The sequence below is a fragment of the Vitis riparia genome, chromosome 1 (genome assembly GCF_004353265.1).
Source record: "Vitis riparia cultivar Riparia Gloire de Montpellier isolate 1030 chromosome 1, EGFV_Vit.rip_1.0, whole genome shotgun sequence".
Taxonomy (NCBI): Eukaryota; Viridiplantae; Streptophyta; class Magnoliopsida; order Vitales; family Vitaceae; genus Vitis; species Vitis riparia.
The window spans coordinates 24,056,171-24,158,808 of NC_048431.1; the positions used below are offsets into that span (position 1 = coordinate 24,056,171).

General features: G+C 38.5%; 6 protein-coding genes across 8 annotated transcripts; 4 read left to right on the forward strand and 2 right to left on the reverse strand.

Moving 5' to 3' along the window:
- The first annotated feature begins 5,083 nt into the window (after positions 1-5,083).
- On the forward strand, positions 5,084-24,684 carry LOC117919359 (hsp70 nucleotide exchange factor FES1). 2 transcript variants are annotated; one of them, XM_034836543.1, is made up of 8 exons: positions 5,084-5,548; positions 17,371-17,462; positions 20,146-20,296; positions 23,084-23,211; positions 23,369-23,527; positions 23,608-23,793; positions 23,977-24,183; positions 24,250-24,684. In XM_034836543.1, the coding sequence occupies exons 1-8, from the start codon at positions 5,305-5,307 to the stop codon at positions 24,277-24,279; spliced, it is 1,197 nt and encodes a 398-aa protein (XP_034692434.1). In that variant the 5' UTR covers positions 5,084-5,304; the 3' UTR covers positions 24,280-24,684. The 2 variants fall into 2 exon arrangements, with proteins under 2 accessions (XP_034692434.1, XP_034692441.1); XM_034836550.1 differs by having other exon boundaries at positions 5,085-5,548; positions 24,259-24,684.
- Positions 24,685-26,495: 1,811 nt separating this feature from the next.
- LOC117916546 (DNA repair RAD52-like protein 2, chloroplastic) lies at positions 26,496-38,227 on the forward strand. Its single transcript, XM_034832636.1, has 4 exons — positions 26,496-27,045; positions 27,181-27,218; positions 28,835-28,926; positions 37,850-38,227. Exons 1-4 carry the CDS (start codon positions 26,681-26,683, stop codon positions 37,982-37,984), a joined length of 630 nt encoding a protein of 209 aa, XP_034688527.1. The 5' UTR covers positions 26,496-26,680; the 3' UTR covers positions 37,985-38,227.
- Positions 38,228-38,800: 573 nt separating this feature from the next.
- Positions 38,801-47,903, reverse strand: LOC117916530. Its single transcript, XM_034832613.1, has 10 exons — positions 47,497-47,903; positions 45,424-45,493; positions 44,914-45,038; positions 44,324-44,432; positions 44,192-44,255; positions 44,043-44,098; positions 42,734-42,841; positions 41,087-41,236; positions 39,449-39,619; positions 38,801-39,340 (listed from the first exon to the last, which is right to left on the reverse strand). The coding sequence occupies exons 1-10, from the start codon at positions 47,736-47,738 to the stop codon at positions 39,107-39,109; spliced, it is 1,329 nt and encodes a 442-aa protein (XP_034688504.1). The 5' UTR covers positions 47,739-47,903; the 3' UTR covers positions 38,801-39,106.
- A 188-nt stretch (positions 47,904-48,091) lies between these two features.
- On the forward strand, positions 48,092-63,808 carry LOC117916515 (probable glycosyltransferase At5g03795). 2 transcript variants are annotated; one of them, XM_034832601.1, is made up of 2 exons: positions 48,092-49,373; positions 61,817-61,934. In XM_034832601.1, the coding sequence occupies exons 1-2, from the start codon at positions 48,511-48,513 to the stop codon at positions 61,821-61,823; spliced, it is 870 nt and encodes a 289-aa protein (XP_034688492.1). In that variant the 5' UTR covers positions 48,092-48,510; the 3' UTR covers positions 61,824-61,934. The 2 variants fall into 2 exon arrangements, with proteins under 2 accessions (XP_034688492.1, XP_034688485.1); XM_034832594.1 differs by lacking the exon at positions 61,817-61,934 and adding an exon at positions 62,967-63,808 and having other exon boundaries at positions 48,095-49,373.
- On the forward strand, positions 54,086-55,665 carry LOC117916537. The gene is made up of 2 exons (XM_034832624.1): positions 54,086-55,159; positions 55,489-55,665. Exons 1-2 carry the CDS (start codon positions 54,088-54,090, stop codon positions 55,521-55,523), a joined length of 1,107 nt encoding a protein of 368 aa, XP_034688515.1. The 5' UTR covers positions 54,086-54,087; the 3' UTR covers positions 55,524-55,665.
- Positions 63,809-64,668: 860 nt separating the features above from the next.
- LOC117912617 (UPF0664 stress-induced protein C29B12.11c) lies at positions 64,669-83,624 on the reverse strand. The gene is made up of 5 exons (XM_034827289.1): positions 83,312-83,624; positions 80,635-80,746; positions 65,461-65,532; positions 65,163-65,374; positions 64,669-65,083 (listed from the first exon to the last, which is right to left on the reverse strand). The coding sequence occupies exons 1-5, from the start codon at positions 83,419-83,421 to the stop codon at positions 64,981-64,983; spliced, it is 609 nt and encodes a 202-aa protein (XP_034683180.1). The 5' UTR covers positions 83,422-83,624; the 3' UTR covers positions 64,669-64,980.
- Between the last annotated feature and the right edge of the window lie 19,014 nt (positions 83,625-102,638).

A 102,638-nucleotide genomic window follows, 5' to 3' on the forward strand; every position in this document is an offset into this window, starting at 1 on the left:
TATAAAAATAAATAGTAGACGTATGCAATTAGAAAAAAATCAAGAAATTAAATTAATGCAACAAATTATAATAATTTAAATATCAAACTCAAACCCTCAAAAATATATAAAATAATAATAATAATAATAATAAAATAAATAAAATTTGTTTCATGCAATATATAGTCAAACCAATAGTCATCTGATCTCGAAAAAATAAAATCAAGAATGTGCCCAAGTGAACTATGCCAAAAGAAGTGTCCAAGTGACCTATTATGAAAAAGTGCTTAAGTGACTTAAGGTGAATGTGTGCAAGCTGTAAGGTGTTTAGGTGAATCTAAGTAGGCTTAGGTGAACCTAGATGAGCCTAAAAAATGCATAAGTGATCTAGGGTGATCTGAAAAGTGCCTAGGGTAATTGAAAAGGTATCTAAGCGAATCTAGGTGAAGTGTAATGTGCCTAAGTGACCTAAAGTGAGTGTGTGTAGGCTAGAAGGTGCATAGGATGTTTAGGACGGTGTCTAAGTCTAGATTAGGGTTGCCAAGGGTCACAATGGGGTTAGATAAATCTCTCAATCAGAGTCTCTAAGGTGGTTACAAAAAAAAGGTAAGTAGTATGAGTAGCAATGGGGCACCAAGAAACTACTATGGAGCATTGGAAGTGAACTTAAAGACATGTGCTAAAAAGACAAAATTGAGAGTCTACAAAAGAATGTGCCAAATTTTGTAAAGAATGTACCAAGGGAGCCAAAGTCAGTTCCGAAGTGGAGAACGACTTCCAATAACTTTTTAAGGCTATCCAAAGGAATAAATGGACCATGGGAAGGAAGATATGTGTTTCGTTAGCTCAAGGATTTGATGTATCGAATTTTCTTAATGATGTACCTAGGATTCCAAAGTCTATTTCAGAGTAGGGAGTAACATTCAATCACTTTCCAAAGATCCCTAAAGAAATAACTAGAGTATGGGTAATAAGATAGGGGTCTCCGTAGCTAAAGGATTGAATGTACCAAATTTTTTTAAAAATGTACAAAATTTTGTGAATGATGTACCAAATTCTGTAAATGATGTACCAAATTTTGTAAAGAATGTACCAAGATTGCCAAAGTCTGTTTTGAGGTGGGAAAGGTTTCCGAATGAAGAAATGGACTATGGGAAGAGAGATAAGTGTCCCGTTAGCTCAAGGATTGGATGTATCAAAATTTCTCAAGGATGTACCTAGGGTTTCAAAGTCCATTTCGGAGTGGGAAACGACCTCCAATCACTTTCCAAAGATCCCTAAAGAAATGAACAGACCATGAGTAATAAAATAGAGGTGTTGATAACTCAAGGATTGGATGTACCAAATTTTTTTAAGGATGTACCAATTTTGTGAAGAATGTACCAAATTTTGTAAATGATATACCAAAGTTGCCAAAGTCTGTTTTGAGGTGGGGAATGACCTCTAATCACTTCCCGAGGGTCTCTAAATGAAGAAATGGACCATAGGAAGAGAGATAGGTGTCCAATTAACTTAAGAATTGGATGTATCAAATTTTCTCAAGGATGTACCTAAGGTTCCAAAGTTCATTTCGGAGTAGGGAACGAGTCTCAATCACTTTCCATAGATCCCTAAAGGAATAAACGGACCATGTGTAATAAGATAAGGGTCCTGGTAACTCAAGGATTGGATGTATTAAATTTTTTTAAGGATGTACCAAATTTTGTGAAGGATGTACCAAAGGTGCCAAAGTCCGTTCCGAGATGGGGAACAACCTCCAATCATTTCCCGAGGGTCTTTAAAGGAAGAAATGGAAGATGAGAAGAGAGATAGGTGTCCTGTTAACTCAAGGATTGGATGTATCAAATTTTTTAAAAGATGTACCTAGGGTTTCAAAGTTTGTTTCGGAGTAGGGAACAACCTCCAATCACTTTCCAAAGATCCCTAAAAGAATAAATAAACCATGGGTAATAAGATAAGGGTCCTAGTACCTCAAGGATTGGATTTACCAAATATCTTTAAGGATGTACCAAATTTTGTAAATGATGTACCAAAGGGGTCAAAGTCTGTTCTGAAATGGGAAACTACCTCCAATCATTTCCTAAGGTTGTCCAAATGAATAAATGGACCAGGGGAAGGAAGATAGGTGTCTTGTTAACTCAAGGATTGAATGTATCAAATTTTCTTAAGGATGTACCAAGGGTTCCAAAGTCTGTTTCAGAGTAGGGAACAACCTCCAATCACTTTCCAAAGATCCTTAAAGGAATAACCGAGCCATGGGTAATAAGATAGGGGTTCTAGTAGCTCAAGGATTGGAAGTACCAAATTTTTTTAAGAATGTACCAAGGTTGCCAAAGTCCGTTCCAAGGTGGGGAACAATCTCCAATCACTTCCCAATAGTCTCCAAATGAAGAAATGGACCATGGGAAGAGAGGTAGGTGTCTCATTAGCTCAAGGATTGGATGTATCAAATTTTCTTAATGATGTACCTAGAGTTCCAAAGTCTGTTTCGGAGTAGGGAACAACCTCCAACCACTTTCCAAATATCCTTAAAGGAATAATCAAACCATTGGTAATAAGATAGAGGTCCTTGTAGCTCAAGGATTGGAAATACCAATTTTTTCTAAGGATGTACAAAGGTTGCCAAAGTTCGTTCCAAGGTGGGAAACAACCTCTAATGACTGCCCAAGGGTCTTCAAATGAAGAAATAGACCATGGAAAAGGAGATAGGTGTCCCGTTAGCTCAAGGATTGGATGTATCAAATTTTCTCAATGATGTACCTAGGGTTCCAAAGTTCATTTCGAAGTAGGAAACGACCTCCAATTACTTCCCAAAAATCCCTAAAAAAATAAATGGATCATGGATAATAAGATAGAGGTTTCAATAGCTTAAGGATTGGATGTACCAAATGTTTTTAAGTATGTATCAAATTTTGTGAAGGATGTATCAAATTTTGTAAATGATGTATCAAATTTTGTAAATTATATACCAAGAGTGCCAAAGTTTGTTTTGATGTGGGGAATGACCTCCAATCACTACCTGAGGGTTCTCAAAGGATAATATGGACCATGGGAAGATAGATAAAGGTCTCGATAGCCCCGATGATTGGATGTACCAAAATTTTTTAACGTTGTACCAAATTTCCTTAAGGATGTACCTTGGGTTCCAAAGTTCGTTTTAGAGTAGGGAACGATCTCTAATTACTTCCTAAATAACCTTAAAGAAATAAACAAACCATGGGTAATAATATAGAGGTCCTAGTAGTTCATGGATTGGATGTACCAAATTGTTCTAAGGATGTGTTAAATTATGTGAAAGATGTACCAAATTTTGTAAAAGATGTACCAAATTATCTTTAAGATGTACCTTGGGTTCCAATGTCTGTTTTAGGGTGGGGAACAACCTCCAATTCCTTCTTGAGAGTCTCCTAAGAAATATATGAACAATGAGAATGGAGATAGGGGTCTTGGTTCCTTTAAAAATGGATATACCTAAGATTCTAAAGTTTGTTTTGGGGTGCACGAGGACCTCCAATTACTTATCGAGGGTCCCAAAGATTATACATCATAATAAGTATGATAGTGGTTCTGATTTCCTTAAGCATGAATTTACCTTTTTTTTTTAAGAATGTACCTATTTTTTTATGAAATTAATATAAAAGGTTAAATTCAATTTTTTTTAATGAAAAATATATTTTCTTTTTATATTTTATTTTAATTAAAAATTAAAGATTTTAACCAAACAAAAAATTAGATCCACAATCAAATTAAAATCATAGGAAAAATGATAAAAGGAAAAAAAAATATGTAAATAATAAAATAGTGTTATGGATATTTTTACTTTTACATGTGATATAATTTACAAAATAAATAAATCTTTTGTTTAGTATTAATATAAAAAATCTTATATCATAAACCTCTAAATAATAAAATAGAATTTTTAAATTTAAACCTTAATTTATTAAATGTGTTATTATAATTAATATTTAAAATCATCAAGTATATTATTTGTGAAATAATATTTTCATTTTTTTCTATTATAGATTTTTGTTTTTATTTAATTTTTTATATTAACTGTTTATTATATATTATCATTTTAAGTTTAATATGTCAAAAAATAATTAAAATCAATAAATATGGAGAAATTAGAGAGTAAAAAAAAAAAAATTAAATTAAAGAAGTTTTATGAGAAAATACATGAGCATATTAAAAATAATATAAAGAAAAAAGAGAAGAATAATAATAAAAAACTATAATAGGTGATAACATATTATAATGGAATGAGAGGAAAAAAAAAGGCAGGAATGTGACAAGTGGTAAGTGAGATATATTGATGTAAGATAAATAATAAAGATAAATGACACATGTACTTGTCAACAAGTAGTATTAAATTGGTGTGTACTTTATCTTTTAATTTGAGGGTAATTGTGGAACGAATTTGAAAGTACTATTGGAATGCATGAATATGCAATTTTTTTTTATTTTACACTAAAATAAAAAAAATAAAAAGCAAAGTTATGAAGTGTCATAATGTGGTTAGTTGATTTATGGTTACATGATTACCCCTATTAAGTTTTACTCCCAAACCATTGCATTTTGAAATTGTATGTTAATTTTGGTGGGAGGGTAGGAGGGTTTGAAAGGAATTTTCTATATCCATAAATTTTATTTTTATTCCAATCATCAATCTATACATAAATTTTATATTTTTTTTTCAAATTGTAATAAAAAGTTTAGGCTAGGTGGTATTTTTTTTTTATTTAACTTTAAATAGAATTTTAATGTTTAATAGTATGAATTATTTAATTGTTTTTTTTTTGTAATATTTTATTTATATTAAGTATTAAAATGTAAAGAAAAAATAAAATATTTTAAGTTTTTTAATTAAGTAAAAAATTTATAATAAATCTTGAAAAAGTAAAAAAATAAACAACTTAAAATATAAAAATAAATCATTTTCAGCAAAAAGTTAAAAAAATAAATATCCTCTTAACTTTTAAGAAAAAAAGTGCAAGATAATATTGAAACGACTACATGATCTTAAATTAAAAAGGAATAATTAAGTTAAATATGATACCGAATACATGTTTCTTGGTAACGAAGGGGTACCCCTAAATCTCAGCCAGGTTTCCCAAGAAAATTAAAAAGGCGTTCCTAAACCACTTGATCAGTGATCGGCATCAACATCAACGGCAATAAATCGAAGGGATGAGTTTTCCTGGTCCCAACGCTGTGACCTGGTAGTTTCCTGGGTCAATCAAGCAACGACCATACAGGCATTTCCAATCAAATAATCAATATATAGGAAGCAGCGTCGCCGCTTTTGCTTTTGTTCTTCAGAAGGTGATGGGGCGGAGTACATCGGGCCTTGCTCTTTGGCTATTGCTTTTAGCGTTCGTGGGGGCGGTGATGGCCCAGGCAGACCGCGTCAATAAGTCATCTTCGGGAGGGCTGTTCTGGTCGACGGCAAAAGAGGAGGGGGATCTGATGAGGAAGTCAGAAGCCCAGGAATCCACCGTGGGTGTCAACGACAACGCCGACCTTGACGGAGGATTTTCTTCACTCGATGGAATGTTGCAGTGGGCCATAGGTAGATGGTGCTTTCTTTTTTTCTTTTTCCAATTACTCATTCCATTACTTGAAAATTGCAAATTGAATTCGTATCGCTGAATCTGCTCCTCCTTGGAGTATGCCTTTGGTGATTATTGGACAGGAATCCTTAACAATTCAAGTCAGGGGATGAAACTAGAAGAACAAAGTAAAGTGCGGGCAATATTAGGATTCTAATCTTTATACTCCACCAACGAGTCATAAGAAAATTTTTCGCTTGTTTAGGTCCCCTTTTTCTCACATGCAATTTATATTTTGAATATTAACTTCTGTTCTTTTAGCAACTCCAATTCACTTTTTCTGTATCAATATATTTTTCAAGAAATAAATTCCTTTTTCTTCTAGTAGGCAAATGAGAATTATATTAAAGGATGCCTAATAAAGAAATGGTGCGTAGTCATAATGTAGAGGAGGAAATACGCAAGGAACATGTGCCTTAGGTTAAACGTTAAGGTCCTGCCAATTAATGAATCCTACAAAGAAAAGGCCCTCAAAACTCATAAAACCCTTAAACCACAAAAACAACTATGTGAGAAATGCATCTTTCAAGCAATTATGGATCGGAATCTATGCTTGCAAAACCTTTACTTTTCTTTGACTTGGACTCCCAGATGGAATTTAACACCCAAAACTACAAGGTGTAAAAGATTTTGGGTGAAAGGAATGCCTGACATGCCTATTTTGGTGCATAATCGAACAACATGTCAGTTTTGACCATTCACCTGTTTACTTCTTCAAATCGACCAGGTGTTACCTTACAACATCTAGATTTAGGGATTTGGATAAAGGTCTATCATACTTGCATACAGTTCGACCACCAAGTATCCTTTTTAATTTCTATCCAACACCATAGAATATGACATCTCTTATAGTTGTTTTCTATGGGCTCTTGATTTTTATTTAGTAACTAGGAAACCGATATATTATAGTTTTGACTTGTTCCCATTTTTTGTGTGGTTCTCAATCTTCAGCTTTTAAGAAGCTCTATAGGTTTCAACTAGATTGATTGGACACTCTTTCTTTGTATTCATATGGACAGATGGTTCTTTTATCTTTTAGCTTTGTTTTTTTCTTTTGTATGCTCATGTACTTCTATAGCTATTTAATTGTATTGTAATAGTAAGCTTAAAGAAGGATGGAGAATCCTTTTTATAGATCTTGATAGCAAAGGTCTCCTACAAAAGAGTTGAAACTACTTGCTTTATGCTTTTTGGCTAACTCATATATAGGTCGATTGACTAACCGAGGAACCAGATGAAATGAACAATTTAGCGTAGCTATCTGTCAAACTTCCATGATCCTCTTTATAGTCACTCTTGATAGAATAATAGCAGAATCTCCTTCTACTTAGAGACTGGAGAGGCCTAAAGCTTTTGTTTGGAATAGACCCTCTAAAAGTGCTAGAACTGTAGCTGTCATTTGCAATAGACCATCTAGAAGTGCTAGAACTTTTGCCTTAGTGACTAAACCTCTCCCATAGGTTTAGAGAAGGCTCTTATCATTGGAAGTATTTTCCATCTTGTTGTCAATACATATAGCTTTTCAATCTCAATGCACCTGTCATCTTCACTCATCTATTTGTATTTCTATGGATTCTTTAATTTCTCTTTGTTTATGAGATGCCAAAATAGAGGTAATAAAAAATCGCTGCACTTAGTTGGCTTTGATGGTTAGTCTGCAATTGTATTTCCATATTTTTTGGTGTATTTTTGCTAAAGCTTTGCTTAATATATTATAATTATGAGCATTACTATTTAGCAATCATATTTCGTCTATTCTGTTTTTTTATTTTTATAAGTGATCAAATTTACTTTATTCTCAATTTGCATCTTTCATTCTTTTGCTTGTAAATTGTAATAATGAGCTGAACTTTTTTCCAAAATTTGCACTTCAAGTTTGTTCCATCAATTAAGACATTAAAAAGAAATGATGTTTGCATCACAATGAATCCCTTGGCTAGTAATGCCTTTAAGGAAATGTGCTCCATCTTGTATAAAGGAGGAGCTTGGAAATTGGGCTTTAATAGTTGGGAATTCATACAAGTGGATATTGACACTATCATTTCTTCCTTTTTTTTTTTTTTTTGGTTTTTGGTTTTTTTGGGTGGGTTAGGTGGTGGTATCAAGTTAACATACATCTTGTCCATGGGGCAATGCCACCATCATTATAAGGGAGGTCACTTTGATACCCTTCTCTATTTACAGGCTTAGGTACAAAGGGCATTTGTAGGGTTAACCTTCCTACCTAAGGAAGGATTCTCCTCCATCTCCTCTTGCATGGAGAGGAGTAACACCTCACTTTGTTATCTGTATCAACAAAGGGGTTTCTCTATTTATGGGCTTAGGTACAATTGTCCCTTTTCTAAAAGTGGTACAAGAAGCTTTTTAGTATATGATGATAAAAGCATGCATCTAAACTATGTTGTCATTTAGCAAAGGGGTATATATGCATGCTTAGCGTGTGACCTTTGGCCTAATAAAGGGTAAATTGGAGGTTTAATGAAGAGCACACGCGTGGTGGTGTAAAACTTATAAAATCATGTGAATAGAGAATTGTTCCACATACATGGTGGTAGGTGTTAGCTCCCTGACTCAGACACTGCGTTTCTAAGGGCCTCATGGACAACCACATTACACAAACGAAGGAACCCATGAAAGAGGCAAGATGAAAATGGGGGCTATGAAGGCATCATGAGTAGGCAAAGTGTTGCTGAAGGGGGTAACACTTGGGTTGGCATGAGGTGCTGCACACAACATAGCAACGTGTTGCACACAATACCCTCTCACTTGGACATTGCATCGCTAAGGGCCTCATGGGCAGGCACCTTGCATCCATGAGGGCCTTGGGAAAGAGACAACCTTAACGTGCTATGGGCACATAAACATGGCATGAGGGTGGGCACCGATGTGTGGGGTAAATCACATTAATGCATCAAAGACGTGCTAGACTTCTGCTATGGTTAAGGCAAGACACTGATGCAAGCTGATTATCATATGTAGGCTACGTTAAGGCGTATGATAAGTGACTCACATGCCTAGGGGGCTGAAGACCATATTGACATGGGTTGACTTTCAACAATGGGCTAGACATGATCTTGGATTGATTTGATTAGAGAAGGGTCTGTTTGGTTGAGTTGTAGGTGTGGTTACATGGCACTCGTTGGCCAGAGCCACCTTGGGTGGCAAGCATTGGATTAACAGAAGGAACTTTAGATACATGGTTTTATGGGCTATGAAGACGCATGAAGAGACATCTTTGGCTACAAAGGTGTGTTTAGTTGGGTGGTTCTGGCAGTTGCATCATCACCACCCCAAATTGTTGTTTGAATTCAAAATTTAAAGATGTTGCAATCTTATATAAAGGGCTTCATCATTGCAAGACAAAAGAGAGAGTTATTAGATTACAATAACACTATTGTGGGGTTGTTTGTTCTTTGACTTGCGGGAATTTTATAAGCATTGGGACACTTAAGAAAGTTTTGTAATCTTGTAATTGAGTAATACAAGTTGGGAAGGTTCCCATATTTGGTTGGTTGCCTTGTTACTTTGCTTTTGTTGTGGCTATTGGTTTAAGATTGGCTATGATTGAGACTTAGCACCACACACTTAACAAAAAAATTTGTAGTTGATTGGCTGGGTGTGACAAGTGATATCAGAGCATTATAAGAAAATGGCCAGGGGAAGTGCAACAAATCCTTGAGAGATAGGATTTCTCGGTTGGAAGAATTGTTAGGAGAATGACCAAGTGATGATGACACTATGGCGTCATGGGCAGAACACATTGTGGGAGAGATTCATGTGCAACAAAATTTGTTGGAGGCTCATGACAAATTCATTAATGACAAGGTGATTGGTTTGAAGGCAGACATCAAAGCCTTGATGGATGACTTTAAGACTACCATCCAGCCTCTTGAAGAAGACATAGCAATCCTCAAGAAGACGGTGTTGTAAGGAACTCCCTTTGGTTTTGAAGCCCATTCCATAATATGTGTTTCAAATCCAATGGGCTTCAATGGCAATTAGAATGCTAAGGAGTTGGAGAATTTTCTATGGGATATGGAGTAGTATTTTAAGGTTGCTCACATCTCAGATACAAAAAGGGTCTCCATCACTTGTATTTATCTTACTGGTGATGCCATTCTTTGGTGGCAAACTAGGGTGGAGGATGATGCAAAATCAAGAAAGCCCCAGGTCACCACCTAGGAGACTCTTAAGAAGGAATTGAAAGATTAGTTCCTCCTCACCGGTATCACATGGTTGAGGCTCACGGGGGTTGTGCAGGAATATGTCAAGGAATTCAATTCCTTGATGTTGGATATCATGAATATGTCAAAGAAAGATAAGTTATTCAATGTCATGTCTAGGTTGCAAGGATGTACTTAGACCAAACTTCAGGAGCAAGGGGGGTGTGACCTTCCTGCTGTAATGGCGACAATAGACTGCTTGGTGGACTATAAGAAAGTTTGTGCATCTAAGTTCGAGGGAATAAAGAAATCTAAGGCAAAAGGGAAAATTTCCAAGATGTCAAGTTGGAAGAAATTGAAGTTGTCCTTTGTAGCATCAAAGCAAGTTAAGAAGACCACTAAGTTAGTGTGGCTGACAACCAGAACAACAAGTTATTTTATTTGCAATGGCCCCCATTGTGCCGAAGATTGCCCAAAAAGGGAGAAGCTCTCAACCCTTGTGAATGTGGATAGCAATGGAGATTTTGACTCAAATGGGCCTTTCTGGGTCAATCTTTTTTGACTCTTAAATGTGATTCATGATGAGGCCTCTATATCCAAAAGGGGCTAATGCACTTCTAGCACATGTACGAATGGCGAATGTGTGAAAGCAGTGATGGATAGTGGGGTAACCCACAACTTTGTGGCTAGCAGGAAAGTAACAAAGCTTGGGTTAAAACTGGAAAAAGACATAAAGAGAATCGAGGTAGTGGATAGCAAAGCCTAGTGGGAAATTATAAGGGCACCTATAGCTTGCTTTGTGTGCCCTTAGATGACTTTAACCTGTTTTTGAGAATTGACTTCTTCCTTAAGGCCTTGTTAGCATTGCTCCCACACCTTGGCAGGTTGATGATATTAGAAGAGATTCAACCTTGTTTCGTACATGCTCTTAGGGGAAAGATTGATGGGAAAGACCAATTTGAAATGTTGTTTGCCATCTAAATAAAGAAAGCTCTAAGGCAGGGGCAAAACACATATGTTGCAGCCTTGATTGAGATAAAATGAGGCAAATCACTGGAAGTCCCCGATATAATGATTGAAATTCTGAAGGAATTTAGAGATGTGATGCTTGAAGAACTGCCTAAGGAGTTGCCTTGCAACCCATAGACCATAAGATCAAGATGTTGTACGAAACTAAGCCTCTTGGGCAAGTCCCGTATTGTATATCTCCTTTTGAACTACTATAACTAAGGACATAAATGAAGGAGTTGCTGGATGTAGGCTTGATCCATTCTTATAAGGGTCCCTATGGTGCTCTTGTCTTTTTGTAGATGAAGCCTTACGACATTGCGGATATGTGTTGATTATGGAGCCTTGAATAAGGTTACGATCAAGAACAAGTATTCGATCCCTTTGGCAGTAGAGCTATTTGATAGGATGGCTAGGGTGACATACTTCTCCAAACTGGACTTGAGGTTAGGATATTGGTAGGTGTGGATTGCAAAGAGGGATGAGGGGAAAACAACATGTTTAACCAGCCATGGGTCATCTGAACTCCTTGCAATGCCATTTGGGTGCCCCAACAACATTCTGCAACTTAATGATAGATGTATTATTTGAGTATCTTGACTTTTTTATTATTGTTTATCTGGATGACATTGTCATCTACATTTAAACATTGCAAGAGCATGCAAGACGGTTGAGACTAGTGTTCTAGAGACTAAGGTAACATAGGCTCTTTGTGAAGAAGGAAAAATGCGAGTTTGCATAGGGGTAAATCACCTTCTTAGGGTATAAGATTAGTGAAGGCTTGATTAAGATGGATGAAGCCAAAGTCTAGGCCATCGGGATTGGATTGCTCCTAGTAAAGTGACAAAATTAAGATCCTTCTTAGGGTTGACAAATTATTATAGAAAATTCATAAGGGGCTAATCCAAAATAGTCACCTCTTTCCAATCTATTGAAGAAGGATACCAAATGGGATTAGGGTATGAAGTGTTAAATTTTTTTTGAGAAATTGAAACGGGCTATTTCGATAGAGCAAGTGTTACATCTTCTAGACTTGGATCTCTTCTTTAAGGTCCATATAAAAGCATCAAATAGGACCTTAGGAGGGGTCTTGTTGCAAGAAGGGCATCCAGTGGCATTCAAAAGTAGGAAGCTTAATGATGCAGAGTAAATGTATTCCACCCATGAGAAGGAGATGATTGTTATTATATACTACTTGTTGTAGTGGAGACATTATCTTCTGGGGAGTATCTTTACAATGTTCATAGTAGATAATGTGGCTATCATCATCACAACTTAGAAGAAATTGAGTCCCAAGCAGGAAATGTGGTAAGAGTTGTTAGCCGACTTCAAATTTGAATGGTTGCATAGGCTAGGGAGACGCAACATAGTTGTTGATGCCTTAAATTGAAAGGATGTGATAGAATATGTGACTACACTATCATAAGAGATCTTTGACTTTAACAAAAGGATTAGGTAGGCAGACAAGCTTGATGTAGCTTATGAGAAAATGATGTAGCACGTTAGAGACAAAAGAACTATTACATACTCTCGTCAAAAAGCAATTCAAAGTTGGAGACCGTGTCAAAATAGCTTGTAGAAGGGCAAAAAGAATTTCAAAAACTGCTAGTTAATTCTATTGACATGATCCTTGATGAATTGCTTAATGAAGAGCTAACTAGGTGCAACCTACAACTAGTTCCAAATTATTCGTTGCCTAATTTACTCATCTACCTTATGAATCTTATGAAGTACACAAATTGTAGAAGAAAAGTTGACAAGTTATTTGATAAAATCTTTACTTAAGAAATATTTGGTCTCTTGCTTAGTCCTAACAAGGATAAATTATATGAGTGGTTAGTCATGAGCTTTAGATTGACAAATGCAATAAGCGCATTTATGTGAGTCATGACATGCGTTTCTATTGCCAACATTGAGGAATATACACCTCTAGTTTATACTTCAATTGTTGGTCTTGTTTGCTTGAGCATTAGTGGTCTACTTAGAAGCCCAAGGTGGGCATATTTTAATGCTAGAGATTATGAGGGAGATGATGTTCATGGTTTCTAGTTGATAAGTTGATCAAGTTGGCATGTTTATTGTAACTAATGGAAGCAGATTGTGGGGTAAGAGGTCTTGAGTTTAGGGTATTGGAATCGCAAATAGGAAACTGGAGATGATTAGTACTGTTGTTGGAACTAACAATGAGAAGCTTCTTTAAGATCCTTTGCATTTGGGATTGCAAGAAATCACTTGGATGGTGAGGGGCTTGTTGTTACTAATTAATTCATAGATGTTTTCAATTGTTTTTTAGACGTGATTGTACAGTTTGAAGATTCCTAAAGCAAGTGGGGCTTCAAGTAAGCAAGCAGGGCTTCAAGTTATTGGTACTTTTTTATTAGTAATAATGAGATATTATAAACATGCACCTAAGAAATAGCGCATTAAGGTACACATGAAGTATACAATGAGCACCAACTAAGGCCCCTAAAGGTCAAGGTTGGCTGGTGAAATGATAGAGGATAAGCTTCATCTTTGAAAGGGAAATAGCGTGGATCACTAGCTAAGGCTCCTAGATGACTGCTTAGTGATAAAGAAGGTAAAGAGTGCAGAGACAACCAAGAGGTTTGCCTAGGAGTAGCCACCCTTGAAAGAGTGCATAATAACTCATTGATCGAGCACTCTTATGTTGAAGATGAACGAGGCTAATCAATCTATTGAAGCTGTGGGAAGAAGTGGAAATGAGAATGTTGGCTGGAGTAATGTAAACATTGGTGAGAATCTAATGCCTTGAAAACCTAAGGGTTCCTTCATAAGGTTTGTCCACGGAGGGTGAGTTAGGGCCTACGCTAATGCTTAAAGGCGTAATCAATGGATAACAGGTGAATATTTCTGTACTACCCTTTGTTGGTCCAGAGGGATAGAGGAGGCTAGGTGTGCCGAAAGATGGTTATCAGTTTAAGAACGCAAGGTGATCTTACTTTTTCAGGGTAAGAAGGGGTGGAGAAAATACTTTTATCTAATGTTTAAGTACCAAGCATTATGGTGCTGAAGTAACCCATGCCATACTACCAAGAAAAGTTCGAACGACCTTTAACAAAAGGTACCTATACTCGAACCAACATAGGTGGGTGGGTAGAGAATACTTAGGGGTATGAGACAACTCTCTCTAAAGAACTTGACAAAATAGTCCCGTAACTTCTGGAGAAGGGATCCTTCCTCATGAAGAGGGTCACAGTGACTAGGGTCGGGCGATTGTTTACCAAAAACACTGGTCTACACACTTTTTTTCTATTTTTTTGTGCTTGTTCTGCATGCGCTTCGCGTGCTATTGGCACTTCCTCAACTCTAAGGCAACATAAAGAGACTTTACCATCAAGATTTCATTCCTTGAATCCATCCACATTGCCCTATCCTCTTCTCTAGATTTCATTCCTTGAATCTGTCCACATTACCCTATTCTTTTCTTTGTTCGCTATCTTTACTTGTGGTCTAACAAATATTACTCTACATTATCAAGTTCCCAATTGTTAAGATTCCTAGAAAAATAGAGATTCCAATTACCCCATTCCCCTAACTGATCCCATAAACTTGCTACCCTAGCCTCTTTTGATAAGGCTAAAACGTACAAAGATGGAAAAGAGACATACAAAGACTCCTCCCTACACCACCTATCATTCCAAAACTTCACCCTCCTCTTATTTACTACAATAAAAGATAATCTTCTATTCAAGGTATCCCAATCCTTCCTTATAGCTTTCCATAACCCAACACTATACTCACCTCTCATATCACAAGACCGCTAACCCCTTTCTTCCTTCCCATATTTTCTACTTATTACCTATCTTCAAAAAGCTACCCTTTAAAAAACAAAATGCCAACTCCACTTACACAATAACACTTTATTAAGCAAAGGACTCCTTACTTCGAAACCCCCTTTTCTTTTCTCCATGGAAACAAATAACCTTCTCACTAGATGTAGTTTTTTCTTTGAAGCCTTGACTCTCTACAGGAAATCTCTTTGAATCTTCTCAAGCCTCATTCTAACTTTTCTCAGGATGAAAAATAAAGACATGAAATAGATAGATAAACCGGCTATGTATTTCAGATCAAAATAATTTTTCCATTTTTTAAAATATATTGTCTTTTCCATGACCACAACCTCTTATGAAATTGCTTTTCCACTCCATCCCAAACCCCCACCGACTTGAAAGATGCACTCAGAGGCAACCTCAGGTAAGAAGTTAGAAGCTCGCCTACCCCACATCCCATTTCGGTTTTACAACTCCAATTTTCACCCTCCTAACTCTAATCAGCTCGCTCTTATCAAGGTTAATTTTCACACCCAATACGACTTCATACCCTAAGGGCAACTAACTTAAATGAACCATCTGCTCATGAGAAGCCTTACAAAAGACAAGGTCATCATCTGCAAACAACATATAAGATATCTATTCCCTCTCACCCCCTCTTCCTCCCCACCCTAAGACCTGATAGGTAACCACCTTCATTGCCCTTCTTTAACAAACAACTAATGGTTTTTTTTGGACGGTTTGGAAGGAAAGAAATAGGCTAGCTTTTAGGGGGGGAGTGTTAGATATCCAAAAGCTTAAGAATTCTTTTGTTTGTAGTTTGTGGAGTTGGGCTAGATTGTATATTGGTGAGGAGCGTGTGTCCCTTATAGGGTTTTTGGAATGGTTGGCGTCCAACTAAGGGGTGGTGAGCCTTGTTGTTTTTTTGGTTTTGAGAGGGGGTTGTTGCTTTGTATAACCCCTGTATACTTGTAACTTTCCGCCTCTTCATTAATATATCTTGCTTTACTTATCAAAAAAAAAAACAAACAACTAATGGTTTCCATTGCTATAACAAATATGTAGGGATAAAAGAGATCCCCTTGCCTCAATCCTCAGGAACTTTGAAAAAACCCAGAAGGGGTGCCATTGACAAGAATCAAGAAGTTTGTGGAAGAAATACACCATTTAATCCAACCTATCCATTTCTACCCAAAATTCATCTTTCCAAGAATTGCTAGTAAGAAGTTCAAGTTGTAAGTACATTATAGAAATACATATAGAAGGTTTGACAGACGTTGTACAGAGCAATGCAGTAATTGCAATTTCTGATTGTTTGGGAGCTGTTAGAGCACAAAGAAATAAGTAAGTGCTTACTTTCCAAAGAAAAAGGGTTGTGGCTGATACAAGTGCAACATGTGAGGCTAGTGGCTGGTACAAAATTGTGTGATTAGAAGCCGATGCAAAAGGTTCAGGTTTAAGATTTCTTAATGATGCAAAGAAGACAATGGGAAGGATGGAACTCAGCTATCAATTATCAACTAATCATGATGATTTATCTCCACATGTTACCACTCGTATAGCAGATTGAAGAGCAACAACTCACAATTCTCTGTTTTACATGGAAGATTTATCTTAGGAGAATTACTTATACATAATTCATTCACATGGAATGATGAAGAAAGTAAGGGTGGAAGGATCAGTTAGGATTCTACAAGATCGTGGAAAGTCACAAAGACTTGAGGTTGAGTTTCCTTTCGAGGTGGGGGGAGTTGACGGGGTTGAGCCTTTAAAGTTTAATCATGAAAAGAGAATGAAGAAACCTAAGTTGATTTAGTAAAAAAATATTTGGGTGATTTTTCTTATTTAGTTTTTTGAAATCAAATTAGTAGTAGTCAAAATTTTCCTTTTTTAGCAAAATTTTGAAAAATTTCTATTTCTATTTATTGAATAATTTTCCTTTTTTTTTAATTCCACTTTTTATGAGATATAGGAGCCCTAGAAAAAGGATTAGAGTCTTAATACATTAATCGAGTCCTACTAGAGAATAATTAGTTGGATGATACTAAAATTTTCCCAATCTTTGCTTTGATTGACGAGACTCCATCCTCTCTTCTAAGTGAGATTCCTTGAAGGTGTTTCCCTTTTTATTTTTTGTTGTTTTTGTGTTTCTTCCTTTTATTTTTATTTTTTTTCTTGTTGCTGTAACCCTAATTCCTGATTTTTTCCTTGAATCCTAAACTAGTTAAGCCTTGCCTAGCTTTTATTTTTATTATTTTTCTTTTTCTTTTTTATTTTATTTTATTGGTAAGGAGAGAGTATTATATGTATAAAACACCTTAAAAAAAGCACAACAAAGTATACACAATGTATACATTTGTCGGCACAAGAAACAGGCAATCAGAATAGAGAGAGAAGAAAACAAAAACTTGCCTAGCTTATTTGAGTAGGTAACCACATTAGGGTTGTCCCACATTAAGAGGTCCATCTGGAGAGTGCTAAAATTGGCCATCAATATTATCTTCCATATATATGGATGATGGTTTGAGCTACATGTGATTTTAGAGTCTTGCATTTCTTGTATAACTTTTTAGGGCCTCTCTGTATACTTCACATGTATTGAGGTGTATCTTTTGCATGTTGCACTTGTTTTTAGAGATTTATCTTGCCTTCAAAAATCAAGAAAGTAGATTAAGACTTCACGTTAGTAGTTGGGGAATGATTGAATGGATTCCAATTACTCATGTGAAGTGCTTTTACCTCTTATGCAATGTTTTGTTAACTGAAATAATTTGTGTGCTTCTGTTAATAACCTTTCTGTCCCTGTTGTCGATAAATCAGGTCATTCTGATCCAACAAAATTAAAGGAAACGGCACAAGATGTCCAGCGTCTCTCTCCTAACGAGCTAAAGAAGCGTCAAATGGAAATAAAGGTGAAAATTATTTACTATTTATGGCTCAGAGATTGAAACAAATAAAGCTAAGCGTAGAATAATTTGTGCTTTTTGTTCTAAGGTTTTTAAGGGGATTCCTCTTAACGTGTTACAACTTGATTGGTTAGCGGTGTGTAATCCCAATGGGTTGGTCTAACTAGAGTGACTGCTTGTTTTTACTTTGTATTTTCTTATATTTGATTCCTTGTAGTTTTGTTTTTCTTTGGAGGGAGGATTCCTCATCCTTCTCGTGTACTTCCTTTTTATCAATATATTCCTTTGTCGTTTCCTATCAAAAAAAAAAAAAAAAAAAAAAAAATTTGTGAAGCTAATAGTTGGATGTTGGTGCATGATATACATTATGAGTTCAAATCCTACAAACTCAAGTTTTTAGGAAAATTGGTTGTCCAACATGGTATTATAGCCTCTTGTTTAGTGTTCGAACTTCATCACTGCATGTTTATTTTCCCAATTTATTAATCCCACATGTAAGCCCAAAAATGGAAGGTACATGCGAGGAAGGGTGTTACACATTAAAGTGCAAGATATACATTATGGGCCCAAATCCTACAAGCTTAAGCTTTTATGAGAATTGGTTGTGCAAAATTGAACTCATGTTGATCCTTCACCAGTTTGCTCTCCTTTTTGTGCACTTACTTATCTGACTTATTTGGGGTATTAATATTTGATTCCTATAGCCTTGGATTTAATCCTATTGACATGACTTTGCAGAGTTTGATGGTAATTTTCTTTAGTTTTCTGAAAGATGTCTCATCCTTCTTTGTATCTTCTTTTTTATTTAACAAAGTGAAGCACTTTCTTTCTGATAAAAAAAATGTGGTTTTGAAGTTTTATCTCATGAGTAAAACTATCTCACCCTCCCACAAGCTATAATTTCTTTGAAATTAAAAGAATCCTTAATACGTGAACATGGATTGAAATGATATTTATCTGATGGTTTTCCATGTGAGATTGTTTTAGATTTATCCAAATCATCCATTGCATGGAGGCTTATGCTTGTGCCATTTGGTATAGATTTTATGAGAAGAAATGTTTATTCATATTATATCATGTGCATTGACGAATTGGCTGTGGAGTTAGGGTGTAGAGTGGGGGCCCTTCCTACTGTTTATTTGGGGCTGCCCCTTGGAGCCAATCACAAGGCCACGACTATGTGGGATGGGGTGGAAGAAAGAATGAGAAGAAGGCTAGCCCTTTGGAAAAGACAATATTTGTCAAAGGGCGGGAGAATTACCCTCATGAAGAGCACTTTGGCCAGTATACCTATTTATCAATTGTCTCTCTTTCGAATGCCCAAGCTAGTTGCAAAAAGGCTCGAAAAATTACAAAGGGATTTTCTTTGGGCAGGGGGAAGCTTGGAAAGAAAAATCCACTTAATCAATTGGGAGGTGGTATGCACTCAAAAGGAGAAAGGGGGTCTAGGCATTCGGAAGATTGATCTCCTGAATAAGGCCTTGTTGGGCAAATGGATTTGGAGATTTGCCTTTGAAAAAGAAATCCTTTGGAAGAAGGTGATCGGGGTGAAGTATGGCTATGAGGGTTTTGGTTGAAGAACTAATGAGGCTTGCGGAACGTTTGGAGTGGGGGTTTGGAAGGAGATCTTGAAGGAGACGAATTGGTGTTGGGATAATATAGAGTTCAAGGTGGGAGAGGGGACCAAGGTTAATTTCTGGACTGATCAGTGGTGCGGTAATGAGGCGCTGTCCCAAACTTTTCCCCAGTTGTTTGTCTTAGCGGCCCAAAGGAACGCCTCGGTCAATGAGATGTGGGATTCTAGCTTTGGCCAAGGAGGTTGGAATATAAGATTCTCTAGAAACTCTAACGATTGGGAGCTGGACGCTATAGGAGAGTTGTTTCATATGCTGAGGGACTTGAGGATTTCTTCTGAAGAGGACTCAGTGATATGGAAAGGAGGGGGTCACGGTTATTTTCGGATCAGAGATGCTTACAAGCTGCTGACAGTCCCTAGTACCATCACCTTCCCGAAAAAGAGTATTTGGGTTGACAAGGTCCCAACCAAAGTTGCTTTTTTTGCTTGGGAGACTACTTGGGAGAAAGTCCTAACTTTGGATAGGCTTCAAAGACGGGGCTGGTATCTTCCAAATCGTTGTTTTTTGTGTGGTTGTGAAGAGGAAAATGTAAATCATATTCTTTTACACTGTATAGTAGTCAAGGTTCTCTAGGAGATTGTCCTTGCCTTGTTTAGGGCTAATTGGGTGTTCCCAGAGACAGTAAAAGAGATGTTACTTAGTTGGAGGGGCCCTTTTGTGGGGAAAAAGAGGAAAAAGATTTGGAATTCCATTCCGTTGTATATTTTTTGGACAGTTTGGAAGGAAAGGAATAGATTAGCCTTCAGGGGGGGCTCCCTAGCTATACAGAAGTTGAAAAATTCTTTTGTTTGTTACTTGTGGAGTTGGGCTAGAGTGTATATGAGAGAGGAGTCCTCTTCGCTTTTAGGTTTTTTGGAATGACTTGCCGTTCCTTAAGGGGTGGTGAGTGTTTTGTTCATGTGTTTTTGCTTGTAGGCTGCTATGTATACTTCCTGTATGCTTTATGGCTTTCCGCCCCTTAATATATTTGCGCTCATTTATCAAAAAAAAAAAAAATTGGTAGCTCATTGTGCTTGCTTGAGATGTCTGACATCTATTGTGTGTTTACTCAGGAACTAATGGAGAAACTGAAAATGCCATCAGATGCTCAGTTGATGCAAATTGCAATAGCTGACTTGAATAACTCCTCCCTGCCTATGGAAGACCACCATCGTGCACTACAGGAGCTTTTGATACTCGTTGAGCCAATAGATAATGCAAATGGTATTGTACATTTTTGCATTTTTTCAAGAGCTCAAATGCAATTTTTTTTTCTTCTGTCCTTCATCAGTGTGCATGATTATTTTCTTTCAGTTTATCTTGTGAACTTGGATTATTTGAAGGAGAGATGACTATTTTTAAGTTTTTGCATAGGTTGGTTTGTGTAATTGGGAGATCTCTCAAAATTATCAATGTCTGCTCACCAATAAGCTATGACTTTAGTATTTAGGAAGCTTTCCCAAATGGGGCCGTATTAGAGATGTAATGACAATTATACATCAAAGAGCATAGTTGTAGCAGCCTATTTAGTTACTGCATAAGAAATGATGCATAAAATACAATATGCTTTTCTTATAAATTGAGATATATAGATGACTTGTTTCACATATGGAATGTATCCTGCAATAAATATGCTATTCATGATACAATATATGCATTGCACAATGATAAATCTTCCAATTTGACTATTTTTAATAGTTCTAAGAAAAATCAAATTTGAACTTAAAAGATATTTATTGTTTAATATGTACTTTGATGTTAAAAATGAAAGATAAAAAGGAAAAGAGAAGGAAATAATGATCCTATGTGGAAAGTTGAAACATTTTTAACGATTGTTGAAGACATATGTGGAAGACTGAAGCTTAAGGCTTTGGTTCCCTCCAATCTCTGGACTGAAGGAGATTTTGCTATTGTCATTTCATGGGTGTCAAAAAAGGAAAGAGGTCCATGGAAGTCTGATGAGCCAACTTCATGAAATTATCGCTAGAGATGTGGGATTCTCTTTTGCTTGGGCTCCAGGTTTAGTTAATCAATTGCTGATTATTTTGTCAAAAAAGGGGCATTGCAGTTGTTTTCTTTTGATAGGGAATTCTTAATCTCCTTCAGTTTTGTAGCTCGCTTTTTGGGCATATATTGTGTTGGGCATATATTGTGTTTTTACCTTTTTCATTTGTGTGGCCTGTTCTGCTTTTCTTTTGGAGCTGTATGGACACATTATTCTGGTTTTTATCAGATTTTGTTAGTTTTTGAAAGAATTAACAAGGGACGACATGCATGAATGATATGAATGTTGAGCTTGAAAATGCTAATATTTGAAGATCAAAGACTTTAGCAAGATATTCTTATTTTCTCTTTTGAATTTTAGTAATTTCCTGAGTTGGTTATATTTTCGGTTTTATTTAGCCAAACTCCATAGTCAATGTGAATCCATGGGTCACAAGTTTTTCTCATGTCTAATTTGATTTATATTTCAAAATGTATTCCTAATTTCAGCCACCTTGGTGTTTTCCTTTAGGCAAGTTGATTATTTCTCATGTGTTATTCCTGTTGAGAGCTTTTATCCCTTTACTAGTGGCTTCGTTCCTCTTGGGTGAGGAAGCATTGGATGACAAAAAGGTGAAGGTTTGGGGATGGAGACAACTAGGAAATAGCACATGGAATAGGATAACGAGTATCAAGGAAATCTCTGTTTGGCACCTATTAATATATGGGATATTTGGACAAAAGGACCAAAATAACTTTGAAATTGGAATAATGACCTCTTATATCCATTCTTAGGAGATATAACCCCTTTTGGACATTTTTACCCCTCTTTGTTTCACTGACAAAATGCATTTCCCACTCATTTCCCTCACATTTCTGCTGTAGAGCTCTCTCTCTCTCTCTCTGTAAGTTTCCCTCTCATTTCCTTTTTTCACTCATTTCCCTCACATTTTTTAATGTAAAACTCTCTTTCTCTCTTCCTGTGAAGTCCCTCCAGTTGAGGCCCCTGGTTCTTGCCCTTGCTTCTTCTCTTACGACTTTGTCCATCTCTTTCTCACTACTGCAACTTCCTTGATCTTTCTCACATCATGGCTTTGTTCATCTCTCTCATCACCACAACTTCATCTTTATCTCTTATTACAACAACTTCATCTTCATTTTAGCATATAACAAGGTCAAACAAACTTAAGCAACATTTTCATTTCATGTTGCATCATAATCCATTGTGGTTAGGTTTTATTTACAAAAAACTTAACTTCAAGACTTAAATGTGGTTCAAGGCTTTCATTAAAAAACCTGTTGAAAATAAAAAAATTTCAAAAAGATCCCAACACCACCAATTGAAATCCAAGGGTTTGTACCAAAAACACCAACTGAAATCCAGGGACCTAGACCCCCAAAAAAAAAAAAAAAAGGTTTAGATCCTACGTACTGGAGTTTGGATGGTGGTTCTATCGTATTGTAGGATCTGACAAGACAAAGTTGGATAAGAGATTTAGCCAAACTTTAGTTATGATCTCATCTTTGAATTTGTAGGGTTAAAATGAAACCACAAAAACCTCAACCAAGAACAAAGAGAAAGATTGAGAAATGAAAAAACTAATACTCCCTTTCTTCAAAGATTTCCATAATAGTAAATTACTATTATGCAAATCTTACATCAGCATTTTCGAAAGAGAAGAATGACTCTCTCTCCTAAAACAGAAGGATGAAATGAGGGAAAATATAAGAGAAAAATGAGTTTAAGAAGAAAGTTTTTTAGGAGAGGGGAATTTTCGTCTAGAAGGGGTTATACATCAGTATTTTCGGTCTGTTTTACAAAATTGGGGGTTATTTTACCCCTTTTAACCAAATATCCCTTAATCTATCTCCTTTTTTTCACAAAAAAATGGTTTTAGAGAGGATCCCTTTTCTAATTATTTGCATGACAAGTCTTTTCTGATTTCACAATCTTCTGAGTACTGATTATTGAGCTTGTTTGTTTTTCTTGCTGTATAAACAGCTTACATAATGAATTTTGTCTGTCAGACTTGAACAAACTTGGAGGCCTTACTGTAGTAATTCGTGAGCTTGATAATCCGGACCCAGAGATAAGGAAAACTTCTGCATGGATTCTTGGAAAAGCCAGTCAAAATAACCCAGTAGTCCAGAAGCAGGTAGGCAGAGATGTATCTTTTGTGACTATATAAATGCACCTTTAATTATGTAGTTTCATCTTTACTCTAGATTTCTTGTATTTGAACCTAGCATGTTTCTTTTGCTTCCAAGTAAGTTATGCTCATGAGATGTGATCCATAATACTTGAATATTCAGGTCCTGGAACTTGGGGCATTGCCAAAGCTAATGAAGATGGTAAATTCTAGTTTTGTGGAAGAAGCAACAAAAGCATTATATGCTGTTTCAGCCTTGATCAGAAACAATTTAGCTGCTCAGGAATTGTTTTATGCCAAAGCTGGAGATTTGATGCTTCAGGTGAAGTAACCAAGAATGAATAGAGCACTTAAAAAAGATTTATTTGGGCTGATAGTTGCAATCAATGGTTTGTCTTTTAGGACATACTGAGCAACCCAAGCATTGATATCAGACTACGCAGGAAAACAGTGTTTCTTGTGGGGGATTTAGCTGAGTGTCAACTGGAAAGTACCCATAAAGCTGAGCTACCTTTTTTTAGCAATCGCCACTTCTTAAAATCTGTGGTTGATCTGACTGCATCATCTGACCTTGATCTACAGGAGAAGGTATTTATTTTATCATAAACTTTTTTTTTTAGGGTTGTGCCCTCTGAATCTCTCTGATAGTGAATGCCCATAACCCACACATCAGTTACACACTTTGCTCATTAAAACAGATTCATGAAAGGAGGCTTGGTTTGTTTGATGGTAGGAATTCATGTTATGTTGCTCATGAGATGTATATTGCAGGCCCTCATTGCAGTTAAGAATCTCCTGCAACTCAGGACAACTGAAGCACTAGTTTTCAAGGACTACTGTGATTTGGATGGGGCATTGGAGAGGATGAGGAAGCAACTGCAGCAATTAATGGACGAGGAATATCAAAGAGATTATGTGATGGATTTAGAAAGTCTTTGCAGAGAAGTGGAGCTTGTTTTCCATAAAAAACTGGGGAAGGTAGGGACATAAATTTTCTTGGTTTCAGATTGTAATTTGATTACTCTCATTTAACTAAAACTGTAGAAGTGGCAGGTGACACATGTTCCAACATGATGACATCAATCTGGTCTTTCATTGACATAAGTAAGCAAGTCATCTGGACTATAATGTTACTATCCATGTGTGGCTCTTCATCTGTCAGGAATCTGTGCATCAAAGTTATTTTGAGGGAAGTTTTTACTCAGAGAGAAGGGTTAGGTTCTGCTTCAACTCCCAAGTTTGAACTTTAGTTGCTCAGCTTTAGCAAAAAGAAAAGAGGTTGGGCTGTGTAAGTGTTTGATGTTGAAATATGTATAATTTGAATGAGAGGGCATGGAAAGGTGGTTTAATATGATGACATCAGTTCTTTGCAATATTATCCACTATTAAGTAAGGTTAGATATTGGTTCTCAAGTTAGGTCTTGCTCATTGTTTGTTATTTCAGTTTCAGTGAAAATATGGTGTTTTTGTATGAGTGTCCTTTCTGAAAGTACTTTTTGATAGCCGAAAGGGTGCACCTCCAAAATGGAAGAAAGAAAAGAAAGGATGGGAGTCAGAAATTACTTGTGGCAAGCTAAAACTGAAGTGCATTTGCTTGGCTGGTTTTAACTTCCCTTTTATATTGCAAGTTTTTCTTACCTCAAATAAATGTCGTTCGTTAGGGTTTTAATGCTTTTGTAAGGGCTGATGTGATGTTTTTCTTGATGATGGAATGCTGTTGTTGTGGGCGTGAACGGGATTTTTCTCAATAGTACGGTAATTTAAAAAAGTTATGCTTAAATTACTGTAGTAGAAGAAGTTATTACAAATATACGGTAGTTTTTGCCACCTAGGAAAGAGGATTTGCCACTTAGGAGAGAGGAGAGAGGAGAGGAGAGAGGAGAGGTTCAGCGGATAATTTTTTTTTTAAATCAAAATCATCTTTTCAAATTTTTTTAATTTGGGAATTTTTTTATAAAAAAAATATTAAAATTTTTTTTTCCCATGGCTCGTCTTCAAGAGACGAGTTCCTTTGTGGAATTGTTTTTTTTTTTTTTTTTTTTTTTTTTTTTTTTTTTAATTTGGGAATTTTTTTTATAAAAAAAAAATTAAAAAAAAAAAATTTTCCCATGGGAACTCGTCTCTTGAAGAATATTTTTTTTTTTAATTTGGGTATATATATATATATATATATATATATATATATATATTTTTTTTTTTTTTAAAAAAAAAAATCCCATGAAGAGACGAGTTCCCTTGTGGAATTGTTTTTTTTTTTTTTTTTTTTTTTAATTTGGGATTTTTTTTTAAAAAAAATATATATTTTTTTTCAAGGAACTCGTCTCTTGAAGAGACGAGTTCCCTTGTAAATGGGGAATTTTTTTAAATACTAATTTTTTTTTTCATGGAACTCGTCTTTTGAAAAGACGATTTCCCTTTGACTTGAAAAGATGAATTTGGTTTAAAAAAAAAATTATCCGCTGAACCTCTCTCCTTTCTCCTAAGTGGCAAATCCTCTTTCCTAGGTGGCAAAAACTACCGTATATTTGTAATAACTTCTTCTACTACAGTAATTTAAGCATAACTTTTTTAAATTATAGTACTATTGAGAAAAATCCGGCGTGAACGTATGAGAGAGAGAGAACTGCCCTGCAAAATCAAGGGATACTCTACATAATTGGTGCCTACAAACTATTCCATAACACTGCATGACCTTTTGCTGAATTTTTGTGCCCAGAAAAGTTCATGAAAATTTAGAAATTCTAACACTATCGCTGGGGCTGGAATCAAGCTTTAAAATTGAATTACGACATGCCCTATGAATTATTTACGTGGTTTCCTTTAGATAGGTTAAAGAAAGAGGTTACACTCGGTTGATTTAAAAGATTGAGGGAGAAAAAAAAGCCCTAATACAAATAACATGGCTCCGAATTGGATGATGTGGGCTCAATCCAGCCAAACAAATGGATGGCAGTAGGGTTGCATTGCATCTCCCAATAAAGCAGTGGGTAGGTGAACCTGGAGGGGATGTGTTGGTTAGGTGGAGGCCGGAGGCGGAAGGCAGGCAAAGCTTAGTCTATTTACCTACCAGTATTTGTCCATGTTGGATACAAATCAAATGAAAAGTTGCTTGCCTAGGTCTAGAAAAGTAAAATATATATATATATGTAGAGCTAGCCGAGGAAGGTTCAACTGCCAACTGGTCACGTTGCCCCTTGGAGTGCCCCTGACGGTGACGGGTCAAAGTGTCCCGGGTAATTCTAATAGCCCAATTGGTGAAGCGACTCAGCTAAGGGTTTGGTTTTAGGGTTGGTGATTCATGTCAATCCCCTCGGCCCCACCTACCCCGTGGACAGAAATTGCAATTACACGTATGCCCTTTCATGTTTTGTAGACCAAGCGAGTCTCCGGACACAGCAGCAGGGTGTTTGTGTTGCGTGTTTTTGTTAAGCTCCGATCCATTTGGTCGTCTTCCTCCTCCTCCTCCTCTGACTACATGGCATTCCACAACACCACTTCCCTCAACAAATCCATGTTGCCGGCAGCGGAGTCTGGCTTGAGGCCTTTATATTTCTCATCATCCTCCTCCTTTCGAAATGAGTTGCGAGTAGGAGGCATGGCTCGACCGATGCAGAGTAGCAGAGGTTGGGTGGGTGTATATGCCCTGGACCGTAACAAAAACAGTAGCAGCAGTAGCAGCAGCAGCGATGCTAAGAAGGGAGTGCCTAATTCGAATTACGTGGTGCCACTGGACATGTCCTCCTCCTGCATCACTCGTCCTCTCGTCGAGATTCTCAGAGACCTCAACAAGAGGATCCCTGATAACATCGTCAAACATGAGGATTCCCTCCCCATCCCCTGGTTCCTTCCCAATCTATACCTTTATTCCTTTTCTTTTATTATTTTCCTCTCTCTATCAAGCATTGAATTAGGAATTACCAGGGGTTCATACGGTTGATCTGATGAAACCTTGTGGTGATCTGGTGATATGTGTAGGTACCATGCCAACCGGATGCTTAGCTTTTATGCCCCAGGTGCCACTCCTCTGCTCTCACTCTTCTGTGCTTTTTCATTCCTGATTTCCCATTCCTTCCCTTCATTATCCATTGCATGCCAATGCGTCCTACAAATAACAACATAAATAAATTCTGTTGGTGCATAATTTCTGAATATTCTCCCACACAAATTATATATATACACATTTTGCTAAGAATTATATCCTCCTTTTTCACACAAAATATTTGTAAACAAACAAACTTTTGAAATTGATTTTCAAACCTATGAATTTTATATTTCATGACAATTTACTCCTTCTCATTCACACATTTTGCTCAATAGATAATTTCATTTCTGTGTTCTTTTTTTCACATAAATTTTGAAGCATACAGATTTAAAGTATGTTTTAAAAGAGTTATTTAATGGTATGCATCAAATGGATTTTTACTTATTTACATCCTGTTTTTCTTTTCGTCTTGAGATAAATGCCAATAGTCTTTGAGTTTCCTCCTAGTTGGTAATCAAACACCAAGCACCTAAGGCAGTCGCATTTTTCTTTTATCCAAAAGGACAGTAGAATTAGATGTGGAACTTCCTTAAGCTATTGGAAAAGTTTTAAGTCATACTTCCTTATCCTTGCTTCTTGATCCACTAGTACTACCAGTGGTCTTTAATTCTAGCAATGAGAATAGCTATTTTCAGTTTTATTGTTTCGTGGAATCCAGTGAGAAGACTAGGCATTCCAGCAACTTAATCTCATTTTCTGTTTTTACCATAGGAATCCCAACTTGATGCTTTTGTGATTCATATGCATTTGAGATCTTACTTGTTGCTTCATCATTAGCACGGCCTAAGTTAATCGTTGTGATTGTGAAACTTGAAATATGTCAAGTCTGTATTAATCATGCCACCTTTTTATTATTATTTAATTTTATCTTTGTTATTTTTGCTTTGTTAAATCTGAAACTCTTGGAACATGATTATATGCCCACCCATTGGAAAAAATTCCCTACATGTTAAATTTTTTTAGGAAAATAAAAACCAAAATGGAAAATTTGCCCCATCTAGAAAATATAAATTTAATTTTAAGAATAATGGTAACTAAATATTATTACCAAAAAAATAATATTTACCATTAATTACTAATAAAATATTAAAATTGAACTGAAATTAAAAAATAAATAAAATCTCATTTAATATTGGTACTTTTTTCTTGTTTATTCAATATTTTCCTTTTTATACTCATTTTTTTATGATCCTACTTATTGGGCTTAACTAAATTATAAAAAGTAAAAAAGATCATTTAAGTCCCCATGAATAAGTCATGGATACGAGATTTCTAGATCTATTAGATATTAACATCTTTTTTGCAGGTTGGTGTAGTTTTTAAGTTGGTACTTCATAAGGGATCTTGGACTGTTTCCCATTCTATATAAGATCATTTAAGTCACCATGAATATGTTATGGAGACAAGATTTCTAAATCTATTAGATATTAACATCTTTTTTGCAGGTTGTAGTTTTTAACCATTTGTTGGTACTTCATAAGGGATCTTTGACTGTTTCCCATTCTATATAAGATCATATAAATCCCCATGAATAAGTCATGGATACAAGATTTCTAGATCTATTAGATATTAACATCTTTTTTGCAGGTTGGTGTGGAGAAATACGTGATGTTATCTTCTCTGACAATGGAAGCGTGACTGTGGTATATCGTGTTACAGTACGAGGATCTGATGGAGAGGTTTGGCTTTTCTTTTATGTAGTGTGGTCTTTCCTATCTAAATGTTTTTTTTGCATTTGCCCATGGTTTAGCCAAATTGAAGACATTTAAATTTCACAATACATCTTAGGCTATCATATATTTTGTAGGACATAATAATGCCCGTTGAGTCTATGTTCTTGATTAGGTGGGTGGATTGGTGTGGGGGATAAGCAGTCCAAATTTTAAACAATATTATATCCCCAAACTGCATTTTCTTAAACCACAATTATTAGTTAACTAAATTCATTGGACCAATGGTATCCAAGATATATTAAACATAGAAAGAATGACCAATCACACAATAGACACAAGATATATGTGAAAAACCACCTACAAAATTTCAATCAAACCTTTGCAAATGTAAAAATCATAGGTCTCTACTAAATATGAGAGAAGAGTACATAATTTTATTTGGTTTGGAGGCTACCAACTCTTATGAGAATTATATTGACCAGTGCCTATACTTCTTGTTCACGTTTATGATGCAATACACCCTTGTGCTCCTTTGATGAGAACATAATTGCAAAACCTTTTAAGGGTAGGGTGTGTTCAATCTCTTAAAGCTTCTCTTGTTTGAATCATGTTCCGATGGTGTCATCAGCCTATAGATGTCAGCCCCTTGTCCTTGTTTGATTTCATAGATTGGTTGGGGACTCAGTGTTTTAGGGCCATCTGGGTGTTATTTTTCTCGCTTGCTTGTCTATCCCCCATGTGCATAGGTTGCGTCCCTTCTTTTGTTTGGCAATTTAATGATAAAATTTTCTGTCTATCCAAAAAAAAAAAATGTTTTCTGATTAGAGACCTTGACTGGAAGATGACTTGTGTTTATTCCTATTCACTGGGGAAATGGGAATCTTGTCAAAGTTGGGTCCTTTAGTGTGCTCAAAGATCTATATGAAATGGAGACTGTTGGGACTAACTGGTTGATTGTAAAAAGAGGCTACTTGTGATTATGGATTGCAGCAACAGCATGAAGGGGTGTTGGATGTAGGATATAATAGACAGGTCATTGATTGGTTGGGGAAGCAGAAAAGGAACTAGTTTGGTCAACAGAAGGTTGACTGGGATGAGAGCTTCTAGAGGTTACTTCTGCCCAACATGAGGGTTGAGTTCTGTTTAGGGTTGATGATTCCTCTTCCACCTTTTTGTTAGAATTTAAATCAATGAAATGTTGTTTCTTACGTGTGTGATAGACTGTTGATATAAAGGCCCACACTTTAACAATTGATACCCAAGAAACAATGCCTGCAGAGTGGGTTAACCATTTCAGTCACCATTGCCTTAGAAGATTTCTGATTATTGAAATCTTTCATAAGAAAGCTGAAAGGCCTCACCATTTCTAAGTTCTATTACCACAATCTTCTTAATTAAGTAATCATCATGTCTCATTCATATAAATATGAAAAAAGGAATTGGTTTCAAAATCATCATCCTACTCATTTAAAGAGACGAATGTGTTCCATATCTATAATCTCTCTCTCCAATGATACCATTCTTGATTATCCTTCATTAACCATTCCAATTCATTTGTTTGCTCAAAGTATAGGTTGATTAAACAAAGGAATATCTCATGTTCCGGATTTGTTTTTATCTCTCCTCCCCCTTCTTGCTTTCTCTCTCTCTCTCTCTCTCTCTCTCTCTCTCTCTCTCTTGTTTATTTATTTAATTTGGTTTTTGTGTACTTATAAAAAAAAAAAATTATTTTTTTGGTTTTTGTGGATTTTGAAATTAGATTGCTCAGTTGTTTTAAGATTTCCAAAGCTTGAATTCTTAAAGCAGGCCTTTATTTTGAAGGATGTGGTAGGGCTTGTCAGTATTTATTATAGCCATGTGTAGGCTAAGGGTTTTGAATATGGGATTTGATGAAATTCATTTGTTGTTTGTAGAGATGCCATGTGGCTGGATCATGTATATCATAGGCCAATAGCTGTTCCAATGGTGAGACTGCTATGGTTTGGTTGATGGTGTTGCTAGGGTTGGGGAAGACCAAAGAGAATGTGAGTTGAGTAGAGTGAAAAAGCAAAAATGCATTTTGGGGTAAGTTTTAACCTAGAACATGGCTCTAGATAGAATGGAATGGTGAAACATTATTCTGTAGACAACTACACAGTGGGGATATTCTCTAGTCGAGATAATATGGCACTTCATTGGAGATGAGATCTTCTCTTGTTTTTGATCATTCTTATACAACCCATTCTTGAACTTTGACTTCTGTTGAAACTTCATCAACCAGGAATCAGTGATCTCTCTTCTCTCATGCAATTTTTGAGCCATTGTCACACGTCTCCCATATTTCCTGTTGAGAGATTTTGGACTTAAGTTTCATCCGGCATGTTTTCCTAAAAGTCCTTTTTTCATGGCTCCCCTAAGAGCTTTTCTCCTGTTCTTTGTCCTTAGGCTACTGTCATATAGAATTTTAATGCTTCTTTTAATTTTAAAGCCTTTGCTTAGGTGGTAGCCAGTAAAAGGCTCAACTGTAGATTAGAAGACTTATTTTAGCCTGGTCAGAGTATTATGTCTTATCCTTTGGAGTGGATCATCTTTTTCTTCACTGTCTTGTTTCTTTGGGACCATGGTACAGGCTATTCTAGCTGGTATTCCTGGGGTTACCTATAATGTTCTGGAAAAAGAGTCTAGGGCAGAGTGCTGTGGTAGGGGCAATGCTTCCCTTCATCCGAGTCATTTGGCTGGAGAGGTACAATAGGATATTTGAGGACTAGTGCACAACTGTATGGGTGCTGTAGGCACCCTGCACTACCTTGCTCTTTTTGAGGGGAATTGCTCACAAAGGATTTCCAATGCATTCCTTTGAGTTTGATTATGCTAGATTGGAGAAAGGTGTGTAGCATTGGGAGGAATTGCTCACAAAGGATTTTGCTAGATTGGAGAAAGGTGTGTAGGGTTGGGGGGAATTGCTCACAATGGATTTCCAAGGCCTGCCAGTGAGTTTGATTATGCCAGATTGGGGAAAGGTGTGTAGGGATAGAGGAGAGAGGCCTGGTGGAGCTCAATATGGAAATCACATCCCTTGGGCCTTTGGGGAACTTGGGGCAAATGGGGATAGGGATCCACTAATTTTTTTTTTTTTTTTGGACAACTGAGAACCTTCCATGGTCAAGCCCCTCAAACTCTTCATGGGGACCTAAACCAAAGGGGATTAAATGGGGACCTAAACCTCGAAGTGCTGATTGTGCCCGCTACAACCAGCACCAGGTAAAATCCAGGGCAGTCAACAAGCAGGAATCAAACCCAGAATGGTGCGCCTCTACCACACATCCCTGTATTTGCCTGAACCAATGGGGGACTGTCACAGGCAGGTATAGGGGTCCATTATGAAAACTAGATTAGAGCTTTTGTCTAGCTAGGTTGTTTTCAAGCTTTTGTCATGCCAGGTTGTTTTCGTTTAGGCTATGATGCATATGGCGGGGGGTGTTAGTTTTTTGGGATACTAGAGTTTTAGAGCTGATTGAAATGGAAATTAGGAATTTTTCGGTTTCCTGTCGTTTTAAAAATGTGGAGGATGGCTTCTGTTGGGTCTTTACAGGGGTGTATGACCCTGCTGTTGGGAGGTTTAGGGAAATTTTCTGGGAGGAGTTGGGGACAATCAGGGGATTGTGGTAGGACCCGTGGTGCTTAGGGGGTGATTTTAATGTTATTAGATTTTTGGGAGAAAGGAACAGTATTTCAAGACTGTCTTCAGCAATGAGAAGATTTTCAGAGATCATTGAGGATTTGGAATTAAGGGATCTTCCTTTGCAGGGGGGGTTTTTCACATGGAGGGGTGGGTTGAACAACCAGATTCAGTCAAGGTTGGATAGATTTATAGTTTCAGAGGATTGGGAGTGTTATTTCAGTGGGGTAGTTCAAAGTCTTTTACCCAGAATTGTTTCTGACTACTGCCCAATTTTGTTGGACTGTGGAGGAACGAGGAAGGGGCCTTCCCCCTTCAGGTTTGAGAATATGTGGCTGAAGGAAGAAGGTTTTAAGGATTTGCTAAGGAATTGGTGGGTGGGCTTCCAATTCAGAGGTTCCTTCAGTTTCACGCTGTTTGAAAAGCTGAAAGCGCTTAAGGCCTGCTTGAAGATTTGGAATTGAGAAGTGTTTGGTAATGTGACTGCTAGAAAAGAATCAGCTTTAAAGCAGATGATGTTTTGGGATTCAATAGAAGGGGATAGGGTGTTGACTGCTGAAGAGCAAACTCTTAGAAAGCAGGCTTTGGAGGAGTATAAGACGTGGGTGATAATGGAAGAGACATCATGGAGGCAAAAGTCTAGAGAGTTATGGCTGAGGGAGGGTAACAAAAACACTGGCTATTTTCATAAAATGGCCAATGCTCATAAGAGGGTCAACTCCCTGGTGAAGATCAAGATAAATGGGGCGTGGGTATTAGAAGAACATGACATCAAGGAGGGTGTGGTTCAGGATTTCCACTCTCTGTTGTCGGAAACAAATGAGTGGAGGCCCATATGCAATGGGCTGCAGGTTGGGGTTCTGGAAGGGGAAGATGCAACTTTGTTAGAGGCTCCTTTTTCTGAGGAAGAGGTGTTTGGTGCTCTCTCGGATCTCAATAGGCATAAAGCTCCTGGTCCTGATGGTTTTTCACAATGGCGTTTTGGCAATTCAGTTGGGGCTTTCTGAAGGAGGAACCAATGGGGTTCTTCTAGGACTTTTATGATCAGGGCAAATTCGTCAAGAGCATTAATGCCTCTTTTATGGTTTTAACTCCTAAGAAAGGAGGAGCTGAAGACCTCAAGGACTTTAGGCCTATAAGCTTGGTGGGAAGTCTTTATAAGTTGTTAGCAAAGGTGTTAGCTAATATGCTTAAAAAGGTGATGGGTAAGTTAGTGTCCAAGTCCCAAAATGCATTTGGGAAGACAAATCCTGGATGCCTCGTTGATTGCGAATGAGGCGATTCATTCGATGCAGAAAAGTGGGGGATGTGGCATCCTTTGTAAGCTGGATATTGAGAAGGGATATGACCATGTGAATTGGAGTTTTCTTCTTTGGTTGATGGAAATGATGGGTTTTGGAGCCAAGTGGATCAGCTGGATTCAGTGGTGTATTGGGACTGTTAGTTTCTCCGTCCTTATTAATGGAACTTCCTCAGGATTCTTCCAAAGTTTTAGGGGTTTGAGACACGGGGATCCCCTATCTGTTTGTGATTGTCATGGAGGCCCTTAGTTGCTTGTTGAAGAGAGCAAATGAGGGGGGTTTTTTGCTGGGATGGCAGCTCAGTGGTAGAGGAGGTGTGGGAGTGGAGATCACTCATTTGCTGTTCGTAGATGACACTTTAGTTTTTTGTGAGCCTTCCATTGATCAGGTGTCCTACTTGAGTTGGCTTCTTATGTGGTTCGAAGCCATGTCAGGGTTGAAGGTGAACTTAGACAAAAGTGAGATTATCGCAATGGGAAGAGTGGAGAATGTAGAGGAGGTGGCCCTTGAGTTTGGTTGCAAGGTTAGCAAGCTCCCTTCTTATTTGGGTCTTCCTTTTGGGGCTCGTTTCAAGGAGGTGGCAACTTGGGACGGAGTTGAGGAAAGGTTGAGGAAGAGGCTTTCTCTTTGGAAAAGGCAGTATATCTCTAAGGGGGGCAGAATGACCTTGATCCGGAGCACTTTGTCCAGCATGCCTATCTACTGTATATCCCTGTTTCAGATGCCAAGGAGCGTGAGTTTGAGATTGTAGCGGATCCAAAGAGACTTTCTTTGGGGTGGTGGGGCCCTGGAAAGGAAGCCTCATTTAGTGGAATGGTCTATTGTTTGCTCAGATAAACGAAAGGAGTGTGAGGAACTTGGCGTTGCTAAATAAGGCTCTCCTATGTAAGTGGAGTTGGCGTTTTGCGGTGGAAAGGGAAGCTTTATGGAGGCAAGTTATAAGTGCAAAGTATGGGGAAGAAGAGGGTGGTTGGAGGTCCTGTGTTGTGAGAGGCAGTTATGGGGTTGGTTTGTGGAAAGCGATTAGGAGAGATTGGGATGTGTTAGGTGACAATTTGGTTTATTCTGTGGGAAATGGTAGGAGGGTTAGATTTTGGAAGGACAAGTGGTGTGGAGATGATTCGTTGTGTACTTCTTTTCCTTCCTTATTTGCTATATTCTTGGATAAGGAGGCTTGGGTGGCGGATGTGTGGAGCCATTCTGGAGGGGGAGTGTGGGCTCCTAGGTTCTCTAGGCGGATTAATGATTGGGAAGTGATCGAGGTGGAGTGCCTTCTTTTAAGGTTGCAAGGGAGGAGGGTTTATAGTGATGTGGAAGATCAAGTAAATTGGACTAAGGCAAAGGATGGAAGATTTTCAGTTAAGTCTCTTTACAAGGCGTTGGAACCGGAAAGACGTGAAGAATTTCCTGCAAGCGTTATTTGGAATTCTTTGGTGCCTCCGAGGGTGAGTTTTTTTGCTTGGGAGGCTACGTGGAAAAAGACCTTAACCTTGGATCGTATTCAGAAAAGAGGGTTCTCCTTGGCTAATAGATGTTATTTGTGTCTGGCAGAGGAAGAGTCTATTGATCACATTCTCCTGCATTGTGGGTTGGCTAGAAGTTTATGGGGCTTACTTTTTTCCCTTTTTGGGGTTTCGTGGGTGCTCCCCTCTTCAATTAGAGAGACATTATTGGGGTGGTTAAGGCCTTGTGTGGGAAAGGAAAGGAAGAAAGTGTGGCTTTCAGCTCCCTTGTGCCTTTTTTAGATTGTTTGGAAGGAAAGAAACAGTAGGGCGTTCGAAAATGAAGAGCAATTGATTCATGGGTGTAAATCAGTTTTACTTTGTAATATGTAGGCGTGGACTAGGGGTTTTTTTGGTTCTGGTCCCCCCTCCGCTGTAGATTTTGTTGATTGGTTAGACCCTGGTTAAAGGTTTTTTCCCTCTTTTTTGTATACCTCCTGTATACGCTGGGGTACTTCCTTGAAGGGCCTCTTTTTTCTTAATATATTTCTCTTTATTCATCAAAAAATAAATGTTGCATGGGTTCTAGTTTCGGGGATGATTTTGTGTCTAGGTGTTTGATCCTTCACATCACAAATATTAGTATACAAGGACTTAGCCAAAAGGATCTCATTAACTAGTGTGGATACTTGGATACAACATGATAAAAGGAAAAAATAAAACATAAAAATCAATTAAAAAGCAAATGTATCTTTGATAAGAACTCCCTATCTTTTATCTTTTATCTTTTATCCTTATCCTTATCCTTTTTTTTTAATCCATGTATGTTCTTATAAAAATTCACAGTTTTGCAAACTCTTTCTTTTTAAAAAAAATGTGATATCTACTAAAGAATTTGAAAATAATAAATAAAATAACCAATTCAAATCACCAGCCATACATGAAAAAAGAAAAATAGAAGTCACACATGTCATGTTGGGTGAAGTTAGGAAGTCCAGGTATCATAGGGTTTAGTCATAGAAGCATAGATTCTTTTACCTTTGCTAACAGCTTTGACGAAGATGACATCGCTGTGCAATAATGTTTGAAATTTTTTTTTTTTTGTTAGCTTTGGATGTGGTAGTTAGGCATGTGTTGTATTTTTATTGTTTTTTCCCTTTTTCTTTTGCCTGAGCATGCCTTGTATACTTCCTTTGAACTAGGTTCTGCCCCCCCTTTGTTAGTTGCCGTTTCTTATTTGCCCAAAAAATGGAGGCTTCTGGTATTTTTTTCACTTGGATTTCTGGAGCAGGTCAATCAGGTGATGGATGAGTTAAGGGTGGAGTCTCACCACAGGAAGTTTTATTAGGGATATTTTGGCCTCTCGAGCTACTTCTTTTAGGATCCCTTAGATTCCCTGGTTACAGTTTTTCCCATGTTCTTATTCTTTCTTTCCTTTTTCCTTTTTTTTTTTTTGGGTTTGAAGGGTAGCTGTTTTTTCTTGTGCTTTTTGCACTATAACTGAAGGTTTTGTTTCCTATCAAAAAGAGGATGAGATCTCTCATTATTTTAGTTAGGCTTTCTCAATCAATATGTGTCTGCAATCATGTTTATGATTAAAATTTGAGTAGAGACAGCTTTATATATATATATATATTTTAGCATCAATTTATTCAATCATTAGGAGACTATGACCTGGAGAATATGGTAAGTACATATGCTCAAATTTATTGAAGAAAATACGAGAAGTAGGTGGAACTGTAGTTTTGGGTTTTGGAAAAGGAGCAGTAGTTACAAGTGTTGTTTTGGACACAACTTCCTCGATTCAAAGCAAGTTATTACATGGATGATGCACAAACACATAATGTTCAGGGCTGTAGGATTTTCAGTTAATAGAAACTTCATTTTTCATGACATTTCTGGGTAGGGAATGGCTTAAAATTACTGGATGATCTGTAACTGTAGTGAGTCAGCATGAAATTGGGAAATTGAAGTCAACTAGTCTCTTGCAATGGAGTTCTATTTGTTCAACTTTTCAGATTAATATGGGGAGTGAGTTGTGACATGAAGATCGGAATAATCATCAAAGAAGAAAATTTGTCATTCTTTGTTTGGCATTTCATTATGGCTGTGTTTGGTTCGCGGAAAGTCTCCAGGAAAGAAATAAACATTGAGGAGAATTGTTTTGTCATGTTTGGTTTCATTATAGAAAATACAAAGAAAATAAAATATAATTAAAATTAGTTAGAAATGAATGCATTTCAAAATTATTTATTCTTTATACAATGGAAGAAAATAACTGAAATTAGTTTGAAGAAGTATATAAAAATAATTTATTGACTTTAAATCTATTTTTTATTTTCTTTTAGCTGTTTTTTTCATTCTACTTTTCCTCTCAATTTTCTTTCCCTCACATTTTCCCTTAATTTTTTCGAGAACCAAACTTAGCCTACAAATATCCAAATCGCCTCTTAATCTGAATGGGAATAAAACATCTATGCTTCTAATAGTCCTAACCTGTAAATTTTGTTCCAACATATTTGATGCAGGCACACCGTGAATCAACTGGAACAGTATTACCAACTGATGGACATGTAGATCCAGTGGCTGCTGCAGAGGAGATAGCTTTCTGCCGAGCATGTGCAAGGTTTGGCCTTGGCTTGTACCTGTATCACGAGGAATAGATGTGGAAGGCTGGAACAGTGCTTGAGTTTCCTGTTTTTTACTTTGTCGAGAAATTGGATTATAGTTACAATTTTCTCTTTCAGTTAATGTAAATACGTAATAGATGGGAAGTGGTCATCTGAGTATTTTCAGCTTTTCTGGGTTGGGATCATGGAAAGCCAAATATTGCCATTGTGGTGCTCTATGTTTTTAATAGCTTAAAGGCATATTGCGTTTATATAAATTGAGAGGTTGCTAATGAACGTGATGAAGCAAAACTGCATTCACCTGTTTCCCCTCTAAAGAAGTGAATTGATATTGATAATGATGCAGACTGGCCTAGCAGCCATTTGATTGCTAAAAAATCAAACTGGTGCCTCATCTAAAGAAATGGGCATATTGGTAGATGAAACAGAGTGGCATGTGCAAAAGAGTAAGAATGCTCTTGTTTGACCACTTTCACATAAATTGCACGCTTCTTTTCTGAAGAAAGCTATCTTGTACCACTTCTTTTGGGTTTCTCATATGATCATATGCTTCCACTCCCTATCACCATGGCTAACGGCACAATTTTTTCTTAGGAGAAGTAACTGTATAATCTCTAGTGATGCTCTTTGAGAATGTGCATTTTGGAGGCTGATTCAATATTTTCCATGAGCCTCTATCCAGAAGGCATGACATAAAAGAGAGCCAGGATGCGAGGGGAAACCAGTCTTAGAATAAGTCTAGTCCACAGAAATTGATTTCATTTCACATCCTCATTCTCAGGCAGATCAAACCTATTTTGGTTTCTGTGTAAACCAAAACGGAATAATCACATTTCCATGGACCCCTTGTAAAGTGAAATAACTCTGACCATTAGGCAAGGATGGCCATGTTTCTACAAGAATATAGCAACTCTATTTTGATGTTAATACCTGTGTGCCTGTTTCTCTTACAACGTTGTCTTTAACAGAAAGATAAATGTACACTACCTGCAAATTGCAGAAATCTATATTTGCTGAAGCACTGCAATTGGACAGACCTTAAAATGTATTGTAAACCATGAACATATAGACAGCCACATCACAGCAGTCTTGTGTCCATAATGTATCAGACTAATCTTTGCATGGATGAAAAGCCAATTGAATTTTTCCAAACTATCAATGCCTCAGAAGTTTCGGACCTGTGTTTGAAGCCAACCAAGATGTGATCACATCCACAAGCATGTCCAGGTCCTTTGAATTTTCTGCCCTAAGGATCTTTGAGTCTACACCTAATGTGTTGCCTACTTCTTTGGCAACTGTTTCCCAAGGAGTCCCAATGGTCAGGTTAGCCAAAAACTCACCTCCACGATTTACTGCATCAGCCATTGCTGGGGGAACATCTGGGAGAGCCTGCATGAAGGAAATTTATTTCAGATTGCATCTCTTTTGCTCAGAGATTCAGAAACATATCTGTAGACATCAGAGAAATATTAAAAAAAATTTAGGCACAAAATTTACCTGTTGCAATGGAAGACCATGATCCCCAGGGAGCAAACGAATTGACATATCCAGCAGTGAACTAATGGCAGAATCTGAAGCAAGAACCTGTGCTAGTGTTGAAGTTTCATCAATTGTATCATCTTTGAACTTTATCAGAAGATTCCTGGAAACTCCATAGTATGATTTTATCTGAAGAATTACCAGGTACCAATTAATGGAGAACTTAAATGAAAATGTTTTTAGAAACAAAATTGCATGGTATGAAAGTGAGTTACAGTTTATAATAGTAATTATGTACTGGCCTGGTTATTTATCAAAGTTGACAATTTAATCAATTAAGAAACATGTCCTGGCAAGGATGAGAAAGCATTAATTGTCTGGCACTATCTATCTCTCAATGAAAACTGGAAATACAGAAATCCACTAAACCAATTAACATTAACTTGGATCAACTTTTCTTTCATTGGATTCTAAAGGCTGATCGCCAAAAACTGGTTTAAATGAAAATTCAAACCCAGACAGGAAGCATTGATATATTAAGCAGCATAGATGTGACACATTGTGAAAGGTAATGCTCTATGCTAGCTTACGTCTTTAGCAGGAGATGAACATTGAAAATTATGCTCCATGTTAAACTAAGTGCATCCCTTTGCATTGTCTATGTTGATCAAGTGAGTCACTGTACGCAATGCGCCCATATAAGAACATATGCAAGGAAACAAATGGAATAGGTTTCATAACAGGTCTTACATTTTTCTGAAATTAAATAGAATAAGAAGTGAAATAAGCAAAAGAGAGAGATGGGGCAAGAGAGAGAGAGAGAGAGAGACATATTACATTTCTCTTAAATTAATATAATAAGAAGCAAGGGAACTGAAGGGAAAGGGAGGGAGGAAGAGAAAAGAATAGGTTTTACGAGAGGAAGAGAGGAGGGAGGGACGGAGAGACGTACAAAACTGCCACTGCACATAGAATACCATGAAAACTCCTACTTGTCACTCTTTGGCTAAGACATTAGCAAATTGTTCTACCAAACCTTAGGTGAAGACATCAGCAAGTTGCTCTGCAGTTGGTGGGTGGAAAAGGAATACAAGAGACCAAAATTTTGCTTCTTGATGAAATAGCAATCCACCTTTATATGTTTCTTTCTGTTATTATTCATGCAATAAAAACAAACATTATTTTAGAATTCTCTTGTGGATTTCTACAGTTTTTCCTCCCTTGCTGTTGCATCATAATTTTAGGGCAATCAATGACATTAGGGTGAGTACAAAACATCAAATTAGATATTTTAAAACTGAGGAACTCATCAGCAGCATGGCTCGTCATGAAGGAGGTTTTAGGTGCATCATGTTGTATCCAACTCCAAAACTTGTTGCCATCAGATCTAATTTGTTTGTACCAAGACATGCACTCATGCCACAGGGTGGGGAGGGTGATACAGTTCTTGAGTTGAATTCAGATAAATCATATTGGCAATCAAGTTCTACAACTCGACAAAATAACTTAAATTGTCCATATATTATTATCTCATTCCAACAAAGCATTAAAATTGTAAATGAAAAGAAAAGCATGTAGTGATGAAGGGAAAAAAACCATATCCATGTGTACTGAGGGAATTAAATAAATCAAACAATAGCTAGAGGTTTTACATACTAGCCGACGAGTTTCTTCAGGTTTTGGAGCAAAATCTTCTCTTCCCTTGACCAAGTCCATGTACAATGGAGGAAGTTGCTCCACCAGAGGAATAACTTGCTTCATTATGGGAGGGCTAAGGTTCTCTAATTGCTTCAAAGTCATCTCTGCCTGAAAGTGTTCATAAGAAAGAAATCAGTTACCTGTTTTAGTAATTCATTGAAAGAGAGTATTAGGTACGTATGGTGCATGAACTCCAGCATCTGGGATATGTAAAAAAAAAGAAACAATGTTACAGCATCTCACCTTAAGAATTTGAGGACAAGAGCATATGACTCTGATGTGATGGTTCAAAACAAATAACAAATGCAAAAGTAAACTGGGATCGACAGAGAGAGAGTCCTTCTATACTTCCAAGGAGGTGGAGTCTGTTATCATATTAGAAGCCCCATCAGAGAGGATAGTTCAGATCAGATGTCATTATTTTTCTTATATCTAGTTTCCCCCCTTTGAAAACTAATCAAAATGTGTTTGCATGGTGCATGCAATATAGTCCAGCTAGACCCTTTCCTTATCACGGGACAACTCCATGTTAAACCCAGATGCCAGCAAGTCTAGCAGATAAAAAATTGAACCAGAATGTAACTGAATTTCAAGTCAAGAAGTTGATTTGACTTATAGTAGCTGGATTCATAAAAGAAGTCAAGTTTCTGATCTGGATGGCAGATATAGTATTGGTGCTGAGAGAAATCAAAAGTGGCAAATTCGATGAATTACATGGACCTGAACAAGGTGAGCCTTGGCAACAACTTTCCACTACCACAAATAGACTGATTGATTCACTCCACAACCAAGTATCAACAACTCTCATTCTTGGATGCTTCCGTTAGATATAACAAATGCCAATGTACTCAAATGTCCAAAGAGACTGCTATTATCATTGAAAGAGGCTATATTGCCACATTGTCATGCCTTGGTTCTAGAAAACATAGGCATCACTTACTAATGGCTGGTAAACCAAATGCAGACCAACTATTGAGGTTGACATAGATTATATGTTGGGGAAGAATAGGATCCATGCCCAGAACTACCAAGAATTACAAGCTTTTGATATTCTAAAGGAATTATATATGAAGCTTAGCCTTGAGAAGTGCATTTCCAGTGTTGTCAGAGGCAAATTCCCTGGCTACCTGGTAACTTAATGAGTAATTAAGGTGAATCCAGGGCAGAAATGGAATTTGATAGAGATGCTTCCCTTTAGAAGCATGAAAGACGTGCAAAGGTTGACAGGTCAGATTGCAACATAAACTACTTCATATGGTAATGCACCAATCAATGTCTTCCCTTCTTCAAGCTAATATGAAATGGGAAGTTGGAATGGATAGACGAATACATGAAAGCTTTTCAACAACTGAAGGAATATATACAACAGATCAATCAACTTGTTTCAATTAGAGAGGACTATTTATTCTTTCATCCTACCATTTCCCTTTTCTTTTTCTTTTCTTTTAATTTTTTTAACATGTAATTATAATTAATCATCATTATATGTATCATAGTTATAGAAATAATAATTGACAAAATGCATGCTTCAAGTGGCTTGACCAAATAATTTAAAAGGAATGATCTGCAACAATCTCAATAAGACGCAGGGACCTAGATTCTCACCCCAAGGCGAACTGTAGGTGATGATGCAATTTGCGATAGAAGTGGTCCAATACTTTGGGCCATTGGGACAAGAACAGGTGAGAATAGTGGAATAGCTAGGCTCGCCTCCTGCAAAATTAGAAATATAAGATAAAACCGTGTTAATCTCAAAACACTTCCAATTGCAACAAAAGGTAAGAAAGATATAAACCAAATAACTGTTATTAGCTTAGGGCATACATGGCTTTCAAAAGGCAAACTGAAAAGGATGGATGTGTAGCCTTGCAACAAAGAATAGTTACAAAAACAGTAATGTAATAGGACAAAACATTTCTTATGGTCCAAGTAAACTCACAATAATACAAGTGAAAGAATAAATAAGATAAAACATCTCTTATGGTCCAAATACACTCGCAATATAGCCCAATAAAATTGTCTCCTTTTGGAGAGCAAATAAAAATAAAGAAAGACTAAGCGTCCTCCAGGAGAGTTAAAAGGGGAGAAAACAAGTTCAGACAAATTGCTAGCCAATATAAATCAAACATATAAAGGAAATGTCAGTGTTACCTGTTGTGGGCATTTATGTTCATGGAATGATAGGATATGGAAATTCAACAGTGAAACCCTACATATGCACTCAATAATGGGCCTATGAACACCTCTTATGGGTCCTTAGATATGAAAGAGACCCATCATATTGTGGTTCTTGTTGCAATTAAACCATTTCAGGGGGACACTTTAGTCCAAAGCACCTAAGGTTGCCAGGTACACAATCATTAATGAACTATTGTGATGACATTAATCTAAGGAAAACATTTCCATCACAAGAAAGTATTGATGCCAAGCTCCAAGAAATACTCGCACAAAAAACAGGCTCTGATAAGCTCCTATTGGAATTAACAGATAAAGTTAAGGGCATTTTTTTGTGGGAAAGACTGGAGCATTCATTCCCAAATCCTTCTGTTTTATAGAGCATAGAAAGTGATATATATATAAGAATCTGATTCCTAATTCAGATTTCCTTATAGACACTGTTTTGGCATTCACATGAGTGTCAAAATTCATTAGTGTTGATGTCAACCTCCATATAAAATCACCAAAATACACCTCCAAATAAAATTTCAGCTTTCTTTGAATTTTAGAGGTTAAAACCATGTGCATTCAACCATATCCAAGAAGCCAATGCATCCTCCAAATACTTCCAGCTGAAACTCTAAACAGGAAGGTTAATTGTCCATCTATACAAAGCCTAATTTACAGTCAAAAGTTTGAGTTGCTTAAGTGTTATATATCCAAACAAAAAAACATAAGATTTCCAGTAGCTGGGTACCTTGTTATTGAATGCCATTAATACATTTCCACTTCTTTGCACAGCATACCTTGATCCTGATCAACAGTATACAAACAATCAAATGACTTGAGGCAAACCAAATCTGTTGCTCCCAACAAGCAATACAATGTAGGAACAGCTTGGATTACCAATCAGAAGGTGGATAACAGATCCCAGAGAATGCCCAATGCCAAAAGTAGGAAGATCCTGTACCTGTGTAATGAAGCATCTTTAGTTATAGACAAAAAATACACGTCCTGCAGTTTATAAAGTAAACTTACTGTTTCTTGTAGAAATCGAAGACACCTATCAAATTTAAACTGCACTTCATCTGCTATGAAGAAGTGATCAAATCCACTAGCATATGGTGTGGCAATCACCAGAATGCCCCTGGATTAAAGAAGAGGATTAGTCATTCATTTCCTTGATTCCCAGTAAGGGACAGTTCTACTAGAATCCACCAGCTGTAGGTTGTTGACAGACAGACAAGAATGGATCATTAAAATACCAACTCCAACTTCTAACCCAAAAGGAGAGGCATAATGAACCGGATCTAAAGAAATATGCTCAAGCAGAATATTTCAGCCCACTATAAAGTTGGTAAATAACTTTTAACCTAGAACAAATAGCCATAATGAACTAGAGCTGAAAGAAATAAACTTAAGCAGAAGATTTCAGCTCACTATCAAAATTTTTGCCAACAAAAGATGGAACTCTGCAGTAGATTGCTAGTGGTGAACTAAATGTATTAGAAATTTAAATAAAGAGAAGCATCTACTCCACAGCAGCTCCTCATGGACTTTGTCAAAGAAATTTACCAACCACACACATGAGTGCTTAATCGTTGATGAGCAAGTATAGTGCCTCCCACCTTTCAGAGAGGCGCTCAAGAAACAAACGGTAGGTAAGCTGAGGGGCAGCTCCAACAAATATACCACCAACAAAGTGTACAACTGACCGTGGCTTTGAGTTTTTTGGTTTCAGAACCCATGCTCCCTGAGATGGTAAAATAAAAAAACCTGATTAATAGAGTAATAGAAGATAGATATCCATTTTTTTTTTTTTTAAAAAGAAGCCACTCATATCATTGCTGCCTACCATAATAATGCCAGATCTTTTGTTTTAGGAGCACTCTACTAATTATTTAGCCTTCAAATTTAAAATTCACCAAGAGTGAACTCTTTGTGAGTAGAAATATTGAAAGAACTTATTAGAACAGCAGCAAAACAGTCCAAATAAAATTGATGAGAATCCATTTGAAAAAGGATAAATAGAATTTGACAAGAAACATCTATAATGCCAATAAAAAACATTTGATTGATTACAACACGTACACAAACTAGACTGTGTATCTATTTTCCAAAACTACATCAGAGGATACCTCAACTTCACTCCAGTCACTTGAACCACCCCAAGCATCTTGAGATTGCTTAACAGTCTCAGTAAGCAATCTGCAAAAAAAGAATAAGGAAAGCATCATTATTTCTGATTTTCACTTCCAGCAAGATTTAGATAAAAGGGGTATTCCATCTAACAGATCAACTGCTTCAAATCCTAACTTGTGAATAGATAAATAAAACAGGCTTTCAACCAAAAAGCAAAATAATTAAAAGTGAAAACATACTATCACCTTTGCTCTTGAGTGATTATATCCATTGCCAAATTCTCAATTTCTCAAATTATCCAAATTTAAACCATATTAGGAACCGCATTAATTGTTCATGTGGAAGTGTCCAAATGTACCAATCATAGAATGTATTTATTAAAAGATATCTTTACATGTTGCATAAATAATCAATAAATTTAACAATATTGTGAACATTTGTATAATAACAAAAGCCACATCCCATATGACTGTTGAAATCAGGTTGAAGTCAGACACTACAGAAGCTTAGTACACCAAAGACACAATCTCAAAAGGTGCAGAATCAGTAAACTCAACCCAGAAACAGATCAGTTTTTCCTAAATTATTCATTTGCATATCTATCATAAATACTTTTGGAAACTTAGTAACTTTAGAGGATGGAGATAATCACTTTTCTAAAGAAGAGCATCCGAAGTGAAAAAAGAGTTAAAGAAGGTGAAAATGGGAAAGATTGCTTAGCCGTGACTTGGGCTTGAAACTGTGAGGATATTTTAAAGTAATCCTGGTTGACTTGTAATTGTTCAACAAGCTCTTGAAGATTAAGAATAAGTGTGATGAATTAAGTAAAAACACTATGGCAGCCTTTCATGAGAACATAAGTGATATTCACTGTTGTGCCATCTACTGTGGCATCAACTTATGATTCATAATATGAGACCTCGGGAAAGAGAGTGAATAAGAAATGACGAGTACCAGAAAAGCAAAGCAATTTGATTTTAAGAAATCAATCTTGGATGCTATTTTCTTCCTTTGGCTATTCACAAAAATGTTCAATTAGAAAAAAAAAACGTGATAGGATCTTGGGGAGATAAAATTGAAATTTTTAGAAAAGACGTGTAAAATGAAGTAATAAGTAGCAGAAAAACATCTGGAAGTACAAAAATGGAGGGCATTGAGCCCTTATCTCTCTTTCACATTCATTGTGGATGAACTCTTAATGGGCATATTCAGGAGGAGAAGCAGTGATCTAAATTGTTGACAATACAGTTTTAGCTGTTGAAATTAGAGGACCTAATTCTAAATTAAGACTGTGAGTAGATTTGCTTTAAAATAAAAGGGTTTTAGGTTTAAAGCCTAGAGAGATGGCAATCATGGTTTGATGAGCAAACTATTACTGCAATGTCAGGAGGAAATGGTTTAATTAGACATAAACAGGAAAAAGGATCTACACGGTAGACGTGTTTGGCAAGTAAGCACGTTGCTGAGCTGATAGGTTCTTATTCAATTGGCTACGGATGATAGATATAACATTCTTCCAGGAAAGTAAGACATCACTCTTCCCTGACTTGCTTGCTTAAAGTGTTCAAGAAGCCTTGTTACCACAGCTTCTTGCCAAAGCTGGAACCAAATGCTTTGGACCAGTCCGGAGTGCTGGACCACAGTTGAGATGAAGGGCTCCTATAAGGAAGGAAGCCTTAATCCACTGAGAGACGGATGACAAGTCCGTGAAGTCCTAAGGAGATTGTGGATAAGATCAAAATCCACAGCTGTTTAATTACAACAAAATTGGAGCATGGAAGGACAAAGTTAAGATAATTTTAGCAGAGAAACCCCTCCATCTTTTAGCCAAACTGGACATGGATGGTATCAGGCCTTTGTGCAGGTGATTGATGAGAAGGAGAAATTTGAGTTGGAGGTCATTCATAAGGCGTATGATGAAATGGATTATTGGAATACCATATCACCCACTAGCGGACTGTAGAGTGAATTTTGTTGTTGGAACGCAATCTGATGACTAGCTAGCTATTCCTTATTTAAACTAGGAGTTTGGATTTGAAAGTTGTGAAAGAAGATGATTTTGCACAAACCTCTCAATTTGACTGTAAACTTGAATGCCTGTTGTCTCTGATTGTTTCTTGCCGCTATCGTCAGAGTTGCAATAAATTCTGTTTTGGAATAGAGAAATAGGTGTCCAACCAGCAGGGCGATTGCTGACCGAGTGAAGGCGGTGATGAAAATCAGAAAAGCTGGTGCGATTGTGAAGAGGATTTAGATGCGGCTGGTATCGGGGAGCAAGGTGCGGATGCGGTGTCCATAACCAACTGCCCATCCCCCTGCGAAGAAGCTTTCTTGATTAGAATTGTCCAGTGAGGAGCGAGGAGGAGGAGGGCTTTCTTTGGGGGCTCCCACACGCTACTTCCCGTCCTAGGATTAAAGTCCGCTTGGTCTTGGGCACCACGCCATTCCTTCGTCATTCTAATCCATTGGGAGTGTTGGGTCAGCCTTTAAATTTTGGGTTTTGTCTTTTTTTTTTTTTGGGGTTGGCTTTTATTAATAAAGCCGGTTTCTTTGTCTTGAAAATTTGCGGGTTAACTGTTATGTTATTTAATTCACTGCAGTGCCACTCTAAATCGGAGGGCGTTGTTGCTGGTTGAAAGGAGAGGTGGGAATAGAAATTTTGGTGACCTTTCGAGTCTATGACCATCTCAACCCATCTATAAATTGTAATCACATTAAGAAGCTGAGTTAACTCGCTCGTCACTTTCGTCCAATTCTATTTTTCTACAAATAGCTTTAATCCTAAAGTTCGTTATATAAACCCCCCAAAGAGATGAAGAGAAGCATAATCCCATGATATATTAATAGCAGTTTAGAATGATAATCCATCGGAAAAAGCCATAGAATCCTTCCGCGCACTGTATATGGATGGGTTGACAGCGGAGATGACGGATTTTGTCTTGGGTTACTGCTTGCTAGCACTTCCAGCGCCAGTTTTAAGTGGGACAGGAACCCCTTGTACTCCCATTTCATACATTTATCAGTAATTTATCCCACACCACCCCCCCACCCCACTAGGCACCACCCATGATTAGAATTTAGAAATGCGTCGGCCTCATACTTGTTTCTCAGAGAAGCCGCAGCAGCACCTCATTCTCCCTCATCGGCGGTTACTGTTAGTGCGGCCCCCGCTGCTTCTTGTGCTGCTTCTCCTCTTGACGCTCACGGTTTCATCATGGTTAGCTGTCTTTCTGTGTGGTTTCTCAAAACCGCGGCGGCAGCAAGTTCCATCCCTTGAATTTAACGAGAGTTTGAATAAGAACAATGCCCATCATTCTTCTGCAGAATCTGTCCAGGATCGGAATGATTCCCTCTGCTCAGGGAACCTCTTAGGTTCTCCTTACCACAATTGGAAACTTTTTGCCTCTGATTTTCAGGAAATGCTGCACAAATTAAAGATCTTCATCTATCCTGATGCATCCATGAACCAGTCATCTTCTCCCTTCGCTCGGGTTTTCCTTCCCAACCCAAACCCTTTCCATCCCAAACTAGCAAATTACTTCAGCGAGCACATGTTTAAGGTAGCTCTTCTCCGGAGTTCCCTCCTTACGCCCCATCCACAAGATGCTCATTTCTTTTTCTTGCCCTTTTCCGTCAATACTCTGCGTAATGATCCTCGCGTGCATTCCGAGGCATCCATTTCCGATTTTGTCACCCAATACACCACTAGAATCAGTTGGGAGTACAAATTTTGGAATGCGTCTAGAGGCACTGACCATTTCTACATCTGCTGTCATTCCGTTGGTCGTGAGGCAGCCTCCAAGCATCATGACTTGCATAACAATGCCATTCAGGTTACTTGCTCCTCCAGCTACTTCCAAAGGCTGTATATTAGCCACAAAGACGTGGGGCTGCCACAGGTTTGGCCTCGGCCTCCTGAGAAACTATTGAATCCCCCAGAATTAAGGTACGACCTCACACAACTCTATTTTTAGTTGTTTTTTTCGTTTACTAGATATAATCGTTGTGTTGGATGGATGCTTGCTCTAGTTGGTTACAAAGCTGATGGATTAATACTAATAAATGCAAAATTCTTCTGTCTAAACTTGGCCATTTATCTTGCTTATAAAAACTTGAGGATGTAATCTAATATTTCCCCTTTCATGACATGTTCAATGTGACTGGAATTTTTATGTGCAAATGGAACTTGTATGCTAATTTTTTATTTGGGAACTTCAAAATGTACGTTCTCCAACAGGAATTGTATGCATAGGCTCAAAAGTTGTGGCAAATATGCTTATATAACTCTCCTTGACTTACAAAATTTCTACTCCTTTTAGGCTTCCATTAGTTTTGCTGTTGAATGGGAATGTTAATTTTGCTTTACTCTGGAAAGCTCTAATTAAAGCATCGTATATTGAGACGAGACCACAAGATGCTTGTGATGATTAACCATAAAATTTCAACTAACTTGGATCCTCTTTTTGGCTAAGTTTCTCCTAGTTGGTTGATCAAGCACCCATTAGAGCATACATTGAAGGACAAAATTAGATGAACTGCATTCCCTATCACTAGAGGAAATCACATTGGATGAGTTTCCCTTCAAAATAAATTATTAGGTCCCTTTTGCTATGTGCTTAATCAGTTTAATTTCAAACAGCAATAGCTCCTGTTCAATCTGACATCTCAAAAATACCATGCTTCTTTTTAGTGACAAGTAAGGATTGATCAAAATAAGCCTTCGCTCCACCATCTAATAACATCTGATATTTGATTTCTCTAATGCACTAGAGTAGAGGCTCAAAATCCTAACTAGTTTGAAAGAAGCAGAAGTATCTTCTTTCAGCTAGTCTTTTACTTCCAAAGAACTGAGGGGACTAAGATAGCATAAAACTTAGGATCTACCTCATGTACCTCTGATTTTTAAGGAATAAAATGGCCTTGTTCAAATTAAGACTATCCTTTCCAATTCAAAAAAAAAAAAAAAGGCGAAGTTATTTAGACAATGCAGCAATATGGGGAACTGATGAAATAATTGATGACCATTGCAACTATGTGAACCATATGCAAGGCATGTATCTAAGGGGAATGAAGTAAAAAGGAGTTGCTAGTGTTGCAATGGGAATCACTCAACCAGGGAAGAAGGTAAACTCATATAGACCAACATCATTCAATTGGGTGGAAAATGAAGATAACCGCCTGTGACCAACTCTTAAGGTAGCAACTGGCCAATTTTTTCGGATTGGCAAATTAGATAAATATGTTAATGGGATCCTATTGAAAATGTTGTGCAACCCTATTATAGACCAAGTGTATGAGAGCATCAAAGAAGCAGAGAACTATAGAAACAGCTAAAGTCAACAAAAATGGATCGCTAACAAGGCTAACGTGCACCTAAACAATCAATATAATCTAAAAGATACATCATGATGCCTAACAGGGTTGCAAGACCAAGCAAATATAGCTTTTAGGAAAAAAGTCTATAAGCTCCATGCCCAAGTGCTCTACACCCTCAAAAACTGAAATTCCTTTCTTTCCACTAGGAACTGGCCACTTGACAATATTGCCTAAAAACTAAAAGATTGGTGAAAATGAGAATAATTGCCCATCAAGCAACTTACAAGAAAGGGAATGCCTATCTATCAATCACCTTAGGGTGGGAACATTTAAGAATGGAGAAAGGTGGATAGTGAAGGATATCTGGCATCCTAGTGAGAAAGCATTTCAGGACGACCTCCAGACATGGAATAAAACTCAGTGGCAATGAAGGTCAATTCTGATTGCGTTTGGCTGATAGTCCTAAGAAGTTAGTTGATAAGATTGACAATCAACACTGGTAATAATTAGGTTGGTTGATCATCAGATTTAAGAATATAGTTGATAAAATTCATACCAATATATGCATAAAATGATAGTTACTTGATTGCACTTGGTTGATAGCCCAGAAAAGATAGCTGATATGAATGAAGATCAACCATTGACAATAATGTTGTTGGTTGATCATCAATTTGGGCATTGGAATAAGAAACATAGTTGATGACATTTACATCATTTTATCATATAAAAGGATAGTTGATAAGAGTGGAGTCCCAACAAAGTAGAGGAAATTGAGTTGGTCATTTGAGGCAAACAATAACCTGGAAAAACACATTCACTGTTTTATGTTGGACAAATGGGTTGACCATTTAAAACTACTCTCCTTTATCTTGTATTCAATTCATGCCACCTATAGCTTCTTATGAATGGTGTAGATATGCATAGAAGGTGGATATATCTAATTTTAAATTATGAATTAGTTGTAACTTAACTATCATGAGCTACCTGAAAAGTCAAATGTGCAAATAATCAAAACATGCATAAGTGTAGAAAATAAATAGGACAAAAGAATTTTACACTAGAAAAAAACAAGTCTCTTTTATATTTTTTAAGGGTTCCCTTGGGAATTGTGAACTGGCCCCTGCTGGATTTTGCTAATGTTTTCAGGTCAATTTAGGGACTAATTTGGTTTTGTTCTCTTCTATTTTCTTTCTCTTCTATATGATGCTCTCCATAAACTTTTGGTGTATAATATGGAGTGGAATGATGGTGGAAGGGGCTACAAGTTGGACCTTCATAGCAACAAGGAAAGGAGATTCCTGCTGTGCTCTGTGTTGTCTGCAGAGGAGAAAAGGTTCTTTGTAGATGTAAGACCCTTGCCTTAAAGCTAAGGGGCATTGGTGTTGTTCTTGAGCATAAGTAGTTGGAATCACCCAAGGAGGCTGCTTGTCTTTTGATGGACAATGGAGGAAGAAGAGCATTCCCAATGGTTGAGTCCTATGCAGAAGTGGTGAACAAAGGAAAGCAAGAGTTTGGTGAGGAAATTTGGGTTCAAGGTGTGTCGGAGGAGGCATTGAAAAACTCAAAGCTCCTTAAAAAGTGCTTGGTGGGAAGATGGGGTGATGTTTTAGACTAGGTTTAGGATTTGGATTCCTTGAAAGCTTGGGCTAGGCATTCTTGGAGAGTGCAAGGTAATTTTCACCTATCCTTGTTAAGGGGTTCTTTTATGTTTTTCAAGTTTGATAATGCTTGTGAAGCAAAAAGGGTTTGGCTTTTGGGAAATAGTCATTTTGAGGGGAAAGCTTTGCAACTGGATTTGTGGAGGCCTGATATATAGGTTGTTTCAGGGTTGAGGATTGCGTCAAAGAGGTTTGGGTGAGTGTTAGGGTTACCTTTGCATTTGTGAGGAGAAGAGTTCTTCAAGAGGCTTGGTGACGCATGCCAAGCATGTGGAGGTTTTATAGCAATAGATGAGGAGACGAGTGAGAGGCAACTTTTGCAATGGGCTAGGATCGTTGTGAAATCAAACAGGAAGAAGGTTCTAAGAAAGTTGCATGTAGTGGTTAAGGGTAGATGTCTTTGAAATCTAGTTATGGTGGGAGTTTACACCATGGTTGTTGACGGTGGTCTCCAAGGAGAGGTGTAAAATTCCAAAGATGGGGGATGATGGTGAAGATTTTACACGCATGGGTGGGAGAGTGGGAAGGGAAGAAGAGAGTCATGTAGAAGGGGGTTTACACGTGTCACTTGAGGCGTCAAGCCTCCTTGCACATGCAACAATGGTGATTGTGTTCTCTAGGTGTGGTGGTTGTAGTGTTGACCAGGCTACAGTGGGAATCGTGCCCTCAGTACGCCTTGATGAGGCCATTGGACCTTTTAGGTTCTGAAGATAAGGTAGGGGGCTCGTGGTTTGAAGTGCTTGACCCATCTGTTTTCCAAGCTCTCCAGGTCAAAGGAAGCTCATGTGTGACAGGCCAACCTTCTAAAGGGATTGCAAAAGGATTGTTAGGCAATTAAGTTGAAGCCCATATTTGAAAAGTACTTTGGTGGGTGGGCCAAGGATGGACGTAGGGCTCTCGTTTTTGGCAAACTTAAGAAAGGTCTCCAATACTCTCAGCTCAAAAGACAAAAAGGCAGCAACAAGGAGGTTTGTGTAAACCCCCTTATATGGGAGTGGGTTTGAAGGAAGGTTTTCGGGAGCTCATGACGCTCTTTTAGTAAAAGTAGCTAGGTTTGGAGGCATAGGAGACTTTGTTCTGGGGGGAGGGTTGTCCATTTTTTCTTTTTTTATGGTTTCTGTGGGAAAACGTGAATTATGGTTGTAAATTAATGGCTTGTGTTTTGCTGTGTATAGTAATTATGCTAGTTTAGGAGAGTTTGTTTGTAACAGCCAGAATTCCTAGAATTAGGTTAATTTAGTTAGTTTCCTATTTCATTTATCCCATAAATCATGGGATTTGATATAGCCTAGTCAGTAGTTTCCTTTTCTATAGCTAAGACTTTTCTGTATAAAGCTAGTATAGTTTTCTGAGAAGGAAGGAGAATAAAATTATTCCACAATTCTGCTCTCTCAATTTACGTCATGGTATCAGAGCTGAATTAGGATCCTTGGAAGTTATTTTGTTTCAACCTTCATTGTTGAATACAGTGCCCAATTTTTCTTCTGTTTTTGAAACTCAAAACTGAGCATTTGTTTCCTCTCCTGGAATTTTCATTTTCTTCTTGGCCTTCATTGCCATTCATTTGCCTTTTTTTTTTTGCCTTCATTGTCAATCTGATCTCTTGGTCTTCAACGTTGTCTATTGTTGACCCACGTGCTTTGCCTGAATCACCTAGAAATTGCCGTTTTTTTTTGAAAAAAAAAAATGTCAAAGATTTCAGAAATAACCACTACAGTCCAATCAAAGGAGATTATTCAAACCCAACATTCCGGAGAATTGCAGAATATCCAGGCTGCATATAGGCTGGATGGAAAAAATTATCTGAAATGGTCCCAACTTGTTCGCACCGTGTTGAAAGGGAAAGGGAAGATCAACCATCTCATGGGTACAGGGCCGAAACTAGGAGATCCTCATTTTGAAGCATGGGATGAAGAAGACTCCATGATTATGGCATGGTTGTGGAATTCTATGATTCCTGAAATCAGTGACACATGCATGTTCCTAGCTACTGCCAAGGACATTTGGGATGCAATCCAACAGACGTACTCTAAGGCGAGAGTTGCGGCCCAAGTATACGAGGTCAAGGTGAAAACTGTTGCTGCTAAACAGGGAGATAAAACTGTTACTGAGTATGCTAATCAATTGAAATCTTTATGGCAAGAACTTGATCATTACAGGGTAATAAAGACCAAGTGTCCCGAAGATGCTGCTATTCTCAAGGATTTCATAGAACAAGATCGAGTCTATGATTTTCTTGTTGGACTCAATCCAGAATTTGACCAAGTGCGAATCCAGATTCTTGGCAAGCAAGAAGTTCCGTGCTTTAATGAAGTGGTGGCATTAATTCGAGGAGAGGAAAGCAGAAGATGCCTGATGCTTAATCCACAGAACACGGACAGCTTGGCTATGGTGGCTGGCAGTGGTAACAATTCAGCCACAAATATGGAAAGAGTACTAGTTTCTGGCAATGGAAGATCTAGTCAACCAAAGACTCAAAATCGTGACTACAAGGACAACTTATGGTGCACTTATTGTAAGAAGGCACGCCATACGCGTGAGCGGTGCTGGACACTACATGGAAAACCACCAAGTCGAGAGTGGGGACAGAAGGGAGAACAACCAAGTAATAATGGTCAGGCCCATGTTACAACAGTACAACAGAATGGAGCAACACCGCAAGAGATAGGCAATCTTAATCAAGAAGAAGTTGAGAGGGTGAGGTCTCTTATTTGCAACCTTGACAAACCAGCAGGTACTGGTTCATTGGCGTATTCAGGTAAGTTTCCATTCTCTATCGGATTAAATGTCTCGGATATAACCTTTGCCAACTCCTGGGTCATTGACTCAGGTGCTACCGACCATATGACTCATTCACCAAACATTTTTTCCACATATTTCCCATGTTCAAGCAGTAGAAAAATAGCCACAGCCGATGGCTCCTTGACCACTGTAGCAGGTATAGGAGATGTCAAAATAAGCCCATCACTGATGTTAAAAAATGTTCTTCATGTCCCTAGGTTAACCACGAACCTCATTTCTATCCAAAAACTCACTCAAGATTTACATTGCAATGTGGTTTTTTATCATAGTCATTGTGTATTTCAGGACGAGGATTTGGGGAGGATGATTGGACATGCTAGAGAACGGGATGGACTCTACTATCTCAAAGCACCAAGTCAATCAAACATTACCAAAGGCAAATCATCTCATTCTTTTGTCTCAGAAGTTTTTTCATTCAATAAAGAAAAAGTTTGGCTTCATCATCGCCGACTTGGACATCCATCATTTAGGGTTATTAAAATTCTGTTTCCTTCCTTATTTAAAGGTCTAGACGTCGAACATTTTCATTGTGAAGTGTGTGAACTTGCTAAACACAAACGTGTCTTTTCCAGTTAGCAATAAAAGAAGTTCTATTCCTTTTTATCTCATACACAGTGACATTTGGGGTCCTTCTCCTATTCCTAACATTACTGGGGCTAAATGGTTTGTTTCATTCATTGATGATTGTACTCGAGTCACTTGGATTTTTTTGCTCAAACATAAATTTGATGTCAGTACTGTCCTTCCAAATTTTTGTTCTATGATTAAGACTCAATTTGGAGTCAATATCAAAAGATTTAGGTCGGATAATGCCAAGGATTATTTCAATCAAGTCCTAACTCCATACTTTCAAAGGGAAGGAATAATACATGAGTCATCTTGTGTTAACACTCCACAACAAAACGGAGTGGCAGAAAGAAAAAACGGTCACCTTCTTGACTCAACCCGATCCTTCATGTTTCAGAAAAATGTGCCTAAATCCTTTTAGGGAGAAGCAGTTCTTACAGCTGCTCATCTCATAAATAGATTGCCTTCTAGGATCTTGGGATTCAAAAGTCCAATGGACATACTTTCAACATTCTATCCAAACCTACACACTATAAACAATCTTGTTCCTAGGATATTTGGGTGTGTGGCATTTGTCCATGTTCATAATCAAAACAGGGGGAAGTTAGATCCACGGGCATTAAAATGTGTTTTTTTGGGTTATTCTTCAACTCAGAAAGGGTATAAGTGTTACCATCCTCCATAAAAAAGATTCTATGTCTCGGTAGATGTTACTTTCCATGAACAAGAATCTTATTTCACTATTCCTTATCTTCAGGGGGAGAATTCGGTAATGGAAGATAAAGATAGGGGGGATTTTTTATTCCTTGATCTGCCATCACTTCCCTCGTCAAAACAATCTCGTCCCACTAATCCTTTGATTGAAACCTTACCTAAATTGCCCGATCAGCCTGAACCTGTGCCTGAAAATCCAAAATCTGCCCCTGAGAATGTGAGATTTGACAAAGTGTTTTCGAGGAAGAAGACAGTTGTCCCTGAATCTGTGCAAGTCCAAGACTTCAACCCAAATTCTGAGAATGAGGTAACAATTTCTAATCCTTCATTGCAATCTGAATTTCATGTGAACAATGATGACCAGGACCTCCCTATTGCTATTAGGAAAGGGATTAGAGAATGCACAAATCGACCTCTATACCCTCTTACACACTTCCTATCCTTTAAAAAATTTTCACCAGCTCATAGAGCCTTCCTTGTTAGCCTAAACACTATTTCTATCCCTACCACCGTATCCGAGGCTTTGACCGATGAAAAATGGAAACAAGCTATGAATGTGGAGATGGAGGCATTAGAAAAAAACAAAACTTGGGAGTTGGTAAAATTGCCGACAGGAAAGAAACCCGTGGGGTGTAAATGGGTTTATACTGTGAAATACAGAGCAGATGGATCAATAGAAAGATACAAGGCTAGATTGGTTGCCAAGGGTTATACTCAAACCTATGGGATTGATTACCAAGAAACTTTTGCTCCGGTCGCAAAGATGAACACTGTTAGAGTCTTGTTGTCATTAGCAGCTAATTACAATTGGGATTTGCAGCAATTTGATGTCAAGAATGCTTTTTTGCACGGAGAACTAGAGGAAGAAATTTATATGGAGGTCCCGCCAGGTTATGACAATAATTTAGCTGCTCAGACTGTATGTAAATTAAAAAAGGCCTTGTACGGACTTAAGCAATCACCACGAGCATGGTTTGGAAGATTCGCAAAAGTGATGATAACCATGGGATATAGGCAAAGTCAAGGAGATCATACGTTGTTCATTAAACACTCATCTTCGGGGAGACTCACAGCTCTCTTGGTGTATGTCGATGACATAATAGTGACAGGAAATGATGACAAGGAGAGATAGGTTCCAAATCAATGTTTGGCTAAGGAATTTGAAATCAAGGCATTAGGGAGGTTGAAATATTTTCTTGGTATTGAGGTGGCTCACTCTAAGCAAGGCATTTTTATCTCCCAACAGAAGTATGTTACAGATCTTCTCAAAGAAACTGGCAAGACCGCATGCAAACCAGCAAGTACTCCAATAGATCCGAATCTTAGACTCGGAGAGGCAGAAAATGATGCTACAATAGATAAAGAAATGTATCAACGCTTGGTGGGAAGGCTCATTTATCTATCTCATACACGACCAGATATAGCATATGCAGTGAGTGTGATTAGTCAATTCATGCATAGTCCAAAGGAAGCTCATCTGCAGGTAGCTTATCGAGTGTTACAATATCTCAAAGGGACACCAGGTAAAGGTATTCTGTTCAAAAGGAATGGAGGGTTAGTACTTGAGGCATACACAGATGCTGACTATGCTGGCTCAATTATTGATAGAAGGTCAACTTCTGGATATTGCACCTTTCTTGGTGGAAATCTCGTGACATGGAGGAGTAAGAAACAGAATGTGGTAGCGCGGTCTAGTGCGGAGGCAGAATTCCGAGCAATGGCTCAGGGTGTGTGTGAACTACTATGGTTGAAGATCGTTTTAGAAGACTTAAAGATTAAATGGGATGGCCCAATGAGACTCTATTGTGATAATAAATCTGCAATCAGCATAGCTCACAACCCGGTACAGCATGATCGAACGAAGCACATTGAAATTGACAGACACTTCATCAAAGAAAAGTTGGATAGTGGATTGATATGTACACCTTATGTGTCTACACATGGTCAACTTGCCGATATACTTACCAAAGGGCTAAGTAGTTCAGTGTTTCAAAGCTTTGTATCCAAGCTGGGAATGGTGAATACCTATTCACCAGCTTGAGGGAGAGTGTGGGAAAACGTGAATTATGGTTGTAAATTAATGGCTTGTGTTTTGCTGTGTATAGTAATTATGCTAGTTTAGGAGAGTTTGTTTGTAACAGCCAGAATTCCTAGAATTAGGTTAATTTAGTTAGTTTCCTATTTCGTTTATCCCATAAATCATGGGATTTGATATAGCCTAGTCATTAGTTTCCTTTTCTATAGCTAAGACTTTTCTGTATAAAGCTAGTATAGTTTTCTGAGAAGGAAGGAGAATAAAATTATTCCACAATTCTGCTCTCTCAATTTACGTCAGTTTCAATGGTTGGGTTGCCAGTTGATGGAGGTAGAGCTTTGAACCAACCTGTAGTAGAAGATTGTGTTTGGGAAAAGAAAGCTCAGTTGAAAGAGGGGCTTCTTGGTGGGGAGAAGGAAATTGTTTGCTTAAAATGTTGCTAAAGGATGGTTCCTTGCTAGAGGTTCCACAGAACATCAAGGAAGACCCTTTTTGTAAAGACGTTGTTGTCAATTTAGGGGAGTAGGACTCTTCCAAGGTGAAGTCTGGCAGTTGTTCAATGGAGGAGGTGCATCTTTCAGATGGCCTCTTTAATAAGCTAACTAGTTTCAATGGCTTTGTGGGGATGCTGGTGGTGGGTTTTAAAAATGAGATGATCTCCCTATTGAGGAAAATGGATACATGAAGAGGGTTTGGTGGTAGGACGTTAAGGGGGAAGAGGAACCAAATGCATCGTCCTATTTCAATAGAGAGATCTAGAAGTTGAAGTGCTCGCTTAATTACAATAGATCTTTCATGTTAACTAGGGGTAAGGGAGAGAGCAATGGGGATCAAACTATTGCTCAGTGAGGAGTTCAAGATGAGTTAGGGCCTGTTTGGTTGCTGTTTTTGAAAATTGTTATGGAAAACAATTTTTGAGAATAGTTTTTGGTGTTTTCAGAAAAAATAAAATTGTGTTTGGGAACTAAATTTTGGAAAACAATTTTTGTTCTCGAAAAAAAAAAACATGTTTGGTTGAGTTAAATTTTTTTTTTAGAACAAATAAAACAAAAAACATGTTTGCAAGTTTTTTTTTTTTTAATTAATAAAGTGTTTTCTTCAATTAACTTGTTATTATAAATATATAAATAGTTTTGATATGCACAATTCATTTAAATTAAAAAAATTATTCCCTTTTTAAATTTTTACACCAGTTATAATTTTTTTAAACAAATGATGACTTTGTAACCATGTGTAAGTATATTAATTTCAATAATTTAAGGAAGAAGAAAGGGCTTAGGGGTGGGGGTGTGGTGGTTGGGTGGAGCTCACCTTCGTGGAAACACAAAAAACAGCTAGGGAAACACAAAAAGAAGGAACAAAAAACATGGAGAACAATCTGTTCTTTGAATAGTGAAAAAACAATGAAAACGTTTTTTTATTGTTCTCAAAAAAATGGTTTTTGAGAACACGGGAAACATAAAAAACAAGAACACACCTCCTTCCCTAAACATGTTTTAGTGTTTTTTGTTTTCAAAAACAGAAAACAGTTCTTGAAAATAGCAACCAAACAGATCCTCAGTTTTTGGGACGGTAAGTAGGGGGGCTTGAGAGACAACAAGGTAAAACTGTTTTTTCTGGGGGTGTTAGGGTTGAATGGTTTTCCTTGTTCTCTTTGAGTTTTTGTCATGGCACATTTTGTATACTATGTGTGTACATTGTTGCACCATTTTCTAGGGTTTTTAATATAGTCTTGCATTTTACCCATAAAAAAAAAAAAAAAAATGCCTAGTCATGCTCAATCTAGCTCTGTGACACTATCTTTTGAGTGCATGTCCACGCTTTGGCCCCATACAAATTCCATCTTTGCATCCTTATAGATGCTTTTTAACACTTCATGCAAATTTACCGGAAGCCTTATTCGAGAGCCACAAAGGTTTTAGGGTTGCATTCCAAAATTAAATATGCAAATAATCACAGTTCAAATGCATGTAGAACCAAAATACATAGGACGTAAGAATTTTACATGGAAAATCATAAAGGAGTTAAAAATCATGGGATGACATGTTTGAAGCGCTCCGGTAGTAGAGTTAAAACAAGGACAAGAATGTTGATAAAGCCCCAGTTGAGTTCAATCTAGGTCTGACATATTATCTTTTGAATGCGGAATTTGTAAGAGCATGTTGCACTTAACCACAAACAAGTCCCACGTTCACCTCCTAATAGATGTTTTTTGACACTTAATGCAAATATAGTAAAAACCAAATCTTCAACAATAGTGTGTAAGGACCAACACCTACCCATGTAGATATTGTCTGTTCTGGATGCAAAGGGACCCTTACGGCTTTAAATTGCGTCTACATGGTTAAGAGGAGACCATACTTATATAGTGCTAAGAACTCTCTCCCCAATTTGATGTGAGATATTACACTTCCTCCTCATGCAGACACAACGTCCTCGTTGTGTCCCATGAGATGGAGGCGCTAAACAAACCCCTATATCGGGGTCGGGAATCAACTTTGATACTATTTGTAATGACTAGCACCCAATTGTGTAGGAACAATGAAATAAACTAAATCCTGTATATTGAAAATTTTCATGTGGCTAGAGCCCTAAAAGTCAAATAACTCCGGTTGTAGTTGCTTAATAGTACGACAATTTGCTTGCAGGAGTTGGTGTTTTCATAAATTGAAAAGAAGAGCAACAGTGACATTAGACATAAACTTTTGTTTTCTTTAAATTTCCACCATTTTTAAGGTGCCAAACAGAGGGCAATGAGGAAAACATTCATGAATTTACTAATGTAGTTTTGAATTTATTCAATTCTCTGGTTTTCCAATTTCAGCCTTGAGTAGTTTGGTCTATGTTTGAATTTGTTTGAGAATAGTAGGTTTAGCACTATGTAGCTGTTGCCAATTGACACAATTTTCTTTTGTTTGCCTCTGCAACTCTTTGCAGATTTTATGCAATATTGATGATTTTTTTTTATAAACCCTAACAATATGGTACATGTTCAGCTAGTCTCATGTTGGGCATAGATAGAAATGGGGCTGGAATAATATTTTGAAATTTCACATGATTTCAAAGTGATTCCCCTGTCATTGAGCCATTTTAATATTTGAATTACAACTCTTGAAATCAATGATTTGAATTGAATTCCTGGATGGAGGACCTCCAATTTGAAATGAACTTTTCAATAAGTTCATATTGATAATGTGTAATTCAAATTGTAATGAAATTTTATGATGCGAGCAACTGCTTCATTGAATTAGTATCTAGTATGTGTAACTAAAATTATTTATTTCTATGCTCTTTCAGTTACTGATGTGACCATTTGGATTAGAAACTGCAACAGGAAATTCTGTTTGGAATATTTGACTGTTTTAGATATTAGTTTGTAATATTGTGTTTTTGTGAAGTTCAAATAATGTTCTTACATATTAGGGCACAATGGAATAGAAGTATTTTATGCTATGACTTTATTAGATAATATCTATACGGTTGGGTGCGGGTCTTTACAAATGGCATCAGAGCCGATCATCGACCCTGATGTGAGGGGTTGTTTGGTCCCATAATCCTGTGGGACACAATGAAGATGTTGTGTCTGTATGAGAGAGTGATTGTGATATTCCATATCAGATAGGGGAAAAAGTTTCTAGTATTTTATCAGAATTGACTTTTTTTAACCATGTAAACATGTTTTAAAGTTGTGAGAGCTTCTTTGGACCCAAAGCGGACAATATCTACATGGTTGGGTGCGAGTCATTACATGGTAAGAGTCATCTAGCTTGCTAGAGATATAAATAGAATTTGGAAGTGGTGGTTTAACATAGTTTCACATTTTCTTTATCGTCCAATAGTTTCACATTTTCTTTATTGCCCGACACTGTCAAAAATTGAACTTACTAAATTCACTTACTCTCCACACACACATTCACATTTTCTTTATTGCCCAACACTGTCAAAAAATGAACTTACTAAATTCACACGCACACAAAAGGAGAGAGAAAAGAAGAGCTTTAACAATCAACTTAATGATCAGTATTTGATTGAGAGTAACTAGTGCACAGTCACATGGGTTTCAACTGTACTGCAATATCTTCCTATACAAGCTTTCTCTATGTGTACAAATTTGGTGTTGTTGTTGGTATAGTTTTTCTAACCATGTTACTAGGCCTGTTTGGTACTATAGATAACGATTTTCCAGGATTGTTTGATTACTCAAACTAGAAATAAAGAACATGTTCATTTTGGAGTTTTTCAGTTATTAAGGTGCCTGCATTTTCTTAAAAATGCAGAAACAATATTTTAACCATTCTAAAAATAACCAAATTTTAGGACTTGTTACTAAACATGTTTTTGGAAACATACACGATTTTGAATCGTCTCCAGAAACAGAAAGCATGCACTGCTGCCTTATCATTTCCTGCCAAGATAGCCAACTTTCTGCCTCTCCATTAAATTGCAGGCATAAACTTGTTTTTTTTGCTGGCCGTGTGCAAAACTCTCACATCCGCCAGGAGCTAATGGCTGTATGGGGAAATGATACTGATATGGATTTATTCTCTGGAAGTTCACCTTTCCCTTATGAGGAAGGGTTAAGGAAGAGCAAGTACTGTCTCCATGTGAAGGGTTATGAAGTGAACACGGCTAGAGTCTGTGATGCTATACATTATGGGTGCATTCCTGTTATAGTTTCCAACTATTACGATCTTCCTTTCTCAAATGTTTTGGACTGGAGCAAGTTCTCAGTAATCATCAGCCATAAAAGCATTGCCACCTTGAAAAAAATATTGTTATCAATATCAAAACAGAAGTACCTAAGCATGTACCAGAACCTGTGTTTAGTAAGGAGGCACTTCGCATGGCATACAACACCAAGAGGTTATGATTCCTTCCATATGACTGCCTACCAATTGTGGCTTAGGAGAGGTGTACATAGACTATCTTATTAATTCAATGCTTAGGTTTTGATTAGTTTAATGGATACTTTGTGGACCTGCTGCTCCATGCAAGTGTGATTTCCCTTGGTTAAACCTGCTGTCCAAACTGAAGGATGGATGATGTTTACATAAGTACAAGGATGCAGCTGAGTTTGCCACATTCTCTTGGTTGTATTCTGAAATATGTGGTACTTGAAAGCTACTACCGAGCATGGTAGATTTGCAAGAGTGGGGGTTAAGACCTACTGTTTTCATACTAGAAATGCTCCACTTCATGAGCTGATAATTGGTCTACCTATACAATGTTATGGCATACAATAAGCTGATAATTGTTCTACCCAAACCATGGGCTTATATTATCGTAGTACAAAGACAAGTCATTGGTCGTGTTAAACCATAACACACTAAGGGGTTTTTGTTTTTTCTAATTTATTGCTAAAAGCAATTTATTTATAGATTTTAGATGTTTGTTTTAAATCTTTTATCTGACTAATTTCTTAAATAATTTTTATTAAATATAAAATGTCAAAATATTTACTTTCCGAAAAATAACATTTTTAAACCCACCAAAAAACCTAACCCTTGTCACCTCACCTTGTTATCATAACGAATCTCCTGTCCTAATCACTTTTCTCCTTTGTCATTTCACCAACATTTTCTGCTCTTCATCTACAACTTCAACTTCAATAATTTTTAAAATAATTTAGATTATTTAAAAATTTTAAGAAATATGTTAAATTATTTTATGGTCAAATAAGAATTAATTTAAAATTTATCTTTTTTAATACATTAAGATACTAATTTTTAGCTTGTTAAAAACAAACAAAAAATAAAATATTAAAAAAACAAATAATTTAATACTTAATACTATTTAAAATTATTTAATCTTCAATTAAATTAAGCTTTATTTGGAATTAAATTAAAAAGAAAACAAACAAACAAACAAATACCAAGCATAGCATCGTCACAGGAAGAATCTAAAGCTGAATCAATGTACAAGATCACCCGTGGTTTCATCTCGTCCTGCTCAAAACATTCCTCAACAGGAAAATGAGGTGAGCTTCTGGACTCCTCAATACCAATTAGAATGGGTAGCAGAAGGAAACATGTGCAAGATTGTGGTCCGTGCAACCATGACTAGACCAAATGCTGTTGGCTAGTCAAGAGTTTGAGTTCTTAGCAAATTGGCCAGATAACTTCAGCTGCCATCAGGTGTAACCAAGTATAAGAGAAAGGTGTCACAAAATCATAGAAAAGACGGAGTTTGAAGTCATCAAGGTGGCATGACATATTCCACTCATGCCCATGATAAAACAGGCCCCAAAACCCCTTTGCCGGCCAGTTCTGATCGTGGGCGATGATTGCAACAATTCTTCCAATTGAGTATACATATTTTGTAGACTTGTAAGTGTTTAAAGATGTAGTAAAAAGTACACTTATAGGCGGGAATCATACTTAAAAATTTATTACACAACCCAAATATAGCATTAAATGTGGTTTCTTAAAAACCAAACAATTTTATCCTTTATGCAAGAGAAATTATATGGAATCCTCAACTGGGTGATAAGTTCGTCGCCTCAGCTGAGATTCTGGTGTTGGTTGCTGCAAAAAGATTCTTGTAGGATCATTGGGATCAACATACCTGAAAGAGGAGCACCAACAATTATCAATATTTGTTTAGTAATTAATTTGTGAAATCAACTCAACCACAACTGACTTACGCATGTCTCATCATCTCATCAACTGGAGTCTGTGCCGCCTGTAAAGGATCAACTTGAAGCTCTGGCCCAGAACCAGCTAGTTCATTGTACCTTCTCACTGAAGTGATCAAGTTAAAAAATAGTGGGACAAAAGTTCCACATCCCCCTTCCTTGAACAAAATCTTGAAAGAGTGAGTTGAGTAAAGCGCCCTATGCTGGTTTTCTGGGACTACCTGTAATTATTGATATTGAGAATATCAGGAAGTCCCAAGAAAAATGGGTACTGCAAACAATTGGAAACCTCTTCTTGTATACTTACAGGCTCCACAAGACCAGAGACATTGTTGCAAAAGAATATTGGTTGGTTAAATTTTTCACCATGGACATAAAGCTGCAAAAGGAAGCAATTAATGTAACTATGTAAACATCAAATTATGCATAAAACCCTGCAGAGAACTATTGTTCAGATCTCTAGCCTTCTGAACCAATCACCAGATGGTGCAACAGGCAAAATGATCTCCATAGCTGCAACATCATTGAAAGAGACATAAAGAAGACTACAAGCAGAAAAACAAATACTTCAAACTGCTGTCAAAGCCAGCAGTAGGAATTCCATTTAGTTTTTGTCATTTTTGATGTTGAAACAGTTTTTCTTTACCCATGGGCAATGAGTTTCGATGTCTTGGGTGTATCCGTATTTGTAGAAGCTTTCATTTTTTGTGCTTATCCTAATTGTTAGTTCAGTTTATGCATGGTGAAAAGAGGATTTTGACTTACAACAAAATACTTCACAGATTGAACAACCCTGTTATGACTGAGGCCCGTAAAGTCATCATGTTTCCCTAAAAATTAAATTTAGCAGGAATTTTGACCTTAATAGAACTGAATCAGACTGGATCGACTAATGCTCCAGGCCAATGATTGGTTGCACCACCAACCACTATTGTTCAAATGAAAGCAAGCTACTCTCTTCCATATCCCCATATAAATTAAATGTAGCAAGTTTTGAACTCAATGAAAATACGGCTCAGATGGCTCAATGCTTCTGGCCTCTGGTTTCACCACCAACCACTATTGTCCTAATGAAAGCAAACTACTTTCTGCTACCTGTAATTTATAATTACTAAAGGAATGGAGAACATGGCCTTTTAAAGAGCAGGACAGGAAAATAAATCCTTAGCCAAATCCAGGCTAATGGGACCTAACAATCTTGAGTGAATGTAATTGCAGCCTTTATTTTTCTTAACATTAATATTATCAAGGAAAAAAAAAAAATTGAACACAAGGCAAGAACTGAAAAGATGGAGGAGAGCGAGAGAGAGAGAGTGAGAGCGAGTGGTTCTGTGTGCGAGCGATGGTGCAGAAAATATCGGCTGCTTGGAGCCTCGGAACAGCCGGTGGAAGAGCAGCTTCGATGTGGAGTCGAAGACCTTTGAGATCGAGGCAGAAGAGAAGAAGGGCAAAATGCAAGTCATTATTGTGGAAAGGAAAAGAGGGGCGTCTTCGTGGATTAAGATGGGTCTGGATAGTCTAGGGCTTTTTGTGGAAGGTTTGGCTCTGTGCATTAAGGACACACGAACAGGCAAATGGGTAAGAAATTGGAGGGAAAGAGGGAGGATCTACTCACTGTTGCGTGATGAAAAGAAGGGGGATGCTTCATCCGTCTGGGTGTTGAGGATTTGAAGAAGAAAAGGTTCAACATCTTTATCCCCAAAGGAAGAGGAGGGAAAGGGGGCTGGGTTGCTATGGTGGAGACGCTTAGGGCTTTCGGTGTTGCTACAGAGAGGAAGGAGAGTCAGAAGGACGAGGCGATGCTGTTGGTGCCCAGTTTGGGGAAAAGTTTTGCGGAAGTGGTTAAGTTGCAAAATCACAATGGCAGGTCAGTGGCTAGGGTGGAAGTAAGCCACAAGGACCTCAACTGAAACCTAAAGAGGTTGGATCATTGCCTTGTTGGCTCGTGGGATCCAAAGTCAGTGAAGGGGGATGACTTGAGAAGTTGGGGGAACCAAATGGCACGATCTTGGGGGTTGAAGGGCAACTTAGGTTTGGCTAAGTTGGAAAGGGGAAAGGTGCTGCTGGAGTTTGAGATGGTAGTTGAAGCTGAAAAAGCTCTAAATCTGGGAGGAATTTTGGTAGGGAAGACATTTCTGTGACTGGAGAAATGGAGCCCTAGGACGGGGTGTATGTTGGAAGGAGAGAAGAAGAATGAGGCATGGGTGAGAATCGTGGGGTTACCCATCTCTTTATGGGACCGGGACACCCTTAGAAAGGTAGGAGAGAAGTGTGGGGGATTTTTAGTGATTGATTCTCAGACGGAGAGGCTGGAGGAGCTGCAATGGGCAAGGATCCTGGTGAAGCTAACCGGCAAGGAGATCCCTAGCATGGTAGAAATTGGGGTCGAAGGGGTGTGTTATTCGCTAAACCTGTGGTGGGAGGTAAGGCCGGTAATGAGAGTGTTGCCGGCAGCGAGGAGGGGAAAGAACAACAGAGTAGAAGGAGAGGTTGAGGGTGACGTCTCTGCACGCGCGGGCAAGCGCGTGCTGGAAGAGGTGGACGACGCAAGGATCGAGACCCACCCAGTCTGCTGATGGGACGAGGAGGCAGACAGGTGGGTCGGGGCTCCTTTGGGCTCGATTTCGAGGCCCTGTTGAGTCGTCAGTGGGGGACCAGGAAGGCCTGCAAGGGGAGCCCATTAAGTTTGGCCTTATTGGGGCTTTTTGAAGCTCCGATTTGGGCTCTGGGCTCGTTGGGCTTGATCCAGTCTCATCTCCTAAGGCTGGGTTGTATCCTATTGGGCCTTCGTCTTTAGAGGGCTCTAGGAGGCTAAAGGCCTTGGAAACCATTGGGGCGCATGGGCCAGCTAGGATGGACGACTGCCGAGGCCCACCCCAATCTTTGGTGGGCTGCTCTGGGGTGGCCCTGCCACTAGTGTGGGCTGGCCCAAGTCATCTAAGGGATCCAGATGTTGAAAGCTTTCCTTTTTGGGAAAAAGATGGCCAGCAGAAGCAAATTGAGGAGGAGCTCTATTCCGTGGAGAGGTCAAGGACCGACAACGCCCTAATTGAGGAAGCGTCGAGGTACGGGTGTGCTCCTAACCCTAGTGGTTTGTTGGCGTCTGGGTCCTCACTTCTCCTTCTTTCTTTTTCGGTCGGACTCCATTGGGGGAGTATTGTGACCTTTCTAGGGATGACAGGGTGACTCACCAGAGGGAAATCCCTTTATGCATGCTTCTCACCCCGGGACCCTTAAAAGAGGAGAATGTAAGCCGCTGGGAATTAACGGAGGTTATTAATGGCTGCAAGGACAACTGTGGAAAGGAGTTGTGTTTAGTTCAATCTTTGCCACGAGAAGGAAAGGGACGGCAGGAGGATAGTTGGGAGGAGAGTGATTTGGCCAAATTTAGTAAGTTTTTGGGGTTTTCGACAGAAGGTTTGGAGAAAGAAATTTTGGATTTTTTGGTTAAAATCCGAAAAAGAAGGGAAAGAGTCCACAACAAAAACCTTCTAGAAAAATCTAAGTTCAAAAGGGAATTGAAAAGACTAGAATGCTCAATTAACTAAGAGGGGGGGAAGAAACAGAAGTGTGGAATGCAAGTAAGAGGGTGTTAGATCATGGTGGTTAAATGAAGCTAAGACTCTTGAGTTGGAATGTTCGGGGAGCTAACGACAGTTCAAAAAGAAAGGTGATTAAGGCCATGATCAGGAGTCAAAGGGTGGATTTGTTCTGTCTCTAGGAGACCAAAATTCAGGCAATGACAAAGGGGCTGGTGAGAAGCTTGGGCATTGGTAGATTTCTTGATTGGGGTACCCTGGATGCCCATGGTTCTGCGGGAGGTTTATTGATCTGCTGGGATAAGAGGACCTTGGAAGTTATTGAAATGGAAGTGGGAAATTTCTCAATCTCTTGTAGGTTGAGGAACGTGGAAGATGGGTTAGTTTGGATGTTTATTGAAAGGGAGTGGATGTGGGAGGAGATAGGAGCAATTAGAGGCATTTGGGATGATCCATGGTGTCTAGGGGGTGACTTCAATGTCATCCTTTCCCAGAGGGAAAGAAGTAATCAAGGAAGGCTAACGAGTGCAATGAGAAGGTTTGCTCAGGTTGTGGAGGAGTTAGAGCTCATTGACCTTCCATTGCAAGGGGTGTGCTTACATGGAGTGGGGGGAGGAATAATCAGGCTTAGGCCAGATTGGATAGGTTCCTGGTGACCCAGAATTGGCTTGATCATTTCAATGAGGTTGTGCAAAGTAGGCTGCCCAGACCTACCTCAGATCATTTTCCTATATTGTTGATGGGGGGTGGGTTAAGGAGAGATCCTTCCCTGTTTAGGTTTGAAAATATGTGACTTAAAGCTGATGGTTTTACGGACCTTCTTCGGGGTTGGTGGCAAGGGGTTGAGGTGAGAGGGAGGGTCAATGTCAGGCTAGTCACTAAAATGAAGGAGCTGAAGCAAAAAATCAAAGTGTGGAATAGGGAGGTGTTTGGTAGGCTGGAAGCCAATAAGAACTCAACTCTTCAACAAGTGGAGTTCTGGGACGGGGTGGAAAGTGAGAGGAGCTTGTCTGAAGGAGAAACTGAGTTAAAAAAAGAAGCCAAGGACTCCTTTAAAAAATGGGTCTTAATGGAAGAGACCCACTGGAGACAATTGTCAAGGGAGTTGTGGCTTAAGGAAGGGGATAGGAACACTGGTTTATTCCATAGGATGGCAAATGCTCACCGAAGGAATAATTCTCTGGATATAATTAAAATTAATGGAGTATGGATGACTGAGGACCAGGAGGTGAGGGAGGGGATAGTGAATGCTTTTCAGCATTTACTATCAGAAGAGCCAGGCTGGAGAGCGGATATTGAGGGGCTGCACCTTAATCGCCTCAATTCCCGTGAAGCTGAAGTCTTGGAGATGCCGTTTACTGAAGAGGAAATTTACGCTGCCCTAATGGATATGAATGGTGATAAAGCTCCAGGCCCAAATGGCTTCACAGTTGCTTTTTGGCAATCAAGCTGGGAGCTGGTGAAGAAGGGGATTATGGACCTGTTTAGAGAATTCTATGACCAGAGATCTTTTGCCAAAAACCTCAATTCCACTTTCTTAGTCCTTATCCCTAAGAAAGGAGGGGCTGAAGACCTAGGAGATTTCCGGCCAATCAGTTTGTTAGGGAGTTTGTACAAGCTTTTGGCTAAGGTGTTGGAGAATAGGCTGAAGAAGGTGTTAGACAAGGTGGTTTCTGGGGATCAAAATGCCTTTGTGAGGGGCAAACAGATTTTGGATGCGTCACTTATTGCCAATGAGGTGATTGATTTCTGGCACAAAAGGAATGAGAAAGGGCTGATCTACAAATTGGACATTGAAAAAGCCTATGACAGGATTAATTGGAATTTTCTCATGAAAGTTCTGTTTAAAATGGGCTTTGGGTCGCGGTGGATGGAGTGGATTTGGTGGTGCATCTCAACCGCCAAATTTTTAATCATGATTAATGGGGTGTCGGTTGACTTCTTCTCGAATTCTAAGGGGCTAAGGCAAGGAGATCCTCTCTCTCCGTATCTCTTTGTGTTAGGCATGGAAGTGCTAAACAATCTAATAAGAAGGGCGGTTGATGGGGGCTTCTTGTCAGGCTGCAGAATTCGGGGGAGAGGAGATGATAGTTTCACATCTTCTTTTTGCTGATGATACAATCATCTTTTGTGAAGCTAGGAAAGAGCAACTATCCGCTCTAAGCTGGATTTTGGCTTGGTTTGAGGCGTCTTCCGGTCTCAGAATTAATCTAGATAAAAACGTCTTAATTCCGGTTGGTGAGGAGGAAGAAATTGAGGAAATGGCTGTGAAGCTTGGGTGCAAAGTGGGGTTGCTGCCCACTGTTTACTTGGGGCTGCCTCTTGGAGCCCACCACAAAGCTATCTCTATATGGGATGGGGTGGAAGAGAGAATGAGGAGAAGATTAGCCCAGTGGAAAAGACAATATATATCGAAGGGTGGGCGTATCACCTTAATCAAGAGCACTCTGGCCAGCTTGCCTATTTACAATATGTCCCTCTTTCGAATGCCTAAGAGTGTTGCAAATAAACTCGAAAAATTACAAAGAGACTTTCTTTGGGGAGGGGGAAGCTTGGAGAGGAAAGTCCACTTAATTAATTGGGAGGTAGTGTGCACTCAAAAGGAGAAGGGTGGCCTTGGCAGTCGGAAGATTGATCCCTTGAACATAGCGTTGTTGGGTAAATGGTTATGGAGATTTTCCGTTGAAAAGAATAATCTCTGAAAGATGGTGATTGGGGTGAAATATGGTTAGGAAAAATTTGGGTGGAGAACTAAAGAAGCCCGTGGAACTTATAAAGTGGGGGTTTGGAAGGAGATTATGAAGGAAACAAAGTGGTGCTGGGATAACATAAAGTTTAAGGTGGGGAAGGGGACTAGAGTTAAATTTTGGACTGACCAGTGGTGTGGCAACGCGACGCTGTCCCAAAATTTCGCCCAGCTTTTTGAGTTGGCGGTTCACAGAAATGCAACGGTTAATGAGATGTGGGACCCAAGCATTGGTCAAGGAGGTTGGAATCTTAGATTTCATAGAGATTTTAATGATTGGGAGTTGGACTTGATTAGAGGATTGCTTAATATGCTCAGGGACTTCAGGATATCTTCAAAGGAGGACATTGTGCTATGGAAAAGTAGGGGTCATGGCAAATATGGGGTTAAGGTTGCCTACAATGTGCTGGTTGTTACCAATGCATGCACCTTTCCGACTAAATGTGTTTGGGTGGACAAGGTCCCAACCAAAGCAGCCTTTTTTGCTTGGGAAGCCGCGTAGGGGAAGATTATCACCTTGGATAGGCTTCAAAAATGGGGATAACAGCTCCCTAACTGCTGTTTTTTGTACGGTTGTGAAGAAAAAATGTAAATTACATTCTTTTACATTGTATAGTGGTAAGGGCCCTATGGGAGACCGTCCTTGCCCTTGTTGGAGTTCAGTGGGTGTTCCCAGAGTTAGTTAAAGAGACGTTATTCAGTTGGAGGGGCTCTTTTGTGGGAAAAAAAGGAAAAAGATTTGGAATTCCATCCCGTTGTGTATTTTTTGGACGGTATGGAAGGAGAGGAATAGATTAGCTTTTAGGGGAGGTGTGTTAGATATACAGAAACTCAAAAATTCTTTTGTATATTGAAGAGGAGTCCTCTTCGCTCTTAGGCTTTTTAGAGTGGATAGCGGCCACTTAAGGGTGGGTAAGGGTGCTTGTTTTTTGTGTTCTTGTTTTAGGCTGTTTTGTATACTCCCTGTATGCTTTGTAGTCTTTGCCCTTTAATATATTTGTGATTATCTATAAAAAAAAAAAACATTGATATTATCAAGGAAGGCCCTATGTAAACATGTTTCCTCCTTAGTTTTATTTAGTAGGAATTTTTAACTTAATAAAACTGCAGTGGTATGGGGGTTACAAACCAACCAACCTGTCACTGAGGGTTCAGCCCTAGTGGCTCGGGGTCCTCCCAATCCTTCTAACAACAATCAACCAAGAAAAGGGGGACCTTAGTGTGATCACTACCGAAAACCAGGTCACACCAAGAACATGTGCTGGAAAATCCATGGGAAACTAGCGGATTGGAAGCCGTCACATCCTCAAAATGATAGAGGAAGCCAAGCCAAGTACTCCTCTTCGGCAAAACCAATCTCAGACTGTTAATAACATTGAGTTCATTGTCTACTCAAGGAAAAAGAAAAAGTCTCAAGAAGATATAAAGCAGCGAACACATCTCGGGCTACTACATGAAACTGAACCAAATTCAGTCCCAAAAGAGAGACACACACGTAACATTGATTCTAATCTTAATGAGTCAACAAATGATGAGCTCAATTTGCCAATTGCCAAAAGGAAATGAGTAAAATCTTGCACAAATCATCCAATTTATAACTTTATCTCCTATAAGAGTTTGTCATTAGGTTATCGAGCTTTTGTTACCAGTCTTATGGATATTCGGATTCTCAAGAATATCCAAGAAGCCCTACAAATACCTGAATGGAATATAGTCATTAAGGAAGAGATTCAAGCTCTTGAAGAATGGGACATAGGAACTTGTTGAACTTCCAAAAGGAAAGAATCCGATCGGGAGTAAGTGGATCTTCACAATCAAGTACAAAGCAAATGGGAGTGTTGACGGGTACAAAGCTCGACTAGTTGCTAAGGGATTTATGTAGTCCTAAAAAATGGACTACCAAAACACCTTTGCTCCAGTTGCCAAATTGAACACAATTCGTGTTTTGTTATTGTTCGTTGTTAACTTAGATTGGTTTCTTCATCAACTAGACATCAAGAATGTTTTCCTCAATGGTGACTTAGAAGAAGTGTACATGAAAATTCCTTCAGATCTTGGGACTAAGACAAACATTAACAAAGTCTGCAAACTAAAAAAATCTCTATATGGTCTCAAGCAATCTCCTTGAGCTTGGCTTGACTATTTCACTAAGGCTATAAAGAGGTTTGGTTACTCGTAGTGTTAGTCTGACCACACTCTATTTGTAAAACACACTACTAATGGAAGAATTGTCATTACCATTGTTTACGTGGATGACATAATCCTGACTGGAGATCATGATGAAAAATAGGCAAGTTCAAGAGTTTTCTTGCCCATAAGTTCGAAATTAAAGACCTAAGTAATCTTAAATATTTTCTTGGGATGAAAATTGTTAGATAAAAAATGGGTATTGCAGTCTCCTAACGTAAGTAATATGTCTTAGACTTGCTAAAGGAGACTAGGATGCTTGGTTGTAAACCTGCAGACACACTTATGGATTACACTACTAAACTAGGAACAATTAAAGGAAATGCTCCAATAGATAAAAGGAGATATCAAAGACTTGTGGGAAAACTCATATATCTCTCTCACACAAGACCAATTATTGCTTTTTCAATCAATGTGGTTAGTCAATTCATGAACAATCCAACTAAGAAACATATAAAAGTTGTATATCGTATTCTAAGATATCTCAAAATGACTTCAGGAAATGGACTATTTCAAAAGAATACAAAAGAAAAACATTGAAATTTTTTCAAATGCAAACTGGGTTGGCTTCATAATTGATCGAAAATCAATCTCAAGATGTTGCACCTATGTATGAGGGAATCTAGCTACTTGGAGAAGCAAGAAATGATCTATTGTAGCTTGGAGCAATGCAGAAACAAAATTTAGAGTTATGACACATGGAATTTATGAAGGAATGTGGTTAAAGGGACTCTTAAACAAGCTGAAAATTCTAGTATAAGATCTTATGAAGATGTTCTGTGACAATAAAGCTGCCATAAGTATCACTAAGAACCCAATCATCATTATCAAACAAAGTATGTGGCAATAGATCGTCATTTTATTAAGGAGCACAACTGTACCGCATACAATTGTTTCCTATTCTAATTTTATTTCCTGATTTTATGAGACTTTTCCTTAAGATCAAGGATTAATTTTTTTTTTCTAAGGCAAATAACCTCAACCATTCATGTATAAATATCGATGCAAGAATTAGTTTGAATGTAAAGAGGAAAATAAAAATAAAAGTATTTTTTTTCTCTCTCAAATTTCTTCAATTTCCTTTTCTGGCTTCCATCCTTCTATCAATTGCAGGATCTCCATCTAAAACCCTCCTAGATCCCTCCTCTTTTGGCCGATTAAACAAGAATCCTCCTTTGTCAGTAAACCATCTGACATCCCCCTTTCTATAGCTTTCTCTTCCCTAGGGTTCCTTTATCTTCATATCCCTTTGGCGTCTCAAGCATTTTCTAAAAACTCCACCATGTTTCCATCTTGCAATACTATTATTAATGACCCTACCTCCCTATCATGTCAATCCCCCTCTTAGATCCCTCATTCAACACCACCTAGTTACAACACCTTAATCAACCCCAACAAAGGCTAGCCAAACCCATTAGGAGAAGATGAAGTATAGATTACCCTATCTCATTTACAAAATGTAGAAAAATAAAGAAAACCTAGAAATCCATTCATTCCTATTGAAAGTGCCTCCTAACCAAAATTCGCCCTCTCAAGCAAACTCTAAGCCCTAACTCTTCCCTTCAATTCACTTTTTTTTTTTTTACTTTTAGTGGAGCAATAGGCCTTACCATTGGGTTAGGTTCCACCCTTTTTATCTTGGTACCTTCCTTCCTTGATTCCATGAGCTCCCTCCTTCCATTGTTCTTGCTAGCCCAACCTACTATCTTGGGCCCTTTCCCTATTAAGGGAATCTTATCACTAACACCACCTTGGGTTGTCTACTCATGACACCTTAAGTGGCTCTCCACCCCCACCATCCTCCATAATTATGGTCAAAGGCCCATTCTTGGCACAACCCACAATAACTTGGAGTAAAGGAAGATTAATGTGACTCTTATTAAGACCCACTTCCATAGGTTCCACCATTCCCCTTCCACTTTGGGCCTCCTCATGTGTAAGAGATTGATGTCTCATAGGCTCATGAGTTTTGCTTCACAAAGTTCTCCTTGGCTCATTCTCCCTTGAACGATCTTTCATCCCTATTGCCTTTTTGAAAGGTCTCCTTTATAGTCCTTGTCCATTATTAGCACTTTTTTTTTTGTCATAAGTGGACATGCTATAACTTCTTCCATTTTCTCTTACCTTCCTATTTGCCCCACAGTCCCACTAACATGTGTGGACCTCTCTTCACTCTCCCTAATCCTCAACCCCCTTCTAACATCTCTTGGAGTAACCTGGATCACTCATGGTGGGGTCTCCCACCACAACTAGATTGCAAAGCATGAATTGCCCAATATTATCTAAAGTGGGCCTAACACTATCCTACCATTTGTTTTCACCAAAATCTATGCTCATTGCATGTTACAGCATAGTATTATGTTTTCATCCATAGTCATGAAAGCCTCACACAAATCCCCCAAGGGTTTAAACAAGCCCTTATCCAAGAAATGAAGAGGCAATCTTATTGTTCTCTCATGTTTCTTTTTCTTTTTCTTTTTTATAAGTAAAAGCAATTATATTGAAAAATAAAAAGTATACACAACATATATAAAGCAACTAAGAAGCAAAAAGGCACAAATGCACAAAAACCAACAACCGCACCCTACGAAGAACCTAACCAATCCACAAAATCTAACATTGACATATAACCATTCCAAATATATAATCTAACCCAATCCAAAAAAGGATACAAAAAGGAGCTTTTAAATGTTTGGTCCAAACTTTCACAATTGTCAAAGGCTCTCCTATTTCTCTCCATCTAAATGGACCAAAAAAGACATAAAGGAGCAACTTTCTAAACCTTTTTCCTTTTTTTTCCAACACAAGAGCCTCCCTAACTTAAGCGTAACCCTTTCACTGAAGAGTGCATCACCCATTGTACATCAGATAAGAAAAATTAACAGCCACAAAATACGAGCCTTCGAACAATGAAGTAGAATATGATCACTCGTTTCTTCTTCTTTGCACATGTAGCATCTATTAGTCATCTTCCAACCCCTCTTTCTAAGTTAATCCTAAGTCAAAATTTTGGCCCAAGTTGCTTCCCAAGCAAAGAAGCTAGCTCTAATAGAAGCCCAAGAGTTCCAAACTATACCATGAGGAAAAAGTTCCACTTTTTTTACTAGCTAAGGAGTAATAGAAGGACTTAACTGAAAATTCATCATTCTTTGTTCCCCCCCCCCCCCCCCCCCACACACACACACACACCCACACCTATATATCATCAAAATCCAAAGAAAGAGAGTGATCATGCAACCTCCCAAAGAAGAAATCTATTTCCTCCAACTCCCAATTATTCAACCGTCTAATAAACCTAGGGTTCCAACTACCACCATCCCAAACATCAACCACCCAAGCATCTTTAGAGGAAGCTATAGAAAAAAAATCCAAGAAAGCATCCCTTAAAGGCAAATCCCTACACCATCTATCCTTCCAGAACTTCACCTTGTTCCTAGAACCAACCTTGAAGCGTGTTTTAACTTTGAAAGCCTCCCAACCATTTCTAATTACCTTCCATACCCCCACATCATACCTTTCTCTCACACCTTTTGTGCACCAATCCCCATCCTCTTGCTCAAATTTGTTGACAATTATCTATTTCCAAAGAAGATCTCTTTCAATCGCAAATATCCAAGACTACTTTCCCAAAAAAACCTTATTAAAAGACAAAAGGTTTTTAAAACCCAATCCCCCTTTCACTTTTTCCAATCAAACAACCGATCAACTCAACAAATGGGGCTTGTTAACCAAAGCTCCCCCTCCCCCAAAAAAATCCCTTTAAATATTTTCCAATCTAGTCGCCACTCTCTTAGGGATAACAAAAAGAGACATGTAGTAAATCGATAAGCTAGATTAGGTGCTCTTAATTAGAGTTTGTCTTTCGTCTTTTGAGAGATGCTGCCTCTTCCACAAAGCAAACCTTTTCTGAAACCTCTCCTCCACCCCTTCCCAAACCCTAAAGGACTTATAAGGAGTGCCCAAAGGAAGACATAGGTAGGTGGTTGGAAGAACACCTACTTTGCAACCTAGAACCTCAGCAAGCTCCTCCAAATTGGGGACATCCCCAACTGAAATCAACTCACTTTTCTCCAAATTAATCTTTAGTCTTGAACATGCCTCAATTCGCATGAAAATCCAACTCAAATGCTCTAGATTTTCCTAACTAGCATCACAAAGGATGAGGACATCATCTACAAAAACCAAATGGGAAACCTCCACTCCCGCATCATGCCTCCTTCCGACTAGAAAACCATTAATAAAACCACATTCCTTAGCCCTAGAGAGCAAGTAAGAGAGAGTCTCCATTGCCAAAATGAACAAATAAGGAGACAAAGGATCTCCTTATCTCAAATCTCTGAAGCTTCAAAAAAAACTTGAAGGGGAACCATTTACCAAAACAGAGAAGCGAATTGTAAATATAGACCATCTGATCTATCCTATCCACTTGAAGCCAAACCCCATTTTCTCCAAAACTACAAGGACAAAACTCAATTTACATGGTCAAAGCCATAAACTTGTATAACCCTCCTACCAAGCTAATAGGTCTAAAGTCCTTTAAGCCTTCTGCTTCCCCTCCCCTCCCCCCCTTCCCCCGCCCCCTAAGCATTTAAACTCCTCTCAAAAGATCCCAAGCCATACAATTCTCCAAAAACACCCATGACCTCATGTTTCACAAAATCCTAACAGCATTGCCAAAACGCCAAGGAGAAACCATTTGGGCCCAAGGCCTTATCTTCACTTAAGTTGGATAAAGTTGCAAGGACTTCTATTTAGAGTAGGGGATCTCCAAAGCTTCTAAATCAGCTAGTTGTAAGGAATAAAAAACTAACCCATATATACTTGGCCTCTACTCCCCCGCCTTTGCTAGAACCCTTTGAAAAGCGTTTGTCACACCTCCTTTGATGTTTTCCTCTACTAGCAACTCATCATTTACCCTTAACTTGCCCATAAAATTCCTTTTTTTTCGAGCATTAGCCGTTTTATGAAAAAATCTAGTGTTATTGTCCCATTTTTTTAGCCACAACTCTCTTGACTTTCGTCTCTAAGAGAATTCCTCCATCCCTACCCATTTCTTGAACTCGTCCACCACCTCTCTTCTAACCTCATTCTCCTCAATAATAAGGGCCCTTTCCTTTTCCTTTGCATCCCACAGCCCTAACTATGCCAAGGCCTTAAGTTTTTCAGTGGACACATTACCAAAAACCTCATTTCAGACTTTAAGATCTTGTTTCAAGGCTTTAGGCTTAACTGCCAAAATGTGACTAAAGGACCCTTGAACATTGTACCCCTCCCACCAGTTCTTGATAAGCTCTTTGAAGCCTTCCACCTTTAACCATTTTCAAATCTGGAAGGTGTCTTACCTTTCGTTATCCCTCCACCATCAAGCAAAGTTTTCAAGGATGAACTAGTCTACTTAAAATTTTAGCTAAAATTGACCGTCCCCTCAAGATTTTTTTACCTTCTAGTATTATAAGAAAATACCTCCTTTGCTCATTCGTGAAAATTGAGCACAACAAGACACTCAACTTCATTACTATCCAACTCCATATTTTATCACCTTTTGCCTTCTTTGCAATCCTTCTGAACAACTTACCTTCCTCCCTTCAACAACAATCCTAAATCCAATCCTCAACCCCTTCCAATAGAAACTTGAACAATTCTCCAAACTAATCCAACAAGAAAACCCACATCCTTTTTCTACTACCTTACCTTCCATCCTCCCTAGAAGTGGAGTTGACTTAGGCTTAAAGAGGGAACATGATCCTTAAAAATTGGGAGAGAAGAAGTCACCTAACCCGTGCCTAACCCGATGCTTAGGTAGGCGAGGACAAGGTTTAAAAGGGTTAGTGTCAAGTTTGGGTTAGAAAAATACCAACCTGAAAATATTAGGGTTAGCATGAGTTGAAAGTCTAACAACCCACTAAAACCCGAACACTACATATTATTCATTTATTTATTTATAATTATATTACATATTGTTTTATTACTACTTATTAAAATATAAAAAATATAAAAATGATAAGAAAGAACTCTTAACATTTCTTAATTTATAATTATATTAGATTAATAATTAATGATCTCATAAATTTTTTAATTGTTAAAGTATTTTTGATAGTTGAAGTTTGGGTAGGTGAATAATCATTTATGTTAAATTAATAACTAATGATTTATTTTATAACTTTAAAATATTTCTTTTAATCTCTTATTTCATAATATGGTTTATATTTAAGCTTTAGAATTATTGTTTTGTTTAATAACCTATAAGAACCTTTGGGAACCTGAATTGACCATGGGGAATGCCTAACCCACCCTTGGGTCGGCTTTGGCACAGGTACGACATATTGATATGCAAGTTTATTGTGTTAACCTTCTAACCTTTCCAACCCATCCAAGTTGTAGCCTTAGTTAGGATGTAGCCTTGGCCTCCTTTAGAAAGGTAAAATGAGCTTTTCACAAGGCCAAATATCTTCAACCTTACTTCTATCCTCCCCCTCCTAGGGGAATAAATTCATTACTCTTTGCTGCCCCTCACCCCAAATTAGATTTATAGATTTGCCGTTTAATTCCTTCCCTTGATCCAATTAAGGAAATAGGTATACAGGAAGCAAACCTACTGATACTCTAGAAGATTTGAATCACAAATTGGAGAGGAGAGTAAGAGTTTGTTGATATTATAATATTTTACTTTACTTATTATCATTCATACTCAAAATTCAGTAAACCCACCATACCAAAAAAAAGAGAAATTCTGGTACAATAAGTGGTATTGAAGGCATTTGGCCAAGGATGTTTAGTGCTAACCAACTTACTTAAGTCACATTGATCAAGCTGACTACAGAGTGCAAGTAAGAGAAAATAAGCAACTAAAAGGAAAAATGCATATGGTAAGAGGCAACAAAAACCACCCCAAAATATGCAACAAGCTAACAAAAGTAATTAAGGAGAAAGTAACTTGCAAAGGTTCTAAGAACAAGGCAATGAAATGTAGATAGGTAAGAAACAACTAACAAGGGTAACTTGTTCCTACCAATGGCATATCAAAAGCAGTAATGTTTCCAACAGGCTTATTTGCAACAAAGACCATTCGTATATTTGACAAGTAGATTGTTCCCTTCGCTTTAAAGTTTCCACCATGAGCTCTGAAACCAAAATATATACAAGAAAAAGTTAGAATGATACAAAGAAAACGAATCATAAAAGTCATCTCATGATGCACATATCACTTGAGTTGATTGAGACTCTTGATAACACTAAGTTTTTTTTTTTTAACAAAATGGCCAATGCTCGCGGAAGAAACTTCTTAGACAAAACAACAGTGAATGGAGTAATGTTATCTAAGGAAGCTGCCATTAAGGAGTAAGTGGTAGATACCTTCCATAGGATTTTGACTAAGTTGAGGTAGTAGAAATTGAGTATAAATGGCATGACTTTTGCCTCCTTGAGCAACGCTGATTTAGGGATATTGGAGCTTCCTTTCTCCAAGGAGGAGGTCTTTTCAGCTTTATCTAGTCTTGGTGGGGACAAAGCTTTGGGTTTTTACGACTTTTCCCTACCTTTTTAGAAATTTTGTTAGGATTTCAAGAAGGGGGAGTTGATGGGGTTTTTCAGGGAGTTCTATGATCATGGGACCTTCAAGCGAAGTTTAAATGCCACTTTCATTGCCTAACTTCCAAAAAAAGGTGAGAAAAGATATAAAAGACTTTAGACCTATTAGTTTCGTTGGAGGGTTATACAAGCTCCTAGAAAAGGTTCTAGCCAACAAACTAAAAAAGGTGATAGGCAAAGTGGTCTCAAATTTCCAACATGTTTTTGTGCAAAGGGCGCAAATTTTAGATCTAGTTCTCATAACTAGTGAAGCCATTGACTCAAGGCTAAAAGATAATTCTAGAGTCATTTGTAAGTTGGACATTAACAAAGGATACAATCACATTAATTAATGTTTTTTACTAGCAATCTTGGAAAAAATAGGTTTTGGCTCTAAATGGGTAGGTCTGGTAGAATGGATCAATCGGTGCATCAATACGATGCTTTTCTTCACTTTTTTTTTTTTTTTTTTTTATCAGACAATATGATGCTTTTCTTTGTTTTGGTGAATGGGAACCCACCCCCCGGAGATTTTTTTAGAGCTCTAGAGGTTTAAGATAAAGAGACCCTCTATTCCCTTACCTCATCATTATGGCTATGCCCAAAAAAAAATAAAAAAATAAAACCAGCAGCATTGTTTAGGAGAGAAGAAAGAAGGAAAAAAACCAAAGAACATATCAAAACATGAAACAACAAAAACTTGAAGGTTGAAGGAATCAAAGCCTTCATAGATTGTTGATTTTTTATTTTTTATTTTTGATAGGCTTGCATAAGAAATTCCACAATGACTTTGGTCTGATAAATAACAATTATTTCCTCCTACTCTCATTCTTCAACTCAAGAAAAATGGCAGCCTTCATAGATTGTTGATGAATCCAAGAAAGCCATATCGGCTCTCTTAAGGAGTCTGCCAACCAAACAAATAAAGATTTGAGACCAGATCCCTTCAACTTCAGCTCGAAAATCTCCATCCCATCCAGGATCCTGCCATTATGCTCTCTCCAAGTTGACCAAGCTAAGCATAAGGGAGCTTTTCTTAATAAACCTGGCACTCTAGCTATTCAATACTTTATGATAGAACCTAAATACCCTGAAAAAAAAAAAAGGAAACCCATGAATTCTAGTACAGAAGCAGCTGGCAAAGTAGAGATACATCTATAGCTTAAAGCCTTGACATAGGCTTAATGAAAAATTGACCACCCTTTGCTACTTCCACATAAGCAATACTCTTTACTCCCCAACATTGGCAAACCAACAAGGAAGCCTAAAAAAAAAAAAAACACCACCACCACCAACTCCTGCCCTGCCTACCTCTAAATCCCAGCAATCTTCCAACCCTATTTATAGCAATCAAGCTTGAGCACCCCAATCTTCCACCCCCCACCACTGATGCATTCACTCCCACTTGGGTTCCTGCACCATTGTGTTGCAGAACATTGACCTCTGCCTAGTACACAAAGTATAGATCCAAAAACAGTCATGACTTTTGAGGTGACACATCAAAAGGTTCCCAGTTTACTGAATAATCATGTTCATATGTTCCAACAGTTTATTTTTTAAACCCAATAACCAAGTCAATCCGGCGACAAGAGAGAGGAGCAAGATATTTGCTTCACTTGATTCTCCAAAAAACATAACCAAACCAAAGATCTTAGAAAATTAGAAGAGTTTTTTGCAATCTGAAGTCTTGGCCTGGGTCAAGCAGTCGACACCCAAACAATAAGATAGTCTTCCTACCCAAGAACCAAGAAAATCCATTAGAGAAGTCATGCTAGTAAGAAATTCAAGTACAATTTGATTTCATTATCCCAGAAAATGCCAAGGGATCATGGCAGCGTTAAATTCGTTCCAAATTATAAAAAATTTAATAACACCTACTAAATTTGCAATGCCTTAAAAGGGCAGGAGTGAGTCGAAATAAGAGAATAGGGAATGAAATAGCAGAACATGAATTCATATTTAATATAAACGGAAAGCATCGCATGGATTCCAAACATGAATTATCTTCTTAATGGGCCACAAAATCAGAATTTTCTTGTCTAATAGACTAGAGACAAGTACAGATGAAAATCGGAAATTAAATAAAAACCTAGAACGACAACAAAAAGGAGGGGGCTTACCCGGGAATCTTATCTACCTCAAATTCGACGCCATCTCTGGCAAGGACGGAAATTTCATTCATAAAAGGAACGGGCATCCCATTAGGAAAAAGCTGAGGGTTGAGAGCCATGTGATCTGCGTACTCTTTTGCCTTCCAAGTAATAGGGTTTCTATGTCTTCGCGGATCGCTAGGATGGTTATTACTTATTATTGTAATTAGTACATTCAAAAAGAAGCAAGCCCGGTTATAGACGTGTCCCCAATAGTAACTTCACCCCGCTTTCCACATTCTTCTAGACTCTCTGGATGCCTCCCCGATAAACTATGCTGATTTGGTGACACCACCACCGAGAGGAATGCTCTTATCAACTTTCCAGGTACACGTGTATGTTGGAGCAATACGAATTCCGTACGACCAAACTTCGGCGAAAATATGAATAAATAATAGGGATAATCATGCACCCATACCCACCGATTAAAAAAATATATATATAATTTTTAGAATTTTACTTTTACTTCCTCAGTTTTAATGTAAAATGAAAAAAAAAAATTATTAATTCATGCACTCAAATAATATTTATGAATTTGTTCTAAAATTGTTCTCAAAGTTGCTGAGGGTAATTTCACTTATCACATTAAATGCTACTGTCAAAGTATACCAATCACATTTTAAAAAAAATTTTTTCTCACATAAACTCCTAACTCATCTCACCTCTTGCCACGTTTCAACATTTTACCTTTTTCTTTTATTTTGTTTTTCTCTTTTTTCCACCATATCCTGTATTTTTAACATTTCTTTTAAATATGTTAATGTATTATCTCATAAAACTTCTTTAATTTTTTTTTTCACTCTCTAATCTCCTTATATTTATTGATTTTAATTATTTTTTGGATATATTAACTTTAAAATGATAATATATAATAAATAGTTAATATAAAAAATTAAATAAAAACATAAATATATAATAGACAAAAATGAAAATATTATCCCACAAATAATATACTTATTGATTTTAAATATTAATTAGAGTAATACATTTGATAAATCAAGATTTAAATTAAAATTTTATATTTTATTATTTAGATGTTTATGATATAACATTTTTTATATTAATGCTAAATAAAAGATTTATTTATTTTTTAAATCCTATTAAACGTAAAAATAAAAATGTATTTGTAATACTATTTTATTATTTCTATTTTTTATTTTTATTTTAAATTTATCATATTAAAATCACAGTAAATGATGATGATATATATATATATATATATATATATATATATCTCATAAAAAAAAAATTATAGTTAACCTTTTATATTAATTTCATAAATAAAAAAAAGGTATATATGTAAGAAAAATAGGTGCATTCATTCCTAAGGGAATGTGGACTCATATCTCCCTTAGCATGGTCTATACATTCCTTTGGGGACCCTCGATAAGTGATTGGAAATCCTTCCCCATCCCGAAATGAATGTTAAAACCCTAGGTACATCCTTAATAAAAATAGATATATCCAATCTTAAGGGAATCAAAACCTTTATCTCCCTTTTCATGATCCATATTGGTAAGAGATTGGAGGTCATTTTCCATCTCAGAACGGAGTTTGGAATCTTAGGTATAACCTTAAGAAAATTTGGTATATCTAATTCTTAAGCTATTAGGACCCCTATATCTCTTCCCATGGTCCATTTAAGCTTTTGGGGACTCTTAGGAAGTGATTACAAGTTGTTCCCCACCTCGGAATGGACTTTGGAATCCTAGATATATCTTTAAATAAATTTGACACATCCTTAAAAAAATTTGGTACATCCAATCATTGGGCTACCGAAACCCTTATCTTTGTTCTCAAAGTCCATTTGTTTCTTCAGGGATCCTCATGAAGTGATTGAAGGTTATTTCTCACCCTAAAACGAATTTTTGAAATTTAAGCACATTTTAAAGAAAATTTGGTATATCTAATCATTGGGCAATTAGGACCCCTATATCCCTTCTCATGGTCCATTTGATCCTTTAAGGACCCTAGGGAAGTGTCATTGAAAGTCCTTTCCCATCTTGAAATGAACTTTGGAACCCTAAGTACATCTTTAACTAAATTTGGTATATTTTTAAGAAAATTTGGTACATCCTTAAGAAAATTTGGTGCTCCAATCCTTAGGCTACCGAGACCCCTATCTCTCTTCCCAAGGTCCATTTGTTCCTTTAGAGATCCTTGGGAAGTTACTAGAGGTTATTTCTTCACTCCAAAACGGATTTTTGAAACCTAGGCCCATCTTTAAGAAAATTTGGTATATTCGATCATTGGGCTACCAAGACCTCTATATCCCCTCTCGTGGTCCATTTGATCCTTTAAGGACCCTAGGGAAGTCATTGAAAGTCGTTCCCCATCTTGGAATGGACTTTGGAACCCTAGGTACATCATTAAGTAAATTTGGTACATCTTTAAGTAAATCTCTCGAAAAATTAGACACTAATATGTTCAAATATTCATGAATATAACAATCAAACTTACATGTAATATGAATGCATAGTTCACAAACAGCGTTGCAACCAGACTTTTGTCCACATCATTTGCATCGGTAGGAGCAGCATGTAGTACCGATTCATTGGACACCAAAAACAAAGGGGAAAAAAATGACAAAGAAAGCAGAAACAATAAGTATAATAAGACTTTGTTTGATGGTGTGATTTAAAAACAACTTTGAAAAACAAAGTGAAATAAAAAATAGTCTGCAGAAAACAAGTAGGAGAACAAAGTGAAGTAAAAAAAAAAAAAAAAAAGTCTACAAAGAAAACAAGTAGAAGTTTTCATCGATTTTTTTTTAAAAAAATCTATTTAATTAATAGAAAACACTCATATAACTCAAAACCAATCTAATTAATATTTAAAAGTCATGAACCAAAACTCATCTTGAATGACTTTTGTAGTTTCTTCTTTATGCACATCTATATTAAATTTTTTTTTTTCATTTAGCAAATAAGCTCCAAATCAAGTAGGACTTTGTGTTGGATTCATTAATGAGTCTATTAATTTTTTAAAATAATTTAAAATTCAAATACCTGCCTAATTAATTTAGAAATCTAACGAAAAAAATTGGTTTAAAATGATTCTATTGTTTCTCTTTTGTGTAGAACCATACCTTTTCAAATTTTCTAACTAGACAAATAGACTCCAAATCAAATAAGACTTAATGTTTTGAATTCCTATAAAATTTAAAAGATAATTTGGAGCTAAAAAAATAAAAATAAAATAAAATTACAACCTAATATTCACATACTAAAACCCTATTGTTTCTCATTTGCATATAACTAAGCTTTTATGAATTTTGTTACTAGACAAATGGACTTGAAATCAAGTGAAACATAATCAATTAGATTTTATTTTTATTTTTATAGACAATCAATTAGATTTATTAATGAGTCTGCTAAAATAATTTGAAACTCCAAAATAAACTCTAATCAATACCAAAAACATTAATAGATCTAAGTCATGACTCTATTATTTCTCATTTTTCACATAACTATACTCTTTCATATTTTATCACTTGGCAAGTGGATTCTAAATTAAGTGAAACCAAGTCAAGCGAGACTTAATGTTTTAAATTCTCTAATCAATCTAATTTTTAAGAATAGTTTGAAATTCAAAGAATTGACCAATTTAATAGAAGATTGTATCAAAACTAGTCCAAAATACTTTGTCCTAATTATATACTAAATATGTGTATTTAATGAAAAACTTGGCTTATTTACATATTTTATAACATTAGCGTTCATATTTTACTAAAAACTACTAATTTTTTAATTTATTTATACATTGTAATTACAAAAGTATTTTTTATTTTTAATAATACTAGAATTAAAAATATAATTTTTACAATATTTTAAAAAAAAATCAAAATAGAAAAAGTATTTCAAAAGAAAATGCAATTTATTTATATAAATGAGTTTTTGTTATTTTGTTTTTTGATTCTTTACAATGCGATTTTAAAAGACAATTCCCAAACATCCTTGTTTATAGAAAATATGAAAAAAAAAATTGTTTTACCAGGCCCTAGATTTCCCCAATGTGCTAATCAAGAACAATCTAAACTAGTCCTAGTTCATTTGCAAACAAAACACATGGTTAATGAGAAATCCATGGTCCTTCAAATTTGTGGGGGACTCCCCTTCACGTGTCCCTTTTCCAACTTCGACACCTTGACCGACTAGCATAGGTATGCAACCCATCTAGATCATTCCATCCAGATCATGACCAATTATGTCTGGCACCAGGCATAAGAAGACCTTTTTCCCCTATATGGCTAAACGACAAAGGGGGCCGGACCCCCCAAACAGGTAGGACTGTCTAGTCAAGTCTTCAAGACCCACTGGCATGCGTGATCATTCACGCCTAACATGTAAATGACCGATGGGACCTCTTCTAGCCTTCGAGTCTATGTCAATTAATTGTTGCACATACCTCCAGTCCATCAACAATCTGAGGGGATAGGCAACTACACAGTCCAAGCTCATGGCACGTTAGCTTATGACACATGTTAGCCACCCAAAATTGTGATGATTGCCCAACCACCTGGATGACAATCATCATTTTCGAAGAAAGTCAAAGTGCCTAGTCAGTACTACAGTGACATTCTCATAAACACTATATAAATCCTCCAAAAAGCACAAACGAGGTACGCACACATACGCCTTATCACTCTCTCCCACTAAGCAGCTTGAGCTATTCTTGGCTAACTTAAGCTTCGGAGGGGCATGCTCAAACCACCCGTCTAGACATCCTTTTGTGCAGGAAATGAGTCCACTAATTTCATTATTGGTAGGTGGACCCTCTAAGAGGCACAAAGAAGGGAGGAAGGTTGTTTGACTTCCATAAAACTGGACAGACTTGACTTAAGTTGGCTCAAAATCAACATTGGTGTCGTCTGTGGGAACGACTAAGGATGCTAATACCCTCTAGAAGTCGATCATCAGCTATGGGTAGCAAGAGCTACTTTGATTGGTGTGAGAGCAGGGAAAGACGCCAATGCGAGAATGACTGATAGATGCAGTCACTGATTTGCTAAATAAGGTGGCTCAAGGAAGATAATGAAGAGTTGCGTGCCCCAATGTCATCAACGGGCCCCTCTTAAAGCTGACAACCCCGAAGCCAGTGAACAATCTCAAGGCATACTGATGAGGCGTCTTTCCCTGGAAATGCAGAGTTCCCCTCTGGTAGTCACTCAACGAAGTCTGAGGAGGAGCTTTCACCAACCTGCCAGGTGTAGTTGGACTAAAACTCCAACTCTACCCGGGTATCAGCAAAGAGAAGACGCGACAAGAGGTCACGACTATTTGATGCGATGCGAGCCTGACTGAGACCTCAGACACTTAGCGTAGGGGGAAAACCATGCATAACAAAATCTCTAGAGGCCCGTTTGGGTCCTTCCACCATAGCAATCATGTCGGAGTGACTTTCTCATCCGCCAAAATAAAGGCAAGCTAGGTCCTAGATGATCAGGCTCCACCCGAAGATTGGATGACATGCTCTCCACAATGTTCGGTCCTCACATTATTAACTATGAGCCCTTAAGGGGGTTTATAGTACCAAATTTCATGACATACGATGGAACAAGCGATTCGTTCGATCACATCATGCGCTATAGGCAACTCATGACCCTTGACATAAGGAATGATGCACTACTATGCAAAGTCTTTCCAACCAGCCTACATGGCCAGGCTTTCTCGTGGTTCCATTGCCTCCCAAAGAATTCCGTGAACAATTTTCAGGATCTATCGAAAGCCTTTGTGGGACACTACCTATGTTCAGCTCACCACAAGCAGAACATAAGCACCATGCAGAACATCAAGATGCAGGAAAATGAGCCCCTCAAAGACTTCATAAAACGGTTCGGGCAAACAATGCTCCAAGTGGAGTCCTGCAACATGGATGTCATCCTACAGATCTTCAAGCGAAGCATCTATCCAGGCACATCGTTCTTTGAGTCTCTTGTGAAAAAGCCGTTAGCAATGATGGATGACCTATTCAGATGAGAAAACAAGTACTCTATGCTCGAAGACGACGTCTGCATGGCTATTTTGTAGGTCCTATTCACCAATCGTTCAACCAAGAACGACCATGCATGAAACTCTAAGCCCTCAAACCAATTGAGGCAAACTAAGAAGGGGCGGGACGACCAACAACAACTGAATCAAGCTAGTCTAACCCCCCTCAGTATCTCATATGAGAAACTCCTCCCAATGATTCGTGATTTGTTTGATTTCAGGTGGTCAGAGTTGATCAAGATGGATCCGGCTAAACGAGATCGGAGCAAAATGTGTCTATCATAAAGATCATGGCTAACACCGAACAATGCAGAAGTCTCCACTACTTAGTGGAAAGACTAATCAGGGTCGAGCACTTGAAACAATATGTCCACACAACTGGCAGGCAATGAGGGACAACTCGAGATCTAGCAGTCCAAGCCCCCACAACTTTAATAGCTCCCAGAGCTGTCATCAACTACATTCACGGAGGCCCCATTGACGAGAAATATAACTCCAAACAAAAAAGGCAAAAATTACTCCCTACGGCCTCCGTAAGAGAATAAATTAGTTCCGTTCAGCACAACTTGCCAGAAGGAAGTATGCGCCCTATCGACGATACAGTTACCTTCTCTCCGAAAAATGCTAACTGGGTATTGCAACCACATGAAGATGCCTTGATCCTAACCTTAAGAATAAGTGGGTTCGATGTGAAAAATGATTCTGATCCACTCGGGCAGCTCAACTGATCTCTTACGAATGTTGGCCTACAAGCAAATGGGTTTCCCACCATTTGCCCTAGAAAACCCAGGACGGTTACTATCCGAGTTTAATGGAGCCACGACGACTTCTCAAGGCGATGTTGTATTACCTATTTGGGCTGGCCCAATCACCCTTAACATGATATTCTAGGTGATAGAGGATTTATCCTCTTTCAACGCCATCATGGGATGTGCATGGCTTCATAGAATGAAAGTCATTCCCTTTACGTACCATAAGATGGTGAGCTACCTCACTGAAGACGGACAAATTGACCTTCTTGGTAGTTAGTTAGTCGCGTCCTAATGCTATCAAGTGGTGTTGGGTTTCGAACACCCAGCCGACGACGAGGCACGTCCGAAACCATCAAATGCAAATGAGTAATAGCAATTACTAAACCTGACAGAGAAGGATCCACTTGCGGCTGATCCACTCCAACCACTGTGTCTCTCACATGACACATACCAAGTTACCTATGCTAGCTCTTTTCCCGCGTTGGATGAATTGGAACTGCTTGAAAGCGTGCTTCAATAGAACAAAGATGTCTTCGCTTGGACTCATTCTGACATACCAGGGATCCATCCATCTATGGATTCTCACCGGCTCAACGCCATACCTTTCTTGCGTTATGTCTACCAGAAGGTTCGATGCTTCCATCCAAATAGGTAGAGGATCATCCAGGTTGAGATTGACAAGTTGTTGGTAGCCAGGTTTATTAGGAAAGTCGAGCATTCGGATTGGTTGAAAAATGTGGTGGTCATTCCAAAGAAGGGTGGTAAATGACAAGTTTGTGTTGATTACACCAACTTGAATGATGTCTGCCCGAATGATAGTTTTCCCTTATCCCAGATAGATCAAATAGTCGATGCCACCGTCGGGCATGGAATGTTCTTCTTCATAGTCGTTTTATCTGGATACCACCAGATCCCCATATTCCAACCGGATGAAAAAGAGACAGCTTTCGTGATGCCATATGGGCTGTATAGCTACAAAGTCATGTCGTTCGGGCTTAAGAATGCTGATGCTACTTCAAAGATTAATGACAAAGATATTCAAGTCGTTGATTGGCCGAACCGTGGAAGTCTACATCGACGACATTGTCGTGAAAATCAGAACCAAAGGCAAACACGCCCAACGCCTAAAAGAAACATTCCGCCTGATGCAGACGTACAACATGAAGCTTAATCCGGCTAAGTGCACTTTTGGTGTTAGCGCGAGAAAGTTTCTAGAATTTATGGTAACCCAAAGAGGAATCGAAGTTAATTCGGATCAAATAAGAGTCGCCCTTAAAATACCTGCCCCGAGTATAAAAAAAGGGTTACAACGCCTCATGGGTCGCCTAGCTGCTTTGGGGCGTTTCATAGCTCATTTCACAGATAAGTTGAAGTCTTTCTTCCTCATGCTCAGGGAGGCAAACATGTTTGGTTGGACGAATGAGTGCAAGCAGGCGTTTGAGAAAGTCAAGTGCTACCTCATTGAGCCACCCATTCTAAGCAACCCCTAGTCTGGTGAACAACTCTACATGTATCTAGTTGTGTCTGATTGTGAGGTTAGTGTTGTTCTATTTCGGCACATATGGGACAAAGAGCAAAAACCCGTTTACTACGTAAGTAAAGCAATGGTAAACGCAGAGACTCGGTACTCCAAAATGGAGTAGACGACCCTAGACCTGAAAAACACCACCTAAAAACTTTGCTCGTACTTTTAGGCTCGCCAAGTGACTGTACTCACAAATCAATCGCTTTGAAGCCCCCTGCATAAATCAGATCTATTCGGATGAATGTTGAAATGGGTCATCGAGTTGAGTGAGTACGAAATCAAATACCAGCCAAGATTAGCATTGAAAGGACAAGTCATGGCTGACTTCATAGTCGAACTTCCCCAAAAACCATCACATCCAGTTGAGTCATTTGGGAGGAATGTGAGACACTTCATGTGGACGGAGCGTCCAGAGTTTCCAATTTCGGAGTAGGTCTGATCCTACAATCACTAACCGGATAACTGATAGAGTAGGTTATCCAACTCATCTTTTCTGCCTCTAACAATGAAGCAGAGTATAAAACTATCTTGGCTGGGCTAGACCTTACCCTTACTTTGGCTGCAACCAAGTTAGAAATATGCAATGACTTTCAATTAATCATTGGGAAAATTCAGAAAGAAAATGAAGTAAATGATGAACGCATGACTTGCTATATCACCATGATAGAAGACCGCTTGAAAAATCTAAATGAATGGACGGTTATATGGGTGCCCTAGACAAAGAATTTGAAAGTTGACGCGCAGGCAAAATAGATGCCATTCTCCTTATAAGAGAGAAAGTAATGTTGCCCGTCTACCTCCAAGCCTAATCCTCAATCACGTCAGAGCTAGTATGTAGTGCTACTGAGGCGGACCTCAGCTGGATGCATGACATTGTGAAACACCTCTAGACAGGAGACCAAATAGGGGACGAGAAACATGCGCACAAAGTCCGCATACAGGCCGCCCGCTTCACCATAATTGATGATAGTCTTTATAAACGATCATTTGGAGGACCATACCTAAGATGCTTGAGTGATTCGAAAGTTAAGTACATCATAACCGAACTCTATGAATGTGTGTGCGACAATCATCCAGGCGGACGGACCTTAGTACATCATGCTCACACGCAAGGGTAGTATTGGCCCACCATGAAGCAATATGCTGAAAATTATGTTAAGAGATGTGACCGGTGTTAGAAGTACACTCCCATCCTCTGTGTGCCTTCTGAAGTTCTCAATCCGGTCACAAGTCCTTGGTCGTTTGCACAATGGGGGATGGACATAGTCGACCCCTTACCCATTATAGCAGTATAAAAGAAGTTTTTGCTTGTAGCAACCGACTATTTTAGCAAATGGGTAGAAGCAAAAGCTTATGCTAACATCAAGGACAAGGACGTTTCCAAATTTGTTTGGAAAAACATCGTATGCCAATTCAGAGTCCCACAACCGATTATAGCAGACAATGAACCGTAATTTGACAGTATCACTCTCAAAACATTCTGCTTGGAGTTAAACATTAAGAACCTATATTCAATGCCCCGCTATCCTCATAGAAACAAGCAAGTGGAGTCAACAAACAAGACCTATTGACTACACTAAAGAAAAGGTTGGAAGAAGCCAAAAAAATAAAATAAAAAAAATGAATAGAGGAACTGCTCGGAGTTCTATGGGCGTACCGAACAATATCTAGACGGCCAACAGGAGCTACCCCTTTCACCATTGCCTATAGGATGAAAGTTGTTATTCCAACTGAGATAGACATGCCCATTGCCAAAATGGTCGTGCAAGGTCAAAGGTACGACAATGAAGAACTCAAGAGGTAGTTGGATTGGGCAGATGAGGTATGAGGGAATGCGACTATCCGGATGGCTTCCTATCGCTAGAGGGCCATTGCTCATTACAACAAAAAGGCCCGACCACGTATTTTCTGGATTGGAACCCTAGTCCTCAAAAGAGTCTTTGAGAACACGACTAAAGTAGGAGCCGAAAAGCTTCAGGCTAATTGGGAAGGACCCTATGTTGTGACTAAGGCTGGGGACTCAGGGACATATCATCTCCAAACACTAAACGACGTACCTCTGCTCTGCCCTTGGAATGTATCCAGCCTAAAGCAGTACTATAAAAAAAACTTGCTTATGAAAGTAAAGTATATGTAGAAAACATATAAGAAAGACAAGTATATGTATATTGAGAATGTAAATAGTCATTGTCTTTACAAATTTTCGTTTGGGCCATCTCCGGTCAGAAAAAAGAAAAAAAAACATAGAAAGAGACAGAGTTAAGCACGCCCGCAAAAAAGACCGACTGCAGAAGCATTTCCTTTGCCCCAAACAGGACTGCATGCAGCTTCATCCTCATCATTTGAAGGATAGCTGGGAGTATTTTGGGTAATGCCATGTTTCTTCATACAACATCTATAGCCATAAAAGAACATGTCATCTACTTGCTTCTGGTACTCTGCCTCTAGCTCTTATTTCCGAAGGACGAACTCGTCCGGAGCTCCTGGAATTCTTATCTCAACCACTCAACCTCTTTCTCGACTTTCCTCTTGTCGGTCTCCATCCTATCCCTCTCATTTACCTGTCGGCGAGCCTCAGCTTCGATTGCTTCCTTCACCTTTTTTGTCTTTTTTAATAGCTTGACCCCTTCATCAACAATTTTTTGAGCAATCGCGAGCTCACCATCTACAGCTTCCAGCCCAACCCGGAGTTCTTCCCTACCGTCCATGTTGTGAGCAATATATGCCCTCATAGTCTCAACAACCTCCAACTGTTTGAAGAGCTAAGCATTCTGCCGCATCAAATTCCGGACCCCAGCTACCACCTGAGAAGGCAATAGGAAAGTTATTAAGAAATTGAAGACTAAAACAAAGTTAATAGAAGAGGGAAACGACTTACCACTTTTGCCGTCTCGAAAGTCTTGTAATCATGCATGAACAGAATGTGAGAGACGACGGTATCTAGAGTGCCGAACAAAAGTCGGGCCGTGAAGGATAGGTTGGGGTCGCTCTCTAAGTCCATCGAGACCCGACGGGTGGCCGAAAAAAACACCCCTATGTTGTGCACAAGAGACTTTCTCTCGATAAAAGAATGGATCTACCTCATTAGCTCGACTATCTCTTCTTGGCTGGGGGTGAGAGACGACTTGGGACGAGGAGAGACGAAAGCTGCATACTCAACGGAATCATCGCTGAGGTGTTCCGGACCAAAGAATAGCCTCTCTGGCTTTTGGTGACTAGTTCCATCGACTGAGAGAAGCCTATCGTCCGACGTAAGATTGGTGGTTGTAGTAGCAGCCGAAGGCTCTAGCACTGGTGCAATGGCCAAGATAGGCTTCTGGCATAGAGGCTCTAAGCAAAGCCTCTTGGAGAGAGGAAAGATGACCGTGATGGATTCGGACAGGCGCTTGCGTTGCCTCTCCTTAAATTCGGTCCTCAGGTTAGTAACCATGTCCTTATTTTCTTTCTCTTCGCAAGCAATGGGGGACACCACCAACTCAACCCCAGTGTTTAGCTCAGTACTGGCGATTGACTAGTCAACCCCTATGTCCAGCTTGGTGCTGGCGGCAAAAAGAGATGAAAATGGAAAGGAAACTAAAGTAGAAGGAGAAGAAGAATATGCAAATGGCAGAGTCTGTGTCATTTGAACGGGCCGAATGATAGGTCATTTCTTATTGGTAGAAGGACAAATGGTGGAGCTGGAGGTCAGACAGTTTGTAATCGGAGTTTGCCTCAGCATCCTATCTTGACGTTTTTTCTCCATTTGCTCTAGACGGTCCTGGCGTGCTTTTGAATCTGTTACGCGAGCGACCTCATAAAAAGGTAGGTCTTTCAGCACGTGATGCTCGCCGGGCACAAGGGACTGGGAAGCCAAGTGGGGAAGTATGGGACGGATGAATGGCTTGGCCTCTTTGACCACCGCCTACAGGTTCTTGTCTATTAAAAGAACGTGGTGGTCCTGTTCGGATGCGGATATTTCAAAAAGCTTGTTGAGTTGGGCAAAAGAAGCCTTATCCACCCACTCCACAAGCCAACCTCTTTTGTTCTTGCCTGCACCACACAAACAAAAATATCAGCAATAGGTTCATAACCAACAACTACAAGGGACAAACAAAGGTTACAGGAACATATCCTACTCAGGATCTCTAGTGAGTGTCGAGGATGTAATTCTTTGTTTAGTCCCTCATATGGACCACTCTAGGGCCAGAAACAAGGATATGCCATTTCGCCCCAATTTGGGAGCCTAGTCACTAGCTGGAGGGAGGGGATATGAGCGGACAGGCTGAACCTCTCTTTTTGGCTCATCTTCACTGTGTAGACAAATATGACCTCCAGCAAAGAAAGGTCCAAGTGGTAGAGCATGATTGGAACGCTGCACCCAATCAATACCCAGACGACATTTGGATGAAGGAAGGCTGGAAGAATCTTGGTGAAGTAGAGGGATTGCTTGAAGAGAGAAGGCAAAGAGAAATGGAGCCCCGCATTGAACTGTTTTTTGCTAAAGTATGTAGCATTGTGGGATTGTTTCTCACACGTCAAAGACTCGTCGTCTACCAAGAGAATGAAAACTCTATCCGGAATATGGAAACAAGCATGATACTCCTATTCTGATAGAAAATTGGTTGGGCTCTTTAACCTAGGGCGCCCAGCTCCTGTGCCATTTCGCCTACCTTTCTAGGCCTTACCACCTATACTGGTGGAAACGATATCTCTCCTCGCTGACATGCTGAGAAACTCTAGGCCACGTGGGAACCTACGCGGGATAACGTAGATTGTTAGAAGACAATCACCCAGCCTATCCGCCGTTAGGCAGTGCCTTAGCTGTACAACAAGAAACCTAAGCGGACCTAAAGCCCGAGCTTGAGCGGACTACATAACAAAACTTGCAAAGCAAGCCTTAGCCCCAAGAAAGGTCTTTCTTGTCGTGCTACCACATTGATTACATGACGAAACGCCTGAATTGACCACTCAATGTACCAACAATAGAGAAAAAAAAAAAGAGTGAAAAACCTTGGGTCTGACAGATGCTACAAGTCATTTCCGCCAAAAGATAGTCATTTTCTCCAAAAACCACAAAAGCCCTAGGGTTTGAATACCACGACATCCATTTTGCATCTAAACTTAACAACCACCAATACAACCCAAAAAATGAACAGTAAGCAAAAAAGGAGAACGGTGAAAGAAGGAAAGCTTACCAAGGTTAGAGAAAAATGTTTGTTAGCAAAGGAGAATCCACCTGAAATAGGCCCGAGATTAGCAACAAAAACAATGGAGAACAAACGACAATCGACGTTGTAATAGGGAAAATGCAAGGATTGAGAAGAGAAAGCTTCAAAGCGGGAATACTAAAAAAGTAACCCAAAGGGTGTGGGAATACTAAAAAACCTTAGGGATTCCAAAAGATAGGCTGCCTAGAAACGTACCTTAAAGCGGCGCGCTGCTTGACAAGTGACCTTAGTGAACATGACCCATCATTAATTTATCAAGTGACACGTGTCCTAAAAGTGCCTTAATGACTTGAAGAGACATGCAACCCGTTCCACCTCTGCTTGAACATAGGTAGACGGGTTAAGTGAACATTGTGGGGGACTCATTTCCATGTGTCCCTTTTCCAACCCGGACACCTTGACCAGCTAGCATAGGTATGCAACCCATTTGGATCATTCTGTTCGGATCATGACCAATTCCGTCTGGCACCAAACATAAGAAGACCCTTTTCCCCTATAGGGCTAGACGGCAAGGGGGGTCGGACCCTTCAAACAGGTAGGACTGTCCAGTCAAGTCTTCAAGACTCACTAGCATGCGTGATCATTCACGCATGACATGTGAACGACTGATGGGACTTCTTCTAGTCCTCAAGTCCATGTCAGTTAATTGTTGCACATACCTCTAGTCCATCAACAGTCTGAGGGGACAGACGGCTGCATAGTCTAAGCCCATGGCACGTCAGTTGATGGCGCCTGCCAGCTACCCAAAATTGTGATGATTGTCTGGTCGCTTACAAGACAATCATCATTATAGAAGAAAGTCAAAGTGCCTAGTCAACACTACAATCTCCTCTCATCTAGAAGGCTAAGTTGATCATAACAAGACATTTTATCAGATGATACAAGTGAATACTCAAAAACACTCATATCATTATTATTTCCACCAGCCACATCATCAAAGCGGGTGACAAACCCAGACATAGTGTCAAAAGAAAAAGGTGGGTCCAGAGTCATCATCAGGAGTAACAACAGTAACAGAGTCATCATCATCTATCTCAAGCATAAAAGCCCCAAACATATCCAAAGCAGAACGAGGCTTGTGCGGGGCTACATCCAGAATACGACCAGTGCCAATCATATCCATCTCGTCTGTGCAAGCATCATAAAGAGTCACATCATAAGTGTCAATCATAGAAACTCCGAACAAATCAAAATCAGAGTGGGAACCGTGTGGGACTGCATTGAGAATGTGACCTACCTTTATCATGTTCATCTCATTGGTGCAAGCATTAGGCAGAGTCACTTTATCAACATCAATCATAGTATCCATAAGTATATCATAATAAGAAACTGCCTCCGGGAAGCATACGGAGAACATGCTTGGTCGGTCGGGCGACGAAGGTGCAACTATCATAACATCAAGTGTCTCAGGGATCCCGGTACCCAAATGCATCTGCCCCAAGGTCCGTTGGAGGTCATGATCAATTGTGAAAGTAAACTCGTGAGGACCATGTTGGCGGCGACCCAATCCCAAGCCGGGCAGATAAGACATGCCCCTTATCATGTTAAACACCAAAGTGCTACTATACTGGTCGAATGACATAAGCACCATATCTTTGTTGTCATCCTCTAAACTGACAACCTGAACCTCATTGAAAGTAAACCCGGTCAAATACAAGTCGTCATCATTGTGACTAATCTATAATACTGGCTCAAAAGAAGTGACGTCTTGGTAAGACTTTATCGTGATAATGCGACCCTCATGTATGAACTTCACCTTCTGATGAAAGAAGGATGGTATGACACCAGCCTCATGAATCCAAGGACGACCAAGAAGCAGGTTAAAGGATGACTAAATCCTCAGAACCTGGAAAAACACTGAGCATCTGACTGACCCAATCATAACGTGTGTAGTAAGAGTAACCATAACTGTCCTCTGAGTACCATCATAAGCTCTGACGATCTGTGTAGAAGACCCAAAATCAGATGGAGAAAAACCAAGGGCAATGGCTGTAGCCAAAGGACAAACATTCAAGGCAGAGCTGTTGTCCAATAGGACTGTCGACACTTGATGGCCTGAACATGTAACATTGATATACAAAAGGCAAATGTGACTTGATCCCTCCGATGACAAGTCATCATCGGAAAACACAATGCACGTAGCCCTATCAGTTGTCAGAAAGTGAATCAGCCCCTCTAGGGTGGTAGTGGTATCGACTCTAATCTGGCCAAGGGCTCTGACCAATGCATCTCTATGTGTGCTAGATGAGGCTAATAGGCTCCAAATGGATATGCGAGCCTGAGTAGTACGCAACTGGTGTAAAATCTCGTTGTCCTCTCTCTGAAGCTCCTCTCTAGCAATTGTACCAACAAATGGCCTATCGGCAGGTGGAAGATGTGCTACTCCCCCACTCCGTGTGACTATCTGAACATCTCTATAAGCAGGCCCATACCCCTCTGGGAACAGAATGAAAGGTGTCAAAGGCGGCACATGTTGTAAGTACATTGGTGAAACTATAGGCTGTCGTGGAATCTCATATGGGGCTAACCTGAATGGCTTGGGGACCTACTATCCATGGGTATATCCACTAAAATCTGAGTCTTCGTACGAACTGATCGGCTGAGGAGCCTCTTCATCCCATCCCATCATAAATACATCACCCTCTATGTGCTCAATCAAATGGATTCTCCTTGGGGGTGGAGGTACAACTCTAGTGTCATGAGTAGGTAACAGGTCTATGGTCACTGTGGGTCGTCCCAAATCAACCAAACCCTGATCAATCAAGTCCTATATAGCATGTCTCAGTGCTGAGCAACAATTTGTATCATGGCTCGCTCTCTGGTGGTAAGCACAGTGAATGTCTGTCCTAAATCCTGGTGGGGTAGGCTGTAGTGGTGGTCTGGGCGATAACGGGGCAATCAATCCCCTCTCAACCAATATCTGAAATGCTCTGCTCAATGGCATCCCAAGCTGTGTGAATTGTCTAGTTGACCTCGACGGAGGTGGTGCTCTATACTAATGGAACTACATGGGTGGCCTCTGGGCCGCTTGAGTGGCGTATACTGGTTATGGTGACGGATGCAGATAAGCAGGCCTTGCTGGCTCAATGAGAATAGCTGGCCTGTACTGATCATGCTATATCATCTGATAAGAGGTATCTGAAAACTGCCTCTAAGTCTAAGGCCGACGCGGGGACCTATGCCCTATCATACCAATGGTGCCAACATCTGATGGCTTGGGTCTTGACCCCGATTTCTTCCCTTTTGTGTATGAGGGGGAAGAATCTACCCATAATCCTCTAGATATACGCTCCTCGATGCCATAGAGGGCCTGCACTAAGGAGCCAAAGTCTGTCTACGGAAAACCCATGAGATGTCTAGCGTAGTGGGGTTGAAGACTGTGTATAATCATACTAGTTTGATCACGCTCTGAGGGTCTGTCAATAATCTGTGCTATTTTCTCCTTCCAACGGGAGATGAAGGAGGTAACTGTTTCATTCGTCCTCTGTCTAAGGGCCTCTAACTCTCTTCGTGATACATCAACTATAGTATTAAAGGAATACTATTTGAGAAACTCCTATGCCAGATTAGTCTATGTCCAGTGTCGTAAGGGGTCCAACGAAGCAAACCACTACTGAGCGACACCATTCAGGGACAGAGGGAACAACATGATCATCTGTGCCTTGTCTAACCTATGCTCGCGCATAACAACACTGTATAACTGCAAGTGAATACGGGGGCACCCGATCCTTGTGTATCTCTCAATGTCCGGCATGCAGAAGCAAGTCATCATACCCATCCCAACTCATGACTCCATTGGTGACATGCAGTGACCTCATCCTCTGCTAAATCCTCTAAATACGGGCCTGAGTATCATCTGCAACCTGTGTAGGGGCCACAACAGAATGTGGCGTAGTCTCAGTCTGACCATGTAAGGCAAAGGCCCCTGCCTGTGGGAATGACTGAACTGGGGGTGGTAGTGGAGGTGGGACTGTGTAGTCGTGCTGTATGGTAGGTCTAGATGGTGGTGGTGGTGGAGGTGTGGAAGAATCATGTGGGGTGGTCTCCTAAATCGGTATTGGTGGGGCCTGGTGCCCATCAATCCTCTAACCCAGTCCTAAAATAGCATCTCTGAGTGACACTATGGTATCTGTAATCTCTACCAATTGGTCAACAGTAGCATATTGCAGGTCCATATCTCTCTGAACTGATGTCTGTCCTGATTGGCTATACTGTCTGATCATCTAACAAGTTTGCCTTCGACCCTGATCCAAGCTCGAGAACCCAGGTCGGTCTCAATCAACAATCCTACAAAAGAAAAGGGGTATGTCAATCCTCGTGACTACCAGTCCTGAAATCAATTCCGTAATGTAATCCTATGACTAAATCCTCTGAGGGAATGAACTGTCATGTGATGTTAACAGCTAATCTAATACATGGCTCCATAGGTAGGAGCAGGATTCTAACATGGCGATACCTCAGGGGTAAGGTGGCTCAAAAGTCAACAACGGGAAAAGACAAGTCCTAAAAGCTAGATGACAGTACCCATAATGGGGATACGCAACCTATGATTCTAACCAACAATCAAAGTGACACTCTGGCCGCGCAGGTATCCACGAAATCCAGCTCAGGGCAATATAAGTCTTCATTGCTCAGATATTCGTCATCTCCATAGTGCTCCTAAACATTGATATAGCCCTTATGCTAGACCTTATTCCAAACCCCTAGCTTGGTCGAAGGCAAACAATTGGGAATGACTCCCAAACAACTCAAGAAACCAATAAGGAATAGTCAACCAAGACTAGTGATTTGGAAATAAAGGGATACAAGCGTGCCCCACAAACATAAACGATAATCAGTCATGCAAGAGAAAGGACAGTCATGCAGCAAACAGTCATGCGCAAAGAGGTACCCTACCATACAATCTACACATAAGCTAATCATCTAAGCCTATCATGAACCGCAAAACCGAGAACTAACAACAACGAATAAGCTTGCCATAACCAATTAGGTGAACACACAAGCAACAAATCATCACAAGTGCAAGTCAAATACCAACCAAGTAAGTGATCACTAGTCACCTATAAAGCCTAAGAGTAAATTGGTCAATGAACCATGTGCTCAAATATACCCAGCTCAAGTTCAAGTTTGATCTTTTTATGAAACCAGAGATTCTGGGTTCGATCCCCAGTAGAGTCGCCAATTTGTGGACTCTCACCAGATCCACCGACCGACATGACTTGTTATTTTAAAGGTGAAATGGAAAGCTGGTTTTCGAGTTTTGAAAAATTCGTCCCAATGAGGAACGGTTTTGTTTGAAGTCGCCACTTAATTTTTATTTTTATTTTTAAATGGGGAAAATTTAAGTAAGAACAAAAACCCCAACATGACTCCAGTCAGGAAAAAGCGGTCTGCAAAAACTAGATTTTGGGTTTGGGGATCAGGTTACCTATCGGGAAGGTACCTCACGCGAGGTAGCACCCCTCTAGGCCCGAAACTCGGTCTCTACTAATGAACTCGGTATATGGGAGCATATTGGTCAAAGATTAAACAACCTTAGGCTAAACAAATGACATGAATCACATAGACCCGCCTAGTATTTAGCATGCACATACACTCAACAAGTCAAAATTAGAGTGCATACCTGAGATCCCCAACCAAGCGTTGCATAAGAGGTTCGTCAATAAGCTCAAATGCACAACAAATGTACATAGCAATCATGCACCAAGCATTCATGTGAATTTCATTATCTAAAGCCGAAGTGCATACCTGTGGTCCCCAGCCATGGGTTGCAAGGAAAATGTGAGGCAAGTAATACAAGCATACAACATGCGCTCTCGATCA

Excerpts from the sequence above, each read along its gene's own strand:
- LOC117916537 (XM_034832624.1), top strand. The coding sequence starts at position 54,088 with ATGTCAAAGATTTCAGAAATAACCACTACAGTCCAATCAAAGGAGATT. Across the intron at positions 55,160-55,488 it reads TGGTTCATTGGCGTATTCAG|GACGAGGATTTGGGGAGGAT; the intron begins GTAAGTTTCCAT and ends TGTGTATTTCAG.
- LOC117916515 (XM_034832594.1), top strand. The coding sequence starts at position 48,511 with ATGCGTCGGCCTCATACTTGTTTCTCAGAGAAGCCGCAGCAGCACCTC. Across the intron at positions 49,374-62,966 it reads TTGAATCCCCCAGAATTAAG|GCATAAACTTGTTTTTTTTG; the intron begins GTACGACCTCAC and ends ATTAAATTGCAG.
- LOC117916530 (XM_034832613.1), bottom strand. The coding sequence starts at position 47,738 with ATGGGCAGTTGGTTATGGACACCGCATCCGCACCTTGCTCCCCGATAC. Across the intron at positions 41,237-42,733 it reads CACCTACAGTTCGCCTTGGG|GCAGAGATGACTTTGAAGCA; the intron begins GTGAGAATCTAG and ends GAACACTTTCAG. Across the intron at positions 39,341-39,448 it reads ATGGTCTTCCATTGCAACAG|GCTCTCCCAGATGTTCCCCC; the intron begins GTAAATTTTGTG and ends TCCTTCATGCAG.
- LOC117916546 (XM_034832636.1), top strand. The coding sequence starts at position 26,681 with ATGGCATTCCACAACACCACTTCCCTCAACAAATCCATGTTGCCGGCA. Across the intron at positions 27,219-28,834 it reads GCTTAGCTTTTATGCCCCAG|GTTGGTGTGGAGAAATACGT; the intron begins GTGCCACTCCTC and ends TCTTTTTTGCAG. Across the intron at positions 28,927-37,849 it reads TACGAGGATCTGATGGAGAG|GCACACCGTGAATCAACTGG; the intron begins GTTTGGCTTTTC and ends TATTTGATGCAG.
- LOC117919359 (XM_034836543.1), top strand. The coding sequence starts at position 5,305 with ATGGGGCGGAGTACATCGGGCCTTGCTCTTTGGCTATTGCTTTTAGCG. Across the intron at positions 5,549-17,370 it reads AATGTTGCAGTGGGCCATAG|GTCATTCTGATCCAACAAAA; the intron begins GTAGATGGTGCT and ends TCGATAAATCAG. Across the intron at positions 23,212-23,368 it reads ACCCAGTAGTCCAGAAGCAG|GTCCTGGAACTTGGGGCATT; the intron begins GTAGGCAGAGAT and ends TTGAATATTCAG.
- LOC117912617 (XM_034827289.1), bottom strand. The coding sequence starts at position 83,421 with ATGGCTCTCAACCCTCAGCTTTTTCCTAATGGGATGCCCGTTCCTTTT. Across the intron at positions 80,747-83,311 it reads GAGGTAGATAAGATTCCCGG|AGCTCATGGTGGAAACTTTA; the intron begins GTAAGCCCCCTC and ends TTTTGGTTTCAG. Across the intron at positions 65,533-80,634 it reads CTGCTTTTGATATGCCATTG|CTTTATGTCCATGGTGAAAA; the intron begins GTAGGAACAAGT and ends TTCCTTTTGCAG.